The sequence below is a fragment of the Notamacropus eugenii genome, chromosome 5 (assembly GCF_028372415.1).
Source record: "Notamacropus eugenii isolate mMacEug1 chromosome 5, mMacEug1.pri_v2, whole genome shotgun sequence".
Taxonomy (NCBI): Eukaryota; Metazoa; Chordata; class Mammalia; order Diprotodontia; family Macropodidae; genus Notamacropus; species Notamacropus eugenii.
This window is the reverse complement of record NC_092876.1, coordinates 139493977-139614317: the sequence shown is the minus strand read 5'-3', so window position 1 is coordinate 139614317 and position 120341 is coordinate 139493977. Positions and strand designations below refer to the sequence as shown.

At 38.0% G+C, this 120341-nt stretch overlaps 2 protein-coding genes across 5 annotated transcripts; one reads left to right on the top strand and one right to left on the bottom strand.

Moving 5' to 3' along the window:
• Positions 1-7951: 7951 nt before the first annotated feature.
• On the top strand, positions 7952-10147 carry CLDN25 (claudin 25). The gene is given in 3 exon segments (XM_072616829.1): positions 7952-8632; positions 10083-10098; positions 10101-10147. Coding segments are annotated over 3 exon segments (744 nt in total).
• Positions 10148-26936: 16789 nt separating this feature from the next.
• On the bottom strand, positions 26937-97292 carry USP28 (ubiquitin specific peptidase 28). Of its 4 annotated transcripts, none has more exons than XM_072611067.1 (26): positions 97065-97292; positions 80371-80448; positions 79675-79807; positions 57745-57850; positions 56988-57147; positions 55725-55811; positions 54886-55023; positions 52566-52639; positions 51662-51738; positions 51121-51269; positions 49309-49436; positions 48929-49024; positions 47651-47809; positions 43780-44003; positions 41801-41871; positions 40212-40440; positions 37868-38065; positions 37061-37200; positions 36679-36864; positions 35463-35558; positions 34383-34561; positions 34188-34266; positions 32915-32994; positions 32093-32216; positions 29268-29463; positions 26937-28128 (listed from the first exon to the last, which is right to left on the bottom strand). In XM_072611067.1, the coding sequence occupies exons 1-26, from the start codon at positions 97119-97121 to the stop codon at positions 27953-27955; spliced, it is 3420 nt and encodes a 1139-aa protein (XP_072467168.1). In that variant the 5' UTR covers positions 97122-97292; the 3' UTR covers positions 26937-27952. The 4 variants fall into 4 exon arrangements, with proteins under 4 accessions (XP_072467168.1, XP_072467170.1, XP_072467169.1 ...); XM_072611069.1 differs by having other exon boundaries at positions 36751-36864; XM_072611068.1 differs by lacking the exon at positions 97065-97292 and adding an exon at positions 90470-90557.
• Positions 97293-120341: the final 23049 nt, after the last annotated feature.

Sequence of the window (120341 nt, the reverse complement as noted above, 5' to 3'; positions counted from 1 at the left end):
CCTCGGAAGACGCCTCCTCGATTTTCATGAAATAGTCATTATTTCACAAAATCTGGGGTTGAAAAGTACCTCCTAAGTTGTCTGGTACAACCCATAAACCATTATCTCTTTGACAGTTGGCAGCATCCTACTCAGTGGTCACCCATCCTTTTCTTTAAAAGTTCTAGTGACGGGAAACTCATTACATGTTGAAGGTCCATTCCAGGGTTTTTGACATTTTATTCCCCTTCATGAATTCTGTTGTTGTTCCATTGTGTCTGATCCTTCATGCCCCCATTTGGAAGTTTTCTTGGCAAAGATCCTGGGGTGGTTTGCTGGAGTCCTTCTTCAGCTCATTTTACAGATGAGAAAACTGAGGCAAACAGGGTCAAACAGATGGTAAGTGTCTGAAACCAGATTGGAACACAGGAAGATGTCTTCTCCACTCAGACCCCGCACTCTATCCACAGCCCCACTTAGCTGCCCCATGAGCTCTACACTGGACATAGGTCTTCTTGACGTTCATCCCCACTCCAGGCCCTTTCCTTGGCTGTGACTCATGCCTGGAATGCTCTCCCTCCTTACCTCCAGGCTTCCTTGGCTTTTTTAAGTCTCAGCTAAAATCCTTCTGCAAGGGGGTTTTTCTGTCCCCACTCCCTCCTCCTGTGCCTTTCTTCTGGGATTATGTCCCATTTTCACTGTATTTCTCCTCTCTTTTATTAAGTTGTCTCCCCCCTATGGGGTCTTGGAGGGCATGGACTGTTTTTGTCTTTTTTGTATGCCCTTGCATGCACAGCACAAGGCACGGTGCATATAACAGACACTTAGTAAATGGGTGTTGATTGTCTGAACCCAGCCAGCTCTACTGTTGTCATGAATTGATTAGACTGTACAGGTGTGAGGTGAATGGGGAATATTTATTCAGCAATCTCCCAAACTGTCCTACCTTTGGGGGTCCTCTAAGGGGCCATCTGAGTGCTTCAGGTATTATTATTGCCCCATCAATTCCTCTGAGTGCCTTGTGTCTTGTGCATTTTCTATAGTAGATAAAAGAAGGCTGACCCCATGCCCCAAGTTAAGATGATACCAATAGCTGTAGAATGGGGATTCCTTTGGACACAATGAAAAAAGATAGTAGAGTGAGAAAGAGACTACTGGAATAGGAATGATAGGGATGGGTGTGAGGGAATGGGGCATAGTAGATACAGAAAGCAGCTTCTGCCTAGGCAGCCTATTACTGTTAACTCTTCATGAGTTACGTCCTATCATAAATTCACCATAGGGAGTCTGGTCAATGTGCTGGAGACCTTCCTCAAGTTCACTAGACATTGAGAGAATACCAATAGACCACACCGGCAAACTGTTCATCTTTCATTCTAACCAAGCATTCAACTCATCCGTTTATTAATCATGCACTTCTTTGATGGAATCTACAACATTCTTCATTTGCAACGTGTTGCAGTCTGTTCACACCCTCCATGGACTTCTCCATTAACCCCTGGATGATGCTTATCTTCAGATTTAAAGACTGAAATGTTTTGTGACTCACCATCATATAACATCACAAGGAAAATACATCCTCCATAACCCTGGCAAACATTTGGAGAGAATGTTGTTGTCAGTTGTGTCCTACTCTCTGTGACCCTGTTTGAGGTTTTCTTGGCAAATAAAGTGGTTTGCGATTTCCTTCTCCAGTTCATTTTATAGATGAGTTTGGAGAATATGCATCCTTCCTTTTATATCTTGTTTGATATTAATAACCAGGGTGTTGTCAAATGAAATTATATTGTTTCTACACCTTTCAAAGAATTTTGTATGATATTGATTTATATGAATAGGATACCAATGGTTGGAAGAGTACCTTTGAGAGCGTTTTGTTTTTACCGAATAAAATTTTTTAAATGTCGACAAACAATAGTGAGATATTGTATTCTCTGTACTCTTTAGTCGATGCATAACTATAATGGTCTGCTGGGAAACATTGTTTAGACGAGACCTTGAGTTCATGTCAGTGAGGATCAGATAAAAGGAATGAGGATGCTTAGCCCCAAGGAGAGAAGAAATAGGACAGAAGGAGGGGGAAAGAGACTCATTTGGTTTGATCCCAGAGGGCAACAGGTAGAATTTTTAGAGAAAGAAATTTAGTCTTAATGGAAGGAAAACTTTCTAGCAGAGCGATCCAAAAGTGCAAACAGACTGCCTTCAGAGATCATGTGCTGCCCCTCATTGGAGGTCTTTAAGCAAAAGCTGAATGACCATTCATCAGGTATGATGTAAAGGAGGGCAGCTAGGACTACAGCTGTTAGAGTGCCCCGTTTAAAGTCAGGAATACCTGAGTTCAAATCCAGCTGTGTGATCCTGGGCAAATTCCTTAATCCCATTTGCCTCAGTTTCCTCATCTGTAAAATGATCAGGAGAAGAACATGGCAAACCACTGTAGTATCTCTGCCAAGAAATCCCCAAATGGGGTCATGAAGAGTCAGATACAACTAAAAATGACTTTTAAATGGTATAGGGCAGATTTCTGTCCAATGAAATTGGATTATATAGCCTTGAAGGTACCTTCTCATTCTGAGATTCTGCTCTTCAGCAATGGGTGATTGATTGGTAGATTTATTGATCTGATCTGATTAAACTTCCTTAAGAAATCTCAATAGTCTGTTTGGATGCATGTTCTTATAAAGTCAGGCCTAGCCCGAGATACTTTTCTCTTCTTTACCTCTGACTTTGAATTTGGCCCTGCTATTGATTGGTCCATCATGGAATACATCCTCATATAAAAACCATGACACAAAGTTTGGAAAAGGGCTAAACTTGAAATGAAAGGACTCAGTTTGAATATTGGCTGTCACTTAGTACCTGTTTGACTTTAAACAAATCACTTCATCTCTCTGGGGATCATTTTCTTACCTTTAAAATGAGAGAGGTGGACTAGATTGCCACTTCAGACTCTGAAATTATTGTTATTATATAAGGTTGGCTATGAACTCAAATAGGCTCTGACGCTTATAACGCAGCACTTCTAAGTGACCAGGAGAGGGAGCCAGAATCACCTACCTGAAAAATGATTAATTTCCAGAACCTGGTAATCACTCCAAGAAAACTGGGATTTCCAAAAAAAGTTACCAAACTATCCACACCTTTGGACCCAGCAATATCATTATTAGGTATATACCCCAAAGAGAACAAAGAATGGGGGAAGAGACCTGTATGTGCAAAAATATCTATGGTAGCTCCTTTGTATAGTGGCAAAGAACTGAAAACTAAGGGGGTGCCTATGAAGTAGAGAATGATTGAACAAGTCATGGTATATAAATAAAATGGAATGCTTTTCTGTAATAGAATACTATTGTGCTATAAGAAATAACAAAGGGACCAAGTGTTTTGGCACAGGCCTATAACTCTTGTTGGTGGAGAGGCTGAGGCTAGCAGATCGCTTCAGCTGCAAAGTTTTGAGCTATAGCTCAAATCTAATCTGGTGAGCTAAATTTGATCTGGTGTCCACACTAAGCCCAAAACTCATATATATAGTGAGCCACCAGGAAGGGAAAGGGAATCACCCCAGGCTGCAGAAGAAGTAAGTCTGAAATGGAGCAGGTCAAAGATTTTTGTGCCAGTCGTCAATGAGATTGGACCTATGAGAGGCTGTTGTATTTCTATCCTGGACAAGATAGGGGAAGACCCAGCTTCCATGATGATGATGATGATGATAACTGCTGCTACTGTTGTTGTTACTATTAGTAGCAATAATGAAAAGAAAAAAAACCAAAAGGAGCAATTTCAGGGAAACTTGAAAAGATTTATATGAACTAATGTAAGGTAGAGTGAGAGGAGCCAGAAGAACAATTTACATTGTAGCAACAAATGACTGATCAAGTGAAAAACTGATCAGTGTAATGACCAGCAATGACCCCAGAGGGCTGAAGCATATTGCCCCCCTCCTAGAAGAGAGGCAGTGGGCTCAGGGTCCAGAATGAGATATATATTTTAGGACATAACTCATATGGGAATTTGCTTTGTTTGGTCACACATTTCTTAAAATGGTTTTGTTTCTCTTTCTTTTTAATGGGGGGAGGGGATAGTGAGATGGAGAGAAAAATAGATTTTTTGCTTATTGAAAAAAATTAAATTTTATTTTTAAAAGGGGAGTCAATTGGCATCTAAAGTCCATTAGAATTCTAGATGTACTAGGATTTTCTTTTGCCAGAGTAGTCGTCTTAAATGCAAACCACTCTTCCCCAAAACATCTTTAAAACACATACTCATCTAAAATCTACCTTCACAGAAGCCCAGAATCTCAGAGTGGGAAGGGACCTCAGAAACCACCTAACACAAATGGCACCTGAACAGGAATTAGCTCTTCAATTATCCCAGACAAGTGGTAAGTCCTACAGACTATACTTGAAGACCTAGAGGGAGAAGAAATCCGTTACTTATTGATGCAACTCATTCCCTCTGTGGGTAGCTTTAAATGTTAGGTATTTTTTTCATATATTAGGCTCAAATCTGCTGCAGCTTCCATTCATTCTCCCAGTTTTCCTTCACACTCAAGCACAAAGCCAGTTCCTCCTTTACAACAGTCCTTCAGATTGTTGTGTTTGTTCTTTGTTTTCAAAGAGGTCCGTGTCATCAGGGAAATGATGACCTAACTTGCAGTTGACTTTGATTTGAGTGAGGGAGGGCTATGCAAGGTCACCAGCCTGGCTTTCTCCTCTAGAGCCATCTGGGTCCAGTGGCCACATACATATTCATTAGGATGACTAGAGATGGCACAGAATGCAATGGGAAACCCTTCAAATGGCTGATTGGTTGTTGTCCTTTGCTCTCAAAGAGGACCAAAATGACATCACTGTGTTGCGGTCAAGGTGCAATGTGTCTAACTGCAGCTGATCAAATCAATAGGAGTTCAGAAGACTCCTCCACAGGTCCAGCACAAAGAACCCACGTGAGGATAAATTTATGCATCTAACAATTCCTTTAAATTCTCAAGATAGTCATTAGAAGCTGGGAAAACTCTTTGCTACCTGTTGCTACTTCCATGTTCTACTTCTGTCTCCATCATCCAGTGACCCCTCCTTTAAGGTTCATTTGATTCCTATCAAAATCATTGTGGCTATTGTCTACAGACCTCCAAGTTATTCCCCTTCCTTCCTCAATGAGTTCAGTACATGGCTTACAATTTTTCTCTCCTCCTCAACTCCTGATTTCACACTAGGGGGCTTCAGTATTCATAGACTGTCCCTCAAACATCCTACCTACTCAGCTCCTTAACCTACTCCTCTACCCCATGTTAATTGCATACAAAGATGATGTATAAGGGTTTGCTTTGATCTTGCTAACACCTACAAAAGCACTTTCATGTTCAGGAATTCTGAGATCCTCTTAATATATCGACTTTCTACCTCTCCCTCACCCCTCAGCAAGCCCTCCCACAAGAGGTTTTAGTCTAGAATGCAAACTCCTCAGCCTGGCATGGAAAGCCCTCCACAATCTGGCTCTCATCTACCTCTCAAGCCTTGTTTCATATTTCCCATACGATACATTGCAGAGCATTCACATGCTTCCTGATGGCAATTTCATTACTTCCATTCCTGCTCTCACCACTGCAGCCAAATCAGCCTGCTAGCTGTTTGCCACATACAGCTTTACATCTTCCAGCTCTGTGCTAAGTGACAAGTGGTTGGTTCCCCATGTCTTGAATACATTTTCTCCTCACTTCCACTTTACAGAATTCCTAGTTTCCTTTGAAACACAGCTCATATGCCAGTTCTTTAACAGGATCCTTTTCTGATCTCCCTAGGTTTTGTGAGTTCTGTCTCCCTCTTGAAATTACTTTGTATATTCTTATTTCTGTACATGTGGAATACTCTCAGAATACTACTGCTACAACTACTACTACCACTACCACCACCAGCACCACCATCATCATCTCTACTACGACAACGATGACGACGACAATGATGATGACAACCTGACTCCAGGTCCAGTATTCTATCCACTGGGCTACCAGACACATCAAATGTTAAGTTTGTTGAAGCCATGGACTATTTCATTTTTGTCTTTGTATGTCCAATGCCTAGCACAGTGATCTTGCACATCACAGGTGCTTAATAAAAAATTTGTTGAACTGATTTTAGTAATACCATTCACAATTATGTCAGAGTTCTAACATAAAACTCTGTCCTACCTGTCCATGTCACAGTTTTTACATCTTCTCTTCCAGGATTTTATGAAAATAATTGTTACTTTCAGTTAAAAAATATCTTTCAGCATCTTTTTTATAACTCTTCAGAGTTCTAAGATGCTTTAAAAATGAAAGGTTTTCATAGATTCTTAGAGGTAGAAGAGACCTTAGGGACAGAGCTAGATAGTACTAGAGCTTAGACTAGTCTTCTAACTCCTATCCCCAAATCCTTCCCACTATATCATGCTATCTCTTATCACAATAAGCACAAGATTTGGAATCAGAGAACCTGATTTTTTTAAAATCCTCACTGCTATTTACTATAGGTGTGATATTGGGGTATGCCTTCTTTGTGTCTCAGTTTCCTCATCAGTAAATAAAGGGGTCAGACTGTCTTGTGAGTTTCTTTGTGTCCCCCTCACTTAGCACAGTGTCTGGAGCACAGTAGGTGCTTAACAAATGCTTATTGACTCAGAGTGACCAGAGAACCTGTGAAATCTCTCCTAGATCCAAATCCTTATGATATTAGCACTATTAATACAACTGAATTAAATGGATTATCTTTTCTTTCTAACACTCCTTTTCTCTTCCTAAGACAATACATTTGCTTTTATCTTCAAGTACATCACAGAGTTTATGGGGGGGAGGTATCTGAATATAGATCAGTGTATAAGCCTGACACCTTATATGCTGTCTACAGTTATGTCAGACAATTAGGTTGACTAGCATTTATTAAACACCTACTATGTTCCAGAGACCGTGCTAAGTTTTGGGGATACAAAGAAAGGTGAAAAAAGAAAGGAAGGAAAAAAGACCAGTTCCTTCTCTCAAGGAGCTCACAGGAAAACAAAGACTTCAAAATACTAATCAATTCAATGATCAACTGTGACCTCAGAGGACAGATAGTAAAGTATATGTCCCTTCTTTCAGCAGAGAGGTGGTGGATCGTAGGTTCAGAATGAGGCATTTATTTTTAATGGCCAATGTGTTGATTTATCTTACTTGACTGTACTTTGATACAAGGGAGGATTCTCTTTGGGGCTAAAGTAGAGGAGGCATTGAAAAGTGATAGTAATATATTTTTTTTAAAGTATCAGTAAAATCAGCCAGGTCAAGCTACCTTTTTGTCAGCATAAGATTCCAGATTTTTACCTATACTTGCCTCAAAGATGGAGGATCCTTTTGCTGGGTCATTGATAGAAAGGTGCAGAGACCGGAGGAATTTGTCCTGCCTTGGTGACTGCTACTTTGCCCAAGCAGCAGCAGCAAACAGTGATAGAAATGGCTGTGTGTGTGTGTGGGGGGGGGGGGGGGGTGCGTGATAGAATGGGATAGAAGAGGGTGAGTACTTCCACACCTTCCACAAGTAGATGCTGCCCCAGCAACTGTTTAGAATTTAGGTGGGGAGAACTTAGCTGTTGCTATATCCTAGATTTTTTTAATGACTTGAGGTGGGAGGAAGGAGATTGAAACCTTTAAAATTTTTTGCCTACCCAGTGCCATCTATCCCTTGCCATTTGGATTCCCTCCTCCCTGCCCCCCTAACCTGTTCCCATAACCTTGGGCACGCCTATTAGTCCCAAAGCTGCCAGGCTTATGCCACCTGCCTCTGCTGCTTTCTGGAAAACTAAGACCAGGCGGCTCACCAAGTATTAATGAGAAACAGCTTCTTTCTGCTCTGCTCTGGCCCCTGGGAAGCCCTGACCTCCTGGCCAGCCACAGAGAAATCCCAAAGACCAGTACCCTCTCCTCTCTTCTTTCCTCCCTCCCTTCCTGGGGTGAGTGACCATGGCCTGGAATTTTAATGGAAAAATACAGCTGGGGGCACTGCTTCTCTCCCTCCTTGGATGGATCTGCTCCTGTGTCACCACAGCTGTTCCTCTGTGGAAGAATCTCGACTTGGAACTGAATGAAATGGAGAACTGGAGCATGGGGCTCTGGGAGGTCTGTGTGATCCAGGAGGAAGGGGCCGTAGTATGCAAGACTTTTGAATCTTTCTTGGCTCTGCCCCAGGAGTTCCAAGCATCCAGGATCCTTATGTTGGCCTCTGACGGACTGGGCTTCCTGGGACTTCTTCTCTCCAGCCTTGGTTCTGATTGCTTCCAGCTCCAGGGGGTCAGCTGGGGAGTGAAGCGGCAGTTAAGGTTCCTCGCAGGGGTGCTGGTGGAGGTGGCTGCAGCCTCGACTCTTTTCCCTGTTTCTTGGGTGGCCTATAGTATTGTCCAGGATTTCTGGAATGAACACATCCCTGACATTGTGCCTCGGTGGGAGTTTGGAGAAGCCCTCTTCCTGGGCTGGGTTGCTGGAGTTTTTCTAGCAGTTAGTGGACTGCTCTTAATCTGCTCAACCTGGTTGGCAAAGGATGAACCACCTTCACCTCCTAATGCCTGTCCACCAGCCCTTCCAACAGGGTGTCCAGCTGAGATGCCGGATAGGTTCTTCCACCCATCTCCAAGACACAGAGACCTGGTAATCTAGGGCTGGATCTTAGAAACTGCTAACATAAAGAATGCTTTCTTATTCCTGCCTCTCCATTAATCCTGATTTCTGGTGGTGATGTGGTGGTGTTCATGTGCTTCTCTCCTTTACTAAGGATTAACTCTTTTGGGTTCTGTAGAAAGGCAAACCAAAGCAGACACTTCAGACATTTGGAGGTGACCTATTGCCCCAGTGAAAAACTTCCCCTTCTCCCCATAGTTGGACATGAGACAACATGGTACAAGGGAAAGCATGCTGGGTTTGCAGCCAGACGTACTCAATGATCTGAGTCAGATGCCCGCTCTGCCCTTTCTTCTTAGCCGTGTGACTTAGGGCAAATCACTGTTTGTTTTGGTCTTAGCTTTCTCACTTGTAAAATGAAGGTGTTGGGCTAGAAGACTTCTGAGATCCATCGTAGCTTTAAATCTGTGATTCTTTTCTCTTGACCTGAAACATGTACAATTTGAACAAGTGACTGAAATATGACTTTGCTGGTTCAACATTTAAGAAGAAAAATCTTAGGTGTCTGTTACATTCTGATGCTACAGCTGGGCTCACAAAACCAGCTGAGGCTGTCTTCGGTAGAACTGTGTCCAGCATTGCCAGTAAGGAGACCTATGCACCTCCCAGTGAGGCCTGTTCAAAGCGGGCAGCCCCAATGGGAACACAGGGGAAATGTCTCATGGAGGGTACTGTCAGCTCCTTAGAAACATAACTTGTTTGGGGGATCACCTCTAAACCTGTGGGCAATAGTATCCTATTATAGAATATGTCTTTCACTGAATAAAAACAATCCCCTACATCTGTGATGAGATCCTTCATCCTAAAGGAAAGACAATCTTCTCTAGAGAGGATGGGGAATTCTAGCATCCAGTCTATCTTCTGGGCTGTGGCAGGACATGCTCCTACTATGAACTTCTCCACATCCTCAATGGGATGTGCAAAGACAGTTGCATCCAGCCCCTAAGGGAACTCTAGGAAATCTAAGGAACTCTTAGATAAAATCTAAGCTCTCAGGGTCTGAAATCAACCTCTACCCAGCAACTACCCCTTAACAGACTTCTGGGATTAGAGAAATACAGCAGTATGGATTACATACAGCCATAAACTAAGCACTTAGAAGCAGCAGCAAAAAAATAGCAAAACCTAGTGATTAGTGTTGGGTCTTAAACAAGGTCTTTGTTGTCCAGTGGTTCACCTGTTCCTGCTGTGGGCCTTTCAACCCTCATCCTAATCTCATGTTTGCAACATCACCCTGCCACACACACACACACACACACACACACACACACACACACACACACACACATCGCCCTCGCTCTCAGCAGCTGAGATTTGTTCCATCACAAACATGAAATCACAGTTTAATCTCAGTAAAGAGAAGTGAATACCAAAGACTTGTTAAGCAAACATTCTGTTTTCCTTATGTTATGCATCACAGGGAACACAAGGAGAGAAAACAGAGCCAGAATTTCCAAAATTGCATCCCTTCCTGAAAAAGGGTGAGCTCCTCTACTCCAGAGTACTGTATAACCAGAGCAAAGAGATTTAGGAGCTCAGAAGCAGTTGATGCTGTTTCTAACTCACCTGCAACTGAAAAGATGTAGAGAAAGGACAAGGGAATGGGTCCTTGGGTCTTCAAAATCAACTCTGTCTTTGCTCTAGTGGCTTTGGAGCAAAATACTTTGTGATTAAAGTTTCTTTTTTGTGGTGAAGGGGCTACTCTCTTTTTGTGTGTATGAAAATTGAGGGAATAGGACTGTAGTAATTTCAGAAAGGAAAAAAAACCCAACATGTATTTCAACTTGATAGATTATTTTTGAGTAACTACTGTGTGTCAGGAGACATGCTAGGTGCTATAAGAAAGTAATATTAGCCACAAGGACTGAGGCAGTGGATCGTAGAAACACAGACTCAAAGAATCATAGAAGCACCAGTAAGTGGTACAGTGAAAAATGTGCCTGCCCTAGATCCTGGGTTCATAGCCCTGCTCACCTGTGGGAACCTGGACAAGTCACTTAAGCGCTCTATGTCCTGAGTTTTCTTAACTGTAAAATGAGGGAGTTGGACTAGATGACTCTTTCATCTCTAACGCTATGATCTTGTGACTGCTAGGATCCCTTCCAACACATATTGGGAATCCATTATCCTAAATCAGAACTAAATAGGAACTTTGAAATTACCTTCTGATTAACAGGAAGGAAGGAAGGAAGGAAGGAAGGAAGGAAGGAAGGAAGGAAGGAAGGAAGGAAGGAAGACAATCATTTATAAAGTGACTACTATATGCCAGATCCTATGCTATACATTTTGAAAATATTTTCTTTTTTTATCCTCACAATAATCCTAAGAGACAGATAATATTACTATCTCTACTTTACAATTGAGGAAACTGAAGTAGCCAAAGGTTAAGTGACATGTCCAGGGTCACAAAGCTAGTAAGTGTCTGAGGTCAGATTTGGAATCAGGTTTTCCTGACTTGAAACAGAAGAAGGGGTCAGAAAAGTCTGCTGCATGGGGTGCTGGCCAGGTAGAGTTCTACCACAGAGGGCTACTGCCAGCCAGGGGTAATATGGGGAGAAGGGAAGGGGAGTAGAGAAATCACAGCATGTGCAGTCGTAGACCTCCTAACAAGGAATTTCAAGGGCCTGGAGATCACTTCCCACTCCACCAGGCCAAAGGACTTAACATCCTAAAATCCCAAAAGTGGAAGGGACTTCAGGCTTGGTCTGAGCCAACCAGTAACTGAAGTCTGAATCTCATCCACAACATCCTTAATAAGTAGCCTTGGAAAACCTCAAGGTTCAAGGGATACATTAGCTCCCAAAAAAGCCACTCTATTTTTGGAAAGCTCTAATTGTTAAAACACTTTCTAATACAGAGTCAAAATTTGCCTTATTGTGGCTTCCAGGAAGAGGTGATTCGTGAGGTCAAGGAGAACGAAGTCAATCCATATTCTACTTGAACACAAGACAAAGAGAGTCACAGAGAAACAGAGACAGAGACAGAGAGAGGGGGAGAGAGAGAGAGACAGAGACAGAGAGAGAGACAGAGAGAGACAGAGACAGAGAGAGACAGAGACAGAGAGAGACAGAGACAGAGAGAGAGACAGAGAGAGATCATGTCTCCCATACATCCTATCTTCTTTAGATTTTACCATTTTTGTAGCTAAAGTCCTTGAGGCCATCTACAGTAGGTGCCTCTTATAACTTCAACTTTCAACTGAAACTCCTCTCTCCGAAGTTATCAATAATCTCTTAATTGACAGATGTAATGACTTTTTCTCAGTCCTCATTCTTTGTAATTTCTCTGATTGATCCTCAGCAGGAATTTACCTTCTTCTCCCTAGGTTTTCATGACATTACTCTCTCCTGGTTCTCCTCCCTGTCTGTTCTTTCTCAGTCTCCTTTGCTGGATTTTTATTCACGTCACACATTCTAACCTTGGATGTCCCAAAGGTCTTTGTCCTGAGCTATCTTGTTTTCTTCTTTTATACTACTTCACTTGGAGATCTCATTACCTCCCATGGATTCAATTCATCTCTCTGCAGATGACTCACCAATCTACTTATCCAGCCCTGACCTCTTTCTTGATCTCCAGGCTCAAATCTCCAAATGTCTATTAGGTACCTGGAACTAGATATTCTGGAGATATCTTAAACTCAGCACATCCAAAAGTGAACTCATCTTTACTCCCAAATCATCCCTTCTTCCTCATTTCTGTATCACCGTTGAGGGTACCACCATCCTTCTAGTCACTCAGACTCATAACCTAGATATCATCCTTTAGTTCTCTACTCTCTCACTCCCTGTATCCAATCAGTTGTCAAATCCTGTAATTTCTAACATCCTAACATCTTTCCTATAAGCCTCCCTTTCTCCCCTGACACTGCCAGAGTGGTACAGGCCTTCATCACTTCAGGTCTGTACTTTAAAGTAGCCAGCTAATTGGTCCACCTGTCTCACGTCTCTCCTCACTTCAGGCCATCCTACTTTCAGCTGTCAAAGTTATTTTCCTAAAGCACAGTTGTGACCATGTGTATAAGAAAGTTAAAGGAGGAGGTAATGAAGACCATGATGATCACAAACACAGTTGCATACTACAATATCGCATAGGAATATAATTGTGAAGACGACTCCTCCTGCTTAAAAGGACCTAGTTTTGACTCTAATAATCAGAGAAATAGGGAACCCTCTTTTAGAGGTGCTGGACAAGATTTCACAGCTCAGTGACTTAGGAGACTGAGGAAAAGTTAAATTTCCTAGAGAGAGAAGAGTAAATAGCCAGTGGATTCAAAGTCAGAATGGTTGTTGTCTTTCATTCTCGAAGAGGACCAAAATGACATCACCATGATAAAGTGAAGTTTCAATGTGTATGACTGGCCAATCAGACCAATACGAGCTCTGAATGCTCTACCACAGATTGGGCACAGACAGTCTGTGTGAAAATTTGGGATGGATACTCCAAATCTGTGTACTCTACATTTCCTTGGTGCTGTCTCAATCTGCTTTGCTCATAGAGCACAGCACCTTTTCTGATGTGGGCATGCCATGCTGAACAGTCCTGTACCAGTGTCTCCCATGTCACACAATCAAATACAAAGTTCTTGAGAGAGACCTTGAGAGTGTCCTTATATCGCTTCTTCTTCTGACCACCATGTCATCACCTGCCCCATGCGAGTTCTCCATAAAGTAGTTTTTTTGGCAAGTGTACATTTTGCACTTGAACAACGTGGCCAGCCCATTGAAGAAAATAGTCAAAGTCATACAAAAGTCAGAATAGATTGACAAGAAAGAATTGTTTACTGTTCTACAGAGAGCAGGGGCAGATTTTGGAAGCATAGCCAGTATTCCAACTAATCAACTGTACAGAATGTACAGAGAAAAGGGGCCTGATACTAGATGGAATAGAGAAGTAAGAACTGCCCCTACAGATCCTCCTGAACTCTTGCATGCAAGTTTGTCACACCTTCAGGGAGAATAGGAAATTGGCCTAGCTCAGATTAGAGAAATACACAGATGGGATTACAGACCCCATACCAATTTGACCATATATTGGAAAAATGGATCAAATACTGTAAGTAGGGTATTAATAGACACTGGGGCAGAGACCTTGCTTATATATAGAAACCCTGATAAGTTTAAACATGGAGCCCCTATCACCATCACAGGACTGGGAGGAGCTGATATATCAGCCAGACAAGTCAAACTAATGATGAAAATTGGACAATTACCCAAGAAAGAATATACTGTGGTAATTGTACCCATTCCTGAATACATCATCAGACTATATATATATATATACATACACACACTATATATATACATACATATATATACATATATGTATACAGAGAGAGAGAGAGAAGTATGACTCTAAATTTATCTGAGGGGAGATACCAATTTGCAGTAAGGAAGATAGGAATTAATATAGTTGTAGTGGGTAAAATTAAAATGGACCCAATCACTTTACCTGAACCTTCTAAATTAATTACTTTAAAGCAGTATCATGTGCCAGGTGGGCAAGCTGAAATTACCAACACTATAAAGGAATATATTGAGGCAGGAGTGTTAGTCCCTACAACCACTCACTGGAATAATCCTGTCTGGACAGTACGAAAGTCAGATGGGACATGGAGGAAGATAGTGGATTATATACAATTGAATAAGGTGACTCTGCCCTTGTATGCTGTTGTTCCAGGTACCATGACCTTAACAGAAAGGATCCAGAAATATGATGGAACTTGGTATGCAGTTATTGATTTAGCCAATGCTTTCTTTACTATCCCAAGAGATTCTAAACAATGGGACCGATTTGTTTTCACTTGGCAGGGCCAACAATATGCTTTTACATGCTTGCCATAAGGATATCTGCCATAGCCCCACCATTTGTCATATGATTGTAGCTGAACATTTAAATGAATTAGAGCTACCTGGTGTATAGCTTACCCACTACATAGATGATGTTATGATACAGGTAAAAAAAACGTAACAGAAGTGGAAAAGAGTTTGATGCTTTTAATTGAGCATATGAAAAGTAATGGGTGGGGAATTAACCCTGCAAAGATTCGAGGGCCAGCTCAAACCGTAAAACTTTTGGGTATACAATAGAATAAGGGGCTGCAAGAGATTCTCCTGCAAGCCTGACAAAAGATTCAAGATTTTCCTATCCCTACCAACAAAAGAGAGGCCCCCAAATTTATAGGATTATTTGGATATTGATGACATCACATACCACATCTAGGACAAATTTTGAAACCCTTATATAAAATTACTAGGAAGAAATATGAATTTGATTGGGGAATTGAGCAGAGTAAAGCTTTTGAAGAATCAAAGGCCACCATACAATTGTCCCTAGATTTATGGCCTTTGCAAAGTGGCCTGGTGGAATTACTAGTGCCTGTACAGGATAAATATGCAAACTGGAGCTTATGGAAAAAACAACAAAGCCAAAATGTACCCTTAGGATTTTGGTCTAGCAAACTCCTTTCATCTGGAATTCAATACACCTCTTTTGAAAAGCAATTGTTAGCTGCACATTGGGCTTTGGTAAAGACTGAATAACTGACTTTGGGCCATGATGTTAATATTAAGGTCAGAATCCTGATTTCCTGGGTAATGAGTACCCCAGCTTCTCATAGAATTGGACATGCACAGGAAGCTAGCATAATTAAATGGAAATGGTATATTCAAACTAGATCTAAAGCAGGCAAAAATGGAGTTTCTGCTTTACATGTTTCATGCTTTACATCTATAGCACACATAGATACTGAGGGAAATGGGTAGTAACTAGAGAGATAGCAAGGGGAAAAGTACCAGCCCAAATCTGGCAAATAGATCATATTGGACCCCTACCCCAAGATCAAGGATGCAAATTTATATGTACCTCTGTTGACCCCTGTTCAGGTGTCCTAGTGGCTTGTTCCTATAAGAATGTGTCTCAGAAAAACACCTATAAAACTCTAGCTATCATAAATTTATATTATGGAACCCCAATGCAGATCCAAAGTGACAATGGGTCACATTTCAAAGGTAATGAAATGAAGAGATATTGTGTATTAAACAACATAGAATGGATATATCATATTTCATGTTATCCACAAGCATCTGGGTTAATTGAAAGAATGAATGGGTTATTGAAAGGAAGTTAAGTTCTAACAAGTCTTATCAACATTGGAAAGATAATTTGTTCACTGCTTTGTGTAATTTGAATAATAGACCATTAGGAGGAAGTACACCTCTACCCAGAATAATGATCCCAAATCTGCAAATTAGAAAACAACAAACATATAAGATCCCAAATATTGAGTGTTGGACTGTGAGGCCAGATATCCCAGAGTTGTATCTTGAGACACCTGGTTGATTTACATTGTTTAGAGGACTTTGGGTTAGATAGAAAAGAAATAAGAAAAAATATCTCCTGGAATATGTATGAGAATCCCCCAAAATCATTTTGGACAGATATTACCTAAATTTGGATTAACAGCTTGAGGAATACATGTATTGGCTAAAGTGATAGATTCTAATTATCAAGGAGAAATTATTGTGACATTCCAAAATTTAGGTGAAGAACCCATACAGTTTTGTGAAAATGACAGACTCATTCAAGTGATTGTTATTCCTTGTGAGACAATACCCCTTGTGGAAACTGACCCTCTTTCCAAAATAACTAGCAGAGGACCTGAAGGGTTGGATTCTACTAATAGAATAAAGTTGGGAGCTAACGTATGGGTAAAATGGACTGTGGAAATTATAGTACACGGGAAAGATAATATTGTAACTGTTGTTTATTCAGGAGATGATTACCAAATTGTACCCTTAACTCAAATATTCTACCATGAAGGAAGCTATGATAGTGGGCTCATGGATATCAGAAGCATGGCTGATCCTATATCTACTCTGCTTCTGGTTACTGTTTTCTTGTTTCTTTTTGACTTTTTATCTGTTAAACTTGTTTGCTAGATTTGTTTTCTGCAGGCTTAGTACCCTCCACCTGCAGGTGCCTGATTGTTTAAGCCAGATGTCACCTCTTGTTTACAACTGTGATATGTCACCCCTGGACCTGGTGTTGACCAAGGTCCGGATGCCAGCTAAAAAACTGACCCCTTGAATGGGACCTTTTGGGTTAGGGACAGTTCTACACCCAATCTCAGCAGGAAGTAGCTATGGAAGAAGAGACCTTTGCCTGTTACCCCAAGAGTTTGTGTCCCATTCATTCGAGGGAGGAATAATGGGGTGGCAGTGCTCAAATTCCACCCTAAGATATTGATTTATGTGCTTAATTTGTGTGATTCCTGTTATATTGTTGTAAAGTTTTGTTGATACCAGTTGCCTAAGATATTTTTTTATATGCTTATTTTCTGTTACCCATGTTACAATTCTATTCATACCAGTTGCCCCACTGACCTATGTTATGAATATGAAAGATCTTGGGGTCAAATGTAATGGTAATTTAAATGGGAAAATATTTCCCATTCATTAATAGGCCCATGTGACTTGCGGTGTAGGGGAAAGTTTGGGAATGACTTTGCCCCTTGCAGTGATAATGTGTGTTGACTTCTTGGTTACTATTATGAATTTAGTTTTCTGGTTTGGGATTTGGCTTTCTGGTGTCTGAATAAATGTTTTTCTTCTGCTTTCTATATGGAGACTCTGTTATACTTTGCGATCGAGAACTATGCCAGCATATTCATAGTCACCACGAGTGCTGTGAGTATTGCCTTGGAGATATACCATGTTACCACTACTTTCTTCCGTTCAATAAATTCCAGTAGCCCCCTAATACTACTAGGATCAAATATAAAATCCTGTTTGGCTTTTGAATACCTTCATAACTTGGCTCTTTCCCACCTTTCCATTTTCTTGCAACCTTCCTTCCACGTATGTTTCAGGTGACAATGGCCTCCTTGCTCCTTTCTCACAAGATTCTCCATCTCACAACTCCAGGAGTTTTTACTGTCCATCCCTATGCATGGAACTCTCTCATCTCTACTCCCTGCCTTTTCTGGTATCCTTAGAATCTCAATTCCTGTAAAAAGTCTTTCCCAATTCTCCTTAATCTTTATGCACTCCATCTGAGACTGCCTTCAATTTAGCTTGTATATATCTTGTTTGTACATAGGTCTCCCTGATTAGACTGTAAGCAGGTCAAAGGACTTAACATCCTAAAATCCCAAAGTTAGAAAGAACTTCAGGGTTGATCTATGCCAACCAATAACTGAAGTTTGAATCTCATCTACAACATCCTGAGTAAGTAGCCTTACTGTCTCTGTTGGAAAACCTCAAGTTTCAAGGGACACATTAGCTCCCAAAACATCCATTCCATTTTTGGAAAGCCTTTATTTGTATCCTCAGCACTTAGCATAGCACCTAGCATGTAGCAGGCACTTGATAGATGCTAGTTGGTTAAGATTAAACATCTCTAGTACCTTTAACCAATCATTGTGGGGCATGATTTCCAGTCTCCTCACCAGGCCAGTCACCTTCCTCTTGACATACTCTAGTTTGTCAAAGCCTTTCCAAATGTGATATCTAGAACTGGACTTCAATCCTATTGACTCATATTGACTTCTCCCAGTCCTTCCTTAGATTTAAAATAAAATCTAAAAACTGGATAAGAAACAGATATAAGATCATACAAGTCATTCCCCAATTGATAAATGGTCAAAGGATATGAACAGGCAATTTTCAGAGGAAGAAATTAAAGCTATCTATAATCATATGAAAAAATGCTCTAAATCACTATTGGTTAGAGAGATGCAAATCAAAACAACTCTGAGGTACCACATCACACCTATAAGATTGGCAAACATGACAGAACAAGAAAATGATAAATGCTGGAGAGGATGTGGGAAAGTTGGAACACTAATTCATTGTTGGTGGAGCTGCGAGCGCATCCAACCATTCTGGAGAGCAATTTGGAACTATGCCCAAAGGGCTACAAAAATGTGCATACCCTTTGACCCAGCAATATCGCTACTAGGACTATATCCCCAAGAGATCGTAAAAATGGGAAAGGGTCCCACATGTACAAAAATATTTATAGCAGCACTCTATGTAGTTGCCAAAAACTGGAAGTCAAGGGGATGTCCATCAATTGGGGAATGGCTGAATAAATTATGGTATATGAATGTAATGGAGTACTATTGTGCCATAAGAAATGATGAACAAGAAGACTTCAGAGAGGCCTGGAAAGACTTATATGACCTGATGCTGAGTGAAAGGAGCAGAACCAGGAGAACTTTATGCACAGCAACAACCACAGTGTGTGAGAGTTTTTTCTGGTAGACTTAGATTTTTGTAATAACACAAGAACTTCTTACCAAAAAAAAAAAAAAAATCCCAATGGAGGATCTCAAGGCAAAATGCCTGCCACACTCAGAGAGAGAAATATGGAAGTCACTCACATATTGTAACAGATCATGTTTGTGTATGTGTATGTGTTTGTGTATCATGTTCTGATTTGTTTTACGATTTCTTTCATTTATCTTAGTCTGACTACATAGCATGACTATAGTGAAAATATACTCAATAGGAAAGTATATGTAGAATCTATACAGAATTGTATGCAGTCGTGGGGAGGGAGGGGGGGAGTGGGGGGTAGGTGGGGGGGATAAAATCACAATTGTATGGCAGTGACTGTTAAACATTACAAAATTAAAAAAAAAAAAAACAGATATAAGATGCTATGAACCCTTCTCAACTCTTTCCCCTCCACTACATCTCCCCACCGCCCCCAGATTTACATTGTCACAAGAGCATTTGAAGGGGTGTTCTGAGAAATACTTGATCACTAGTTCTTCAAAAGATTAAGCATTTTTCAGGTTTTTTTATAGTTCAGTCATTTTTCAGCTGTGTCCAACTCTTTGTGACCCATTCAGGGTTTTCTTGACAAAGAGACTAGAGTGGTTTGCCATTTCCTTCTTCAGTTCATTATACAGATGAGGAAACTGAGGCCAACAGGGTTAAGTGACTTGTTCAGGGTCAAACAGTGAATGTCTGGGGTCAGATTTGAATTTAGGAGTATGAGTCTTCATGATTCCAGGTCCATCACTCTATTCACTAGCTGCCCTGAAAACATACTTTTAAGTTTAGTCTAGATTGTTAACATTTTCTCCATCACTTTCTTAAGACAACATTTGCTGGTTTCCAAAGTGTGAATACTCACACTAAAAAGCTCGTAATGCTGTGGGCTGGCTCCAGCATACCCTACTGGTGTTTACAGTCATTTAATCTCTCTGGACCTCCTAAATAGAGGGAGTGAATTATATGGCTTCAGAGATGCCTTCTAGCCCTAGATCTATGATCATGCAGAGTTACAGGGTCTAAGGCTTTTCTTACCCATCATCAGAACATTCTACTATACACACAAAATGCCTAGAACCACGTTGTACGTTCTCTGAATAGTCTAAAGTAAGCCTTAAGTTTGTTACTGGATAAATAGTCTCAATGGGAATCACAAATAGAAAACTGTTCTGTAGTATAAAGACTGAGTACTCAAGAAGCACCTTTAGTTAGTAAAGATAATAATTATTTTTTCTAGTAGTTTGTCTAAAGGATTCTATAAAAATTAAAATAAGTAATACAGCAAAACCTCAAATGCATGCTATTACCTATAATGCTTTGTGTTAAATTTCTTTATTTTACAAATCTTGTGGAATATAAAGAACTTTTTAATGAAAAAATAAGTTATAACTTGGAAGATATTAAAAGCTTAAACTTAATTTTGATGTTGGACTTTATTTGAACGAGGTTTGCAATATTTGGTTTAACCATGGACACAAATTTTAAATCTGGTTCTGCATGTAGTTAATCTCTGTATTTTGATATAAAACAAGAATAAAGTGAAAATGATCACTCACAAATATGCAGCAGAAAATGGCAGAATTTTATAAACTCACTTTCTGAAATTCATTATTTTAAATTTTTAGCCACCTAATCACCAGTCAACAAAGATGAATAGATAATTACAAAAGAAAATGTTTTCTACAGGCTAATAAGCACTGTGTAATTAAGAATTAATTGCATATTGTCTAATTTTTAATTTATTAGCTTACATGTAAACTAACCTTTGAAAGGAAAGAATCTATTCAGATTTGACTTTCTTTTCTTTCACCAACTGGCACACCAGCTACACTTTCACAGAAATTCTACTGGACAATGAACCAGTATTGCCAACCAGGTCATTTGAAAATCCATCAGACAGAATAGTAACATAAGAAGGAGGCAATTTAAATCAGAAAATAGTCTTAATACTGCAATAAGAGGTGCTTTAAGGTTTATTTCTGCAGAACATTTCTGATGGTCCACGATGGCTTCAAGACAGCCTCTATTGTGTATGCCCAGTGATCATGGTTTTCAAATAGCTTAGTATTTGCACTGAAAGAATGTAAACATTAGTAACATCTTTACCATGTGATTGCCCAACTGGTGAGGTACAATCATACGGTAACAGAGGAGAATGAGGAAGCTACTCTGGCGCAGTACATAAAATGTAAATGAGGGTATGCACATATGTCTGGCCATCCACTGGGAATGTGTGCCTTGGAATGATGAACCATTGCATTGGTTTGGAAATGTTACACTCAGCCAGAAGTGGGTAAAGTCATGTAAAAACTACCACATGAACAGCAAAATCTTAGGGTTCATGATCATGATGGTTTCAAATAGCTGCAGAAACAAATTTGTAATGCTTCAAATATGCTCATGCTTTTGTCACAGACATAAATGGGCAATTATTTACTACTTAGGAGGCTTTTGAAGAAACCCCCAAAGAAATTACAAACTACATGGGTACCACTGCCCTATATTTCTGAAGAATGGAGTCTGCGGATGAAGGGATCAAGAAGACAATTTGGAAATTACATTAGCCATGCACTAGTTCTCCCTTGTTGACTAGCAACTGCTGTCTGGATTTTCAACTAGAGTGCTACACCGGGCAGACATTACCTTGGTCAGATGTAACATGTCCCCAAGGAAACTCTAACATAATGACCTTCTGGTTTTTGATTCCTTTGCAAAGTGAAAAAGAACATCAGCTCTCAGTTTGTCCCAAAGGCAACCTGATATAATGTCTTGCTGTGCATATTGCTATTTCAGCAAAACTAAAGAAGGCACTCATGCTATCAAGCAGGAACTGAACATTTTGAAGTGTTTGAGGGTTGATTCTCCATCCTGTGATTTACTACCGTCAAGTATATGATTGAGATTAGGCTTCGGACAAGGAGAGGGTGCTTAACTATGCTTCTGCCAATGAAAGATGATGCTATTAGCCTTTATTAGAATGCATGAGATGAAAGAATAAGTTACAAAGATAGCTCAATGTAAGCACATGCAAAAGTTTGCTCATACTGCTCAGATAAAATAATGCCTAAAAAAACCATACTGAATTGTTATGGTGATGTTAGTATGCTTGGATGTCTGAATGAGGAAGTTTGTTGAGAGAGGGCATTCCCTAAAGAAGATGCATATAAAATTATAGCCAGAAGCTATTTGGTGTATGAGTAGCCATTGCTAAATTTGTTATCCTGTCTTGAGCTGTGTGGTATGATTCACTAGGGTTTAAAAGCAAGAATATAAATTGTGTTCAAGTCTCACTCCTGCTGTGGGAAACTGAGTCAGGCGCAATGAAACATCCCTAACTGCAAGCTCAACACCCCCAACAGATCCATATACACCATGGGACAGTGACAGATGGTTAAAGAGGGTAGAACCTCCTCCCAGAAGATGGGAGAAACGCACTTTGGACAAGGACTGGGGATTTAGGGAGCACTAGGAAGAAACTGGCTGTCCTTTGAGTAAACTCCTAGGATGGTTATAAGGGTTTTAATGTGGCACCAGGGAAATTTGAAGTCTCCAAACAGTTCAGTTCCTGATTCCCTGTCAAGGCTTGGGCATCTTGTCTCCTAAACGGTGTCCCTGACTCTCACCAATTCATCCCTACACTCTGCTGCCATATAATAGAAATTCCTGTTTAGCTTTTTAAGGTTTACATAACACAGCTCCCATCTATTTCTCCAAGCTTTATTGGGCACTACTCTTCCTCCTGCACACTGTAATCCAGTTAAACTGGCCTGCTGTTCGCCATATACAACACTCCATCTCCCATCTCTACACTTTTGCACTGGCTGGCTCCATATGCCTGGAATGTACTCCCTCTTTACCTCGGCTTCCTAAGTCCCCCTCTTCCTTTAAAATGAAGCTCAAATGTCATCTTCCGCATGAAGCCTTTCCTGATCCCCATAACTAATATTGTTCTCCTTCCCAAACTACCTGACATTCAACTTGTATACATTTTGTATACATTTGTATTTAACTTTATACTTGTACATATTTTTCATGTACTTGTTGTTCTACCATTGGAATGTAAACACTGGCAATCAGGGAGTTTAATTACTTGTACTTGTATTCCCAGTGCCTGATAAGATAGGAGCTTAATGAATACTCAATGGGTGACTGATTCCCTTTTCTCTCTCATCAAGTCTCATCTAGTTTTTGAAGAATCTAGGCTCATTCGCTATAATCCATAAACAAAAATCTCACCTGTTATGCTAATGACCCTTCCATTTTCACCCAGATATATATTGTGTGTATATATATATATATATATATATATATATATATATATATATATATATATATATATATATATATATATATACACCCAGAATCAAGAGACCAAAGAATTTAGAGCTTTTAGAGAACTAGTCCAATCACCTCAATCTGCAGATGAGGAAACAGAGGTCCAGAAACATGAAGGACTGGATCCAAAGTTGCATAATTAAACAGCACAAATGAGATTTGCACCCAGGTCTTCTGAATCCAAATCCAACACTCTTTCTACTGAGAACCCAAAAAGCTCAACACTGGAAAGTCTATATCCATGGGCATTTGATCCAGTTCTCAACAGGATGTGCTTATACCAATTTACAGAGTAAGTTTAAAGCTTACAAACTGCTAACCTTCCAAGAACCCTATGTGGTAGATTGGCAGAGATTAGGTAACTTGTCCTGGGCACACATGGCAAGAGACTACTGCAAAATTAACATGTGAATATCATCCATGTCATCTTCCTCTGCACTTTCCAAACTATCAGAATATATCAACCATATTCAGAGTCAGCCTTACCAAAAGAGAAATTGGAGGGGAGCTTAATCTTGCTTTACCAAGAATTATTAGGTTTGTACAAAGGCACACAAGAGTGGACTTGTTGAATTTATACAAGGATCCTACAACAGCAGGGTCCTTGAATGAATGGAATATAAACAAAGTCACCTATCAAAGCATAAGGAGAGATTTGAGCTTTGAGCTGTTTGTTGTTGTTTTTCTTCTTTCAGGGATTATTCTGCCACCTACAGATGGAAAGTACTTTAGTAATCAGGTACCGTAACCAAGGTATCTCTGGCTAATTTCCTAAGTGTGGTCTAAGTACATGTTTTTGAAGTCAGGAGGGTGAGAAGGGTCAAAAGAGTAGTAAGAACTATGTGGAGTCAAAACAATAAAAAACTACAACCCATGAATATTTTTGAGGGGAACATAGGGTTGTTTTTTTGTCTTCCCTTAAAAAATATACACAGTCTCTTTAATAGAGAAAGGACAGCAAAAGGGTATCAGGCCAGGAAATGACAGTACAACTCATGACATCCATGACACAAGGAAGCCTATCACTCAATTTCCCCATCATTGAGTTGAAAGGTAACTTTAGAAAAGCTAAAGGAAATATTTAGAATGTCTGAGCAATTTGGAACTATGCCCAAAGGGCTATAAAATGGCATACTCTTTGATCCTGCAATACCACTACTAGATGTGTATCCCAAAGAGATCATAAAAAGGGAAAAGGACTCACATGTAGAAAAATATTTATATCAGCTCTTTTTTGTGGTGGCAAAGAATTGGAAATTGAGGGGATGCCATCATTTGGGGAGTAGCTAAATAAATTGTGGTATATGAGTGTAATGGAATACTATTGTGCTATAAGAGGTGATGAGCAGGCAGATTTCAGAAAAACCTGGAAAAAATTATATGAACTGATGTTGAGTGAAGTGAGCAGAACCAGGAGAACATTGTACACAGTAACAGCAGCATTGCGTGATTATCAACTAAAACAGACTTTGAGCTCTTCTCAGCAGGACAATAATCCAAGACAATTCCAAAATAATCATCATGGAAAATGCTATCCAGAGAAAGAACTATAGAGTCTAAATGCAGATCAAAGCATACTATTTTCACCTTTTTTTCTTTCTGGTGGTTTTTTCCTTTTGTTCTGATTCTTCTTTTACAATATGACTAATGTGGAAATATATTTAACATGATTGAACATCTATATCTTATTTTAGATTGCTTGCTGTCTTGGAGAGGGTGGAAGGAAGGGAAGAACAGAAGAAAAATTTAGAACTCAAAATCTTACAGAAATGAATGCTGTAAACTATCTTTACACATAATTGGAAAAAAATAAAATACTATTAAGTTAAAAAAAGAACAAACCTCTGGTGAGTAAAGAAAAGTCTCATGCAATGTTCACTAAGCTGAGAAATGACTTGTAGAATCAGTCTTAAGTAGGGAACTGTTATAACACAGAGAGCATGGGATTGGAATCAGAAATTGATTCTAGTCACAGCATTACTAGAAAACCTAAGAAAAAGAGACTAGCAAATCAGTACTCTAAACCCCCTCTGGTGGAGGGATGTGTGTATATATGGGATACAAAGAGAATGACTTAATTCCATGTTCACTATACATGCCCCAAGAATGGTGAAAGAGGTGACCATCTGGATCCAGTTTCTTCCAACAGTAGAGTTAAGAAATCAGTTTTATGGAAAAGATCAGTTACAGAATTCCTCATTCTTCTCTAAGTTGAAAACAAATGGTAACATAGTAGGCTCAATATAAAGAATGGTTCAAAGAGAAAGGCAAAGTAAGATAAGAAAACTGATCAATTACTATGAAAAATCTGCTTGATAATAAGCTTGAAAACCACACTATGCCCTCTCTATGCAAGGCATGGCCTTAATTACATTGGTGACCAGCTGGAAAGCATCGCTAACTTTGATAGCTGTCATAGATCAACATGTTAAGAAAAAATAAACCAGACAAGAGAATAAAGCCAAGGAAGTTCAAGAGTGCTAAGTGTTTTTTCCTCAGAGAAACTGGTTTTCCCTTATGTCTCCTGTACACCCTTGATTCCTACCAAATCACTATCTCTTTATCCTCTTAATTTGCTTGATGAGTGAAAAGGAGAGAAAGCTAATTGAAATATAGTAAGTATAAATATTTACTGAGTCCTTGGATCATGGCAACCCAGACCACATCTATGATAGTTTTCAAAGTATGGTCTAGGGAATTCTGGGGTCCCAGAGATCTTTTCAGGAGATTCTCAAGGTCGAAATTATTTTCATAGTAATATTAAGGTGTTTCAATTTCTAATACAGTAAATATTGGTAGATATAACCCATATATACAAAAACATTTTTTTGTAATCTAAGACAATTCCAAAAGACTTATGATGGAAACTACTATTCACGTCCAGAGAAAGAACTCTGGTGTCTGAATGCAGATCAAACCATACTATTTTCACTTTTTTATTTTCTTCTTTTTCCCTTCTCCTGTTTTTCCCTTTTGCTCTGAGTCTTCCTTCACAACATCAATAATGGGAAAATATATTTGATTGTACATAGATAATCTGTATCAGATTGCCATCCTAGGAAGGAGGGAGCAGAGGAAAGGAGGGAGAAAAAAGTTTGGAAATCAAAATCTTATAAAAGTGAATATTGAAAACTTTTTTTACATATATTTGGAAAAAAATATAATATAATTTAAGAAAATAAAAAATGAGAAAGGAACAAAGAAATCTATTTTAAAATAATATACTATTGTGGACCGTCATTTAGGAAAAAAACTGTGTGAGACGTGAAGAGGTAGCTGCAATCTTTGAGAGAATCTGAAGATACATTTTGAGAGAAGTGATTTTTGCTTTTATTCTGTGGGGAATTCCTTATTAATTTTAACTTCCATCCTGAAAGAACTCAATCTAATGTGTTGGAGGAGTCAGATGTTAAAGCTGTTGGTGCTAAGCGATGTTGGCTATGACCTCTCTCACTGCCAATACACTGTTGAAATGGTATGTTTTTGTTTGTGTTAAAAGGTTACTTTTAATAAACTATATGACTAGTAAAAAAAACATTTTGGGAGAATAGTGGGTGGGAATCCTCAATAATTTTTAAGAGCGTAAAGGGACTGTAAGACCCAAAAGCTGGAGAACTGCTGAACTCTAGGTTCAAAAAAGCAAAGGAAACATTACACACTAGAAGTAAAACAAATGCTTTTATTGCACATTTATAAAATCTGCATAGTTGTATCAAGTGTTCTTCCCTCCCATCTCTTAGCCATTTATCCTTACAATTTGGTTAAAACACAATACCCAAACAGGGGACTTTTAAAAATGGTCAACTAGGAATTTTTTCTTCCACAATCCCCATGTTTTAGAAAAAAAGATAAAAATGTTCATTTGTGCTTGCATCCACCCTGGACACCTACTATTGATATCAATAAAATATTTCCAGATGCTAGAAAATCTCTAAATGGTAAACTATCATCAAAATATTATCGTGGGTAGTCAAGCTTTAAATGCTGTTCCACATACAGTTGTCAATGCTTTTGTCTCTCAATCAGAGCCAAGTGTGAGGTTTTCTGACTTATTTCAAAAAAAGGGGAAAAAATAAGGAGGCAACTTCCCTTTGTGACTTGCCAGTAATCAGTGACATGCACAGTAGCTCTATGTGCTACCCTACACCTAGAGGCCAATAGCTCTTCAGCAACCCAATCCTGATTTCTGTCAGAATACTGGCATGTGTTTATTTTTCTCTTTTAAGAGATATTTCTATCTATCTATTAAGGATTTTAAAGGTGTCTACTGTGCATATTTGATAAAATAACTGGTAGCTGCTCATCTGAGTTAGGCTCTGAATCACTCTTCTACTCTGCTGTCAAAAATATTTACGCCTGGAGGACATTTAAAAAAGTGGCAAGTGGCTTAGACAAGCCCAAGCATTTTTGTACGTACAAGAGGCACGTGAAGTCCCCTGTAAGAAGCTGTGACCTTAGTAGTGGTTCTTGCCCCTTGTTGTAGAAGAGCTCTTAAAACTGTGTACCTAAAAGTGCAATATTGCTTTTAATCCTCTACACACACAGTACAGTTGGGTTTGCATCCAAATCTCACTTGTCCAACTATTTCCCTCCCTGAGGTGAAAACTGTGACAACACGATTCTGTGCAGCAGCTGGGTGACCAGAGACCATGCTGGGCCATGAGCAGTAAGAGGTTTACTTCACCGCCACAGCTGAAGCCCCCTGGATGGACTCCATGACTGCAGCAAACCTGCTACAGAGGTCGTAGGGAGAGTTGGGACGGATGGTTGGAGGCTCCTTCAAGACTATGATTTCCGCAGAGGGATCTAAAAGCCTGGGAAGAAACTCCCCAAGCCTCAACTGGAGGTTTTCTGTGGAGGAAGAGTTAGTGGTTAAATCAACAGACAAAAAAAAGGAACCATGATGAAGAGTCAACAGACTACTGCAGGGTTGGGAAACCTGTGGCCTCTGGGCCACATGTGGCCTTTTGATTGAGTGTAAGTTTCACAGAACAAATCCTTTTCTTAAGGAGATTTGTTCTGTGAAGTTGCAGGTTTCCCACCCCTGGACTAGTGACTCTACTATGAGATCTCCAAAGGTACTCCTGTGAGTACCTAAAAGCACAAGCATGGAGTCAAAGCTCCAAGTGCTTTGCTTTTTGGAAGGGAACAACTGGCTCTCTGAAATTAATTAACAACTACCATGGGCCAACCTCTGGGTAAAAGTTTGTTTTCCAACCACAAAAGAACCAGAACTCATTGCTTTCCTCTCTTCTACCCCCCAGAAAAACGCTCCTATTTTATAACCAGTCTTAATGACAAAATCCCTCATTCTTCATTTTGCAGGTTAATGGATTTCATATTCCATAGCATGAATATGTCACACAGTACAGACTTCTTTCAAATGATTAAAAAGAGGAACCTAAGTAAAGCTATATCACATATGATTTAAATAAAATCTGAAGGCGTGGGAAAGAAATAGTTTCTAATCATTATAATTCATAAAAAGATACTTCCATATAATTGATGAGGTCAATTCAATGCTTTTTCTATTTACAAAATAGCTTCAAACTTGCTGAGCCTTTCCCCCCATATACCAGTGTTCCCCTAACTCTGCTAAAGATGGCAAGATTTCTGGCCCTCTTCCTAAAACTCCAAGATACAATTGGGGTAAGAGGAGAGTGCCTTTACTAATTTGCTCTTCTTGAACTCATCACAGTAGGAACTGATTTAAGTTGTTAACTTCTGGGTAACGCATCTGGACACAGGCACTTCATCAGTAAACTCAAGGGCCAAGCTCATGTATTATATTTTCGTATCCTTTATAGTTGATCTATGGAACATTTAATCTACAGAGCTGTTAAATTTCTAGGGAGTTCAGGCCCTGGCAGTTAGATGCTTGAAAAGAAACCTGGTGTTCTCTTGCCAAGGGTGAACAAAGGTCATCTCACTGACCTTTGTAAGCCTCAACTGCTTTCAGAAATCAGATGAAGAGCTAAAAAACCACCTACCAGCAATATCCTGCCCCAGGTAAGAGCACCAATGGTTCCTCATGACCTCAATAGCAGCCAAGTCATCCTTTGAGATGTCATTATTTATGATGAGATGAATGCAGGGAATGATCAACTCATTCATTACATTGATGCCTTCAGTCACATTAAGCTCCTCATTAGTTTCAAACAGAGAAGCTGCCATACTATTCAGTTTCTATAGTTAAAAGAGAAGACAGGAAGAAGTTAAATGTTAATGAATTAAAGTCTAAACTGCCTCTTCAAGGCCTCAGATCACAAATGTACCACATATAGAGAAAATGTACCCTCTTAGTCTGGAAGGCTCAGGCAGACAAACATTTACATTCCATGCTTGAGAAAAATTCAGCTCTACCAGTTCAATAAAGACCTATATCTCAACTCCAAAGTGTTCAAATAATAGCTACACTGGATTCCAAAATTCAAGGAAAACCAGTAGACTCAATGAATGGATAGATCTCACCACTTTTAATACACTCTTTTATTTAATTTATTAACAAGGGAGAAGCAGAAGAAAGGCTGAACTTCATGTTAAGGAAAAGTCTGCCAAGGTACTAGAAAATGCAACTAAGCTGAGAACAAGCAATTAGCAATCATTTTTAGATTTCTCTTAATGACAAGCACCTATTGGGGAAAAGAGGAGATGTTTCTTTATAGCCATTGAATTCAAAAGAAGCCTGAACTGGAGATGCATCTTTTATGCCACATGACATAGGTAGAGCAGCAGTACTAATTTAGAGTTTAATGCTTCCTATCAGTCACTACAACTCACTCTAGTGCAATGATTCTCAAGCTTTTGGGTCTCAGGACCCCTTTTACATTTTTTCTTAAGTTTTACTAACATGTTTTGTTTTTTTACATCACCATATACTGCCCCAATCTTTCCCCTTTCCAAGAAGCCATTCCATATAAGAGTACTTTTTAAAGTAAGAAAAAGGAGAAGGAAAGAATTAGTATAACTGCACCATAGATCAGAAAGTCTGAAAGTATTGATGATGTGCTGTAACACTTGCAGGCCTCCTACTTCTGCAAAGGGAACCCCATCACACTCTTAAAAACTACTGAGGACACCTCACATAGCTTTTGTTAAACTGGTTAATATCTATCAATATTTATCATATTAGAAATGAAAGCACCTTAATATTATTATTATAAAAACAGTTTTGATTTTGAAGACTCCTGAAAGGGTCTTGGGAACTGCTAGGGCTCTCGAGATCACACTTGGAGAACTCTTGCTTTAGTCCAATGTCCACTATCTTGACCAGGCTGTTAAGGTAAACATCTTAAAACAGGGAAGTAGTCCAGGAGCAATCCTTTTGGTCATTTCAATAAACTGTCAACATGTCAACAAGCATTTATTAATTATTTATGTGCCAAGCATTGTGCAAAGCATTGGGGATAAAAAGAAAGGCAAAAACCAAACCTTGCTAACAAGGAGCTCACAATCTGATGGGTGAAACAATATGCAGACAACTATGAACACACAAGATACAGAAAGAATAAATTAGAGATCATCTCAGAGGGATGGCACTAAGATTAAGAGGGATGAGGAAAGACTTCTTATACAAAGTGGGATTTCAGTGGAGACTTGAAAGAAGCCAGGAAATTCAGAAGAGAGAGATGAGTTACAGCATGGGGGCAGGAAGTAAAAACTCTCAGTTTTGGGAGTATCTTGTGAGAGGAACAGTAAGGAAGCCAGTGTCATTGGATCACAGAGAATACGGAAGAAAGGAAGGTGTAAGAAGACTGGAAAGATAGGAAGGAGCTAGGTTATGAAGGGCTTTAAAAAACAAAGAATTCCATATTTGATCCTGGAGGTAAAAAGGAATCCCTGGAGTTAGGTGAATATAGAAGGCAACATAGTCGAGTTTAAACTTCAAGAAGATCAATTTAACATCTGGATGGAAGATGGATGAGAGAGGGAAGAGCCTTGAGGCAGGCTGACTCACCAACAGGCCACCAGATATGAGGTGATGAGGGCCTGCACCAAGGTGGTAGTAGTGTAAGAGAAAAAAAGGGAGCCTACTCCAGAGATGTTGTGAAAGTAGAAACTACTGGATTTGAAAATGATATCGGAAGGTAAGAATGAGGAGCTGAGGGATGATACCTAGATTGTGAGCCTGGGTGACTGAGATGGGGGTACCTTTGACAGGAAGAGGGGAGGGTTTTGGAGGGAAAGATAATGAGTTCAGTTTTGGATCTGTTGAATTTAAGATGTCTAAAAGACAACTAATTGGAGATATCCAATAGGGGATTATGAGGAGATTGGGAGAGAAGTTAGGGCTGGACAAGTAGATCTATGAGTCACCTACATAGAGATAATAACTGAAACCATGAAAGCTGATGAGATCAACAAGTGAAATACAATAGAGGGAGAAGAGGGCACAGAACTGTACTCTGCAGGATCATCCATGGCTAAAATATACAGCTAAGAAGATTAAAAAAGGAGCAGTGGGACAGGTAGGAAAACCAAGAGAAAAGCACTGTCATGAAACCAAAGAGAGAATCAAGGCAAAGAGTGTCAAAGGCTGCAGAGAGGTTAAGAAAAGTGGGGATTGAGAAAAGACCAATAAATTAATAGGTATGAATGTGCTCTTATCTTGTTGCAGGTAAAAAGGGGTGATAAAAAAATAAGTATAAACACAAAATAAATTGCTTCTTCAGTAGAGAATCTCTTGAGAAAGTCTAAAATCTATTTGGAAGATAGTTGTTATTTTTTTTTTTTTTTGCTGCAGGAAACAGAAATGTGAAAAGTTAAAAAAATAATTTAGCAATCTCAAAGCCTCACAATCAAAAATAATACAAACCAGAAGGCATTTTCTTCGATACAAAGCGATCACTGATTCCTCCACTCCTCTGCTAGGCCCTTTCATTAGCAGGGCTGCGTTACTCTGGTATGCATACACCAAGTAGGAAAGAGCTTCATGACACCTAGAAGATGATGGAGAACTAATGACTGAAATGCTCAATGTCCCCTTATCTAAAACTTAAACTTTACAAAAGCTCAGATAAATAACTAGTTTGGGGTTTGTCTCTATTTTCGGAGGAGGGAGGGGAAGAAAAGGAGTGTAGTAGGAAGGGAAGCAACATGGAGTAAAAGGAAATAATATTGGACTAGGAGTCAAGATACTTGGTTCTGGCTCTTCCATAAAGTAGCTACAGCCTTAAGAAAATTACAACACTTTAATTTCTTCTTCTGTAAAATGAAGGACTTTGACTCAGTAATCTCTAAGGTCTTATCCAGATATAGAATTTTATGATTTGCTTTCTAAGTTTACTCTCAGTTATTATAAAGAAAGCCTGGGATGTATCACAGCCAATTTGATAATTAGTGAAGGCAAAGTATGCCCAGTCTTATCTACTAATAGTTAAAGAGTGAAAAAAGAGAGCATTTGTGACATGTTGAGTTGTTCCTGAAGTCCAGAATAAAGAGACCAAAGGTGCCACTGTCACCTAGAATGAGGGAGAGATGCAGTGCTGCTATGTATGACATTCATGGGTGAGGATTCAAAGTATCACTATCATCAATCAACCAGCAAGTATTTATTAACTGCCTACTTCATGCCAGACAATGTGCTTGGTATTAGGGGTTACAAGTACAAATAATGGCAAACAAAAAGCAAACATACTTTCCATTCTGATAGAGTTCCAGGCCCGTCAAAAGATACACAGATACTTTTCGAAATAAACTGTAATCTTCATGCCATTTCTGTAAAGGAAATAAATATCAGTAACATTTTAAATCACCAGGAAAGCATATAATTTCCAGCATGGTAACAGCAAAAAAAAAAAAAAAAACAAACCCAAAAAACTCTTCAGGCAAAAATCATCAAATTCAGAAGAAAGTTTAATCTTAGCAATTTTATTTCCTGTTCTTTCCACTGATGACCACTGAACAGCCCACAAAGAACACCAGGAAGTACAAAGCCTCTCGACACGTTGAGAGGTGGTTGTTAATTTTAGCAATGAAAATGGCCCTAGAGATCATCTAATCTAGCTCTTATAGTCCACAATTTGATAAATGAATAAAATGATGCCTAGTAAGATTAAATGACTTGTCTAATGTTTTACAGTTAGTTTGCAGTGGGGCTTCAGATTTTATTTCCTTAACTTCCAACAACAGACAAGCACATCCAGCCTTGGATTCAGGAGCAGACTTTTAAATGTTGGCATAGACCATTCAGCTGTAGGAAGATGTCAGAATGTGAGAACTCCCAGTCATTCATAAAATACTCATTCAGCTTTAGCTAATCAAAGGAAGAGATTAATATGTGACTGAATGGTTCAATGCAGTGGTCAAATCAAGTAAGTCTCAGGTGAAGTTTATTCTTTAGTTGGATGGAATTGCCTCCAGAGTACAGAATTGAGAGCTATAACAAAAAAGATTTCTCTGTGGGTCATCATCTAAAAAATAAATGGACTAACCTTATTACCAAAAAAATCACTTTAAATCACAGTATGTTTTATTTATTAGAGCTTAACATTTTACAGCTCATTAGAAGGCCTTTCCCAGAAATCTAGACCATAAAATTGAATTCAAGTTCACAGAAGGTGTAGATTAACATCAGGGCTGCTCTGTTAGAAAAAAATCATCGAACACTATAAAACCTTAGAAATCCAGTCTAATGAACTAACTTTATGAATGAGGGAATGAAGACTCAAAGAAATAAAATGACCTTGTCCAAGGGCACACAACAGTAAGTGGAAGAGAGAGGAACAGAGCTGCTATTTCCTATCCTTCAGTGAAAATTTAAATTACTATCTGGGAAAACCACATGAAGAAAAAAAAGATCAGTTAGAGGGAACATGGAACCCTTTCCAAGTTCAAATCAGATCTGCATCAGTTACCACTAAGAGTGTTTAATGTTCTGATTTACAAATACTCTGAGAAGAAGATTTTACCTTGTATTCTTCCATATTCATGTCATCTGGACCAATCTCCTTTAGTTTAGCTTGAGCCACCTTCATGATACTAATTGATCTGTTTTGACAGAGAATACAGAGAAATGAGAAAGCAAAGTGCAAACTAATCAGTCACCCCAATATGCTACAAGTCACTCAAGGAATAGGTGGTGTTTCTCCTATGTACCCTCTAACCTTTCATCATAGCTGAGGTTTTTATCTGCAAACTGCTCCAGAAGAGTCCGCTCCACCACTCGTTTGGGGGCCTCATTTTGGAAAAAATACACAAGGACATGTTGAAGTCGAGGGTCACTGTGAGGTGTAGGAGTCTCTTTGGCCAGCTGATATAGCCTGGAATATTCTTCATGGAATGCCTGCCAAAACAGGGACAGGCTTTTTAGTGGAAAGTCCAACACAGATCTGAGCACAGAAATATGAATCCAATAGGCCAGCATTTCTTATGAGTAAAGAACAAATTAACCATGAATGATCATAAATGTGACAATGTTCAGTATGACATATGTAAGCTATTTAGTTTTGGCAGGTTATTATAAAGAAAAGTAAGTGCAATTCTCAAGTAGTATCAAAAAGTATTCTAGGAAACTCATCTTTTTCACAAAGTCCTCTGAACTGCAAATGTTTGGTTTAAAATGCTTTGGGGCAAGCACCAAGCTTCCTCAGATTTTAGAAAAATGTAATTGTTTATGCTTCAATTTTACCCATATCCTTTAAGAAATTGTGACCATTACCCATCTAAGAATCAATACACCAAAAACTTACAATGTGGGAGGTCTTTTGAGTTCATATATGTTGGAATGCACCATCACTCAAATATAACTTGTCTTAGAGGGTTGCCTGAGGCACAAAGAGGTTGAGTTACTTGTGATTTTCCCAGAGTTACATACGTATCAGAGTCACATTACCGAGATCCTCTTGACTCCAAGTCCAAAAATTCTATCCACTGTGCCAACTCACTCTCTCATCTATTCAACATCCCTCAAATTACTTAGAAATGTTAAGATGTGGAAAAAAAATCTATTTCATAGATCAAACAAATGGATTTCCCTTAGTTTTAGCATAGTGTAGCACTGTTCAATCAGTAGCTTTAATGAATCTACATTAATGCAAATAAAAGAAAGATCATTATCATGTCAGCCTGATGGACAGGTAGAAAGGTAGAAAGACATTTGTAATTACAACTTCTCTTGCTCTCTACTGCTGCATAAACACCACACCAGTTGAATGTTAAAGGTTAGAATTAAAAAGCAGAGATACCTTTATAAGCCCTGCTTCAGACCCATCTCGATCAAAGGCCTGACGGGCTTTAGCTATGGCCAGGATGACCCCCTGCATGGCGGGGCTCAGCATCACCTGGCACAAGAAGGTACAAAACAAAGAAAGAAAGAGGGCAGAAGAAAAGTTCAAAAGAATATTTGTAAAAGAAAGCTGAACAGAGACCTGAATCGAAGTAGAGCAATTTAACTGAAATCTGCTACAAGTTTCACACACATTTGCCATACGCATACACGTCCCTGTCATGCACTGCCCCCATCCCTTTACACAATGTCAAGCCTTTGCCAAAGTCACACTAGCTACTCCTATGTACTCCCTCTAATTTAGAAAGCCAAGTGACGATGTACAATACTAAAAATACCCCCATTATAGCACTGTTAGAAATCCAGACAAAATTATAGCTTCACACAGGGGAAGTATCTGAGGCAACCATTCCAGTTTGGAACTCTAAGTCTGTGTATTGTGAATACTCCAAGATTACAAAGTCCAATAAGATAAACAAATCATTTACAACAACCTGGAGACTAATGAGAGGCTGCACAAAAGATGTCCTTGTAAAATAAAACCAAAGCCTTGAGAAGATTAGGAATCAAAAACTCCATTCACAAGATAATGGAAATCTGAGGGCTGGAATTGTGTATCTGAGTGCAGTTTTGATTGAAAAGGAGATCAAAGATGAATATTATGGGATTCTTTGTGCTTCCCTTGACTTTAGAAAGCATCTACAGTTTACACGTGCTCTCCCTTTTATTTTGGATACTGGGCATGTGAGGGGAAAGTCAAGCTTTGACTAAGGAGGAATCATAGTAGAACCAAGAACAAAGATCCTTCACTTGAGAGGATTTTTTGTCCATTCTGTCCAAGATAATGTGATCAAATGCCCTCTATAACCTATTGAGATTATGCAGGGGATTTGAATGCAGCCATACATGGTCTGATGTGCATTAAGAAGACATGTAAGTAAAGAAGGAAGTTGGTCATCAGCTATTTTAGTTATAACTACATGTTATAATGTGTGATTATTATTATTATAAGGGCAAAATAGGGCCTTCCTACCCTATCTGCACTTGCTACCCTAAGGAAAGGTAAATTACGTTCTTTCTAAAATCCTTAAAAAAACACACTCAGCCACACAAAAACAGAAATGTAGTGAGACTAAGGAGAGACAACAGCTAAGTCCTGCACTCATCTCGTGTACCTCCTCATCATATCCATCTGCATCAGATCTAACCAGAATCTTTCCCACACTGGGAATCTCGACTTCAGAGACCTGAGAATTAGGCTGGCCAGCAGACTCAGTCGCATTAGCCTCTTGGAGCTGCTCTGACTGATCTGCAGAGTTTGTTTCCTGGGGGTTGGACTTCTTTGGCTCAGCTTCCTTAAGCTGCAGCAGCAGAAAAGGGAGAAAAAGAATGAGAAAAAACAGGAAGGCAGATGGGGGAGGGAGGGAGTGGTTAAAGATGGCAAAGAGATAGATTTACAGATGTATAAGAAAATGAAGGTCTTAACTTATAAAAAGCAGGAATGTGTTGGACAACACTAAGTAGTGCATCAGGGATGTATTTCGAATACACATTTACCTCTGACAGAGCCGCTTCCACGCCACTTTTCTCATAGGCATAAGCTGTGTTGGCAATAGCCTGGGCTGTCTGGTCCTTTGCAATCACAGCATGCTCAGATGACAAACACCGAACACCATGGGAAGGGGTCAGGGATGGCTCTGATGAGAAATTTGTAAAAAGGTATAAGCACTAAACAACAAAGGAAATCAAGAAGCCTTCTGATAAAACCAAGTAGGACCAGAACCTAGTTTAACAATCCACTTCCCTAACCATCCTGCATCTGAAGAGATGTCCCCCTGGGAACTAGTAATGAGGAAATTATTCATTTCAGAGTCCCCATGGGTAGATTTTTTTTAAAGGTACTTAACAATGCAGAGTCATACTTCTCAAGACATCACAAGTTCCTGGTCTTCCTACAGGCATCACCAGGCACAAATCACCTTTTGAAAATAATATTCTTAATCCACAGCTATTAAACCTAATTAGTTTTTAATATAGTTTGAGTTAACAGAGAAGTATAACCACAGAAGACCTGGGCAGTTAGTCTTTTGCTACCATTTCTCTTTCAGAGACTATACTCTGGTACTGCGAATTTATATTTAATGAAGCTAATGTTCAAGTAGGAAAAGTAATCTCTCTATAGCATTTAAGCCATATGAGTTTCATCATCTCTGAACTATCATATTGTGAAATAAGCAACAAAATGCAAAATGGCATCAAAATGCCTGTGGTCTCACTTAGCTTACTGAGAGTCAGAGGTCCAGCTTACTTCATTAGAATATCAGGTGTTAAAATATGACTGGTATGAACAATTTTCTTAGGCACCTTGTGAAGTATCTGAGAAATCCTGTGACTCAGAGGTGGTAGCGGATTCGATCTGAGGGATCTTACAGGACTGTTGCTCCTCCCATTCCTCAACTTCCTGTTCAAATCTCCAGTTATCTTCTTGGATATAATGCTTAAGTTCTACAGACAAAGCTTCCACCTCTTTCAGCATCTGATCTGGCTCAGTCGCTGCTGCTTCTGAGGTAGACCAAAATGAAATCAGTGCAAGTCAGCTTTACTGACAAGAGAAGATCATCAGGGAAACAAGAAGTCTTAATTGCAGGATACAGCAAATTGTTAAGAGAATGATAAAAAAAAAGAAACTATTTTTCCTTTAGGTACAAAAAGAAACTGCATCAATCACATGGTGTCAGTTTTCACAATTTACTACATTTGCCACTAATACCACCAAGCAAAAGTGATGGGAGAGAAAGGGCTTGAAATAGCCAGGGCTAGCAAGTTAGTGAGAACATTACAAACACCAGGAATCAAGAAACTACTAAGTTATCCTATAATATCTGACCAGAGCTTCCATACTGAAAAGTAATCTTTCAAAATATTTATATTTTTAATTATCAAAAATTATATGATGACATACTTAAATTAAAACCCAATAAATCATTTGCATTGCTTTCAGTCTGAGACAAGCACTACCAGAAATACAATTGCTAGAGAGTAAACAATTACAAACTCACCAAAACCCAAACATGATAAATTATGACACCAAGGACCCATAGGATCACATGTCTAAAGTTGGAAGGAACTTCAGAAGGCATCTAGTCCAAGCCCTTTAGTTCTGAGATGGAAGAAATTGAAGTCCAAAGAAATTAAGTAACTTGCCCAAGGCCACTCAAGGAGCAAACATCAGAAATATGATTCCAACTAAGATCCTGACTCCAGACTTGCTCTTTTCATACCACGCTGTATGTAATGTGAAAAAAAGCCTACATGGAAACAACTCTCTCTAGCTGCTATTGACTAATCTTGGCAACAAGCAAAGTTTTTATTCTGTTTGCTTCCATAATATCAAAATAAATCAAGCATGTAATTATAAATCTGAGTCTCCTTTGCTGGATCTTCATGCAGGTCACATTTGTCAACCATGGGTGATACCCAAGGCTATGTGCTAAGACATCTTCTCTTCCCCATTATTTCACTTGGTGATCTTATCAGCTCCCATGGTTTCAACTATAATGTCTATTAATTTGATTCTGAGATCTATTTTTCTCTCCTGATTGCCAGCCTTGTATCTGCACCTGCCTATATCTTACACTCAACATGTCCAAAATTTAACTCAGTATTTTTCATCCCCAAATCCTCCCTTCTTCCTTACTTTCCTATTATTGCTGAAGGTACCACAATTCTCCTTGTCATCAAGGTCTATAACCTAGGAGTCATCCTTTATTTTCACTCTCTTTCAAACTCCCCCATTCTCCACTCTAAGTGATCTTCCTAAAGTGAAAGTGATCATGTTACAAACCTCTCTTAACTCCAGGATCAAATATAAAATTCCCTATTTGGCTTTTGAAGACCTTCAAAATCTGCCTTTCCTACCTTTCCAGTCTTTTCACTCTTTATACCCCTCAATCCAGTGACACTGGCTTCCTTGCTGTTCCTCTCACAACACACCCCATCTCCCACTCTGAGAGACTGTCCTCTATGCCTAGAATTCTCTTCCCTCCACATGGCTTTCCTGGCTTCCTTCAAGGCTCAGCAAAATTCCCATTTTCTACAAGAAGTCTTGCCCAGTCATCCTTTATATTAGTGCCTTTCCTCTGTTAATGATCTCCAATTTCTTTTGTATAGAACTTGTTTGTACATGGCTGTTTGCATGCTGTCACTCCCATTAGATTGAGCTCTTTGACAGCAGCAATTCTTTTTCACTTCTGAAGTGTTTAGCACAGTGTCTGGCACACAGGAGGCACTTAATAAACGCCTATGACTTCATTTAATATACTAACAGCAATGAGGAGTCATTTAATCCAATAATTCTTACCAGTAGCTATTTATGCCTTCATAATGCAATTGTGATCATCAAAGATCTGTTGATTTCTGTCAGTATCCATTCTCCCTACCCTTCATAACCTTTTTACATAGGTAACTCAAAGAGACTAATATGATACATAAGCAAAATGCTCCCCACATATGTACAGTATATGATAGGTTTATATGATGCAGGAAAAAAACCCTCAAATATGTTATGGAAATGTCTCTTGTGAAATCAAAAGTGAAATGTTCACCACAATAAGACTCTGTCATATAAAAAGGTAAAGAAGGCCACAGACCAAACCTGTTCCCCTCCCCTAGGCAGCACAACATACTGCACTTTGCTGACTGGTGTTACCTGCAGTGAAGTGGGGCAGCTTGTCATTAATGTACATCAGGCAGTAAGCACTAACATTTCTCAGGCCTCCATAGGAGTCCCTCTCAAGTTCTTCCCAGGAAGATTCAGTCACAGAGATGTCATTGTACTTGAGCCAAATATTTCGGGGTCGATTATAAATGTAGGCCCAGTAATGTCCAGCATTTGCCTGTCCTTCATGAACCAGAACTGCATGCAAACGGTAAGGCACCTGAAAAGCAAAAGCCAGACTCTTGCATAATTTTAAGCAGAGATTTTCCAATGTTTCAATAGTTATTAAAATCCAAAGGGACATTCCTAGTTGCTAGACACATTCCTTAATGTTTCAATATTTACGTATCTTCTTGGCTAAACACAAACAAACAAACAGACAAAAAAAGTCTACATCTTATGGAATACCCAAAATCGAAGATCTAACCTAGATCTGTCTACTGCTGTCAATTACTGCGAGCTTTGGCCTTCATCCTCAGAACACAGAATGACACCTATCTGCTCACTCTGGAAAAACTCTCAGGAGAGAAGAGACATGCAGCAAATTCTGCTGTTCTTTTGATTCTGTCCCTATTTTTTCAGGTTACTAGATTTCATTCTGAGCCAGCTATTTAAGTTCTGAATTTCTTCTGTAAGTAGAGGGGAAAACCCTCCCATTTGAAAAATACAGAATCCTCACAATTTGTGGAACTACAATAATGCTCTGTCACTGAAGTCCTCCACTAATCCTGCTATGGGACTGACCTGGAATTGTTGGAAGATTATGTCAGGGTAATGTGAGCTCTCAAGTTCCCACCAAGAGTTTAAATGTAGACCCAGGAGATCTATTGTTTGAAGATCAGCATAATTAGGTTTAAAAAGGCACAAAGGGCTGGCTATAAAGAAATTAATATTTTTGGCCATACCAATTCATTAAATTATTCATTAATATCAAGTCAGTGGAATAAGTATATACACAATGGTAAAATTATTCATCTTTTCATGTATTTAGGTAAGTACAATCATGCTAAGGTCAAGTATTTTAAAGAGAACAGAAAACCAAATTAAGTTTCATTCTAATGGTTCAAAGAATTGCCAAATATTTATGGAGTCATCAAGACAGTGTGAAGAACTATCAATGGGAACAGTGAAAATGAATTTCCCTGAACACATGGTATTTATGTCTAAAGTCACACAAGTTCTGCAAAGTTCCCTGGTTGAAGAATTATTCGTCTGACAGGGGAAAATGTAGGAGTGGAAAAAAGTGAGGTTTTTTTCCTTTCATGTCCAGAGAGTAAACTGATACCTTAATGGTAGTGAATAAGGAGGTGACAACAAAATGTAGTTATGACAGTCTCTGTCTCTGAGTCTTTTAAAATTAATTTTACTTGAGGTATCATTTCCTGAAAGAAGTCAAAGTATATAATACTTGCCAGCAATCCTTTATGTGTTTTAAGATAACACCATATGACTGAACTGAGGTATTGGTTTTGAAACATGCAATTTCAAATTAAAAAACACGTTAACAAATCTTGTTTTTGTAGCAGCCAAAAGCACCAAACTTTCACAAAGTTGTATTTTTCTATTTCGCCTTACCCTACCTGGTGAAGAAGGGGATCAGAGTACATCTGCTCAATAGTTTGGGTAGCGTTTGCAATGCAGTTCTTTAGGTCTGTTGGAAAAAAGACATTTCAATGCTCAGAGTTATCATAGTTCATTCCATCTCCTATCAACTGCATCACTTTTCTTCTATGAAGACAGTGGTTAGTTATCCATAGTCTGGGTTCTTTCAACCCAAATGGCTCTCTCCAAAGTTACCAATGATCTCTTAATCGACAAATCCAATGGCCTTTTCTCAATCCTCATCTTTCCTGACTTCTCTACAGCCTTTAACACTGTTGATCATCCTCTTTTCCTTCATACTCTTCTCTTTAAGACTTTTGAACGCTACTATCTACCAGTTCTCTTCCACCTATATGACCTTCTCAGTCTCCTTTGTTGGATCTTCACCCAGGTCACCTTTACTGAGGCTTTGTATTGAACTATCTTCTCTTCCCCCTGCATACTACTGCACTTGGTGAGCTCATCAGTTCCCATGCTTTCAACTATCATATCCATTCAGTTGATTCTGACATCTATTTCTCCAGCCCTAAACTCTCTTCTGATTGCCAGTCTTAGATCTTTAAATGACTATTGGATATTTGAACTAAATGTCTTGTAGACATCTACAACTCAACATGTTGAAAAACTAAAATTATCTTTTCCGCCCCCACCCCCCAAACCTTCCCTATCACTAACAGAGGTGCCACCATCCTTCCAAGATTCATAACCTAGGGGTCATCCTTTACTACTTGCTCTATCTCAATTCTCTTAATCCCATCCAATCAGTTGTTAAGTCCTGTAGTTTCTACTTTCCTATCATTTCTCCTATAGGCCCCATTCCCTCCTTTGACACCACCATCACTATAGTACAGGCCCTCTTCACCTCACTCCTGAACTACTTCAAGAGCCTGCTGCCTAATCTCCCTGAATCAATTCTCTTCCCATTCCAGTCTATCCTCCACTCTGTTGTCATATTGATCTTACTAAAGCAAAAGTTATCCTCCCTATTCAATAAACTCGAATGATTCCCTGTAATCTCCAGGATCAAAAATAAAAATTCTCCACTTGGCTTTTAAAGCCCTTTAAAATCCAACCCCTTCCTCCCTTTCCAGTCTTCTTATTCCTTACTCCCCTTTACATTCTCTTGAGATCCAGTGACATGGCCTTCTAGCTGATACTCACACTAGACACTCCATCTCGAGATTCTGAGGGTTTTCACTGCTTGTTTTGCATACCTGGAATTTTCTCATTTTGACCTTCTGATTTCCTGGCTTCCTTCAAGTCTTAGCTAAACTCTCACCTTCTATAAGAAACCTTTCCATATCCCCTTTATGTTAGTGCCTTCCTTCTGCTGATTATCTCCAATTTATCCTGTACATCTTGCTTGTCCATAGTTGTTTGCAAGTTGCCTCCCACATTAGATTGTAAGCTCCTTGAGATCAGGAACTGTCTTTTACTCTTTTTTGTATTCCCATTGCTCAGCACAGGGCCTAGCGCATTGTAGGAACTTAGTAAATTCTTGTTGTCTGACTAGGTTCTGCCCATATGAGTTCAATTGACTGGTAATCTCCATGAAACTTGAGGTGACTGAGTATCATTACAAATCTGGGAGCCATCTGAGTCAGAGACTTTTTTTTTTCACAATTTGATAAATTTCACAAGGCAAGGACAAAATAAAAACCAGCCCAACTTAAACTGCAGAGAGAATTTCAAATGCAAAAGTATTACAGAAAACATCTTTGACTAATATAAGTTGATTAAATTTAAAAACTCTTACTTAAAGTATACTACATTCAGAAAGAAACCAAAGAACAAGACAGGTTAGATAGTGAGGACAACAAAAATTATGCAGGAAAGACATTGGCACAGACAGGAAGTATATCTTAAATGCATGACCCAAATTATCTTCTTCCTTCTAACTTAAACAAAATTTAAACCAATAAAAAGTAACTGCTTAACAAGTTGCAAAACAGTCAACCTTGTATATCTTGTTCAATCTCACTCCTCCATCTCTGGAGACAGGTCTTAACAAAGTTCATTTCCTCCTCAGTGATTGTTCGTGGAGCTGGGTGCTCAGGCATTTTCACTGAAGGTCGGGAAGATGTAAATGGCTTATTTATCAGATCAGTTTGCAGTAAATTATCTTTTTCCAAAGACAGCACAGGAGCTTCAACTTTGCCAGAATATTCTTCTGCTCTAATACTAAAGGGGAAAAAAAAGATCAGACTCCTTTTCAAGAAGTAGTTTTGAACTAAAATAACTTATTCAGGAAGTAACAGTGTAGCTTTCTTTTTCTATTAAGACTACTTCATGGAATATTCAGAGAACCAACTGGAAAGCTTCTAAGATTCAACTTTCTAAAGTAGACTCTTCCTTCAAACCAAATTAGATATAGGCTTGAAAACTGAAGTATTTGTACAATACGGGATCAGAAGCTGAAATGAAATTTCCCTTATTTGTTTAGTGGTTATTCACTGCTGTCCAAAACCAATACAAATTTATAGATACTAAAAAAAAATGTAGCTTCTCATTAGTGCTTGGGATAGCTATCAAAATTTAGCTTTAGCTAGCTTCAGTATTAAGAAATACTACCCAAGGATAAGAACTGGAAATGGAGGGGATGGCTATCAGATGGAAATGGCTGAACAAGTTGTGATATATGACTGTATAGTGGAACACTATTGTGCTATAAGAAATGATGAGCAGGATGCTTTCAGAAAAACCTGGAAAGACTTACAGAAACTGATGCAGAGTGAAGTGAGCAGAACCAGGAAAATATTGTACAAAGTAACAATAATACTGTATGATGATCACCTGTGAATGACTCAGCAATACAATGATCCAAGACAATTCCAAAGGACTCATAATGAAACATTCTATCCACCTGATAGGAAGAACTAATGGCATCTGAATATAGACCAAAGTATACTATTTTTCACTTTCTTTTTTTAATTTTCTTCCATAGGATGACTAATATGGAAATATTTTACATGACCGCACATGTATAACCTATTATGAGATTGTTTTATCAATAAGAGGTGAGAGAAGCAAAAGAGGGATAGAATTTGGAACTCAAAAACAGCGAACATTAAAAATTGTTTTTACAAGTAATTGGGGAAAAAGTAAAATATTATTAACAAAAATGAATTAAAAAAATACCATAAAAAATGAGGGAAAAAACCTTTCAGTCTTCTTTCCCCAGGAGAATATACTAAAGACATTAAAAAATTTACTAAATCAGGCATCAGTGAACTCCAGCCTGCTTTTGTACAGCCCACAAACTTAGAATAGTCTTTATATTTCTGATTGGTTGAAAAAAAATCAAAAAAATAATATCACATAACATGTGAAAACTATATTACATTCAAATTTCAGGGTCCATAAATAAAGTTTTATTGAAACATAGTCATGCTCATTTGTCTACGTATTGTCTATAGTAGAGTCGAATAGTTATAACATAAACTGCATGGGAAGCTCTAATTTCTTCACACTGCTGCTGGGCACACTACAAATAGCAATGACAGTTTTAACTCCACAGTTTGTGTGTATGTGTGTGTGTGTGTGTGTGTGCGCACATTATTATCAGTGTGTACCATTAATTCAAAACAAGAAGAAAAAATGGTGTATTATAATTGTTTGAACTTAGGGCTGAGACTGAAATTTTTCTGAGTGAGAAACACTGCCTTAAACACTATTATTAGAACACTGAATAGCTTTGGAAATTAGCTTCTGCTGCAGATCCTAATAATGTTTCTTAAGGCAAAACAGTGCTTACATATGAAATTTGTATCAAACTGAGGTTAATTTGTTTGAAAGCAACAACTAATATTGTCTGAATCACAACAAGTAATATCAAGCTACTTGACCCTTCCCATTCAGACAAAAGTAAAATAAGAAGCAAGACCTCCATTCTCACACAAATTTGCAGCAGATATATTTTCCAAACTTAATCTATAGTTCCAGCAATGTTTTTCAGACCCTGATGTAAGTGCAAAAGAAATTTCTACATTTGGGCATTCACTGAACTGTGCAATTAAGGAATTACCACCTAACCTTCAATTGGAATTAATCTGCAATGTAATTACACATTAAAAGGCAAGCACCAAGAGAAGAATCTAATAGAATTCTAAAAATGCCTTCTAAGAGATGAAGAGACTCAATTAAAATTATATACACATGGACTGATATCAGTATATGGCAGTACCTATTTGTGTGAAAAGACATTTTTAAAGACGAAATAAGTTAGTATTTCATTACAGATCAGCATTAACAGATGAACATTTGCAACTGATTTTGATGGTCAGGAATACTAACACTGAATTCCACTCGAAATGCTATTGCATCCCCCCACTAAATCCCATTCTTCTCATCAGTAGATCTGGTTTTTTTTTTTAAATCATACTCAACAGGGGAAGGGGATATGAGAGGGAAGATAATAGAAGGGACAGCAAATTAGAGAAAGGGATAATCAGAAGCAAACACTATTGTGGGAGGACAGGTCAAAGGAGAGAATGGAATAAATGAAGGGCAGGATAGGACAGAGGAAAATGTGATTAGTCTTTTACAACATAACTATTATGGAAGTGCTCTGCACTGTTACAAATGTATGACCTATACTAAATTGCTTGTTTTCTCAATAAGGGCGAGTGAGAAGGGAGGGAGAGATACGGAACTCAAAGCTTTAAGAATGAATGTTAAAAATTGTTTTAGTATGCAACTGGAAATTAAGCTACATAAGCAATGGAGTATAGAAATCTATTTTGCCCTACAGGAAAACAGAGGGGAAGGGGGTGGAAGAAGGGTGGGTAATAGAAGGGAGGACAGACTGGAGGGAGGGGTGAATGGGGTACATGCTGTCCTGGGGTGCAGGGTGGTGAAAGATGAGGAGAAAATTCTGAATTCAAATTTTTGTGGAAGTGAATGTTAAGAACTGAAAAATAAATTATACATTAAAAATATAAAATCATACTTAACTATTATTATATTTTGAATTTCATCAATAAAAAATTTGTGGAAATTAGTTTTCTGTCTTGTACCTACATAAGTACCTACACAATAATCTTCATTTTGCCTCTTGCCTTGCAAAGCCTAAAATATTTACTATCTGGTCCTTTCAGAAAAAGTCTGCCAACCCCCATATTATACACACTAAAGAGGCAGCTAGGTAGCAGAGTGGGTATGGAGTCAGGAAGTACTAAGTTAAGATCTAGCCTCCAACATTTACTAGTTGTGTGACCCAGGATCAGTCACTCAATCTTTGCCTGCCTCAGTTTCCTCAACTGTAAAATGGAAATAATAACAGCACCTACTTCCTGGAGTTATTGTGAGGACCAAATGAGATAATATTTGTAAATTGCTTGGCACATAGTAAATGCTAGGTAAATGCTTATTCTCTGTATCCTACACTCCCATAAAGTACATTATAAGTTTTCAAAGCCATAACCTCAATTATTTTTTTGGGTCCTCACAACACTCCTTTTCAGACAGGCCAAGTCAATCACTTTCCCCATATTTCACAGACAGAGAAATAGACTCATGTGATACAAGTGGCACAAGGTCAGCCAGTAACTCCATGCGAGCAGCTGCTTCCCTCCATCTTATCCAGACACTCGTATGGCACTCTTGGGCATCATCTCATTTAACCCTCAACCCACATGGGTGGATGCCAGGAGGTGGCATATAGCTCAGGGTCATGGCCATATGACTAATCTGTGGAAGGACTGGAACTGAGAACATATAGCAGCTTTGGAACCCCAAGTCTAGAATTCTGTTCAGTCCACCCATGATTCAGCTTCTGAATTACTTAATAGCATAACACCACACCCTACCACCACAAGAAGCTCAATCACCTTTTATTGGCTGTCAGGTCAGAAATGGGGCAGTGGAGAGATGAAGCACAGCCTGAGTGAGACGCTTCCTCAGCAGGTTTGGTGCTGGCAAACTCAAGGACGTACTGCAACATATCAGGGAGGGGGAATCGAGCCGGGCCAGAGCCATACTTCACATACCTAGGAAACAACACAAACACATGCTTTGACAGCCAAAGTTGCTCTGTGTTTTCTGCTGCTATGTTTTCTGAAACAAATTCAGGATCATTGTTGTGGAGACCCAATAAAAAGGCTCATATCAAAGCACAATAAATATCTGGAGGACATAGATAGAAGCCTGGGAAAAATATCCAGAAGGAAAGCTATTCTGAAGAACAAGATCATGATGACCAACACAATTTTTCATATACCTCACAGATGAGTAAAGAAATTCAGAGTACTTCAAGCAGGCTCCTACTCTCTAAGTAACTACGTCAGCTGTCCCATATTGCTGGTACAGCACAGTGTGGTTCTACGTTGATGGGAGGGAGTTAAATATCTCAAAGAGAAATAAACACTTCATTAGAGTTGTCAGAAAAGGCAAAACAATGAAGCTGGTCTAGAGAAAGAATGCAATGATTTCGCAATGCCAATGATAATTGAACCCCATGCAAAATCGAGTTATGATTGTGTCTTAATTTGAAGGATTTCTTATCTATTCTTTCTAATATTTATACCTGTTTTCGTTCCAATAGCAAATCCTGATTGTCATTCAGTCAGCAAACTCCAGGGTTTAACAGTTATGGGATGGGAATGGGTGGACATGGCATGAGGTGATGTAACTGTTTTGATCTTTTGCTTTGCTTGTAAAAGTAGCAGTAAAGAAACTAGGAGCCCTGGGTTCCAGTTCCGGCTCTGCCATTTTTTGTGTGACTTTAGGCCAATCCTACATCCTTACCCTCAGAGTCATTTTCCTCACTTGTACAGTGAAAGGGATAGGGTTTAGATTCTCTAAAATATTACATCTATTTATAACTTCTTTCTTGAACATTGTGAAAAAACAACAGTTAAGACATACAACTCTGCATTAACTATTTTTTCTCTGTAAAATTTTAAACCAAACTTTTAAATTCTTAAGCTTATTAATCAGGGGGAAAAACATCCAACACAGCCATCCAACACCATACAGCTATTTCTGATGCTGCAGAGCAATAAAAAAAAAAAATCTCTAAACTAAGTCTGGCAATGTAAACTAACAGCTTATGACTGTTATCATTTAGAGTGTTTACGTTCTTGATTTTTAAGCTGCAGATGGCTTACCTTTCCAACTTTTGCTGCAGAACTTTAACTTCCTCTTTCAACTTCCGAATGTGTTCTCTCTTAGTTCGAATAAGCTCTTTGCTGCTATACATATACCTACCGAAATTATAGTAACTTAAGAAAATAATAATCTCATGAATATGCTTCACATCAATATTTTAAAATTCCTCTAAGTAGTAATTCTTTCAGGAAATAAAAAGAACAAAGTTGTATTTTAAGTACATACACATACTACCTTGGCTTCCATTTTTACCTGCTTCTTTTTTCCCTCCCAAATGGAGTAAGAACTCTTCACTTAAAGTATATTTATTTCTATAGCTGGAATTCAACACAAAGGTAGTCTGCAAAATAGTAAATGACAAATGAATGGAGAGCCTCACCTATCCATATAAATAATCTGAGGAAATTCCAGCTTATTGTGAATTTTCTCTGGTTGACCTAGGGATTGATTAAATTCAAATCTGGAGAGTTCAAAGGTCAGCACTGGAGGTAGCTTTGTAAACCATCGCTGTCAGAAACAGAAATTAAAAGGAAAAGAAAAATCAATTTCAGAAAAGAGCAATGTTCATATTTAACATCAACAATCATATACCTCCCAAAATTTTCTTCTTTAAAACTAAAGAACTCCTGCTAAACAGACATGAGAAGGACCTTCCTCCTCTTCCTCAAATATCCAAGGAAATGGTCTATTATAATGGAGCTCACTCAATGAAGAAGTTAAATATCTCTCAAAAGAAAGAATTTACTATAAGTTCCATTTTATGCAGGTTATCATTTATCCAATATAACTAGGAGATGGATGAACTAGCATGGATTCATACAAAGATAATGGATGTATACAAAGTAGCTAAGGCTAGTTTGTAAAGCAGCAGACATTCAAAAGGTATCAGACACTGATATAAGTGCAAGTCTGTCTCTCAATAGGATAAAGAGGGAAATATTGGGAATGTAACGTGCAAACAGGCATAAATAATTGCTATTTCTCACTGTTCAAACTTCTGGCAACTCTTTCAATTCCTATAGTGCTATCTGACGATGGTGGTGGGAGACACTTAATTTATCAAAATTATTAAAAAATATTTGATGATTGCCATGTGTTCATAGCACAAGAATGACAATTACAAAAGGACACGTTCTATTTAATGTAGTATATAGCAAGTCACAGCTTCACTTGGATAAAGATATTAATAACTGAGCAAAAACTTACTATTTTCCCTGCAGATACCTTGTCCTTAAACAAAATATTGAATCTAGGCAATATAAGGATTCTATAATCACCACAGAAATTAAACTTAAGCACACAGGATATTTTTCCAGTCATTTAAGGATACCTATATCCTTGAATGAAAGACCTCCAGATCGCTAAATATCTTAACAACATTACTTTCAAGTGTTTCCAAGGACACAAAGATTGCATACATGGTATAAGCCACAAAGCATTTTAGAATGATAGGTCTTCATCAATATTAGGAAACATTTTTCTGAAAATCTAGGGAGGTATAAGTTCCAAGTATCCCGTGAATGACATTCCATTTCTAATCTTGTTGTATAAATGTTTCCTTAAGGCTTTGTTGTGGGTTTCCCTACATTATGTCAAGAAAGCTTCTTTTTCTTTCTTATAGTAACTGAGTTGACTCTTCAATACTGTGGCTAAATAAATGAAAAGTGCCTTTAATGCCGGCACTGGAAGCTTGATCTGAGGTCTTGAATTTATCTCATGTTTCTCACTACCACCCCCTACCTCTCTTTCATTATCTATCACCTAAAAAAATAATGATAAAAAAATACTGGCAAGAGAATTTAATATTAAAAAGGTGATAGGAAAAATATTCTAAAGAGTTAAGCACGTACTTTTTTACCCTCCAAAAATATGGAGGTAATAGGTTCTCCCTATTTAGGTAAAGATTGGCTTCAAAAAAAAAAACAAAAAACTGGATCACACTCAAAGCATGAGATGTAGTATATGATTTTTAAATGGCTAAAGAAATCTCTCACTTATAATAAGCAATTTTTCTGCCAAAAATATTCATCCTCACTGACTCAAATGTATGACTTTTGCTCAAAACCTGTTAAGTATCAAGCAAAATGATAGGTTTTTATTAAGTGAAAGGAAAGAGTCCCCTTCCAAAGACCTCAGCCTTATTTGACTGACACTTTGTCCTTTGCAGAGCAAATAAAAACATCAAACTAACCTCTTGTCCATACTTCACTGAATGATCAGGAGGAAGCATCTCCATCTCCCCCTCTACCATGGCTCCTTCCAAACATTCATCCAAGTTCCGATAACCATTTACCTGAAGGGGATACTGGCCAAAGGTTTCATTGTTGCAAAAGGTCTTACCTGGAAGAAAATTGGACATAAAAAAAAAACAAAACACCTTACCTACATCATCTGCCTTCTGGTCCCCAAAACACTATTTTACAGAATCTTCTGAGAATTGGAATAATTTCTGGTGAATCAGGAAGTAGAAGTCACTTAATATTTTGTAGCAAGCATGCAGCTTAAATAAGTCCCCAGTGGAGGACATTAACAATTTTCCCAAAGCAGAAGGTCCTTAAAATGTGTCCTTCCCAGGACAATATGGCTTTGTATAGGACTAAAACCTCTGAGGAACAAAAACTATAATAAAAGATGTTCTTAATCAGATAATTTCACCTAGAACCTGCAATACTATATTCCAGATCACAAATCAGAGATCCAGAAGTGACAACCAATCAGAACACAGCATTTACCTTCATGAACTCCTTCAGTCAGGAAAGTGCCATAGAAAAGCTGAACCATTGGGTTTTCAGATTTGTTCCTAGGACTGCTGCTTACAAAAAGACAGAGAATTCTTATCATATGGTCCATAACATTAAGCCCTCCCATCATTTAAAGGTGAAAATTATTTAATTTCTACCAACCCCAAAAGAGCAACATATAAAACAAATAATATATCACTTTTGTGAAACCTTTCAAACAAACATATCTTTTTCCTCATGTGTCTTCTACCCCAAAAGGGACACAGGATACAAAATGAAAACCAGACTCCTTCCTACTTGCCTAGTTTAAATTGTTACTGGTAAGTGAGTAGCTGTTCGTAAGGCTGCTTTTCTAATATACACATTTTCACCTAGGGAGTCAAAGAATTTTAGGGATCAATTTCCTAGTACCTGGATAAGAGAGGGACATCTGTTACTAATCAGGAATTTCATTTCTGTCAAAACTGAAATGGCTAATGTTGCCACCACCCTCACCAATCCCCACCCAATAGGAGTAACCTAGGAATAGTTACATATTATAAATTAATGCCTAAATTAATGTCTTCAACTACAATTAATGCTACTATGTTCACACCATAGATTAATCTGTGTGTAACATGGGAGGTAGCTGTTTTAAAGCAGTAGCCAGGGACTATGAGGTCAAAGAATATCAGAAGGGGAAAGCTATCATCTCTGAGAGAAGAGGCAATTTTGACTGTCAATGATCTGTGGGTAGTAAAATCTATAAGAGCTGGTGAAAATAATTTATTTCTCCCAAGAAAGCAGTTAGGATAAGTTTTCAAGATATCCTAGTTCATAAAAAATTGAAATTCTCTAGGGGAAAAGTAGGGATGGAGAAAGAAAGGGATGGCAAAGTCAAAATCTTAATACTCACTTGACATTAACAGCAAGCTGGAATGCATCCTCCAGCCAATCTAGGAGCTTGTGGGTGAATTCACTCACATCTTGCTGTAAAAGGTGAGAATGTAGATACATTATTATGTTCAAGAGGAATGAAAATTTTCCTTTTACCCACAAAGTAGTAAGAAAATTCTTACTTAAGTACATTAGAACATGAATGCTTCTTTAGGAATGAGTTTAATTTTACTGATCAAACACTTATTAAATGCTCTCTATGTGTTAAGCACTCTGCTAAGTGCTGGGGATACAAAAAAAAGGAGCAAATACATTAGAGCAGGGGGTGTGGGAGGTGGGAGACAGGACACTGGACTCAGTCGGGGAAGAACAGGGAGAGGAAGGGCAGGCAATTTAAGGAACTGAAGACAGAAGGTAAGCTTCAGAGGCCTTTTTGGGTGAAATTCACCCTCCCTGCCAAATGCAATTGTAGCCAAAGGAGCTGAACCCCTCAAAAAAAGGAGGGGTATCTGAGAGTAACAAAGACAACAAACTCAAAACTTAATTTAGTTATACAGATGCTAAAGATTATCCTTGAGCAAAGCCAATACAAGTCAGGAAGCATGTATCTGAAAATGCTAACTTTCTAGGAGTACTAAAATCATGGAATGAGAAAACAGGGACTCCCTGTGGTTAGACAGTGAGAGCAAAGTTAGAAAGAATCTTGGGGCTTTTAAAGAAACTGGTGGGGCAGAAAGCAAGGCGCAGCTTTGAAAGCACAGTCAGAGGGGAGGAGCTAATTAGATGCAGCACATCAGTCAAGCAACCATTTCATACAAGGCACTATGCTAGATGCTGAGGATATGAAGACAAAAAAGAAAGCAATCCCTACCCTCAGGAAGCTTTTATCTATTTTGGGAAGGGTAGGTGAAACATGTATACAGATAAGTAAATACAAGTTTATTTGAAAAATAAAACAGCCCACACTGGGGTTTCAAGAAAAGCTTCTTCTAGAAGGCAGCACCTAAACTGAGTCTTAAAAGAAGTTAAAGATTCTAAGAGGTAGAGGCAAAAAAGGAGAGTAATCCAGGTCTGAGGGCACAGCCTGTGCAAAGGCAGAGGTGAAAGAGGTAACATCAAGTTTAGGAAAGAGCAAACTGAAGATTCCTGAACAGGAATGACATGGCACATAGATAACATGATCCTTTTAAAGAGATGCCAGAAAAGCTGCTGAACTGGGAATTGGGGGCCATAATGTAAACAGAGTAGTCTTGGCCTGGGACTAAAAGAACACTAAGGCCTAAAAAGAAAGGAGTTTGTTTTCACAGTGAACAAGAGAAATGAAGCCACTCATGGCCTTAGAATGCTAGAGTAAAGGATGTATAAATGTATAAACGAACATGAAAGCCTCCTTTATCTGTGTACCTATAAACTACCTAGTCTGTGCTCTCAAATTCCCTCATACTTGCTAACACTCCCAGTTTGAGTGATTTAAATGGCTGAAGGTCAAATAAAGTGGTATCATCCAGGGGGAGATAACAGTGCTTGGTATATAATAGGCACCTAACAAATATTTCCGCTGAGCAGAAATTAAGTAAAAGGTCCATGGATCCAGGGGAAAATTCTTGTTTCCCTTCATAAGAGGTGGCAGCAACAAAATCTTCTGGACAGCCTCATAGCTGGAGACTACCCTGAGCTGGTCCATTGTGTTCATTCTGAGCAATGAAATCTAGCCCAAGTGGCCTTCTCTCTGTTCTTGATTCACAGCACTCAATCTCCCATCTCCATGCCTTTGCACAGGCTGACTCCCACATAATCATGTTCCCTCTTCAGCTCTGCCTCCCTGAATCCCTTTCTTCCTTTAAGATGAAGTTCAGGCACAAGCTTTTGCATGAAAGCTTTTCTGATCTCCCTCCAAATGCTAGTACCCTCCTGTCCATAGTACTGTGGATTTGAGTCTTTTGTGTAATATGCATGTAAACATAAATGTATATATATGATTGTGTATTTATTAACTCTATTTCCTCAGAATGTAAGCACACCAGGAGTAGGAAGTGCTTCACTCTTTCTCTTATATACCTATGCTTAACACAGTGTGGAGCACATGATGAATACTTGTTATTGACTGACCATGGCACGTGCATTTTTCTCCCTGCCTATTTTCTTCTTCCTCCTTGAATGCCTATGCTTTAAGGTTGTCCATAAGTCACATAAACACCCATATTAGACACCCATTTTCTGAAGCTAAAGTAGATGCTGATCCTTGGAATAAAGCAAAGTCAGTGAAGTATCAACAAAGGATAACTGAAAGAACTTTTTTCAGGATGCTTTGGGGCAAAAAAAAATTACTTCCTTTGTACCTGCTGTTCATCAGCTGATCGGAATGCTCCCTTTAAGAGATCCAGGGCTGCTGAAGGGTCTACAAATTTACGATTTGATCCCATCATTAAAGCAAACAGATATTGAAGCTCCTGCATAAATACAATATTTCTTTTTTCCTGTGGGAAACACAATATATAAGATAATTATCATTTGATGTAGGGAATTAAGTATTTCGAAAGAAAAAGTGTCAATGACCACTCCCTAAACTGTATTCAACCCAATTCAGGAAACAGCCAGGCCCTGAAGTATAGAACAGAGACCAATAAGGCCTGTGTGATTACTGCTAAACTTAATGAGGTCTTTAAGTTGCAGTGACAATCTTGGCTGAGGACCAACCATATGATCATTCTCTGCAGCTGCTGTCAGGGAAATACATAACCAGGAGAAATCTAGAGAATTATTAGACCCCCTAGTTGAAGGCTCAGTCCTTTGATAAGAATAGATTACTCTCTCTATTTCAAGAATGTCCAGGCCTCTGGAGAATTTGGGTTGAATAACTAATTAAGTCTCACTGAGGGATGTCCCAAAATAGAACAAATGTTTCGAACTCTTCTATTCTGAGTCCCAAAGGCAAATGGATATTGAAGCTAAAGGTTGCAAGGTGACTCTCACAACTAGCATTCTTTTAAATTCTTCCCTTCTCATAATCACATAAATTTAAAATCCTATGTAATTTTTAAAAATCTGTTTTATGTCACAAGAGAAGAAAATTTGGCATTCAAGAGAAAAAAACAACTGCTAGGACAAATCAAAGAGGATCCTCTAAGCTGAAAGGAATTCAGTCATTAATTATGGAAATCACTCAGTACCAACTTACCGTGTGGCTCCGGCAATTTTCAAGTATATTTTGTGGAAGACTATAGCCAAGAACAAGTCTTCGAAATTCAGATAGTTGAAAGAGAGACTAGGAAAAAAAATGGTACAGCTAATAACTTTCACCTCAAAATACATAAAAAAAAATCCCACATATTTATGTATTTACTTTTCACATACACTTCAAAAGAGAAGAAAGCATTCTGTTCATTAACATTAAGTAAAAACTCATTATATATAAATAAGTATCCTGTTTATCTATTCAATAATGTTTATTAAGAACGTTGTACTGTTTAGTAAGACTTGTGTACCTTCTGCTTATTAGCTGATCAGAATGCCCCTTTACAAAGATCAGAACTGCTGGATCTCTTAAAGACCTCACTATTGTTCTAGGCTCTGGAGGACACAAAATCTAACTCCTTAAGAAGCTTATGCAGTAGTTGAGGGAAGAGGAGAGCACCAGGCATTCAAATGGTTTATTCTTCCCCCAGACTGCTATCAACCTGAAGAAGGTAGGCAGAAATAGATTCTAAATCTGAAATAAGAGGAACATCTTTATCTCCGCAGATATACTCAGTATAATAGAATGTTTTCATTCCTAACTTTCACTTCAGAGAACTTAAATTCATCCTCAATGGGCCCCTCTCCAATGACACTACAGAAAACAGATTCAAAAGGAAACTAAAATCTGACACAGTAAATAAATCATCAATCATTAAGATGATCTGGTAAAATTTCAATTTGATAACAAATTAGCAACTATAATCTGATCTACAAAGTGCTATGCTGAAAGTGAGTATTTAGAGCTGGAAAAGAATCCTCTAAGGCTACCTAGTTTATCCCTATCGTAAAGAGAGGAAACCGAGGACCAGAGAGTTAAGTCATTTGCTCAAGGTCACACAGATAGAGTCAAAAGCTATACCAAAAAAATTTATTTGAATCACTTTCTAAATCCAGTTTAAGAAATGAAGAAAAAATTCTGTCATTATTTCTGATCCTGGAACTACAATTACAAAACGCCCACAAACAAATATAATTCATATGATCTTCTTAAAGATTTTTATCTTCATCTGATTTAGTCCCTAGGATATCTGGTCTTCAAAATTCCCAAAAGAAACCAATTTCAACAAAATCCAGTGACACATGAAAAAGCGTTGTTAATCATTTTAGATCATTATTCCAATTTTAAACATATATTCTTCACATTTAAGCTTGGTGATACAGATTATGTGCCTAAGATTTTCTAAAAAACTGGAGAGTACTCTACCTGTATAACAGCACTAAACCAACAGGTGTTGCCAACATTTTTAAGTCCAACTGGCCAACCATCCACTCTCCTCCAGTCATTGGGGTTGGGGTTTTCTCCCCAGACTTCACAGCGTTTCCTTTTTGAACGTTTATTTTCAACAGTAGTTGCTTCCTGAGTCCTGTGTTGTCCCAACACACACATACACACAAAATCAATAACTGAACTTGGCAAATTAGTAGTTGACATTTCTGTAGTGTTTTACAGTTTACAAACTGTTTTATCTACCTTATTTCATTTGTGGTAAATTCCAGTGACCTTTTGTAAAGAGATCTAAGTTTAAATGAACTACATAATCACCGGTTACATATGAAATAGATTCATACACTTGGGAAAAAAATCAAGGAATAGGTTTACTTACAAGGAATAGGAATACATACATATTATTAGTTTAAAAAAAATCAAAAAATTCACTGACTCATGAAATTGATAATGCTGATTCTAACATAGTCCATCACAGAATTATTAAACACAGAATTATTTGAGGATTATTAGATGAAAGAATTAGGGGTTATCAGAAGGCAGAAGGCAACACTCACAAAAGAGGTTCCTCAGACCATATCCTGGGTGAAACTCAAATTGTTCTTATATTATCTGGAAACAGATAATATTTACATAACGTTTTGAGGTTTACAATGGGTTTTAAATACCCATTATATTGTTCCTTTTGATAATTCATACTAACTGGGGATTTAAAACTGTAAATTAATTCAATAACCTGTTGTGATCTCTTCCATCAGCTTGAATTTTTGGTGACTCTAGTAGACTCAAAGCAATGGCTGCCTGAAGATCGTCTTTATTATCATGTGTTGGGTCAATTACTTCTGTAAAACAAACAAAGATGCGTCTTGTTTTCTTTATACGTTGGCATAAAATGAGGCATATTCTTTGAACTAAGAGAATACATTCACACATTCCAAATATAGAATCCCAAGTATGCAACAGACAGGCTACACTGTGTTATTATCACACCAGGTAGACATATCTCTCCCACATGACTGCACTTTGAATCTATGAATCCCAGTTCTAAGTGACCTCAAAAATCATCTAGTCCAATCAAGTCCATTCAGCCTTCTGCAGACCTTTTGGAGGGAGAGGAATCCACAACTTTCCCTTCCCAGGCAATCCATTTTATTTTTGTAAAGTAATTGTTGGAAAATTTTTTTCCTTTATAGTTGGTCTACATCTACCTCTACAATTTCTACTTACTAGCTCTAGGTTCTGTCTTCTGATGGGCAAATTGTGACTTCTACAAAAGGGTGGCATGGTCCTATAAGAACAGTGTCACCTAAAGCTCAGTATGAACTGAGGTTGGGGATAAATGTTCACACAAACAAAAAGAGTGTACTCAGATAACAACATTGAAAAAAAGGATCCTGAATATCCAGTACTCTGAAACTCAAAGATCCAGGGAGAGTTTAATTAACCCCTGGAAGCTGAAGTCAGCAGAGCAACCCAGATGACCCAGGGCAAGACCGAATGGCTCAATCATCCCTCCCCAAAAACACAACATGGGGTAGAGTCTGGCACAAAGAACTAAACTTGGAGACACTGGAGGGTATCAAAAAATTATTGCAAATATAGAGATCTCTCAAAAGGGAAGAAAAACTCTAAACAGCTACAAGTAGTGACTCAGAGGAAAAAGTGGATTTTCCAGAAGGACTGAATAACTAGAAGAAATGTAAAAAGCTCTGGAAGAAAGAACTGGAGAGTAAGTAGCTTAGAAGAGAAAATAGAAAACCTTACCTAAGAAATGAACTCCCTAAAAAATAGAATAGGTAAAAAAAAAAATCAATCACTCCATGAGATAGCAAAAAAAAAAATAACAATTTTAAAAAATTTTATAGGAAATTTAAGATTCTTTATATTTATATATGTGTACACACACACACTCTCTCTCTCTCTCTCTCTCTCTCTCTCTTTCTCTCACTGTGTGTGTGTGTCTCTCTCTCTCTGACCTGGAAAATAGATCAAGAAGAAGTAATTTAAGGACATTCTAAAAAATATGATTAAAAATAAAGAAGCCTGGATATATATTTCAAATCATAAATCATAAATGAAAACTGTATTAACCAGAGGTCAAAATGAGGACAGAAAGAATTCAATAATCATCTCCTGAGGGAAACCTGCCCCCCCCCCAAAATAAGAGTCCCAAGCATGTCACAACCAAAATCCAGAGTTCCTACATCAAGTAAATTAAATAAATACTGCAAGTACAGTTATCCCTTCAACATCATGGGGGTTAGGAATGCAGCATTCCCGCAATCTGGAACATTTTTGTCCCTCCTTTTGTACCAGAGAAAAAGTCAGAATTTCTTCTTTTTGTTTAATGAGGTGTTCACAATATTAAAATATAAAATATGTTGATATTATACAATACTGTACATATATTTTATACACTTCTGAGTTTCTAAACTTTTTCTGTGTCATCTGCTGGCCTTCATATATCGTTTGTGGCTACCACAAAATGCCCCCCAAATTCCCATTCTCTTCTGCCGACCCACAATATATCGAAACTGCAATGGGGAAAGTAGTGATGTGGGATAACTGCATCCAGAAATAAACAGCTCAAACATGTAGGGACCACAGTGAGGATCAAACTAGGCCCAAGAGTTACCACTAAAAACTCTCAGGTACTTTCAAAGTCTCCACCTTAGGGTTTTCTGATCATCTTAGGGCTTTCTCAAGTGAGCCCTCCACTCTTCTTTTCTCAGGACACAAGAGACCTGTAGGATACCTGTGTATGTCCCTTGAGTTGCTAGTAGAGCCCCCTTTTCCTGCAGTCTGTCAAATCAAGTCAAGATGAATTTATAAAGAGCTTACAATTTGCTAAACACTATGAATACAAATACAAGCAGAAAGTGCCTGCCCTCAAGGAGTTTATATTCTAATGAGGGAAGACTACACATAAAAGGGAACTTTAAAAAGGGTAAAGACAACACTTAAAAAGGAGCTGATAAGGGGAAAAGAGCCCCAGGTGAAGAAAAGTCTGAAGAGACAGGAGGAACTTGGAGAGGATGAAGACATAGCTGACCTGGGCATTTCCCTTAAAACGGAAGTTGACAGGTACCAGTTATCAAAAGAAAGGACTCCAGGGGCTCAGTCCTTTCAGTGTGAGAAGTCCAGGGATGGAATGAACTTCCAGAGGAAGGAAGTCTCTGTGATGGCAGAGAAAGTTTGGAGAGGTTGGATTGGAGACTAGAGGCTTCTGGCTAATCTCTTGGCAGTTCTGGGGTAGAAGGCACTTACATCTCCATGTTTCTCACCGAGTTTTCTTAATCATTATTTGGTCTGGTGTAGGATTCGGTGTTTTGCTAGCACAGTCACATGGGAGCTGAGCAATCTGCCTCCAGTCAGGCAGCCATCTTGGCAGGAAGTTTTTCATGGTGCTTTCTCTCAGCCTCTTACACTGAACCGTAATTTTCAACTTCAGGGATTTTTGACTCATTTTCCTTCACTGCGAAGTGCTTAAAGTACTGGCTCTAGACTATCTACTAATTTCTCTTCCTCTGTCTTTTTTTATAGGCTTCTTTGATGGTTTTTCACGGGTGTTCTTTATCTGTTTGTGCTTCTATCAATCTCTTTCATTTACCTTAGAGAGAGAGCGAGACAACAGGCCCAGTGATGATGTGTTATACCTCCAACCTCTGCTGCCTATTTATTCTCTCTTCTCTCCTAGTGATCTACCTCATCACCTAATAGGGCTGGGCAAGATCTTTATCCCTCATGGACTAGATGATTAGTTGGGTCATTGCTGCAAGAAGACTCTGAAAAGCTACTATGTCTGGGCTTACTACTTTTGCCAGCCCCAATCATTTGGGCTCTGTCCTACTCTCAGCAACCAACTTTATTCTTTCTATCCTTAGGCTAACGGAATTCATTGCCCAATACCCTGGCCTCCTTCTCCACCTTTCTTTTAATTCTTCTATCCCATTCCTTTCCCTCCAGTACTGTTTCAAAGTTCTAGCACCATCTGAAGTGCCCTCCTGGTTCCATGGTCAACAACTTTCTTCCCTATCCCTTAAGCCTGCCCACTGAGCTAACTGATTTAACTACCCTAAACCCCTGAAAGGCTTAGGTAAGGTACAGGGTAGTACAGTCAGGACACTGGAAGGGAAGAGAATCAGAGACTATTTATTCAAAGTTAGGCCGTTTTTCTACCTGGACTCCACAACTGTGGCCTATGAAGTAGCTTTTTCTAAATTTTGTTTCTTTGTAAGAATTGGGGGTGACTAACTTTGTTTTCTTCTCATAACTGGTTTTTGATCTTTCCTTTCTTAATGATATGGGGTATAAAAAAGGAAATGGAAAAACTGAGCCTGCCCTAGACAGCCTCTCACTCCACAATTTTCTTAGGATAGCTCCCTCTCTAAGTTCCTTAATCTCTATTTATGACCATGATCAAGATCTCCTCTATTTTAAAAACCAAAAATCTTCCTCCGACCCTCCTACTCCCTTCCATGCTATTAGTCACTATCTCTCACCACCCACTTACCTTTCAACCCTTTGCAATAAGATTTCCATTTTCACTGCTTTAATGAAATTGCTCTCTCCAAAGTCACTAAGGATCTCCTTTTTCAAAGAATTTATGATCTTTTTCATCTGTATCCTTTACATGTCTACAGCATGACATCTTTAATCACTTCTTCCTTCTTTAAACTCTCTCATCCTTTGTATTTTGTGATAATCTTTTTATTCTCTCCTTTCCTATATGAGTGCTTCTTCAGCATCTTTAAACAGCTCATTTTTTTTTCTATCAGCTAAATGTGACAGTCCCAAGCAAGGCTCTGCCTTTGAATAGTTTTTTCTTTTCTCTCTTCCTTGGGGATCTGATTCAGCTTCATGGCTTTAATCATCACTCTATAAATGATTCCCAAATCACTATTTTCCCCGAGTCACAGGATCATATTTCCAATAGCACATTGGAAATCTTTATAATTCAAACATGGTATAGAGGATAGAGCACTGAACTTGGGAATCAGGAAGACCTAGGCTTATATTCTGCCTCAGACACTAAACTAGCTGCTTAGGCAAGTCAAATCTTTCTGTCTGTTTTCTCATTTGTAAAATGAAGGGGTTGTGTCCCTCAGTGGTCTCTAAGGTTGTTCCAGTTCTAAATTTGTAAGATGTCTAGAAAGTCACTTTGGAGCCAGATTGTGAAGGTCCTTAAATGTCAGGCTAAGGACTTATAGTGCTATATCCCAAATTGAATTCAGCAGCTTCCCTTACAAAAGCTGCCCTTCCTCTTAACTTCCTCCTTTATGCTGATCATTCAAATTTAAAACCTGTCATTATAGACTGACTATCAAACTGAAGGTCTACAGAGCCATTGTGCTGATCTCGTTGTATGCCTATGAAAGCTGTTCAGCACTATGCCAGGAACCACTTCCATTCGAATTGTCTTAGGAAGATTCTGAAAAATCACCTAGCAAGTTAAGGTACCAGACACTGAGGTCCTTTCTTGAACTAAATTGCCAAGCATTCAAACTCGACTGCAGACAGTGAAACTCCAATAGGCTGGCCATGTTCTTCAAATGCCAAACACACACTTGCCAGAAAGACCTCACATAGGGCAAGCGCTCACATGGTGGTCAGAAAAAAAATCAATACAAGGTCACTCTCAAAGTCTCTCTTAAGAACTTTGGAACTGACTGTGTGACATGGGAAACACTGGTATAGGAATGAGTACCCAGCATGGCGTGGCCTCATCAGAGAAAGTGCTGTGCTCTATGAACAAAGCAAAATTGAAGCAGCTCAAAGAAAATGCAAAATGCCCAAACTTAGATAATCTACTCCAAATGTTCACCCGGACTATTTGTGCCCAACCTATGATTGATAGAGTCTTCCTAGCTCCTGTAAGTCTGATCAGTCACAGCTGGACAAACTATAACTTGACTCTAACAGTGATGTCATTTTGAAGACATTTTGAGAACAAAGGATAACAACCAACCAACCAACCATACCTTACCCCCAAGTAGAACATAAACTACTTGAGAGAAGGAACTTTTATGTGACTTTCATTTTGTCAGTCTCTTGAACTCCATTCCCACAATGCCAACTGCTGAATATCCCATCAGTATCTCAAATTCAGCATGCCCAAAAAGGACCTCATCTCTCTCAATCTAAGAAATCTGCTCCTTTTCAGAGTTCTATTTGTGTTGATGACATTGCAATTCTTCTATCAGTCCAGGATTACAATATGAACTATCCTGGACTATTCCCTTCCCAACAGTTTCCATTTCCAGTTAGTTACCAAATCTTATTGTTTTAACCTTTATAACTTCTCATATTTATTCCCTTTGCTCCCTTAACATGCCACTGCCACTACCCTACTTCAGGACCCCAGTACTTCTCAACTAAACTGTCACAATGATCTCCCAACTCATCTCCCTACTTTTTCAGTCTCTTCTGCCTTCCTCTAATCATTCGTGGATGTCCGAATAACCTTCCTAATGTGCATCTGATTTATATCATCCAAAACCTTCAAGGATTTACTGAATCAAATCTAAACTCCATAGCTTGGCACCTCCACAATCTAGCTCCAACACAATTTTATAAACTTCTTACATGATTCCTCTCCATTCACTCCATACTCTACTCAAAATAAAGTACTTCAGTTCTCATTCTCCCTTTTCCTAGCTCTATGCCTTTGGCTATTTCCATCATCTTGGAATGGTCGTGATAATATTGTTGCCTTTTGAAAGTCTCTCTCTCTCCTATCAAGTCCCAACTGCAGTGCCAACTCTTTTCTGATCCCTCCAAAACAAGTAAATACTTTCTACTTCACTCATATCGTTCTGAAAGGACCTTGTCTCATTCCACCATTCAATTATAACATAATAAAATGATCAGATTGATTCTGTATCTCTTTAAAATTGATCCTATTCACAATTAATTGATTTTGTCCAATTTCTGCCAAAGTCACAGTTCTCAGTCTCTGAACTTAGTTCAGAAATTCAGCTGGTCTGCAATGAGTTAAGTTTAGAAATCCAGTACTCCTGTTAATCATTGTCCTTTTCTTGCCTCAAGGAAATCTGCTACTGTGGTGATCACCAGGGAGTCTGATCTATTACCTGGTATCTTTACACCACCAAGGTATCATTGTTCAAGGATATCTGGTTTGCTATGAAAAGAAGGCTGGTCTTGCAGGTGAACTCAAATAACCAACATTTCTCTTAGTTACTAGAGGGAAGAAGGAGGCTGTTGCTAACTCCTCATTGCCAACTTCCAACCAATCACATTGTCTCCTATGTCTCAATTCTGTAATCAAACATCTTGTCCTCACCCACCCCCAGCAGACTGCCAATCCTATAACCAACTGTATTATTTCCTCACTTACTCTGTTGTATACTTTGTTCTATGCTAATAAAAAGAAGCTGCTAATAAACTGTTACCCTGCTCTGAGAAAACATGCCTCAGTCTACCTTGGGTAATAGCAGTGGGATCAGGCAGAAAGAGCTTCCCGAACTGGGCCCTTTATCAGGATCCTGACCTAATTTTAGGGCTCGGGTAAAACTTTCCACAAAGGGAGAGTTTTATGTTACGGAATATGTGGCTATGAATTGATTCTTTCCCTGAACACTCACAACAGATCTTCTTTGGACAAGAAGCACCTGTTGAAATTTGTTTTGTGTCTCATTTTGTGTTTAAAGTTACAACTTACATATTTGGAAAAAACTGGCAAATTACCTGGTTATATTCTCTGGATCATTAGTAAAATCCTTTGAAGGGAACTGACCCCTCAAAGAAAAGTTTCAAATAGGATTAAGAGATAACCCCTTGAAGGAAAGAAGTCTTTGCCTTCCTTCAAGGAAGAGCTCCAAAGTTTGGGGGGGGGGGTGGTAATTGGAAGGGTATACACCATATTGACATTCCCCAAGTTTGAAAAACTGATAAAGTACTATATTCCTACTGCAAAAGTGGACACTAACTATTTCCAGTGAAGTTCTTAGCCAGGGAGTCTATCTGACTGCTATTGGGATTGTTCTTGTTTTGGAGAACTGAGAAGACCTAGTGAAATATTACTACTGACTCTCCTAGCCAGGATCCTAGGGGAATATCTAAAATACAGAGCAAACTGATTTCTGACTTAATTTTTTCTCTCTGTGGTCTGATCAGCCTGGGGAGGGTGAGACAGCAGGTCTCTGGAGACATCTAGTGTCTAAAGTTAGAATAACAACACCTGTGTTTTTGCTTTTTTTTAGCTGTAAGAACTGTCAGTGTCGTTTAAACTGAACCAGTAAAAAGATTTCAGCAGAGGAAGTACTTAACAAAGGAGAAGTAAAATTTGGAAGGTTGCTACTGAAGCCTCACAGATACAGTAAGGAAACATTGTAACTACTATGTCAGAGTTGTGTGTTTGTTTCTCTGTGTCCGTGTATTTACAATTGTGCCAGAATATGTACGTCTATGCCAAGTTAGTAAGCAAACAGGGCACACAGATAAGAGAGGTAAGATCTCTTCCTCACTTTACAGGATTTTTGGCATCATAAACTAGCCAGAGACTAAAATGTAAGTTCTCTACTATCAATTTCCAAATTGTGGTTTAAATGTTTCATTTTGTTTTTTATAAATGGTGAAATATTCTAGTGAGTTTTGGGTTAATATTTTTTAGAATTTATTTTAAGGAAATTGAGAACGTAATTGTGAAAGTTAAAGGGAAAATAACACTTGGGTCTCTTATCATTCTTTGCCTGCCAAGTAACAAATTTATTTTGTTAAGAGAGGTCATTTCAATGATTAGAGAAGAAGCTGGTCTGAAAGCTGATATTAATGAAGTTTCAAAAGGAAAAAATGTAGGAACTCCCTATCTATTATTTACTCTTTCCTTGTTCACAAAAAAGAGGAAAGTTTGTGTAAATTGAGAAACATCCAAAAAGTAAATAGGTTTTACTGGAATATCTAATTAGATACTTGGGAGTTTTACAAATTAAAGTACAAATCAATTTAGAAAGGATTTTCTTTTTTGAATTGGTGTGTTTTGAATTGAGAAACTTTAACCTGGAAGTTTTACCAATTCAAATTAAATAACTTAGAAATTTTGCAGTAAATTACACTGGACTCTTCATTTCAAAAAATGGATATTAATTGGAAGAGATTTTAGACAATCTGTCAAGAAGAAAATGAGACTTCTACCCATTTTTATACCAGATTATGGACAAGTATTATATGGATTTAGGGTTAAAGCCATTCAAACCATGTGATGCAGAAATTATTAACTCTGTTTCTGCTAATCAATGCTTGATAGGAATTAAGTGGTATATGTATGTTTTCTGCCCTCCATGGCATGGGAAAGGTAAAAATAAACTTAGGAACATCACCATAGATGCGTATGAGAGAAAGAAAAAAGAAAGGGAAGTCACTTTGGGCTAACTTTTAAAGCAAATTTAGAATTTGAATTTTCTAAGAAACTGTCTTGCCTCTTGCCCACAAAAAAAAAAAAGTTTATTTAAGGGAGTAACTTAAATATGAGTGAAATTTAATTTGGAAAAATGTTTTGTATTACTTCTTGAACAGACTAGGCTTTTGTGAGCTGTTAAAGGTTTTTTATAATTGCTAAGAACATCTTAATGGATTTTTGATAGCTTGCAGTCAGGATTAGGAACAGAGTCATGCAATATAAGCCACTCTTCTGGGAAAGTAAGAAAAAGATGAGGTGTTTTCATCTCTGAGGGAATGACAGAATCGTAGCTGATTAGCAATAATTAATAATAAAAACAGCTTAATTATTATAGGTAAATTAATGGCAAAGTTACCTGAGTTGAAATAAACTATGCAACTTTAGGGGTAAAAGTGTTTAATAAGTCACAGGTATTGTTTAATTTTGTGTGCTAAAACTATAAAGGAGAAATTCAGGGAGTGAAGATTAGTTCTATAGATAGTCTGGGATATGACTGAAATCTAAAGAATTTAGGAACTGAGCAAGTAAAAGAAAGTTTAAGAGAAGAACATGACTAAGAAAGGTGTGGTTTTCAAGACCACTGGAGGAACATACAGAGAAATGTAGGAAGACTGAGCATGTTGGAAAGAAAGGTTTGAGGGAGATTTTGGTTTCGATGAAATAAGAAGGATGTGAGAAACATTATTGTTTATTTTGTGGAATAATAAATAAACTGCAACCTGAAATTCCCAGGCTCCAAGCAGGTAAGGCCTGGAGGACCAGTATCGATGCTGTTATAATCATGTCCCTACATCCTCCTTTCAAAGCTGTATTTTTTTTCTTAATATAATAAATCTTCTGGTTGCAATACGTCAGCACTTCTGCACTGCTGTAGGATGCGAGTATATAAGACTTTACCATCTTCAGTCTGAAATTACAGTCACTTCCATATCCTAAACAGTTAAGTAGATAAATACTTGCTACCTGTCAATAGTTATATACTCATGTATAACTTAAGGTTCTTGAAATATCTCAGAATGTTATAGGAATAATTAGATAATGCAACAGAAGTTTGTTGACCAAGATATAAATCTATTAATTAGTAAGATTAAAATCAGAAACATATTCTGATTTGTTTCTAAGGAAAAGATTTTCAGTGCAATCAGTTATCTTGGAAGATGGACTATCTTGTGCTACCCTCAAAGAAGAATCCATTTTTACTCAGGTTCATTATTTAATTTGGAATTAACACCTATATGCAGAGAATGTCCTGAAGTGCAAGCAATTTACATATAGACTGCTCATTTGAGATATACACTGTTCTTTGCATACAATTTGGGATTAATTAGCATATTTACACATCCCATCCTTTAAATGAATTCACTTGTATAATAGAGGTTATCTACTTACAAAGAGTGTTGTTACCTATGTGTTCCTGTAAGGATTAAATCTCCTAAAGGAAAACTGGAATTAATTGGAGTTCTAAATAGTAAAGTGGAAAATTAACTGGAATGGAAAAATTTGAGAAAGCAACAAGATCAGACAATTATATACGTAATTGTAAAAGTTTTTAAGAGTTTTGACTTCTGTGGTACTTTAAAATATTTAGTTTTTGGTTTTTCAGTTATGTGAATTTCTTAAATATATCAACATAATTTGCTAACTTATATCATGAGAAGTTAAATGAAAATGTACTCAATGCTAATCTAAAAAAGTACTTTCAACCTTAGCTTACAGGTCTAATTTGAGAAATACTGAATCATTTACCAGAAAGGCTCATTTTACAGTTCAGATCCTCACAGATTTTTTAAAAAAGTTTCTTCAGTCTTTTGTTGGCAGTGTCTATGTCAGGTACAGGTTTACATAAAAATAGAACTGGTAAGGGGTATTTAAGAGCTGAAATTTTCTGAAGTTTCAAGTGAACTATGGGTTCCTAATCTGATAAGATATGAGCCACGCATTTTTGACCTGGTTTTCACCACAAGAACTAGTTAGGAGAGAAGTAAAATTTAAGAGGGTGTACTAAGTTGTATTGAGATCTGTTTTACAAAAGATTTTAGCAGAAACATGTAAGATTCTCAATAAATGATATGTAACCAGAGAAGCAAATCTACTGAAAAGGAGCCCCCCTTAGGGCTAACCCTGAGAACAAGACCTATTCTAGAATATCCAAGAGATCGGACATTCAATGGACACTGGAAGTGGATCATTACCAAGCTAACAAGGAAACCTGATGTTAGTTAATACTGATGATCATTATTGTACTATTTTGGCTTTTTATTTCACAGTATCTGTCCGCTGAGTTTCCTTGGTTATCTTGGTGACATGTAATTCCACAAAAAAACTTATAAAATTGACCAACATATACGTGATCTATGAGAGACACTGATCAAAGGGTGAAGCAGAATGATCAGATTGATCCCATATGTTTTAAAAATTGATCCTATTTACAATTAGTTGATTTTGTCCAGTTTCTGCATAAGTTATAGTTCATCTTTGAACTTAGTTCAGAAATTCAGTTAGTCTGCAATGAGTATAGAAATCCAGTACTCCTGCTAATCACTGTTCTATTCTTGCTTCAAGGAAATCTACCATCCTTAAGGGATATGGGCGGATACCAGGGAGTCTAGTCTAGTGTCTTTACACCACCAAGGTATCCTTGTTCAAGAATATCTTGTTTGCTATCAAAAGAAGTCTGATCCACTATCTCTAACCCTGCAGACGAACTCAAATAATGAACATTTTTCTCTTAGTCACTGGAAGGAAGGAGGAAGTTGTTGCTAACCATTCATTCCCAATTTCCAACCAAGCCTATTTTCTCCCATGCCTCAGACTTTGGTCTTTCATAAAGCAGTGGATCACTCATTTGCAATAACTCTTTGCTTTCTTCAAGGAGCTCTAAGTCAGGTCTGACTCCTGTTTCATCCATCTTTTGGGTGATATCTTCCATGTTTCTAAAATGCTAAAACATTCTATTACAGTAGTTGTCCATCAGTTGGAAAGTCACTGATTCATCACATCACCTTATCTAGGCATCTGCACTCTTCTTCATACAGTAATTAGTGCATTCTCACATATTCTCCTTTAATCAGCTTTTTTCACTTAACTCCTCTATTCTTCTTTGAAGCATTAAGTTCTTTCAGTTCCTTGATCACCTTTTCTCAAATGAGGCACAGTGTCCTGGAATTTCTCCCTGTAGTTCTCAGCAGTCTCTTCTTTAGGGGAAAAGGTGGAGGCTGCACGCTCCTGAACTGTAATATCAGCTATAGAGAAGGAGGTCGGATCTTCCTTAAGAGTTTGAGAACTTGCTGGTGTTTCTGACAATGGTTTTGTCCCACAAGGTTCTGCAAGTTCTAGGGGTTGAGATTCTTGCAGATGGCAGTCAGTTTTGACAGGAGCACAATGACTTCTCTACATTTAGGATAAATGTGTGGTCCAGCTTCCTTGATCATGGTCACACAAAACTGGCAAAAGTTGAGCCTATATTTGAGGGTAACAGACTTTAAGAAGAATGTCAGACAGATGCTGCAGATGGTCTCCTCTTGGAAACTGGACCAGTGTGACAGCATCCACATTCCTTTTCTTGAAGTTCTTCTTCATCCTGGATTCCCCTGGCTGAAAGCCAAGGACTCTCCTCAGGCAGTGGCTCCTTCCTCTGGAGATCTCAAAGTCCTTCCATGACTCCTGGTTTGCTCCAGTGCTTCAAGTCCAGAAGCTCAGAATTTCTTCTTTGGGACTTTTTCAACAGCCTGGTTACTCCTTTTCAACCTCTTCAAGTCAGAAAATTTCATTAAAGTAGATAATATGATGATATAGAGAACACTAGAGAATCAACTAAAAAAATGCCTCAAATAATTTAACAACTTTAGCAAAGTTGCAGTATAAAAGATAAACTCATATAAATCATCAGCATTTCTTTATGTGACCAACATAGCCCAGTAGCAAGAGATAGAAAGAGAAATTCTATTTAAAATAACTGTAAATAATATAAAATACTTGAGAGTTTACCTACCAAGACAAACCCAGGAACTATATGAATGTAATTACAAAACACTTTTCACACAAATAAAGTCAGATCTAAACTACTAGAAAAATATCAATTGCTCACTGATAGGCTGAGTTAACTGAAGAAAAATGATAATTCTGCCTAAACTAGTTTACTTACTTAGTGCCATACCAATCAAACTACCAAAAAATTATTTGATAGAGCTAGAAAAAAATAACAAAATTCATCTGGAAGAACAAAAAGTCAAACGTATCAAGAGAATTAATGAAAAAAATACAAGGGATGGTGGCCTAGCAAGATCAGATCTCAAACTACATTATAAAGCAGTAATCATCAAAACTATCTGGTGCTGGCTAAGAAATAAAGTGATGGATTAGTGGAATAGATTAGGTACACAAGATACAGTAGTTAGTGGCCATAATAACCTAGTGTTTGATAAACCTAAAGACCTCAGTTTTGGGGATAAGAACTCATTATCTAACAAAAACTACTGAGAAAACTAGAAAACAGAATACAAACTAGGTATAGACCAATATCTCACATGATATATCAAGATAATGTCAAAATGTGTGCATGACTTAGATATAAAGGGTGACTCCATAAGCAAATGAGAAGGGCAAGGAATAGTCTACCTGTCAGAACGATGGGGAAGGGAAGAGTTTATGAACAAACAAGAGATCGAGAGCATAACAAAATGTAAAACATAATTTTGATTAAGTTAAAAACAAAACCAATGTAACCACAACTAGGAAAAAAAGCAGAAAGCTGGGAAACAATTTGTATGGCAAGTGTCTCTTATAAAAGCTTCATTTCTCAAGTATATAGAGAACTGAGTCAAATTTATAAAAATACAAGTCATTGCCCAATTGATAAATGGCCAAAGGATATGAACAAGCAGTTTTCTAATGAAGAAATCAAATCTACTTACAGGCATATGAAAAAATGCTCTAAGTCACTATTGATTAGAGAAATGCAAATTAAAACAACTCAGGTATCACTTCACACCTATAAGATTGGCTAATATAACAAAAAAGGGAAATGATTAATATTGGAGAGGATGTGGGAAAACTGGGACACTAATGAACTGTTGGGAGTTGTGAACTGATTCAACCATTCTGGAGAGCAATTTGGAAGTATGCCCAAAGGGCAACCAAATTGTGCATATCCTTTGATCCAACAATACCACTATTAGGTCTGTATCCCAAAGAGATCATAAAAAAAGAGAAAGGGACCTACATGTGCAAAACTATTTATAAAAGTCCTTTTCATGATGGCAAAATATTGGAAATTGAGGGGATACCCATCAACTGGGGAATGGTTGAACAAGCTGTGGTATATGAATGTAATGGAATACTACTACTGAGCAATTAAGAAATGATCAACAAGCAGATTTCAGAAAAACCTGGTAAGACTTGTACAAACTGATGCAAAGTAAAATGAGCAAAACCAGAAAAACATCATACACAGTATCAGCAACTCTGTCTGATGATCAACTATTAATGACTCAGCTCTTCTGAGCCACACAATGATCTAAGAGGAGAACAAAGGACTCAAGAAGGAAAATGCTATCTATCCAGGTGAAATAAAAAACTGATGGACACTGAATACAGATCAAAGCATATTTTTTTACTTAATTCGTTTTCATGGTTTTTTCTTTTGATCTACTTCTTCTTTTACAATTTTGATTAATATGCAAATATGTTTTACATGATAGCATATATACATAACTGATATCAGACTGCCTACCATTTCACAAGGGGGAGGGGAGAGCGGGAGAAAAAAATGGAACTCAAAATCCTGTAAAAATGAATACTAAAAATTTTCTTGACATGTAATTAGGGAAAAAATACTATTAAAAATAAATAGGAGACTACAATAATATATATATGCATATATATATATTTATACACACACACATACATACACACACATCACATATTATGACCATGTGGGATTTATACCAAGAATGCAGGGATGATTTAACATAAAGAAAATTATTAATATAATTGATTATATCAATAAAAAAATAACAAAACATATGATTACATCAATAAATGCAAAAAAGCTTTTGACAAAATACAACACTCATTCCTATTAAAAACACTTGAAAGGACAGGTGTAAATGGATTTTACCTTAAAAAGGTAAGAAGTATCTACCTAAAACCATCAAAAAGCACTCTTTGTAATGGGGATAAGCTAGAAGCCTTACCAATAATTTTATGATCAGGAGTGAAACAAGGATACCCATTATTACCAGTGCTATTGAATACTGTATTAGAAATGCTAGCAGTAGCAATAAGAAGAAAAATAAATCAAAGGAATCAGAATGGGCAATGTCTTTGCAGAAAATGTGATGATAAACTTGGAAAATCCTAGAGACTCAACTAAATAGCTAGCTGAAACAATAATTTTAGCTAAGTAGCAGGTAACAAAATAAACTCACATGCATCAACATCATCATTTCAATATATCACCAAAAAAACCTTGCAAAGAGATAAGGAAGAGAGATAATCCATTTAAAATAACCGTTTACTGCATAAAATAACTAGGAGTATATCTGCCAACACAAACCCAGGAACTACATGAACAAAATTTGTAAAACACTTCTTATACAAATAAAGTTAGATTTAAATAACTGGAGAAATATTAGTTGTTCATGGGTGGGCAGAGCTAATGTAATAAAAATGGCAATTCCATGTAAACTAACCTATTTATTCAATATCATCCCATTAAATGGCCCAAAAATTATTTTATCGCGCTAGAAAAAATGACAAAATTCATTTGGAAGAACAAAAGGTTAAGAATATCCAAGGAATTAATGAAAAAATGCAAAAGGAAGTTTAGCAGTATCAACTTTATTATAAGGCAGTAATTATCAAAATTATTTGGTACTGGCTAAGAAATAGAAAGTTAGATCAGTGGAATAAAGCAGACATAAAATACATAATAATAAATGGCTATAGTAACTTTGTATTTGACAAATGTAAAGATTTAAGCTTTTGGGATAAGAATTCACTGATCGGTAAAAATTGCTGGTAAAATTGGAAAGTAGTAGGGGAAAAATTGGGTACAGAACAGTATCTTACACTATTTACCAAGATAAGGTCAAAATGGATACATGACTGAGATCTAAAGGGAGAAAGAAGTAAATAAGAAGAAAATGAAACCTAATACCTATCAAACTTATGGATAGGATAAGAATTTATGAATAAACAAGAAACAGAATTGTGAGATATAAAATGGATAATTTTAATTACATTAAATTAAAAAGATTTTATACAAATAAAACCAATGTTGCCAAGATTGGAAGGAAAGCAGAAAATTGGGGAAAAAGTTATAGTTTCTCAGATAAAATTTTCGTATCTCAAATATATAGAGAATCATGTCAAATTTATAAGAATATAAGTCATTCTCCAACTGATAAACAATCCAAGGATATGAAAAGGCAGTTTTTCAATGAAGAAATCAAAGCTATATATAATCATATTGCAAAAAATGCTCTAAATTATTATTGATTAGTGAAATACAAATTAAAACAACTTTGATATATCTCATACATATCAGATTGGCTAAAATGAAAGAAGGGGAAAAGATCAAAGTTGGAAGGGATATGGGAAAACTAGGACACTAATAACACTGTTGGTGGAACTATGAACTGGTCATTCACTCTGGAGAGCAATCTGGAATTATGCTCAAAGAGTTATAAAACCACAGATACCCTGTGACCTAGCAATACCACTACTAGGTCTGTTTCCCAAGTTAATCAAGGAAAAAAGAAAAAAACACCTATGTTTTAAAATATTTCTAGCAGCTCTCTTTGTGATGGCAAAGAACTGGAAATTGATGGGATAACCATTATATATAGTAACAGCAATGCTGTTTGATGAACAACTGCAAATGACTAAGTTATTCTGAGTATTATACTCAAATCAACAAAGACCTATGAAAGAAGATGCTATCTACCTCTAGAGAAAGAAATGATAAATAGCAGTATGCAAAGTATGGTTTTATGTGTGTGTGTGTGTGTGTGTGTGTGTGTGTGTGTTGTGTGTGTTGTGTGTGTGTGAGAGAGAGAGAGAGAGAGAAATGATGGTCTTTTCTGGTGCAGGTGGGGAGGGAGGGAGATAGTTCAGAACTTAAAATGTAACAAAAATTAACTTTTTCAAAACCACAAATACTTTTTAAAACTTCAGATACAGATTAAAAACTGACCTTTTGTGCCACACCTGTCCCCCAAATTTGGCTAACCTTTTACTTGCTCCCTGTGCCAAAAATACTATTCCCTTATTACTTTTAAAGAGGCCTATTCACTGAATGGGCATCACCTCACTCTAAGTGACCAGGCCTTAGAGGAAAAAGGCCAAGGTCTCCCACTGCATCCTGGGCCCATCTCCAGTCATTCTGATGAATATCTGGTCACTGGATCCAGATGGCTCAGGAGGAGAAAGTGAGGCTGGTGACCTTGCATAGCCCTCCCTCACTCAAAACAAAGTCAAGTGAAAGTCATGTCATCATTTCTCTGATGTCATAGTCTACGTTTTGGTTTTCTCACCTGCAAAATGGAGTTAATAACAGTTACACTACCCGTACCTCAGAGAGTCACTAAAAGGAACAATGGGTACATATGTATACTTATATTAGATAAATATAAATACATATATATTTGTTGTTGAGTTTGACTCTCCATGACCCAATTTGGCGTTTTCTTAGCAAAGATGCTGGAGTGGTTTGCCATTTCCTTCTCTGGTTCATTACACATATAAGGAACTGAGGTAAACAGGGTTGTGACTTGCCCAGAGTCATAAAGCTAGTAAGTGTCTGAGGCCAGATTTAAACTCAGGTCCTCCTGACTGCAAACTTATCTATCCACTGTGCCACCTACCAGCTCATATGTATGTAATATGAAGTATTTTATGAAGAGCTACATAAATGTCAACTATCATTACTCCTCCACTTAAAATCTAAACCTGAAGTTTGAATTCAGTCAAAGGGCTGCACCTGAGGATCTAGAGGGCCACATGTGCCCTCAAGGCTGCAGGTTCCCCACTCCTGACTTACCATTTGCAACTTTCTTCACTCTTCCCCAGTGGTGTCCAAAACTTTTACCCTTGCATAAGCAAGATAACACAAATAATCTTGGCTCATATATTTTTCAAATACAATTGAGAATTTATTGCAGTACTGATAACAACAAATAATATATAAAATAATCACCATATCATTTTGTCACTGGATCACAGATTTAGGAGATGGAAAGAAACCTTGATCATCTTCATTTTACAGTTAAAAAATTGAGACCCAGAGAGGTAAGTGTCTTGCCCAAAGAAGTGAGGCAGGGTAGTATGTAGAAGAGCTAGGATTTGAATCCAAGTTCTCTGACTCTAAATCCAACACTTTCCATTGAATTATGCTACATCTCAAACGCAAAGGAAAAAACACAATGTAAGTAGGCAGGCCCCGCAAAGTTAAGCCTCTCAAATGCACTCAGATATGCTGAGGCTCCAGTAAGGCCTAAACCTCCTGGAGATCTTGCTTTTTCAGAAAGGAGATGTAAGACTCAGTCCAATTTTCCCAAAGGAAAGTTCTGGGCCTCTCTCCCAGTGGGGTACCGGAAAAGATATTCTCCCCTTCTACCATTCCCTACTAGTTGGAGCAAATTTGAAATTTGCTATCCTAGTCTTGCTTTCATTGATTTTGACAGGAACTTTGCTTTCATTGAAAAAAGGGAGCTTTACTTGAAAATAGACAATAATTCTGATCATTGCTTCATATCTTCTACTACCACTTCCCTTTAAATCTTAAAAGCCTATAGTTTAGAAAATTTTGTTCTAGCCCAGTCCAACTTTTCCATTTATCTAAAGTCTACCTTTTATTCAAGGATCAGCTCAAGTCCAATTTCCTCCAGAAAACCATCCCTCCTTCTTCTATACTCTTGAAACATTAACTACACCACTCATACAGGGTCATTAGTCTATTCTACATTTTTATGGACATGCCAATCTCCCTACCTAGGTTGTAAGTAGAGCTGTGCTTCAGAGGATATTCATTCATTCGACAAATATTTAAGTTATGTATTAAGTCTACTACTCTAACCAACAGATCTGGGATGGGGAAAGGGAAGTAGAGGGTGGTGAAGGAGAGAGATAAAAAGAAGTATAACAGATTACTTCTCAAGGGATCAATCTAGTTTAGGGAAAAAAGCCATACACATGACAAAAAGAAAATACAAGACAACAGTACCAGATCTTACCGATATTTAAGTCCAGGCTTATATGCTACCTTCTCTGCAGCTAAAATTAACTTCTCCTTTTGCTTAATACTCATAATATTTTCAGAGAATCTCAGAATTGGAAGAAACCTCAAAGATCATCTTGACCAATACACATTAAATCTCTTCTACAAAATCCTCAACAAGTAGCTATCCAGGCTCTGCTTTAAGACCCCCAATAAGAGGGAAGCCCCTTGGGGTAATGACCTGTCAACATGTTTTCCTTTAAATCAAGCCTAAATTTGACTCCCTGAAACATTAACCTACTGCTGCTTGTTAAGCCCTCTAGATCCAAGCCCCTCTCTCCCCCAAAAAATACAATTCCTGTCTCATGACAACCCTTTAAATTCCTGAAAACAGTTGTCCTAAAGTCAGGGGGCCCTCTCTACCCTAATCATCTCCAGAAGAACCATCACCACTTCCATTTTACTGAACAAAAACAACTGCTGCAAACTAACCACAGAAAAATTCTCATGGTAAGTGAGAAACTTCCCATCCTGCAAAAGAATGCTAGGACAACATCAGCTCCCACCCAACAGCCTTGTCTATCTCTGCAGGACAACTGAGAGTCTTCTTTCCCTACAAAATTGTAGGCTTCTTGTGAACAGGGATCAAGCTTTTTGTCTTTCCTTTCTCCTCATACCAAGAACTCTACTGATGGCAAACACCAGATGGCCTTCTGTTTCATTAGATTGGCATTAGGGTTACAAAGTCCAAAACCATAGGTTCAATTTCTCTTTCAAATACAGGATCCAACTTTCATACTGACTACTGGACATCTCAATCTAGATATGTCTATCATAGCACCTCAAGTTCAGTTTGTACAAAGCACAATTCATCTCTCCTACAAGACAAATTCACTGTTTTGACTTGAATGAAGCATTTCTTAAGTACTTACTATGCCCTAAGTGCTAGGGATACAAATAGAATAGTCAAATGGCCTCTGCTCTCCAGGAGCTCCTATTCTACTAGAGATGACACATAGAAGGTTTCAGCTGGAAAACGGAGTCTGAATGCAAATAGAAACATACTATTTTTTAGGTCCCATGATCTTCAGGGGGTAGTGGCCAATCAGAGAGCAGTGCTTCTTTCTTCAATGCCAAACTCTATCAGTTTTTCACGTTGAATGATTTGATAGAACCAAGCCTGGATTCTGATAAGACCTTTCCTTTCTGGGTGGCAGCGGCAGTGGTTATAGTGCCAGCAGCAGTGGCCAGCCTGCTTGCTTTCCAGGACTTCCTCCTATCTGCCAATAACACTATAATTTACCCAGACACCAAACTGCAAACCTCATCTTCAACTCTTCCTTCTCCCTTAATTCCTGTACCTATTCACTTACCAGATCTTGCCAATTCTACCTTTGGTGTCTTAGATCTGTGCCTTTCTATTCCCACTACTACTACCTCAGTGCCCACCTAGGTGACAACAGCCTAAATGATATTCTTTCCTCTAGCCTCCCCCCTCCACCACCCTCCCCAGAAATTCACCCTTTATACCAACGCCAGATTAATTTTCCTTATTATCAAGAACTAGATCCTCTGCTAGAAACCCTTCAATGGTTCTTTACTACATACCAAACAAAGTCCTCCTTATCCTGTGTCTTCATCTTGACATCATGTCTCTCTATAACCTGGCACCCCAATATATTTCTAATTTTACCTCGTATTCCTCTTTTCTTTGAGCCACACTTGAGCCAAAAAGGCCTATTCACTGTCCCTGGTACAGTGAAAATGATGCTGGATTTGGAGTCAGAAGACCTCAGTTCAAATACCAGCTATGTCATTTACTACCTGCATGATGATAGGTAAGTCACTTAGCCTCGCTAAGCCTCAGTTTCCTCATCTGCAAAATGAAGGAGATGGATTAGATGACCTCTAAGGTCCCCTCCAGATCTAGATCTATGATCCTAAATACAGCATCTTCCCATTTCTATGCTATCAGTCATGCTATTTTTTCTCTATTTTTTTTCTATTTTCTCTATTACTTCTATCTTTTTAATTCCCACCCATCTTTTAATATCCAATCCCAATGTTATTTTTTCTAGGGAGCCTTCCCTAAACTCTCCAATTAGAAATGACTTTTCCTTCCTTTGACCTTATAGAGTACTTTATACCTATCATATGCTCTGATTACATTCTCTTCTGCAGTTATTATATAGTATTGCATAGTTGAATATCTAATGTTTCCCCCTAGCTAGACCTGGTTACTGCTTTAAGACGAACTATGTCTCAGCTACCTTTGTATCTCTCTCCCAAAATCTAGCAGCAATTTGCACATAAATGTTTGATGAATGAATAAATGAATTAAATGAGTAGGAATTAGATTGGGAGGATACTCTAGTCTGGGATGAACAGCATATGCAAAATATAGAGGAAGAAATGATCATGCACAGTTGGGGTTCAACTGGCTAGAATAAAGCTTTCGTGAAGAGAAATAGCAGAATGAATGAATTACAAAGTATTTATTAAAGACATGGTTCAGCCAGATAGCAGAGGGTTAGAATGCCAAGTTATCTAATACCTGATGGTATTTAATGGAAATAAAATAATAATTCACTCATTCTAATTATTTAACATATAGTCAAGTTCAAAATGTGTATAATATCTGAACTTCACTTTTCAATTAAACTGTTATTTTAGAACTGTTTGGGCTTTTTAAAGATTACGTCCCTATGAGAATAATACTTGCCATCTATGAAAGTTCCTCGGCAGTTCAACTTGCCTTTCAACAATTAGACAACAGTACTTTGTTCCCTTAGGAGATGAGCATCACCCTAATATTTACACTGACTTAATAGAAATACTGATAGTTGGATAATGAATAATATAAGCTAAAGTTGATTTTAGCTAAGACCCTCAAAAGAAGTTAACTTATACAAAGTGCTATTGACCATCCTACTCAGTTCTTTTAGAACAATTATGCTTCACAAAGGACTCAACCCACAAATCCCTTAATTTCTGCTAGCACAGACAAGAACATAACCAGATCTACCTACTTGTTGGTACTACTTTGTTGGCAGCACTCCCTTCTCCTTCCGATGGTTCTGCAGCAATGGTGTCTTGGCTTGGTTCTTTAACCCTTTCATCAGTGAGAAGGCTTACTGCTTGGGTTATATCACCATTACTAGCCTAGAAAAGAAATGGGAATCTCTGTAGTAAAGCATCAGAGTCAAGGACAGACTGGTCAAAGAACTGTCTGGTTAGCAAGTTCTTATTATTCTAAGTCAATTATCTTCCTTAGGTTCAACAGAAGGGAAAAAGGTAAGCCAAAGAACCTAACATATATAGATGTGGTTGCTTATAACACACTAAATAGCTACTTCAATTCCAATATAGAATACTTACAGCCACAGCGGGAAACTTTCTGAAATGAGGCAGCAAGTGGAAGGGCAGAGATATGAGAGGAATGATGTTGGGCAAGTGCCAGGTGCTTTGGAGAAGGCAGCATAGGTTAAGTAGCCACACACTGATTGCCCAAAGTGGTGTTGGGGCTGGGTAGGAGTAGTGTCTTCAATGATTTCCTGACAGAATTTTTTCTGTGTGAAAGTGCTAAACAGCAAACAGATTACCACCCTCTCCCTTCCTTAACAGATTGTTGCCAATTTAATTTCTACATAGTTCTGCTGATAAAATTAAAATACGGACAATGACTTCTCTAAATGTCTTTGCTTAAAAAGACTCTTCAAACTAACCTTCAAAGCTTCATGAAGAAAGGAGGGGTCTTGGATTCCAGTGATTTCCCTCAGTTGATTTAATAGCATTTGGCAGCTCTATATTTGGGGGGAAAAAGAGCAATGTCAGAATAGGGGCAAACCTGAATAAACTTCAAAAATTGCAATAATATAATTTGAGTGAATCAACTTGTTAAGAGAAAGCAGAAAGATACTTACTGTCCAATCAGACCTACCACAAAAACCCAAAATATAAATTGATTCTTCTAACAGTTTACTAATGAATCAAGATATTGGGCACTAACTGGTAAGAAATACATGCAAACAATACAACTGAAAATATATTTAAGAGTCATATTCAGTCATAAAAGTATTAGAGTGGGAAAGAAATGCAAAAATCAACTAGTTTAGCTCCAGTTTAGAGGTAAGGAAACTGAGGCCACAGAGGTAAAGTGACTTGCAAAGGTCAGAGAGCTATTAAGAGATAGAAGAAGAACCCTAGCCCTGATGAAGCTTAAAGTGCTCAGGTACTTCTTGATCCAATAAGCACCAACATGAAGACATATAAGGAGTCCAAGGAATGTGCATGGGTATGAGGATGTGCTATTTTAAACTTGGCTGAGCATACCATTTGGTTGTGTGTCATTTTTCATTTGTAAGCTTCCAAATGTGCTATCAGTTACAGACACAACCAATAACTGCTTAAAATTAGAGTGCTAGCTGCTTAAGAGTAAAAAGATAAAGATAAAACTATTTCTGAATTCCAAATAACCCAATTAAAAAAAACAAACTAAGGAATTCCCTCCCTCTCATCAGCAAACTGCCAGCCAGCAAACAATTTAATTATTCCAAGTCAACAACAAGACTTGTTTAGAATCCTTTTCAGTCATTCAGTAAATAAAGATTTATTAAGGGCCTACTATGTGCCGGGCACTATGTTAAGTGAAGAAGATACAAAGGAAAGCAAAAACCAGTCCCACTGTTAAGAAAATTGCATTCTCATAGAGGAGACTACATGCAATATACAGGGTAAATTGTAAATAATCGCAGAAGGAAGGAACTAGAATTAGGAACAGGGAGAGGCTTTTTTTCAGAAACTGGGATTTTAGCTGAGACTTAAAGGAAGCCAGGAGCTGTAGATGAGGAGGGAGAACAATCTAGGCATGGGGAACATTCAGTGAAGAAGTAATGGAGATAAGCATCCTGGGTGAGGAACATTAATGAGGATATCAGTGAATCTCAAGAAACAAAGCACAGTAAAGTATAAGAAGACTGGAATGGTAGAAAGGGGCCAGATTATGAAGTACTTTAAAAAGCAACCAGAAGATTTTATACTTGATCTTAAAGTTAATGAGGAGGCCTTGTAGTTTACTGAATAGGAGTGTGACATGGTCATACCTGTTTTTTAGGAAGATCAACAGCAAGTAGAGAGGGGGAGGCTGAAGATTAGCGAGTTATGGTAATAGAGAGGGTAATACGCTTAGAGAAGCCAGGATGAAGAAGGATCACTTGTATATGGAGAGGAGTTTGTCGCAGCAAAGAGAAGGGACAGAGGTGAATGAGGAGACAGCGACAGAAAACATCTGATTGATATGAGATGCAGAGAAAAGGAAAACAAGAGAGCTCTTCATGAATGGCCCCAATTTTTCAATGAAATATGAGTCAAGGTCTTCATCTGAGAGGGTAGGGAGAAGGAGAGTCATGAGAACTAGTTTTTTTGCAGAAAGAGGAATCACAAAACACCCCTTAACAAGGTTAAATTTGCCAGCTTGACTTAGGGAACAAGGATCTTTAGTATAACTGTCAAGGGATTTCCAAACTAGCCCAGTGAGAGGATAAACCGTTTGTACTGCTTACCCTGAAATGAGAAATCCAGTAGGTGAGACAAATTTTACCAAACCAGAAGATTAAAAGTTATAGTAAGACTAATTTCACAGTTAGTTTGTATCTACTGCTATTTGTACAGATGAGATTCCAATACTTACTATAAAAGTATCACACAACTAGAAATAACTTTGTTTGACAGAGCAGCCTGATGTCCTAATCAACATGTCTATCAATGACTCTAGACAATGACAACAACCTTATAGTTGTCAGTGACGCTGACAACCTTTTGCTCTGGTTACAGACTAGAAATGAAACCACATGCTGTTGAGACTAGCAGTATTAGCAGTTGCATGATTCATGTAATACTAAAAAGGAGCCATTGCCTAAGTACTAGAAGAGTGCCTAGAGAATCCCCAGATTTAGCATGGGTAGAAGTTGAAAAGCACGAGCCAGTGTCGTCAGTGATGTATTCATTAACTTATTAATTTGTCCTAATATCATTTACGCTATATTATCCTCATAGAGGTTTCATAAAGAGCTTTCAAAAGACTAAATTTGAATTTCTCAACCTAATTAAAGTCAATCTGTATACATTTTGAAAATTTAAATGACACAAAACCAAAAGATAACTTTAAAAATTTTTATAAAAAGAAAACTATGTCAACTAAAAAAAACTTGATGCTCTAATTTGCTGAAACAGAAGAAAATAAAAGGATTTCTACAATCAGCAACAAAAAAATAATCCAACTCTCTAAATTATGCAAATACTTATTTGTATATCTGGTCCCCCTATTAAAAATTCTCTTTTTTGAGCCAATATGGAGTAGCAGAAAGAAGTTCCCAAGTGAGTTCCCCATCCAAAATTGCTCTAAAGAGATCTAGAAGATGCACTTAACTGAATCATAATTGGAATTCCAAGGGAAAAAAAAATCAGTGGGTCATTTGTCCAGTCAGATCAGCACAGGGAGACAGAGAGGTCTGCGGATATGTGGGATAGGGCTGAATAATTCCAGCACCCCAGGACCATGCCCAAGTACAAGATGAAAATACAACCTAACTCAGGATATGGGAAGTGACAACTTTCTTGTCCACGACCCAGTTCCCAGTTACAGATCCAAGTTAAACTGAGGAAGGGACCTGCACTCAGATGTGAGGAGCTAAGCAGGGAGGAAGCCAAGAAGCAAGAAGCAACAGTATGGCTCAGACCTTGGAAGCCAAACAGTATCTGAGTTCCAGCTTCCAGGCCAAGGTCTAGTATTCTAGTATAGACCAAAGGGAAATCTACAATCATTCTAAATCAGTAGAGCTTTCCAACTGGCTGAAAGAGGTAAAGTCCAGCAGCAATCTACTGGTGCTCAGACCCAAACAGGAACTTTCAGAGCTCAGATGAAGGGGGCAGCAATCAGATTTTGCCCTAAATCAAACCACTTTGGAACACTGAAAGCTTGAAGGCCCCGAGCCTGAACTGATCCCTGAGAGCCTGGAATAACACAACACATAAAACCTCAACAAAGCAGCAACAGGACCAGCTCAAATCTTTCCTCCAGAAGTGCACAGAGCCTGGTCCTAACAAAGTCCAAAGTCAGGAAAGAGGCTGGAAGAATGAGCAAAAAAAAATATCATGATAAAGAATTATGAAGATGACAGGGGGGCTCAAGACACAAACCAAGAAGAGAGTGACTCCAAAATGTCTAAAAGCAAAACCTCAAAGAAAAATGAAGTTTAAATACATGTCCATTTAGAATTCCTAAAAGAAATGGGGGGAGAGTTTTTTAAAAAGAGCTAAGAATGATTTTAAAAACCAAATGAGTACACTACAAAGAAAAATATTGGAAAAGAAAGAATTCTGGAAGAAAGACTCTGAAAGGGAATTAATACCTTGGCACAAGAGGTACAAAACTTTGATCAAGCAACAAACTCCCTGAAAATTAGAATGGGTCAAACAAAAACCAATAACTACAAGAAAACAAAAAAAAAAATATTGAAGCAAAATCAAAAGATTAAAAAAGAAAGAAAAATGTTAAGGTATCCCCTAAGAAAAATAAGTGACCTGGAAATTAAGGATCCTTGGACTACTTGAAAGCCATAACCAAAAAAAGGCCAAAATATTATATTTCTAGAAATCATCAAAGAAAACTGCTCAGTTCCCTTAGAATAAAATGAAAGGGTAGAAACTGAAAGAACATACTGATCATTCCTGAAAGAAAATCCAAGAAAGAAACTCCTAAGAATATTATAGCCAAAATCCTGAGCTTCCAGGTTAAAGAAAAAAAATGCTTCAAGCAGTTACAAAGGAAGAATTCAAGTCCTGAGGATCCATAGTTAGAATCACACACAATTTAGCAGCCAGCATTGTATAGAAGCAAAGAGTTTAGAATCTATTACAGAAGGCTTACAACCAAGAATAACTAATTCAGCAAAACTAAGTATAATCATAAAGGGGGTAAATGGACTTTTAATGAAACTGAGGATTTCCAAGCATTCCTGATGAAATTACCTTAGCTGCACATAAAGTTTAAAGTTCAAAGAAAGGAGTTTAGAGAAACATATAAAGGTAAACATGAACAAAAAAATGATGGACTAAACAAGGATAAAATGCTTACATTCTAACATTGGGAGATGTTATATATGTCCCCTCTAAACTTTATCATCATCAGGGGTCCTAGAGGGAGTCCAATTAGATAGAAAGTCTGGGAGTAGTTATGTCTTGATGATCTTTAAAGAGGAATAAGAGGGGAAGGGGAGATTGGCGAGAGGGGAAAGGTTAGAAGTCTATACAAACAGAAAAGAAGGGGGGGAGTGGCTGCCACTTGAGCTTCATTCTCAACTGAACAAGTCAAAGAAGATAATAAACATACACATTTGAATACAGAATTATATATAAAACACGTATTTTATACATGGATACAGGGAAATAGGAGAGAAAGGGGAGAAGGTAGAATTAGAGGGAAGGTAGATTGAAGGAGTTAGTCCCAAGCAAAACAAACTCCAAATAAGGACATACAAAAATATGGCTGTTTTTCACCTCACATCTAACAGACTGACTAGACAAAAAAGGAAAATTACAAATGTTGAAGGGGATGTGGGAAAACTGGGACACCAATGCACTGATGGTGGAGTTATGAAGTGATCCAACCATTCTGGAGAACAATTTGCAACTATGCTCAAAGGGCTATAAAACTGCATACCCTTTGATTCAGAACAAAGAGTTGTTTTTTTTTTCCCAAAGAGAGTTTTAAAAAAGGAAAAGGATCTACACGCACAAAAATGTTTATAGCCACTCTTTTTGTGGTGGCAAAGAATTGGAAATTGAGGGGATGTCCATCAGTTAGGAATGGCTGAACAAGCTTGTGTTATATGATTGTGATAGGATATCATTGTGCTGTAAGAAATGATAAGTAGAATGCTTTTCAAGAAAACCTGGAAAGACTCACATAACTAATGCAAAGTGAAGTAAGCAGAACCAGAAAACATTGTATACAGTAACAGCAACACTGTACAATGATCACTTGTGAATGACTTAGCTATACTTGGCAATAGAAAGATACAAGACAATTCCTAAGGACTTATGGTGAAAAATGCTATCACCTTCAAAGAAAAAATTGATGGAATCTGAATGCAAATAGGAGCATACTATTTTTTACTTTATTTTTTTCATGATTTTTTTGGTCTGTGTTCTTTTACAATATAACTAACATGGAAAGGTTTTGCATGATTGCACATATATAACCAATATCAAATTGCCTGTCATCTCAGTGAGGAAGGAGGGGAAGGAAAGAGAGAATCTGGAAAACAAAAATTTAAAAAAACAAATGTTTAAAATTGCTTTTACCTGTAACTGGAAAAAAATACTTAAAAATATAGTTGTTTAGGCAATGATAAGAATTGGAAACTGAGGGAATGCCCATCAATAGCTGGACAAGTTGTAGTACATAAAAGTGATGGAATGTAATTGTGTTGTAAAAAATGAAGGAAGAGATGATTTTGGAGAAATAAGAGATTTGTATAAAATGCTGCAGATTGAGAGAACAGAAACAGGACAGCAATTTATACAATGACAATGATACTTGAAGAGAACAGTTTTGAAAGACTCAGGCACTCTAATCAGAATGACCAACTATGACTTCAGAAGACAAACAATGAAACACGCTACCTACCCTTCTCTTGATAGAAGTGAAAGACTCAAGAGTGCAAAATGAGACATCTGGTTGTATGTGTTTGTGGGTGTACATTCACACAAATATTTAAATTTTTTCTTTAAGACTTGGCCAATGTGGAATTTTTTTTTTTTTAGCTTACTACATACTTGTAACAGGGTTTTTGTTTTTCTTTCATTCTCAATTAGCAAGGGGGAGGGAGTGGGTGCCCAGAATTTGCTGATTAAATGAAATGTTATTTTTTTAAAGTTCTTTTTTCTGGTCTGGACAGATGATTTCAATGGTACAGGTCCAGTAAGAAAATTCCCCTTACCAACGTGCCTTGGCAACTGCTTTAAAATTTATATTCTTATACTTGGGAAAGAGCTCCCTATTTGTTAAAAACTTTTGGGAAAAATGGAAATCAATCTGGCAGAAATTAAGCTTACACCAACAGCTTACACCATATCCCACATTATATTCTATGAACATAAGACTTTAATAGTAAAGATCATACCACAAAATATCAGAAAAAAGTAGATCATAAACCTTTCACAGACATGAGTAGGAGATACATTTCCACCTCCCCTCCCCCCAGGGTTCTTAACTGATTTATTTTTAGTCACCTTTTGTGAGTGTGGTGAAACCTCTGGACCCCTTCTCAGAATTAAATACACAAAATAAAATACACAAGATTGCAAAAAAAAAAAAAAATTCATATAAAGTTGTCAAAAATATCATTTTTTTATGACAAGGTGATGGATTCCAAGTTAAGAACCCATGCTTTAGTCCAATGTCTTTGTCTTAGAAATGGGAACTTGAGGACTAAGTGAAGTTACTTGCCTAAATTCTCATAGATCCCTGGGATCCATTACTATTTTAAAAATGTATGGGTCCATGCCTCACTTATACATGGGGCTACAAAGTATTTTATAAACAAAACAGCTTGGGGGACAAATTTTGCAGCTCTCCATAGAACAGGAGATATATTTTTAACCAAACGAGATAGCAGCAATTACAAAAGATAAAAGAGATCATTTTAATTACATGAAACTGAAAAATTTCTACTCAAAATTAGTTCACTTAGAATAGGAAAGAGAAGCCATGACGGGGCGGGGGGGGGGGGACAATACTTTTTATAAAATTTCTCTGATAAAATCTGGTCTCCAAAATATGTAAGCAATTAATACATACACAAAGACCAAAAGTCATTTCCCAATAGATAAGTGGTCAACAGATATGAACAAACAGTTCTCAAGAGAAGAATTTCATGTTATTAATAACTGTATGAAATACTACAAAATACTACTAATAAAAGAAATGCAAATCAAAACAACCCTGAAACTTTACCTCGCACCAGGCAAATTAGGAAACATGGCAAAATACTGGAATAGTCGATGCTACGGGAAGACAGTGAGCACATTAGCGTATTGCTGGTGTAGCTGTGATGTGTAAAACCATTTTGGAAAGCAATTTGAAATTACACAAATAAAGAGACTAAAAATATATACCCAAGTAAAGTCTATACCTTCGTTCAAAGACATTCTAAGACTAAATTATACCAGAAGAAGGCCATTCATAAGAAAAAAAGTCCTTATCTACACCAAAATTTTAAAACAGCTCTTTTTTAAAATAGCAAAAAACAAAAACAAAAAAACACCAAAAACAAACTGGAAACAAAGTAGATGTCCACTAATTGCAGTATAGCTAAGCAAATTGTGGTACATGAATATATTGGAGTATTACTATGCTATAAGGAATGACAAATACAGATAAGCTTGGAAAGAACTACATAAATTGATAATCGAATGAAGTAAGCAGAGGCAAGAAAACAACATACATACATAAATACAACAATGTACATGGCAAGAATAATCACCAAAAACATGAAAAGTGAATTTGCAAAATTACAAAGAACACGCATAGTTCCAAAAATTATATATGAGGAGACACCTTCCAATCTACCACTTTGCAGAGATGGAAGGTCCAGAAATATGGTACATTGTACTTATTTTTTACTTTTTTCATGTTTTGATCTACTCTGCTTATTTTTTCTCTTTTTTTGTCTTTTTTTGTCTTTAAAAACATTATTTGTTAAAAAAAAAAAGATATCAATAAAACTTATTTTAAAAACTTAAAATCTTTAAAAAGTTGCCAAGTACACAGGATCATCGATCACCTAGTGTCAGAGGCAGGTCTTATAAATCAAGCTGGCATTTATTAAACACCTATTATGTGCTAAGCATATGTTGTTCAGTTATTTCAGTCCTGTCTGACACTTTGTGACTCCATTTGGGGTTTTTTTGGCAAAGATACTGGAGTGGTTTGCCATTTCCTTCTCCAGCTCATTTTAAAGATGAGGAAACTTAGGTAAACAGGGTTAAGTGACTTGCCCAGGGTCACACTGGTAGTATCTGAGGCTGAATTTGAAGTCAGGTCTTCCTGACTCCAGGCATTTTCAGTCAGCTTGTTCAGGGCTATACAAATGAATATCTGTGAGAAGCAGTTTGTAACCTGGCCTCAAGGCTGAGTTTGGTACCCATGCTATTTAAACCACACAACAATGACTTTTCAAGAATATGTGAGAAATACCATTCACAACTAGTTAAATCCAATTTAAACTCCTTAGAGGGAAATATATGAACTCATAACTCTAGCTCCACTTCATCTGTCTTAATTGTTGCCATCTATCTATATTTCCCCAATATCCTCCTTTCCTACAGATCCATTACCACCTTCCATGGTACTTTTGCTCATTTTGTTCTCTCACACCACCTAATTTGACTTCCTCCCCTTCTTGCTCAAAAAATTACCATAGTAGCTAGGTGACTGAACACTAGGTCTGAAGTCAAGGAAGACCTGAATTCAAATCTGGCCTTAGACATTTACTAGCTGTATGACCTTGGGCAAGTCACTTAACCTCTGTCTGAGTTTTTTTTTTCCCCTATATCTGTCAAATGTACCTCCCCTCCCCAGGCTAGTTGTAAGGGTTAAGTGAAATAATATTTGTAAAAGCACTTTTCCATCCTTAAATCCCTATATATTTCATTTGAGAGATGACTAACAGCAAACTAGGGGAGAGGGGTGGTTTAAAATCACTAAAAGTTCACTTAAAGATATATGAAAGGTAGGGAAAAGGAATAAATCACATCTAGTGTAAAAGATATGAGTTTTGTCTCTAACTATACTGTAAATTTCCTAACTGGCGTGGTAAAGCAGAAAGGGACCTGGAGTTGGAAAGGCTCTAAGAAATTAACTAGTTCAATCCCTAGCGTTTGACTGATGAAGAAGCTCAGACTTTGAATGACTTGCTGAAATTCAGTCAATGGCAGAGGAAGGATCTGAACCCAAGTTATCCAACTGCATAACCCATGTGATTGTTCTCCTATTCCATGCTGTCTTAGTGTTTTTCAGTTTCCTCACCTTTAAAATGAGGGGAGTAGCATCGATAATCTCTAAGGATCCCTTTTAGTTGCAAATCTATGTAACTATGACAAGAACCAAAATCACAGGATTAGGTTATAACCTCACAGCAATATGCTGTTCAATAATTGCTAAATTGAATAAAATGAAAATGGCCATTTAAAAAATTAATTTCATTTACTTCAAACTATACTTATGCATACTCCTTAATCCCTGTAATAGCATGGTTTATGATTCTACCCATTTAATTACACCACAAGCCAAATTAAATACTCCCCAATTACATATAGATGGGAGTTTAAAGCAATGGAAAGGCCACTGAACTGAGTGGGTATCTTCATGTTCAGCTTCAACCACTGACTAGCCAACTGACTGGCTGCAGCTTAATCTCTCTGAGAATCAGTTTTTCCACCTACAAAATGAGAAAGTTGGATCTGGTTGACTTCTAAGGTCCCTTTCAGTTCTAAGCCTATAAAATACAACATAGTTATCAGACCTGTTGAGATTCACATCCCAACTTCTTCAGGACTTCTGAGCTTGTTCTCTCAATGGAAATTTACAAACTTCGCTTGAGACTAAACCCTACTATGGCATATGGGCAGGTCAAAACCTGTTAGGATGTGACACTAGTTACAACCTATGTATAACCCTTTTGCCAAGTATACGGTTTTCAAAACAAAGAACTCTTCTCTTCTAGCCCTAGAGGCAGGGAAAATAGACACGTATACACAAACCATTAGTGAAGAAACTCAGGCTTTTTGACTTCCACAAAGCTCAGTGATTTTATGCAAGCTCCTTCAGCTTTATGGACCCAAGTAAGTGTTCCTGAGAAAAAAGAAGAGTAATTGTCACTTTGCAAGGAACCACAAACAGTAAGAGGCAACCTTGGTAGGCAGGATACATGCAAACACAAATTAGCCCAGACTCATAGTATTTCATTTACAATGGATTAGGAAAACTGCTGGAATCAGTTAAACAGCTGGTGAAAGAGTCATGACCTTAAAACCATCAATATAAACCCTTTCTCTGTTAAGAAAAGTAGATTTTCCTGCATGAGATGAAACTTTAAAGTTCCATTCAAATACTTTGGTGTAGAGATGTTCTTCTTACCAGTCTGCTGCACAGAATTCTTGACATCATTTGCTTATGCTAATATGTTTCTCAATTTTAAATTAATAAACAATTGACGTAAAAGTCTATTCTTTCACTATATCCCAACATCTGAAAGAACACATCTTTTAAATGGCCTGAAAAATTACTGCTGCATATTTCTAGTTTTAAAAAGAATGGTGACCAAAGAAAGTAATAATGCTATTAGGGTTCAAGGAAAATACATTATTCTGGAAAGCAGATAAAGAAAGGAATTTAGTTATGAGCTACTGCAGTAATTCAAGTCAACATTTATTGAGTACCTACTAAGTACAAGGCAGTGGGCTAGGGATCAGGGATACAAGGACACAAATAAAATACTTCCTGACTTGAGTTTACATTCTACTGTGAGGTGGGGTCATGAGATATAACATGCATACAGATAAATCTAACGAAGGTATTTTGAGGAGGGAGAGAACACAGTAGTCCAGGCATGAAATAGACTAAAAGAAAGAGAATTTGTCTGTTTTACACACACATTATACCTCTTCAGCCCCTAACACAACTGAATATAGGACCTATTTTTTGAACTGAGAATTTGAAAATTTTTAATTTAACCAATTTTGATCAAAATTAATATTTTTTATTGAAAAGAGAATAGAAAAAGAATTGTACATGAAACTGTATTATGTCTTGTTTTTCCTTTTGAGGATATATAAATTCAACATGGAACTTTCAAAGCTGGCCTACTTGTCTATAATTCCTTCTGTTCTCTTCTATGCTTTAAAAAAAATTCTTCCATAACCCTCTTTTCTTAATCCCCCTTTCCTTCCTCTGTGGAAAAAAAAAAACAACAACCAAAAACCCTTTTAACAAATATATATAGTTATAGTCAAGCAAAATAAAATCCTACAGTGACTCAGTTTTCAATGTACTTCTCATTCTGTACCTTGAGTCCATCACCTCTTTATTTAATGGCTCACTAACAGAAATTTATCTATTGGAGAATGGCTCTTGTTCTTATAAGTTTTAATCAGTTCCTCACATATCTTGGATACAAGACTTTTATCAGAGAAACTCGATGCCAAGATGTTTTCAATCAACTATTTCCCATCCAATTTCACATGGGAAAGAAGCAAAAAAAAAAAAAAAAGTTTTGTTTCGTTCAGTTTGAAATGCTATTTGGACACCAAGGTGGAGATTACAAGAATTTTAAAGCTGGAAAGGTCCATGTAGATCATTCAACCAAATACATCATTTTATAGGCAATGGGCACAAGGCTCTAAGGAATTTGGCCAGGATTACCAGTATAGGCAGAGCTGTGATCTGATGCCCTAGTTGCCAATGCTCTTTCTCCTTAAATTATTTCATATTAATAAAATGTATACATACTTTCATACACTCTATATGCTCCCTCAGCATCTTCATCTTTATACAGTGGGGATAAGAACAACAATATCTCCTTTACAGAGTTGTTGTGAAATCAAATGAGAGAATATAAAAAGTGCCTGCCTTGCAAATCTTAAAGTGGTATAGAAATGGTACTTATTACACATCTAATGTCTCATCCACATGACAGCTTCAAAGACCTGAGGAACCCTATCATGTCTTCTCCCTTCCTTCCATATATACCTTTTCTTCTCTAGGTTCAACAACCCCATCGCTTTCAGTCTTCATTTAGGATAGGATTTTGAGGCTCTTCACCAAGCTCCCATGCTTTACTGCTTAGAAGGCTACAAGCTGAGAGCTACAAGTTATATTAGTCCAACTTCTTCATTGTACAGAAGAGGTAAGGGAGATGAAGACAGATTAACTGACCTGTGGAGGGCCACACAGAGAGATGGTAAAAGTCAGAGTCAGGCCCTCTAGTCCCAGTCTCTCCTGAAAAGCACTCTGCTGTTCCTTATCAACATCTAAACTGTGGTGACTCAGTTTGTAGCAACACTACAAAACATGGTCCCTAATCTTGGGCACTAGGCCTATTTTAAAGTGGAATAAGATCAAACTGGCTTTTTTTAGTTGCTAGGTCACACAGTTGACTCAAATTGAAGTGACAGTGGCTTTGAAAAAAAGAATTTAATTCATTTAACAAACATGTACTGAGAATTTGTCATGTGCAAGATACTCTGCCAGGTGCAAGACACTCTGCCAGGTGCTGGGAGAGACACCACTGGATTAGATTCAGTCTGCATCCTCAAGGAGCTTGCTACCTAAGTAAAGAGATGGGCAGAGAAGCCTGAAAGGAGGTAATGTAAATGGAAAAGGGCAACAGACATGAAAAGGTTTTTGTTACAGTTTCAAAGTAACGGATATCTGTGTATGTTTGAAGGTAACAGAGGAAGATGAAGAGAATGAAAATTCTGGAGTTGACATGGATTTGTAGAAATAAATCCCTTAGAAAGAGAACACAAAGGATCTATGTAGCAGAGGTGGACGGATTCCTTTTGGAAAGAAGAATAAGAGGCAACAAAACTTTGGTCAAATACAGTAGTTAAAGTTACTACCATAATCCAAGTTAATGGTCATATCCCTCCGTTCCATTAATTAATAAACTGTTTTTTTAGGGAATATACATAAAATGTGGGAGGAGGTGGTTATAAGACATTGCTGTGTCCATACAAAATACATCAGTAAATTTTTGAAAAAAATTAAAAGGGCATTTCCTTCTTTGAGACTTTAGGGAAAAACGAGACAGTAAATACAGAAATAAATACTCAAGTGGAGTTAAGATGGAAGAGTCAGTCCCTGCTGGATAGACTCAAATTACTAATGAATAAAAGGAAAGAAGTTATCTGCTTAGATGGAAGGACTAGGAGTCTCACAAAAGTGGAAGTTTAAAACAGGTGAAGAGTTCACCAGGAAGTCAGTAAAGAAGGAATAAGAGGACTGCTCATCCAATTAAAGGCCACTGTACTTCTCACTGTATCACTTGAGACTGCACTAGTAAAAACATACTTGCTATAATCTAACAGTTGCTTTCCTTTGATAAAAAATCCTTATAAATAAACAGAACACATGGTGAGCTCTCTTCTGGTAAGGTGCCATTTGTCAGTTTGTTTTATAAATACTCATTGTTTAGACTAACACCCTTTGCAACCGATGAAGCAACATTAGAGTGCAGAAGCAAACCAAGAATTTGCTCATTAATGTACCAAAAAAAATATAAATGATCAACAAATCAACAAGGGAAAACAAATAGCTATGAATACAATTTTTAGAATTGCAGAAAAATTAATAAGCTTTTTTAAAACTATAGAAATTATTAGGCTGCTATTATGTAAGAATAAGGTTAATGCCCCTCAACAGATAACAGGTTTCGTGAGATCCCAAATTGTCTTCATGTGAATACTGCTACAATGCACAGGTTCGAAAAGTGGGTGATACCACTCCATGCGGGGGACATGCTGGAATGATCCAGCTGGGTGGCATTTTTTTTTAAAATAACACAAACTTTTAAAAAATAGTTATATGGTTAAAGAAAGATTTCCAGGGGGGCATTAAGTAATTTTTTTAAAAAAGGGGCAGGAGGTCAAATAAGTCTGAGAACCTCTGAATAATGCTTTCTCATATAGCGAACTGAAGTTTAATGAAGTTATAAAGGTTAGTACAACAAAATTAACAGAAAATTTGGTAAAAGAATGATTAAGTCTCGCCCTAAGGTTGTTATTTTGGCAATTTATTCTAGGACTACCACATTGTTTTCTGATCATAATAATGAATGGTTATGTAAAGATCTTGTGACCAGCTTTTAAAGTTTCAATAGTTTTGGAAGGTAAAGGAAGTGGTAAAACACTTTTAAATTAGCAGTATCTTTAAAGGGTGGAGATATAAGTACCAGAAAACCATGCAAGGTCTTCAAAGAATTAAAGTTGCAGACCACCCAAAAAGCAATGGATAAATAGATGTAAAGAATGAAGTAAAAAAAAAGAATGAAATATCTTACCAATAAAAGAAAGGTGCATGAATTATCTTATCAGAAAAATGTATGATCAAAAAAGGAAGACAAACTGACGTATAAACTATTCCACTGGCATTGCAAAATGTCATGAAATCTAGAGAAGGTGTACCACTTGTAGAGGACTTGTAGAAGAATGTGGACAAGGGTCAAACAGGAGAAGGCTTGGAAGGATTTCAATTTACAAGGTCAGAGGATATTCCAACAGTGAAGAGACAGTAGTTCTATGAAGTGTTGTTCATTTGCGCCTGACTCTTTGTGACGCTATCTGGAGGTTTTCTTGGCAAAAATACTAGAGTGGTTTTTGATCTCCTCTGTCTCATTATACAGATGAGGCAACTGAGCAAACAGGGTTAAATGACTTGGCCAGGGTCACACAGCTAGTAAGTGCCTGAGGCTATGTTTGAACTCATGAAGATGAGTCTGCTCTAAACTTCTATGAAGTATAAGTCCATTATAACAATTAAGAAGAGGAAGTTATTACTGATACATCCATCATATTGGAAAAACACTTTTTTTCACATCAGATTCACTCCAACTGATTGGCTAACTTGAGGCTTGAAACTAGCAAGAACAGGAAGTAGTCCAAATATGAAGTAGCACTTCACTCTTCTTCATTTGTCTGAATAGAGCAAATCATCAGTACAATATAGCAGATGTCATCATTCTACAAGCTAACCAGGGATCAAACTACTCTTGATGTCACTGTGATTCCAAGCCCTCCAAAAATAGTTTTGACTTAACCAACCTATTTATTAAAGACCTAAATATTAGTTGTACTCTAAAACAAAACAGATCAGGACACAAAAACTGAGAGCAATGACTGGATGAAAACCAAGTTAATCTAAATGAAACTGCCATTAATATAAGTATGTAGTCTCATTAAGTAGCAAAGATACAACTGATCTAAAAAAAAAGGCTCACTGTCTTTTAAATGTTTCACTTCTCTTGATCATCAACAATGTCTTAAAAGTAAAACACTCTGTCTCCAAGACATTGCTCTCAAAACAAACACTGATTTTTAAATCAAAAGAGACAATTTCAGCTCAATTTCCAGTGGTCACTTGCAAGTGACATATATATGAACTAAATAAAAGTCTATTTCCTTGTGGGGAAATTTCTTTCTTTCTTTTAAAAGAAATTCTAAATAAAGAGACTTGAAAGAAATCCAATGCAACTCTTAGGTTATTAGCTATGAGCAAAATGTAAGAAATAAAAGGCAAAAAGTATTCTTAATGTTTGTATGTGTGCATATATGATCAGTTTGATGGTTTTGTGGTTTAGTCAGTCAATCAGGGTCTTCCAATTTCCAAATAAGACTTCTAACACCTAGTACACTTTCAACATTTCCAGAAACCACTTATCGGAGTCTCCTCATCCTTACTATCTTTGGGGGGATGGGGGTGAGGGGAGAAGTACAGTGATTGGGTATAATGTACTTTTGTATCAGCAAATCAAAAAAATTCAAATAAAAGTTAAAAGCAACTTCTGGCTTTCCAGAATGACAGCACCTGATGCCAAGCACGAGTTTCCTCGGGGCAATTTTTGAGCATCCTATGTTCAGTCACACCTTCACTTTCTCCCAAACCTTAGGGATCGGTGTGAACTACACCAGATTCCTTGGATAACCGTGCTGCTTCCTATCTCCCTTATTCTTTTAATGGAAACTGTTACCAACAAGGCTCGCCCCCTCTTAAAGACCTCTCTGCATGCCTTCGCACTTATCACAGTCTCTCCCGGGGGAGCTATTTCTGGCCGTGTCCTCCTACCCCAGCCCCTCCCCCAATCCCACCATCAGACACCAAACTCCTCCAGAGCCGGGGCTTTGTATCCCGGTGGGGGTCTGGCCTTCATCACAGCCTGGACTCTGCCCCCGTCCGAGGGGGTGAGGGAGGCTCTCCCGGATTAGAGCTACCCCCCAAGGGCAGTGAGGATCCGGGGCACCAGCATTAAGTCGCTTCTGCCGAACAGGTCCTTTCCGCCCAAACTTTTCGGAGCCCTGGAGCATCCACAGCCAGTCCGCGAGGAGCGGCCAGGCCCCGAGCTCCCAGCCCCGGTCCTCCTTCGGCCGCAGGCTGCGCTCGGCCTCCAGTGCCCGCGGCTTAGCTCGCTCGCCCGGTGCCGGCAGCGGCACCAGCGCCTGGCCGCCCGCCCGGCCTCCATCCGGCGGGCCCTCCTCCTCCTCGTCCCAGTCCTCTCCCCTCCCGCCTCTGACACCGCTCGGGGGCCACACGCGCGCCGGCCCGGCCCCGCCCTCCCGCCCGCCCCGGTCCCGGCGGGCTCACCGAGCCGTGGCTCTCTGCCGCGCTCGCCGCGTCCTCCTGCTGCAGCTCCGCAGTCATGGCCGGGACCACCCTCCCCTCCCCCCCACCCTCCGGCTCGCTCGCTCCTTCTCCCTCTCTCTCCCTCTCTCTCCCTCTCTCTCCCTCTCCGCGGGCTCCGCGGATATCCCGCCGCTGCCGCCAACGCCGCCGCCGCAGCCGCCGCCGGCCTCAGCCCCGAGGAGGAGACCCTCCCCCCGCCTCTGCCTCCGCCTCCGCCTCACAAACCCCCTCCTCCGGAGTTCGGTTCCAGCCCCGCCCCCTTCATTCGCCCTCCCCCTAACCTGGGCGCGCGCGCGCCTCGGGCGGGCCCACCCCTTCGCTAACACCGGGGCCGTGCGCGCGTGCGCATGAGGGGGGGAGAAGCGGGGAACGAGGCCGCCCCGCGTGCACGCCGGCTGGGGGGCGCCGAGGCGAGCGGGAGCGCGCTCGGCCCAGAGAGAGCCGCTTTCCCCTCTTGTCCCCCCGCCCCCAGCGAGTCCTTCCGCTCCTCACGTGACTTTGCCCTAGCCTCCTAACGGTCGCCTTCTCCTCCTCTGCTTGGCCGCGGCGGTTGGGGCTCGGGGTCAGTTGTCTGCCGGGGAAGGAGTTTGGGGAAGCATGGTTTCAGATCTCGCTCCCTTCGGTCCCCGACTCCCCCTGAGTAACCCAAACCTCCACTTTCCCCTCGGTGCTGAAACTCGAGGGCCGCCCCTTGGAAGAGGCGCTCAGAGCACCTGCGGCTTCACCTAACCCCATGGAAGCCCTGTGGTCTAAAAGGGGAAACTGAGGCATGCCGCGTCAGCGGGGCCAAGGCCGGCTCCTGCCCCAAGGCGCTCCGCACGCTGCTGCTCGGGTGGATGGGAGGTCCTCGTTCAATGGAAAACTTGAAAGGCAAATAAAAGTCCCAGCACTTGAACGACGCGCGGGCTCGACGCGGTGTGAACCCGCAAGAAGCGAGGATCCCGCAGCCCAGCCTCGGGCGGTGACACGAGGCCGGCCTGCCCCGATAACGAAGCTGCCTGTGTGTCCGTGCCAGGGCAGTGGGTAGCGGTGCTGCTTCAGGAGGCGACAGAACCACAGACTGGGGGGAGCGTAGGTCTCGAGCTGGAAGGGGGCTTGGAGGTCAGGTAGCGCGACCCTCTCATTTTACAGAAGAGGACACTGAGTCAGCAGTCATATGACTCGCTCAGGGCCACCGCGGCAAAGACAGGACTGAACCCATCCCTTTGATTCCAAATGCAACACCGCCAGGAGCCTGAGAGTTCTCCGGACCGACCTCATTCCTCTTAGGAGGAAACAGTCTTACTTGCCCAGTATCCCGACTGGCCATGGCAGGGCCAGGGCTAGAGCCTGCGATTCCTGCTCCGGACCTGTAGCCCTGTCCGTCTGTAACACTTGAGCTTCTCTGATCTGGCCAGGCAGCCTCAGCTTGGGGGTCACATCTTGCTATCCCTAAGGTCATACGCACAAACGTAGATCTGGGCACAGCTCCTTTTTGCAAAATTGACATTTTGTTTTTGCCTCCCTATTTTCCCATGAATGCTGCCCAATTTCCTCCCAAGAAAACCATCTTTCCTCATAAAGAAATCAAAAAGAGTGAGACAAAAGCAATTTGCCAAACGAACCAAGGCACAGACCTCTTCTTACTGTTATGCAGTGTTCCACCCTCCACTCCTGGAGAGAAAGGAGGGATGCATATTCTCATTGCTCATCTCTTGGGCCAAGTTTAGTCACTAAAAATTTTACAGCACTCAGTTTTTATAGTTTTTTTTTTTGTTCTTTACATTGTGTAGTCGTTGTGTATCTTGTTCTCCTGGTGCCTTTATTTTGAATCTATTGAGGTTTTCCCATACATCTCTAGTCATCACATTGTTTTCTTGTTGTTCAGTCATTTCAGTCTTGTCTGACTCTTCGTGACCACATTTGGGGTTTTCTTGGCTAAAATACTGGAGTGGTTTGTCATTTCCTTCTCCAGCTCATTTTATAGATGAGGAAACAGGCAAACAGGGTTAAGTGACTTGTTCAGTCACCCAGGTAGTAAGTGTCTGAGGCCAGATTTGAACTCAGGAAGATGAGTCTTCCTGACTTCAAGCCTAGTATTCTATCCACTGTGCCACCTAGCTGCACTTCATTGTTTTTCTTGCAGAATCATAATATTCCATTACATTCATATGTCATAACTTGTTTCTAACATCTATTTCTCTGTGTGAACTTAATAGCAATACAAGACTCCTTTCATAAGTGTATACAAATGAACATTTTCCTTTGTTTTGTGCTAACCAGGTTCAAATTAGTTCTGAATAATATTGCTGTACTGGGTAAGGAATAGATTCTAACTTCTAAGTTTCCCATGGCTGGGGGATGGAGTGAGGGGAGAAAGGGGGACAGTGAAAGAAGGAATGGCTACTAATTCACTAATTGTCAGGAAATTGACTAATTGGGCATAATTGACACTAGTGTGATAGCAGCAACATTCGTGAATGGTGTATTGGATTTACAGGACTTACTCTATTGGTGCCTACAGTTTAGGTATATGGAGCTGTTGATACTTATGGGTTTGCCTCTTTGCCTTTTGAACTACCCACAAAGTCTATGCTCAGAAAAAGGTGGCTCTTTTTCTCATTTCAGTTCATCAAGTTTACCTATATATGTTAACACTCCACACCTATATTCCATTGCCTAAAGCTATGTATCTTCATGGTATTTCTTTTGTCCTTTCTTTCTTTGACTAGCTTATCAGTGTGTTTTCTGTGGTGGAAAGAAATGTACAAAAATTTCACAGGATAAAAAGTCCTGGAAGGATCACAATCTACATCGCTGGATGGAATACTTACAACAGATTAAATCATGGATCCATCAAAATTTACATTCTAGGTTGTATCATTGTCTGTATTTTCCTTAGTCATGAAATTTCCTGCCTTGGGGAGATTTTCCACATTATCCTATACCCACACCTTAAAAAAAAATTATAGCTCAATAAAAATGATGGGCCCGAGTTATGATTAAGCCTTCTTCGCTTATGTTGAACTTGCTAAATCACGTAAATTATTGGAATCTCCTCCTGTTCTCCGTGAGTAAAACTTTCTTCTGGGGATTACAAATCTTAACTGTGGTAGTCTGCAAGAGACACACTGTCCAACGCTGAGCTTAATGAGAAAGATCACATGAAATTTTGGTCATTAGTTAGCAATCCTCACAGTGATCAAGTATCAAAAGTAGATGTCGTGGGACATTTTGCTGTCGCCAAAGGGAATCGCTTTCTTGTTCCTCTGTTTAAAAGCCCAGACATGATGGCTGCAGAATGATTACATTATTGGATTTTAGTCATTGCAAGATAATTTAGGAGGGAAAATATTGCGAATGATGAGCAATAAGCAAAACCCAGAGTGAGACAACAAGTTAGAGGCCTGATAAGGTTTCCAGAACACTCAGAATAAGAATAAGGAAATTTTGCTTTTCTTTTCTTAGCTAACTTGTCCTAATGGGAAGTTCTGTTTTATAGGCTGGTGAATTTGTTTGATTTCTTGTGGTCTGAATCAAACTCAGAATATAGTCGGGATTGCACTATAGTGCAATCTTAGATCTTAGATCTGTTGGAAGAGAGAATGAAAGGGCCAAAAAAAAAAAAATAGGAGAAAGAAGGGGAATATGAGAAACCTGAGAAGGTCAATGTAATAGGGCAAAAGAAGAGAGAAGGGTGAAGAGACAGAGAAAAGTGAAACTGATATAAAAGGAAGGATAAAAGAATTGGAGAGAGAAAAGCATGGTTGAGCTTATTCAACTTGCTTTGTAAATGGTAGGTGGCATAGCAGATAGAGCACTGGACTTGGAGTCAGGAAGACCTAAGTTCAGATTCTACCTCAGACACTCCCTACCTGTGTGGCCATGAGCAAGTCACTTAATTTCTCTCACCCTCAGTTTCCTCATCTGTAAAATGTTGTAGTGAGGATCAAATGAGATAAGATTTGTAAGTCCTTTATAAACCTTAAAGTTCTATCTTAATGCTCCCTATTATCTTGGTCTTTATTATTACTAGCTTCTGCCTACCTGGATTTGATACCCCAAGGCCAGAGCAAACTGAAATTTCCTGATGAGGGAGGGTGTCCCTTGTTGGATTCTGCCACTGAAGAAATATTTCTCTCAGAGTAATCTAAGAGGTCCTTAACTTCTTGTGTTTCATAGTTCACTTGGCCATCTGGTTAAACTTAAGGATCTCTCCTCATCATTGTATTTTCAAATGTGTTAAATAAATAAATAGGATTATAAACCAATTACAGAATGTTGAAATGTAGTTATCAAAAATTATTTTTAAAAAACAATTTCAGAGACCCCAGACTAAGAAACTTAGACACACTAGCTAGGGCCTAAAAACCAAGATCCCATTAAACATTGTTCTGGAGGAAAAGGTTAAAGGGAATATTACTGATTGTACTTAGCCTAAATACTCAATAAGTAAAATGGTAGTCCAGTGATATAAGGTTAAATTTTGATACTTCAAGAAAGTTTCCAAAAGGTCTCCCTTTGCTAGTTGAAAGATTTCTAACGTCTGTTACATCTGTCATGTTTCACTAATGTGGATCTTGTAAGTGTAGCGTTTATAGAGGTCTGGGATAACTTTCAGTGAGCTAATGTGTTTATTTTAGGAGTACTTAAACTTGGTACTCAGGAATAATCCCTTGTATATCCCTTAGCTTTCCTTTCCTAACCTCCCTTTGGTGTTTAAACACACACACACACACACACACACACACACACACACATACAAACAACAACAATAACAAAATAATAACCATAGAAAAGTACTTCAAATCATTATTGCCATTATTTACACATGATTTATGAAAATCTCAAGCTATCTAATTCTGGAATCTAATTTCCATTCATAAAATATTTAAATAGATCTGTGCCCTCATCATTTTAGATATTCCTTCCAGTGATGGATACCACAACTCATCCATGTTATTCTATTCTGTGCAACTTTTATCCTTGTCCTCTGTAAGTTTGCCATAGGGTATGAACCCAAGGTATTGGAGATTTTCATTGCTTCCTGTTCTCTTTCCAGTTCATTGTAAGGACACCAGTGGAGCATTCTGGTTGCCTACCTGTCATCCCTTAACCTTACCTTGTATGACTAGTCTGTCTTCTCTTTCTCACATAAATTTCCTTGATGATAGTCTTTACTGATGTTCTTCGGGGTTTCTTATTGGATATGTGTTTCAGCTTGCTTGAATTCATCATACCCTTCTCCATTGCCCTATCTGATCTTCATTTTCAAGTCTTCAGATACTGTTGTAATTCACATCTCAAAATTATACGGTAATACTAGTAGTGGATTGTTATTTTTAAAAAAATAAGATAGACCTTTATTTCTAGTAGAAGGGGTTTTATAATTTCCTGAAGTTAATCCTGCTCACTTTCCCTATCCTATTCAATCTGGGACAAACTCGCTGTCCACTTAGATATTAATGGATATGTTCTATATGCTGTCCATCTAATTACAGGTAATAATCTGGGCAATGGTAATTTTTCATCCACTTGGTCTTTTCTATGTGGATGGCTGGGCCAAATTCTTTAGAAGACTATGCAGTATTTCAGGGTTTGTTGCAATCAGCCAATGTTATCCATAAATACAACATCTGAACCTGATTATCCAGGATGTTGCTTTTCATGTTGAATACTGTGCTGGATCTCCTCTGTCATAGTGGCAAATGATTTTGGCAAGTTGAACATGCCTGTTTTATGACTTTTTGATGTGTATGACCCATGGCTTATTAAACAAAATTATCACTACTGTTAAATCTTTTAAGGAATCTTGTCATGAATTTAATGGATGAATGGGAGACACCTTATTGGAAGAAAGCTGACATTTTAAAATGTCAAGATGACATTTTACTATATCAAATCAAATTTTCTTTCAGCATCAATAAACAATAAGCACATTAGGATCTTGATATCATCTACATTTTTCAGTCAATTACATGATGATAAAGATATGGTCTATTATAAAATGTCTTGTAAAAAACTCCTTGTTCCTTCATCACCTTGAAGAAAATGCCACATATGACCCTGTTCACTCTTATTAGGCAAGCAATACACTAAAGCCTCCAGATATTTTTTAGTACTTTTTGGGTTCATCCATTTAACCAGCTGTTAATTATCTAATCTAGCCCACATCTATCTGTATCATCTACAAAGATTGAGAGACATTGCCAAGTGGCTGGCTAAATCTCACTTGCATAAGCTTTGTAGGTCTTTATCCCAATTCTCACACAGATAAATTTGTCTCCCCTTCAAGGTTTTAGGAGTACCCTTGAGGAGATGAAGGGTTTCTTTAATCCATCAGTGTAAGCCCATATTCCAGTGTGTTCTTCTCAGTGTTAGCTACTATCAATTAATACCTCTATAATTTAGTCAATTAACATGAATTAACTTTTACAGAGGGATGTTTGCTGAGAAGATAGCTCGAACAAAACTACAAACTATTTTTCCTAAGATCTGAGGGCACATTCTTCCTTCGACAACTCAGTTCCTGGGTAGAGTGGGCTCAACCTTAAAGCAGTTGCTACTAAACATTTTTTTAAACTAAGCTGATTTCCAAATGCATCATAACTGATGGAAGAGTCACTTGTTACTACCTCCTGGCTGCCTTCAATCCACTGCTGTACTGGGTCAAGTAGGTCCCTCAGGTTTTCACCCCTCACCAGGGTTAGCTGTCAGCAAAATCTCCCAGCATGAATTCCAGCTTGCAGACCTCTAACAGCTCACTTGCTTGACTTTTCAAAGTTGCCCTGGTTACAGCTTAGTCCCATACTCCTTCACCTATGATCCAGAATGAACAGATTCAAAGAGAGAAAGAATAGAAGTTCATATTCATGTTTATATGTGTACCCAGGTTAAAGCCTGATTAAAGCCTGAGACCTCTCTCAGATCTCACTCAGATCTTCACAGCATATCTTCCCTCTTAGAGAAAAAGGGGAAATGCAGAAAATGCTTTTTGAAATGCACTCAAAATTCCAGCTCAGCAGCCAATTAAAATTCTATATCTTTACCATTTGTTTAGCAGACTGAAAAATAATCATAACTGTTTATGCACTGAAGTCCACAGGAGGATTGTACCAACCAATGATGAGCTTGTGAGGGCTGAGCTAAGCCAATTACCATTACACAGGTCTACAGCATTCCTCTCATCTATCAGTTTAGTAACCTATTCAAAAAAGGTAATAAGGTTAGTCTGGCATGACCTATTCTTGATTACCTCTTAGATGATAGTGGATTTCCTTTCTAAATTTTCACAAAGCATTTTCTTTATAATAGGTTCTACAATTTTGCCATAAATCTAGGTCAATTTCACTAGTCTATAGTTTTAGGACTCCACCCACTTTCTTTTTTTGAAAATCAGGACATTTATTCATTCTTGATTCATTGTTTGCTTTTTAGTATTAGCAAGCCTTCATTAATTTCTCACCACATATGAATAATTTTATGTAGAAATTGAAAGAATATAATTACAATAAGTAATTTTCAAAAACATGAAAATATTTAAATGAAAAAGTAAAAGTGAAATACTTTTCATCAAAATTTTCTTTCTCACCACACTCATACTGGCTTCAATTTATATCTCTTTAGATCTTATTCTACATGGTTCATAGACTTAAAGTTAGAAGTGACTTTAGTAGTTACCTAGTTCAATATCTTCCATTTACATATGAGGAAACAAAGGCCCAGAAAGGCTAAATGACTTCCCTAGTTCTGTAGTAAGTGGAGGCAGCTAGGTGGCTCAGTGAATGTAGAGGTAGGCTTGGAGTCAGGAAGAACTTCGTTGAAATCTGGCCTTAATAACTGTATGACCCTGGGCAAGCCTCTTAACTTCTATAATCCACTAGAGAAGGAAATGGCCAACCATGCCAGTATCTTTGCCTGGAAAATCTCATGGACAGTATCACTGTGCTATGGTCCACACAGGAATGATGAGTCAAATATGCTTGAACAATAATAACAAGGTAGAAAGTATCAGAGTTAGAATTTGAACAGGATTTTGGATCCTTTGGCAAATCTGTCATCTTTCCTCTACATCATACCACTTATCACCTTTTCAATAAATGAGGGTCTTCTAAATGTAGAAAATACATTTTATGGTTTTGTTAAGATTTCAGCTTTTAAAATAAGGGAAAATTGAGCCTAGACATTCAACCAATTATACTTATCCATTTGGATTAATTGTTCCACCCACAAGCCATGACCCAGCTCCAACTATGGCCTGCAGCCTATTTAGGAGAAGAAAGGAAAGTCCTACCAAATACAAATCTATTTGTGTTGATAAAGCTTATATTGGTCCACTCATGGTTTCACCTCCCTCAACTCCTTACTTATCTTAGACTGATAATGAAGCCACCTCCTTTAAAAGTTTGGAGGAACTATGAGAGTGTTATCCATGGACATTAGCAAAGGCAATAGAAAGACCCAGAGGGCCTGATCTGGAACAAAAAACATAATCAGTCTAAAATTAAAGACAAAATCTTATTAAGCATCTACTATTTGTAAGGCACTATGCTAGGTGTTGGAGACACAAAGATGAGAAAAGGCATGGCTCCTGTTCTCAAGGAGCTTTTAATATAATAGAGTAGATAAGACATGTAGGAAGAAAGAAAAGAAGGAAGAAAAGAAAGAAAGAAGAAGGGAGAGAAAAAAAGGAGAGAGGAAAGGATGCTAGGAAGACAAAAGGAAAGAAGAAGAAGGGGAAGGAAGGAAAAAGAAAGGAAGGAGGGGAAGAAGGAAGAAAGGAAGGAGGAAGGAAGAAAAGAAGACAGGAAGGAAAGAAACATGTATTAAGTGCCTATAATTTGCCAGGCACTGTGTTGGACTTTTTGCAAATGTTGTATTATTTGATCCTCAACAACCCTAGGTGCTAGGTGCTATTATTATTCCCATTATACAGATGAGGAAACTGAGGCAGAAGTTAAGTGACTTGCCCAAGCACACAACTAATAAGTATATGAATCTGTATTTGAACTCTTTCTTCCTGACTCCCGGCTATCCCCCTAACTTTCATGTACACAAATACAAGTGTTTAAATGATTAAGTACTTAGAAGTCTGAGTGGCTTGAGATCAAGGTGAGAAGGACTGTTTGAATCTGGAGAAGGCTTCATGGAGTAGGTGAGTCTTGTTAAGGTATTTAAGGAAGAGGACAGAAGAAAACAGAAATGTGAGGTGTGAGGTTGTTCCAGGCATGGACAACAGCATGATGATTGTATAAAGTAGGAGAGTACAGGACAAAAATCAGGAAATGGGTAATGATCCATTTGGACCAGAATCTAATGATGTGGAGAAAAAGAAGAGTATGAAATAAGATTGAATGGTTAGCTTGTGGAGGGTCTTGAGTGCTAGGCAAAGGAGTTTGCATTTCATTTGGTAGGCAGTGAGAAGTGATGATAAGACCTGTATATTTGGAAGATTAGTTTGTCAATAATGTGAAGACTGGGGATAGGAAAACCAGTTAGGATACTCTTAAAATAGGCTGAGTGGTATAACAATGACCTGAACTAAGATGGTAGCAACAAAAGTGGGAAAGAGGGGATAGATATCAGAGATATTGCAGAAGTATATTATAAAAATGATGAATTTAGAGCCAAAAGACACCTTAGAAATCATGTAGTCGACTCCCTCATTTTTCAGAGGAAACTGACACTCAGAGCTATTAAGTGGTGACATAACAAGTGTTAGAAGCAAAATCTGAACCTAGTTTTTTCTTCCTGACTTCAAGTCCATCACTCTGTGCACTACACACTACACTGCGATTGATCAGATATTTTGAGGCTACAGTCAAAGGAAAAGTCAAGTATATTTTATAGCTGGAAGGGACATAGTGAAAAGGGATCTCCATGCCAACATATCCAACAAGTGTTTATCCAACCTCTGTTCTGAAGAACTCCAACGAGGAAATCTATTACCTCCTGATGCAGTCCATCCCAACTTGTAGTAAACTCTGAATTGTTAGGAAATTTTTTCTGGTATAAAGGTAAATTTATGTCTTTGCAAATTTATAATCTCCAAGTGAAACCTGGCATAATACTTTGAATCTAACTGATTTGGTCGTACTATTAAGAGTACCTTGTGGGAAAATATTGTATTTGAGGATAACCCTGAAGCTGGAGTAATTATAAATGTATCTAGCTATGTTCTGAGGCACTTATCCTAACTCCCTCCCACAATGATAAATCAGGTTCCCAGAGCTTGGCTATTACACCCCTCAGGGCTCTGCGGGTACTCTGAGGGGATAGAAGCTAGTCTTTCAAATCAATGACTGTTGTTGACTTGACTATAACTCATGAAGCCCTAGTGGTATGCTTCCTCTCAAGATCATTTGCTGAGAATCAGTTTAGTCAGTCTTAATTAATCTTTTATTGTTATTCAGTCATTTCAGTCCTATTCTTCCTGACCCCATTTGGGGTTTTCTTGGCAAAAATAGTATAGTGATTTACCATTTCCTTCTCCAGCTCATTTTACAGATGAGGAAAATGAGGCCAATAGGGGCAAGTGACTTGTCCAGGGTCACAAAGCTAATAAATGTCTGAGGCCAGATGTGAACTCATTTCTGTCTGTCTCTAGGCCCAACACTCTATGCACTTTTAGAAAGGGGTATTTCCTAAAGTGGTACATGAAGAACAGCTAGGTGGCTCAATGGTCAGAGTGCCAGGCCTGAAGTCAGGAAGGCTCATCTTCCTGACTCAGTTTCCTCATCTATAAAATGAACTAGAGAAGAAAATGGTGAACCACTCCAGTTTGTTTGTTTTTTGCCAAGGAAACCCTAAATGGGGTCATGAAGCATCAGACGTGACTGAAAAGGACAAAACAACAACAGTTGTTACAAAAATAACTCCCCCAAAATATGTGACACATTGCCCCAACATTATATATGGAGTTCAGGTGAAGATGAGCTTAAGTTTAGATAGCACATGTGGAAAAATCTCCTAGCTTTTCCTAGTCCTTTTCTCCCTTTTATGAGTTACTCAGAAAGTTTCTTTTAGGTATACCTTCTTTTCTGGACTCCTTATGGGGCCATGAATCTACTTCCAATCTATCCTCGGTTCCCAGTGTGGCCACTGCCATCAACTAATCTAGGGACACTGTGAGATACACAGAATTATATAGATTATTTGAAATCACAACTCTGAAACTCATTCTTTTTTCTAACCAAAAGGGAGGAAGAGAGGAAAAGGAGGACTCCTAGACTGAGGCTAAAAATAGAGGCCTCTCCTTGCCCCAACCTCTCCAAAGTGGCTCTTCTTCAAGCACGGTAGTGTCATACTTTCAAAACAATGTATTTAATAATCCTGGTTCTAAACTCCTTATTGTTGAATAGACCAGCATTAGGGCATGAATAAGTTTCTTCAGCCAATCAGAACACTGTTTCTTTGCAATATCAATTAAATTCCAAGAACTTTCTATACTTAGTTTAAAACCTATGATTGAGACTGATTGTCTTGGTCTCACCTTACTTAAGCTTTAGGGCATCTTATCATTCACTTTAAGGAGAATGGAGTGATTTGAGTGACTTAATCATATTTATGTTTAAAATATAAAATTTTAAATTATTTAATGTATTTAAAAATAATTTACTTTAAATAATTGTTTAAATAAATGTAGATTTTTTAAAATTATGTTTCAATCTAGTAAGGTAAAATTTTGTACTAAACTTATGTATGTCTCCACCCACCCTCTGTCAGCTCCCATTATAGTCAATCAATCACTGCACATTTATTAAACACCTATTATGTTCCAGAAATTATGCCAATGGAATGAATGTAAGCATTGTAGGATATGTATGGACAAGGAGGCAGGATGTATCTGACTCTAAGGGGTGGGAATTAATGAAAGGAAATATAGAAGACTTTTAGATAAACAAAACTTCATTAAAGCAGAAATGTCAGAATTACTAAGAGGTTGAGAAAGCATGAGAAACAAAAGAGGAAACAGCATTATGACTTGATAAAGGTTATAGGGCTGATAGGATAATTTGAAAGGGGTATATTAACTAAAACCATAGAGTATAAAAATTCAATTGAGCAAATATTATTCATAATGATGTCTGATATTAACAGAGCACTTTAAGGTTTATTCAGTACTTTACATGCATTATCTCATCTTTGTGTGACAACACTATGAGGTAAATAGCAGGCAGTGTTATAAACCTCATTTTACAGATGAAGTGCCCACTTTGTATGTGTTGTCCCAGGTGGTAGGGTAGATTTTTTAAAAGGTCCTGTACTCAAAGAGTTTACAACCTTTTAAGGAAGAATATTATACATACACAAGCAGATATGATAGATAAATAAATGAAAGAGCTATAAAATATTAGAAGTGTAAGACACATTAGAGATCTTCCAGGACAACTCCCTGATTACTGTCCAGAGTGTCAAAATCCAAACAGACCTCAGAGTGCCTGTAGTCCATGCTATCCTGGAATGGGAGTCCCCTCTACAAGGTTCCAGACAAATGATCAACCAGGCTCTGTTTAAGGAACCTCTAGTGAGAGAGAACTCAAAACCCCTTGAGGCACTTCATTTTTGGTAAACTCAAATTTTTAATTTTTTCTTCACATTAAACAGAAATCTGTTCCTCTATAACTTCTCCCTCTTTACTCCTAGCTCAGTCCTTTGAGGCCAAGCAAAACGACTGGAATTCCTTTTCCCCGAAGGCCTTTCAGATACTTGAAAGCAGTTATCAAGTTCTCCAGCTCAACATTCTCTCCTTCAAGATACACATTCAAATTTTTTTTAACTGATCCCCATCTGGCTTTGTTTCCAATCTCATCATCTTGAGGAAGTTGCCATACTTCCCCATAGCACACCCTCCCCCTTAAAATTTGTCATTATAATTCCTAAAATTTGGTTCTCAGAAGCAAAATAAATACTTCAAAGGTGGTCTGCCCAGAGCATAGTGCAACAGGACTATCATCCTCTTATTCTGGACATTTTTCCTACATTACAGCCTAAGATATCATATTTTTTAGCTTCCATGTCAGATTATTGACTGTTGTTGAGTTTGAGGTCCACTAAGACCCTCAGATAATTTTTGTAAAATTGTTTTCCAGGAACCAATTCTATACTGTACAATCTTGCTGCCAATGTGCAGATAATATCTTAAAAATGTTTAACATTTTGACTTATATGCTATATGTGCCCATTAGTGAGTGGTTTTTAGGATATAGTGAATTATTATTGAATACCTAATCTTTTTCTCTTCTTTTGAAAATTGGTTCTTAACTTTAGGCTATGTCCCAGAGGGACCTATTTTGGAATTTTAGAGGCTTTCTCAAAAGAACCAATCCTGTTAGTGATACTGAAAGTAGTAGGCCTTTAATACAACCATATTTTAACTGGCACAAAGCAAAGTATCAGGTCTCACCTGAGATACTTAGGGTCTGGAGAAAGGGCAGAGTACAAACAGGTAATATTGTGTCTTGGGTATAAAAAGTAGGAAAAAGAAGGTCAATGATGGCCCAGGAAGAGATTGCCTTCTGGACTTGGTACATCTGGGTTATGCCAAGCTCTCCCTAGTTTTATATAAGTAGGATACCTAAGTTCTTTGTTTTTTCACCCTGGGGCAGATCAATAATGCAGAAAGCGGCCATAGATTTTATAGAGAAGGGTGAGGTTCTACTCAGGTATGTCTAATTGGTTTTCCATTCCTGATGTCATAGGCTAGGAAATGCCAGAGATTAGTTAAATATAGCGTGAAGGGTGGAGGTTGCCAGATATCAAAAATTCCAAAAAAAGGCAGAGATGCCAAGAGGAAGGAAGCGGATGTCTAGAGCAAGATGCAGCCTGTCACACACACAAAAAAAAAAACAAAAACAAACACTAGTTCTAAAAAATTTCAAATAAACCCAAGTGAAAGCATAGATCTCTGTATATAATAGAAATAAATAAGATTTGAGCTATGGATTTACTTGAATTGATAACAGTTGAGATTTGAAGCTGTTAAGCTGGAGGATCTTACATCAAATAAGTTTAATGAAGCCTAGTTTAGGTACTTGACTGTATTCTAATTCAATCTTCTTTACAAGAATGCATGTGTATTTTAAAGGGACTCCTGAACTATGAATGCTGGGTTTAATTTCATAGTGTCTGGGTTTTTATTTCTATGACCTTTCCACACACATAGATACATATACACACATACATACATATATGCACATACCCATACACACATACATACATAGATATACATATACACATATACATACACACACATACATATATGCACATATATGCACATACCCATACATACATAGATATACATATACATTTGAAAGGAGATAAGTTTGCTTCTTAGAATTTTGTAACTACAAGTGTTGTCTTTCCTCTGGAGAATGTTAATGAATTGACATTGTTTGCTATAGAATATGCGCAGGAATACTCATATATCACACATCAATATTAATAATTAAGATCTTCCTTCCCTTGTTAGGATATTTGCTTATTGGAAGTTTATCCTCCTGTCCTACAGGATCTAAGTTGGCTTTCATTTGTAGAATCCTAAGGAAAAAGCCATACTCACTTCCATCTCATTTTGAGCCTCACCATGAGAGGACAATTCTAACACTATCTTCCAGGTACTGGCCAGACACTTGAGAGCCAAAACCCTCTGAGAAGCACCATGGTAATATTCATTGGCTATTATCCTATATAGGCAGAGTAATGTGGCTCAGGGGAGAGAGTGCTGGGTTTGGAGTCAGGAACACCTGAATTTAAATCTAGCCTCACATATTTACTAGTTGTGTTACCCTAGGCAAGCTGCTTAGCATCTATTTGCCTCAATCCACTGGGGAAGGAAATGGCAAACCACTTCAGTATCTCTGTAAAGAAAACTTTTTGGACAGTATTGGCTTGACATAGTCCATAGGGTCACAAAGAGTTGGGCATGACTAAATGACTGAACAATATTACTCTCTGTACCTATATAGTTTTAATTTATTCTTGTTTTCATTCCTGAAAGCAGCCAAGCATCTCCCTTATTTTTCTACATGCAACTTCCTAGAGAAGTCCATTTGGGTCAAATGGATCATGGCATATTAGATCTCCCCTCATCATTTCCCTTGTTAGATGACTGGGAGTAAATGAAGAAACATTCTAATCCCATATGTCAAGCTGCTCCAAACCAACTACTTCATTCAAAGATCTTAAAACATAGATGTGAAAGAAGAGATCATAGATAAAATCTTGCTCCCCAGCAATTATGATCTGGAAGCCCCAAAGGGAGAAGTATTTTCATATGTATCACAGATGAGATTATCTTTTCTGTAAAAAAGGGAAAGCTGGAAAACCACACTGAGTGAACTAGCATACTACCACCCCAATCTGTATTCCTATCTAGAAAATCACAGCTCTTTATAGCATGTTATAAAGAATTGTTGTTGTTCAGTCATGTCCAACTCTCCATGACTCTATTTGGGGTTTTCTTGACAAAGAGACTAGAGTGGTTTGCCATTTCCTTGTCCAACTCATTTTACAGCTAAAGAAACTGAGGCAAACAGTTTGAGTGATTTGCCCAGGATCACACAGTTACTAAGTGTCTGAGGCTGGATTTGAACTCAGAGCTTCCTGACTCCAGGCCTGGTGCTCTATCCAGTGTGCCACCCAACTGTATATCTCTCTTTGGGGTTCATAAATCTTATGTATGGGTTTTCTCCTTTTCTTTTCTCTAGTTCAGATGCTGGATTAGCTATGTAAAGGAATCAGAATTGGTACAAAAACCTCTAAGTCTCTTCATTTTAAAACTCCTTGAATTTATGTTCCAGTTGCTGCAGTGAGCAGTATTGATTTATATCTGTATTTCAAGGATTCTTATTGAAAATTTAATTAATAATATATAGAAGTTTTTTCTATATAATTGCATGGGAGGATTTTAAGTTAGGTAATTCCTAGAAGTCCATATGCTCTATAGTTCAGTTAATTTGGATCATAGGATCATAGATTTAGGGCTGGAAGGGATATTAGAGGTCATCTCACTGAAACTTATTTTTATAGATAGGGAAACTAGTCATGGGTGATGAGTGGGGAAGTCCATACTTAACCCCAGATCCTCTCACTCCAAATCTTGAATTCTTCCATACCCCTGTCTTTCAAGGAGTCATATTATTTTATTGAAGTTTAGTTCACTACTATCCACTGGCACTTAGAGTTGGCCATATAGGAAATGTCTTGTGAATTGTATTTTGAAGAAAATAGGGATTCCATGAGGCCAAATTGAGGAAAAGGTATATGTTAGTGTTGAGAGGACCACTTGCACAAAGGCAGAAAGGAAGGAGATAAAATGTCCAGTTTCATGAACAGCTAGCCAACTGGTTGGATTAGAATGGAAATGGTGAAAAGGAATAATGTGAAATAAGCCTGGAAAGATAGATGGGGGCCAGATTGTATATGGCTTTAAATGACAGACTGAGATTTTATCATAGAAGCAAGAATGAATCAGGGGAAATTTTTGAATAGAGGAATGATACGGTTAGTTCTGTGTTTTAGGAATTTAAATTTGACAGCTGTGCAGAAGATTGATTGGGAAGGGAAGAGACTGAAACCAAATAAAGAGATTATCACAATAGTTTAAGCCAGCAGTTCTCAGTGTTCTGGGGTCCCTGGGAAATTCCCAAGATCCTTTCAGGAGGTCTGCAAAGTCATAAGACATTTTAATTTCTAATACAGTAAATATCGAGATAAAAACCAATGTAAAAACTCTTGGGGGAGGATCCTCAATAATTTTTAAGATTGTGAAGGGATCCTGAGACCAAAAAGTTTGAGAATCGGAGCAAAAAGTGATCGAACTTAATTCAACAAGCATTTTTTGAAGCCCTACTACATGTCACGCAACAAATATTTATTAAATGTCTGCATTATACCAAGAACTGTGATAGATGATAGATACACAAAGACAAAAACAAAACAGTTCCTGCCCTCAGAGAGTTTACATTTTACTGCATAGAAACAACATGTATACAGGCAGGGAAATACAAAATCATTTTGGGGGAGTGGAGAGTACTAGCAACTGGAGGCATTAGGATCGAGATACTCTGTAGAAGGTGGCACCTGAAACGGGCTTTGAAGGAAACTAGGACTAATGCAAAGCAAAATGAGCAGACCCAGGTGAACAACTTATAAAAGAGCAGCTTCAGTGTAAAGACATACACCTCTGAAAAACTAAAGGCCTCTGATCAATGTAATGACCAATTATGATTCCAGAGAACTAACGATGAAGCCTGATGCCCACCCCTTGACAGTGTAGTGATCACCTCCCTTGAATCTATCAATTCAAGATACAGACTAAAACATAGATTTCTGGACATGGACAATGTGGGAATTTGTTTTGCTTGACTATGTATGCGTACTACAATTGTTCTTCTTTTCTTTTTCATTTAAATCACAAGAGTATAGGTTATAAAGGGGAGATAAAATAAATGCTTGTAAAATGAAAAATCAAATAATTAAAATGACTGCTAGGGATTCTCCTAATAGAGAGGAGGAGGGAGAGCAATGTAAGAATGTGAGATAGCCTATGCAAAGATATGGAAGCAAGACATGGAATGTCATATATAAGAAACTGTATATCAGCCAGTATTGCTTGAACATAATGTGGGAGGTAGAATAATATGCAATTGGAGTCAGAATGTGAAAAGCTTAGAGTGCTAGACAGAGCATATATTTTATAGTTATTATTTTCATTTTTATTTTACTCTAGAGGCAAGAGGGAGTCACTGAAGCTTTTTGAGAAAGGGATTAATGTGAGCAGACCTACATTTCAGGAATGTAAACTTAGCATCTATGTGGAGAATGGTTTAGAGGGAGACTCTGGATGCAGGGAGACTAATTAGTAGCTAATGTAAGTTCAGGAGATAGGGTAAAGTAGTGGCTATGTGAATAGAGAAAAGACAAGAGATGTGGAGATAAATCTATAGGATTTGGCAACGGAACATAAAGAGTGAGGAAGGGTAAAGCGCAGACAATAATTCCGTGGTTGAGAACCTAATTTCTAGAAGGGTGGTGGTACCCTTGAAAGAGATAGGAAACTTAAGAAAAGCAAAGGATTTTTTTTTTGGAGGGGGAGAATAATAAATTCTCTTTTGGATATGTTAAGTTTTAGATGCCTATGGGAGGGACATCCAGATGTAAATGGACTTGTGATGAAGTTGTGAATTCTCCTCTGTGGGAGGAGAAAGAAGGAGGTAGATGCCAGAGATGTTATGGAGGATCATATGCACAATTTTATAGTATCATCAACATAAATGAGGAAGTGTAGAGGACAGAATGCTTTAGGGGAAGTATAATTAGTTCTATTTTTCCGCAGGTTGAGTTTGAGATATCTGTGGGATTTCCATATGGAAATGCCCAACAAGGAGTTTTCAGGAGAGAGATTAGGGTTGGATATATAGATTTAAGAGTCATCCACATAAAGATTATAATTGAATACTGAGATGAGATTACTAAAAGTGTATAAGAAGAAGATGAGGAAGGCTCAGATCAGAGCCTTGGGAGAGGTCTACATTTAGTAGGTAGATGGAACATGATTTTCTTTTGTTTTTAAATATTTATTTTTAGTTTTCAACATTCACTTTCATAAGATTTTGAGTTTTAACTTTCTTCTCCCTTTTCTTTCCCCCCTCAACTCAAAATAATGTGCAATCTGATATAAACCACATAAATACAATCATATGAAGCATATTTCCACATTAGGCATGTTGCAAAGAACAATTAGAAGCTAAGGGAAAAGCCATGAGAAAGTAGAAACTAAAAGAAAAAAATTGCAAAATAGTATGTTTCTATCTGCATTCAGATTTCATAGTTCTTTCTCTGGATGTGGATAGCATTTTCCCTCATGAGTCTTTTGGAATTGTCTTAGATCCTTGCATTGCTGAGAAGAGCTAAGTCTATCTAAGCTGGTCATCGCACAATGTTGTTGTTACTATGTACAATGTTTTCCTGGTTCTGCTCACTTCACTCAGTATCAATTCATACAAGTCTTTCCAGGTTTTTCTGAAGTCCACCTGCCCATCATTTCTTATGGAACAATAGTATACCATTACAATAATATACCACTACTAGTTCAGCCAGTCCCCAGTTGATGGATGTCCCCCTCAATATTCAATTCTTGGCAACCACAAAAAGAGCTGCTATAAACATTTTTGTATATGTGGGTCCTTTTCCTGTTTTTATGCTCTCTTTGGATACAGACCTATTACTGGATCCAAGGGTACGCACAGCTTTATAGCCCTTTGGACATAGTTCCAAATTGCTCTCCAGAATGGTTAAATCAGTTCACAACTCCATCAACAATGCATGAGTGTTCCAATTTCCCCATATTTTCTCCAATATTTATCATTTTCCTGTTTTGTCATGGTAGCTAATCTGATAGCTGTAAAATGGTCCCTCAGAGTTGTTCTAATTTGCATTTCTCTAATCAATAGTGATTTAGAACATTTTTTCATATGACTATAGCTAGCTTTAATTTCTTCACCTCAAAACTGCCTGTTCATGTCCTTTTATCATTTTATCAATTGGGGGATGACTTATATTCTTATAAAATTGACTCAGTTTTCTATATATTTTAGAAAGGAGACCTTTAAAAGGCATTGGCTGTAAAAAATTTTTCCCAGCTTTCTGCTTCCCTTTCTAATCTTGATTGCATTGACTTTGTTTGTGCAAAACCTTTTAAGTTAATGTAACCAAAATTATCTATTTTGCATTTCCTAATGTTTTCTGTCTCTTGTTTGGTCATAAATTCTTCTCTTCTCCATAGATATGACAGGTGAACTATTCCTTGCTCTCCTAATTTGCTTATAATATCACTCTTTATGTCTAAATTACATACCCATTTTGACTTTATCTTGGTATCTAGTTTAAGATGTTGGTCTATGCCTAGTTTCTGCCATACTATTTTCCAGTTTTCCCAACAGTTTTTGTTAAATAGTGAGTTCTTATCCCAGAAGTTGGAGTCTTTGGGTTTAACAAAAAATTGATTACTATAGTTATTGACTACTGTGTCTATTGTACCTAACCTATTCCACTGATCTACCCCTCTATTTCCTAGCCAGTACTAAGTAGTTTTGATGATTGCTGCTTTATAACATAATTTTAGATCTGGTATAGCTAGGCCACCTTCCCTTGTATTTCTTTTAGTTAATTCCCTTGATATTCGGGACCTTTTGTTCTTCCAGATGAATTTTATTATTATTTTTTTTTTAATTCTATAAAATATTTTGGTAGTTTGGTATGTTACTAAATAAGTAAATGAATTTAAGTAGAATTGTTATTTTTATTATATTAAGAATATGATTATTTGGCAAAGGAGACTGAGAAGGAGTAATCCAATAGGGAAACCAAGAGAGAGCTGTGTGTCATGGAAGCCAAAGGTGAGAGAATATCCAAAGGAGGAGGTGGACAATGTCAACGGCACAGAGAGGTGAAGAAATATGAAGACTGAGAAAAGACTTTTTTTAAACCCTTTTTTCAACAACAAAAATCTTACTTCTCTCTCCTACCTCCCCTTCGCTCCCAGTGAGAAAGAAAGAGAAACAAAATCCTTGTTACAAAAATGTATAGTCAAGCAAAACAAATTCCTGCCTTAGGCCTTTAGAATTAGCGCTTAAGAGAACCTTGGTAATATTGGAAAGAGTAATTTCAGTAAAGTGTTGGGTCAGAAGAAGATTTTAAAGGATTTAGAAGTAAAGGGAAAGTGAGGAAATGAAGGAAGCAAATAGAAACAACCATTTCTGAGAATTTCACTGTGAAAAATAAAAGATCTGCATAAGACAATGGATTGAAAATATGGCAGGGTCAATTTTTTTTTTTTTAATGGAGACCTGGGCGTATTTTGAGGCAGCAGGGAAGAAGCTAGTAAATAAGAAGAAATGAAAGAGAGAGGACCTAGTCATTCTTTGTATCCTACATGAATAGCACAGTCCCTGGCACACTGTTGTTCAGTCATGCCTGACTCTATGTGACCCTGAGGTCCATAGGACTTTCTTGGCAAAGATACTAGAGTAGTTTGCCATTTCCTTCTCCAGAAGATTAAGGTAATCAGAAGAGAAGTAACTTGCTCAGGGTCACATAGCTAGTAAGTGGCTAAGGCCAGATTTGAATTCAGGTCTTCCTGACTCCCAGGGCTCTATTCACTGAACCACTTAGCTGCCATTTACTATGTGCCTGTACATAATAAATGCTTAATAAATGTTTGCTGTTTGATTAATTGGTCAAAGGGGAAAATTTTTCAGAAGAAGAAAGGTAATAGAATCAGTATCACAAGTACAAGTATTAACATTAGGGAGAAGAAGGTGTCATAAAAAATTAGAACACAGGAGGAGGAAATGGGGGAATGTTGAAAGGGTTTTGAGGTGTGGAGTAGTGGGGAAGAAGGAGCTCATGAGGGATGATTCTATTTTCTCAGTAAAGTAGGAGACAAGCTCCTTTACTGAAAGAATTAGGGGTAGAGGTAGATGGTGTAAAAGGTTGAAGGAGAGGTTTAAAATAGCTTGAATCGCCAGCAGTGTTCATAATTCATACTTCAATAATCCCCTTTTGTTGGTCTGTGTACTCTACTCACTGATACAGATTGCAGCTTCTCTATTACTTTGGAGATAGTCTTTGAGGGTTGCTGTGGCTGAAAAATTTATCACTTTTGGTCAGCCTGGTAAATCTCTTCTCCTCACTTATCTGGGCTTGTCCTCAGTAGAAATATAATCAATCAACGGGTCCACACATGAATCCTTTGCAGCTGGTTAGACCCCTGCTTGAGCTTGTGCTTTGATGGCATATCCCAGGAGAATGCTAGTTGAGGCATCAGTATGGCTTTAATCAATGCAATCCAATCTTCCTGGATTTTTGATTTGCTGAATGTTTAACATCATCATCAAATCAAGTATTATGTGTCTGTGTAGACTTATAGCAACCTAATATTTCCACATATGTTGAGGGAAAACTTCCATTTACAGAAGAAATAGCTTCAATATGAAAAAAGTTAATTATAGTTATTTATGATTAGTCTCTGAGAGACTTGATCATTAAGTATCTTGGTAATTAATTGTATTCAGAAGTGATGAGAATCCTTAGGGATTTCCAAGAATCCCAACTCTACCTGGAGGTGACCTCTCTAATATACCATTTCTTCCTATACTGAAACTCTAGTCCTTTTTGACTGTGGGAAGCTAGGTGGCACAATGAATCATGGCAGGTCTGCAGTTAGATGGAGACTCTTCTTCCTGCATTCAAATCTAGCCTCAGACACTTAGTGACTGTGTGACCCTGGGCAAGTCACTTAACTCTGTTTGCCTCAGTTTCCTCATCTGTAAAATGAGCTGGAGAAGAAAATGGCAAACCACTCAGTATTTTTGCTATGAAAACCCCAAATAGAGTCCTGAAAAGTTGGAAACAACTGAACAACAATGATACTCTTTAGTCACTATTGTATAGACTTGAGCAAAGATTTGCAAACTTTCGGAAAACCAAGCAAGCCTTTGTATACTTGTATGGAAAAAAGTGAGATGGAACATATTGAAAACTACTACTGTTCTGCTGAGGTGCAAGGCAGCCTCACTGGGTGCAGGCCACAGAAGAAAGCTGGAGCCTTAAAGTGAACAGGGACTGGAAATTGAAAGGGGAAGGGAGTGGTTAGGAAGTCTCTCACACAGTTTAAGATGCAAATGACACAGATACCCCTGAAAAGAGTCAAACCTTAAACTATCCGGTACTCTCAGTTATCATTTAACACGTAAGCAGGCATTAGCCAAGAGAGCCTATCAAATCCTACACCAGCACTTGGTCCCTTTCAAATGAGTATGCCCAGGTTTTGACCCATTTTTGGTTTGGTTTAGTTTTGTCTAGCCATCTCCAGTTTGTTTAAATTCCTTAGTGCTTTTCTTGAAAAAGTTTATGTGTGCTGATAAGTATTTTGATTCATTGCTGGGTTGGGTTTTGTTTTGGTTTTTTTTTTGCCATCATTAAGAAGAAAATATTGTATGCTTTTACATTGTGTAAGCAGTATTAAATGAGTTCAGGATGCCTTCTTCCTGGTTGATCAGAACCTGTAAAGCAAAGGATATCACTAGTGCCACAAGGTGGCGCTCTGACTATGTGGACTGTGTTAGAAAACCACCAGCAACACGTTTGGTTGACATGGAGGCTTGCATTTTCATGTTCCTTTGCTTTCAGGTTCATGGGATTCAAAAGAAAGTCTTGCCTCACTCCAGCTCTATTCAAGCAGACTATTATTTGTGC

Coding starts and splice junctions, on each gene's coding strand:
- USP28 (XM_072611067.1), bottom strand. CDS start 97,121: ATGACTGCGGAGCTGCAGCAGGAGGACGCGGCGAGCGCGGCAGAGAGC. Junction 51,270..51,661: donor GACTGAAGGAGTTCATGAAG/GTAAATGCTGTG, acceptor ATTTTCTTCCAG/GTAAGACCTTTTGCAACAAT. Junction 35,559..36,678: donor CAGATGGATATGATGAGGAG/GTACACGAGATG, acceptor TTCTTGTGCCAG/GTGATGCTGAGCCCCGCCAT.